Below are 144179 nucleotides of genomic sequence, written 5' to 3'. Positions count from 1 at the left end.
AGGCCCATCTGGTTGTGGAAAAACCACTCTGCTGGTTGATAATTTCTTGCTCGCCCACAATTAGCTAGATTGGAAAAATAGACACTTGTATGTATTCTCTAAAAGTTTAGAACAACCAAAATATCAACAACTGATGAAGCTGTACGTGGGACTGGGTATATCCACATTTGCATCACAAAGAAAACCTCTCGACCAATGTTTGAAAAATCCTGTTGTGGTATTTGACGATGTTATTCTAGAAAATCAGAATGAAATCCGAAATTTCTTTACACAGGGTCGTCACAAAGAAATAGACTGCTTTTATTTAGCTCAAACTTATTCCAAAATTCCCAAACAGTTACTACGAGATAATACAAACCTAATTTGTTTGTTTCGTCAAGATCATACTAATCTTAAACATGTGGGGGTGACTTAAATTATCACCAATTTTCAAAATTCTGTTCATCTTGTTGGAACGAAGACGATTTTGGATTTGTTACTAGAAAACCTAACAATGGAAAATTTAGAAATAAAATCAACGACTTTTTGAACGTTGAAACGATATAAAATAACCTCTAATCAAGAAATAAATATGTCAAAACATAAAATTGAAGATAACTCGAAATTACGAGAGTACTTGTCCAAACGGTTCAAAGGCTGGAAATCAGAGAATCGAGGCTTTTCGAACAACACAAACGTCAAGACCAACCAATTATCGATGCAATCAGTGGTCATGGTAAAGAGATTAAGGGTGTGACAGAACAAAATAAAAATCTCATAAATGAATTGGTACCTCTTACTGCTAAAAATTATGCAGATTTTCCCCCTACGCCATTATCTAGCATTCACACACCCCTGGTACTCAAGAAACCACCTAAACCAGCAGCTATAGAAGAAACAGAAAAAATTGAGTTGGGTAGCCTGGCAACGGATTACCTGAGTACAAGCAAATTTGAAAAAGATGAAGTGTTTGGATTGTATCCAACCATGGAGACAAACGAAGGAGTGATTTGGAAAATTGGGAAATCTAGAGTAACATTCGAAGGGGATAACATAAAAATTAATTTGGGTGAGAAAAATAGCTGGTCCAGATATCCTGGTACTGTGGGATTATGGGAACTCATCACTAAAAAAACAACCAAAAAATTTTACAGAAGACAATTATCAAAGTTACTCCGAAATTTTGACCAAAATAACGACGCCAGTCAAAAGCGAGTGAAATCGAGCAGTGGTGATAAATACAAAAAAATTTATCAAACCCATCTGGAACCAACTTAAAACCGGTAGTGGTATAAAACAATACAATACTCTACCTAAATAATTTGTGTGGGTGAATGATGTGAGAAAACTTAATAGATAGATTGCTGGTTATACCAGGGGAGGAAAATGCTGGGAACAACATTTCCATAATGAGAAAATGGGTATTGTAAACATGATCAGTGACAAACTATCTAATTTTATTGTAAACGATCCCAAAGGTATAGGTTACTTAATTAAAATTAGCAATACTTTACCTCCTAAATTCTGGAATGTAGCAGAAGGTCGTGGTTTGGTAAATGATATTATTAATAAACTCCCATTCGAGTTGCATGTACCAGGTTACCAATATTGTGGTCCTGGAACAAAGCTTGAAAAAAGGTTAGAAAGAGGGGACAGGGGAATCAATCCTCTCGATGCAACTTGTAAAGAACATGACATTGCATACAACACACACAAAGATCTGGATGCTCGTCATGTGGCTGATCAAAAATTGGAAGAGACTGCATTTGGAAAATTAACCAGCAAAGATGCATCATTAGGTGAACGAATAACAGCATTGGGTACAACTATTGCTACGAACACAAAACAGATATTAGGGTGGGGTTTGTAATAAAAAATATATAATATAAATACCCTGAAAAATAATAATAAATAATAACAACAACATGAAGCCAAAAGGAGTTGTATACCAAATACCATATCATGATCTTAAACATTTAAAAATTAATCCAATTTTAAGTAAAAAAAACAACAGGAAAAGAAGAAACAATGTATAGCCAAAGGAAATGGAAAGATTTTATTACTCAGTACACCACAATTAAAACGTTTGCAAAATACAAGAAAAAAAAACACATAGTGGAGAATTCATATTCAGCATTCCAGCTATCCTGGCAGCTTTGGGGGCAGTGGGGAGCTTAGCTGGTGGTAGTGCTGCTATTGCAAAAACTGTTATCGACTCAAAAAAAAGGCAGAACTAGAAGAGCAGATGCATCATAATCTTGCCATGGAAAGAAAATTAGGTAGTGGTGTGAAATCCAGAGCACTCAGAACATTAAAAAAAAGAAGAAGCACTCACGAACCAAGACATTGAATCTTTAATTAGAATATACAAAATTCGTCACTTGAGGGGAGTTTTCATGTCCGATTCCCTCCCTAAAGATTGTCCCCATTCTCGTGAATGTGGCGTTGTCAATTTCGATAAGCCCGAAAACATTGGTACCCACTGGATATGCTATTATAAACAAAATAACGATGCTATTATTTTCGATTCTTTCGGAGAGGTACACCCTACAGAATTAATTCGTTACTTAAAACATGTTAAGGTTTATTACAACGACGATCGTATTCAAGATTTCGATCAAATTAAATGTGGCCATGTTTGCATTACGATGCTCAGAATGTTGAATGAAATAATAAACATCAAATTAAAAGATTTTCAAAAAGCTGTATTATATATTAAATATGGAAATTTTTCATCTCTTCAGCGAGACTTCGGTGTTGAAACTACATCTTCACGATGATATTAGCTATCCAAAATCCATAGCTCTGAGAGCATTCTACAGTATGTATCTGATTCCGAATGTAACTAACTACAACAATACCAGGGTGGGTACAAAAAAAGCAGAAATGAAATTCCCTGACTTTTCCAGGTTTTCCAGGACAAAATTTACATTTTTCCCCGACAATTACAAACTAAACTAAATCGATGCGTTGCATATCCTGTTCGATTACGAAATATTGACCCTGGCAGACCTTGTCAGCTCCTGCTCAGAAATGTGTAAGGTAAGCCTTTCACAGGAAATGGTAAGAACACTGGCCTTTGGCTAGAGGTGACGAGAGGCCACGCAGGGGTTTAAATAGGTGCGCATGAGAGCGACACGAGGTCTTTTTAATCTGGAATCATCGGAGAAGCAGGAGCTACTGGTCTTTTTTCTAAACCGAACAGGGTAAGCTAGTCTACACCCATTCTGCCATTCGCATTGCTCACTTCAGTCTAAAAACGAATCATGAGTCTATTTTTATGATAAGTTAGATATTTGTACCTGCCCGTTCAGGGCTGTCTCTACCATCAACTAGAACTAATCGGGAGGGGCAAGTTACATCCCTATTTAAGATCCCCGCGTTCATGTCGGAACGCTACGTGGTGTGAGATGCTTGGGCTTTTCATCCATTGTTTCGGAAATGTGATGAAAAATTAGCGCTACGTGACGGAGTTGCGGATTTTTTTCATTTATTTCACTCTGAAATAAATGAAAATTGAAATTCATTAATATCATGTTAGACTTGTTTTTTTCGCGGAATTTTTTTTACTAATGGGGGTTAATTTTTAAAAAAAATAAGGTAAGTCCCCATTGTTAGTAATGCCTTATGTCATTTATTGAGTTGGAGGACGAGCTTGAGACCACTTTGGATAGGCTCATCATTCTCGCCAATAATGCTGTTGGTCCGTCTTTTGATGTGGAGGGCCTACCTTGTGCCTCATCCACCCCAATCAGAAGTCCTCCATTAACTAGAAGTCGCGCACGCGCGCAGGCTCACTTTCAAATTGATAATCGTCCCACAGTTTTTGTGGACCCACCCACCATGGCTCAACTACCTTTTGTTCATCCCTTCCTGTTCGAGAGCATTCAGTTTCAGGGTGCCTCGGGGGAGGATGTTACTAAATTCGTAGATCGTTTCGAAAGTGCGGCGATTTTGAACAATTGGGAGGAGACGAAAAAACGGCAAATATTCCCGGCGTTGTTATGTGGGCCAGCCCTCCGCTGGTTTAATGCAATTAGCCAGCAACCAGGCGTCAATTTAGTCAGCTATGAGGACGTCAAGAAAAAACTTATTGAAGAATTCACAGGCTCCCTTGATCAGCTGCAGATCGAGGAGCAGATCAGATATCGGTTCCACAGGGACGATGAACCGGTATCATCTTATGTTAGGGACAAGCAGACCCTCTTGTTTAAGATGGACCCTAACATGGCTGTGAATAAACAGCTTAAATACATAAACGCAGGTCTTCAACCGGAATTTATCAGGGAGATATACAAAAAACAACATAATTCAGTTCCGGAGCTTTTGAAAGACCTCAAGGAATATGAAAAAGCAAAGTTCCTTATGCGCCGTAGAACGGTACAAGAGCTCTTGCATTCGGCTCATAAGGAAACTATTTTTCCGTCTCCTGCTGAGTTGCGCTTTCCTCACCAGAACCCCGTAGTTAGCACTACGGCGGTTGCTCCGGAATCAGCAGCTCGGGCTAATCAGGACATGACTAATCAGCTGCAAGCTTTGCAAGCTGAATTGGACCTTGTCAAAAGACAACAAACGTCTCTCCCAACTTCAGAACCGTCCACTGTAGAAGCTTTGGCTAAGCAGGTCAGCAACCTAGCGTTAAAAGTCGAGGAAGTTATACAGTCACATGATCATGAAAATTTTCAAACTGTAGGCCCAAATTATCAAAGGGGTAATTTTAATCACAATCGTGGTTCAAACAACAGACGGGACTTTCAGGGCAGGGGAAGTAGAGGATATCGTTCAAACAACGGCCGGTTTCAGAACCGTTCCAATTTTCAGCGTGGCCGGGGGCGAGGTTCACCAGCCCCCCGCGGTCGTCCCGATTAAGGTGACCGGCGTGGCCAACAACTTTGTTATAAATGTGGATTTCCTAATCACCACCAAGAATTTTGTCTTCAAAATCCAGAGGATTTAAACCCCAATTAACGGCAAGTAATGGAGACATACCTGCGGGCAGTAAAAAGATTTTAGTCTCTACTTTCCCGTCTGAAGACCTTTATTTATGTAAATGCCAATGTAAACGGGGAACGTCAAAGGTTTATTGTCGATTGTGGGAGCCAAATAAGTGTAACAAGTGATAAGGGTATTCCTGCCCATGCTAGGAGGTTTAAAATCAACACTCTAGTTAAAGGTGTCACGAATAATTGTTTAACAATTAAATAAATTGTACTTTTAGATTTTTCTCTAAATGGATTTACATTTAGGCACCCCTTCAGGGTGATACAAGATTTTGGTCATAATACCATCCTTGGTAATGATTTTCTCAAAGCAAAAAATGCAACTTTAGATTTTGAAAGCAATAAATTGGCTTTGAGCAGATTTGGCACTCCCCCGCGCAACCGCATTCGGTTTGATTCGAAGAAAGCTTTTGATGTTTCCGTCAAATTGGCAGGTTTGCTGGTACATACTGTTGAACCTGAATATGTGGCTTCTAAACGAATTGTTGTGAAACCAAGATCACATTTGTGCATCCCTTTAAAATTAGTCAATACAGAAAATCGGAATTAAATTTTACTTGAGCCGGATGCAAATTTTCAGGCTAAATCGGACATAATGGTACCAAGGTCGATACTTAACCCTGCTACACAACTTATTTGGGTATCCAACCCTTTGAATTATAGAATTGTAATTCGCAAAGGTACTCGGATCGGTGGCGCAGAATCTTGTGAGTTGGCAACGGTGGATCAGGAAAATAGTTCTGTAACAATTAATTTAACAAAGGAAGAATCAGAAAACGATGATATCCACAAGTGGATATATCCAAATTTGACATTAATCCTCAATTGGAGGAACATCAGAAAAATCAACTTTTAGAGCTTTTGTTAAAATACAAAAATGTTTTCAGTTGGTCCGAAGATGACATGGGCCTTGCCACCAATTACAAACATAGGATAAAGCTTTCTGATCCTACGCCGTTCCATAAGCAGCAATATCCGATCCCGGTACATTTGCGAACAGAGATAAAGCAACAAATTGAGACTTTGAAAAAACAGGGGATAATCCGGGATAGTACAAGTCCTTATAACTCGCCAGTTATTCTCGTGAAAAAGCGTGACGGAAGTTACCGTTTTATTCAAGATGGTCGTTTTTTAAATAAACGATCTGTGTTCGATGCGATGGCCATGCCTTCCATACAGTCTATCTTGCATGATATGGGCGGTAAGCAGTACTATTCTAGTGCCGATTTACGTTCAGGATTCTTTCAGATACCATTAACTGAAGACAGTAAGCAGTACACAGCCTTCTCTATTCCTAACCTAGGTCATTTTGAATTTAATGTTTTAAGTCAAGGTCATATTACTTCTCCAGCAGCGATGAATCGAACACTTCAATTGGCGTGTAGCGGAATGCAAAGTGATAACTTCGCCTTTTATATGGATGATTTATTTACATGGGGCCATACCTTTAAGGAAATGTTGACAACACTGGAACAATTGTTTCAGTGTCTACAAAGCGCTGGCTTGAAAATATCTCCACACAAATGCAAATTTGGTTATTTTGAGATACTCGCCCTTGGACATTTGGTGGGGCGTTATGGCCTACGCTTGAGTGACCGTATTATTTCTTCTATTAAGACTTACCGCACCCCCTCCACCACAAAACAAGTTAAACGATTTTTAGGTTTATGTTCATATGTCCGTAGATACGTCCCATCCTTTTCAGAGAAGGCCCAACCTCTCCAGTCCCTTTTGGGCAAAGGAAAAAAATGTATGGGGGGAAGACCAAGAAACAGCTTTTACAAACTTAAAACACGCTTTAATAACTGCCCCAGTTTTGCTACCCTATGACCCTTCTAAAGAAACACGCGTCTACTGTGATGCAAGTCTGAAAGGTCTTGGTGCTATTTTAACACAGCCAAATACACATAATGATTTCCTTCCTGTAGCATATGCAAGTCGAACACTCAAAAAAGGGGAAGAAAAATTGTCCATCATGGAACTAGAACTATCAGCGGTTCTGTATGCCCTCAAAACCTTTAGGTTTTATTTAATTGGGAAACATTTCGAAATTGTAACAGACAATAAAGCAGTCAGTTATTTGCGTACTACCCGTAATTTGAGTTCGAAGCTCTCAAGGTGGAGTGCAGAACTTCATTCATACGATTTCACGGTCGTTCATTGTAAATCTACACAAAATATTTCCGACGCTATTAGCAGGGAGTCAACCAACCCCCCGGACGACGAATCGCCAGAATTGGGCGAACCTCGTATATTTCTTCTCCAGGATGAATCAATAGATGTGGGAAAACACCAGCGTGACGACTCATTTTTTTCAGAAATCATAAAAGTTTTGGAGGGGGCAGATGACGCCCAAACGCCCTTCGAAAGACAGGCTTTTTATTATGTGCTGGAAAATGGTCTTTTATACAGGAACCATAAGATGGGTGGGGGAAGTAAGAAATTACTTTGCATACCTAAGTCCTTACGTCATACTGTAGTAGAACAATTACATTCTCACCCGTGTGGTGGTGGTCATTTAGGGTTTACTAAAACATATTACAATGCGCTCAATCGCATATATTTTCCCTATATGAAACGCTTTATACAGGACAAATGTCGCCAGTGCCTATCTTGTCAAACAAACAAGCGCCCTACAGGGTTGACACAAGGCGAACTCCAGACTTTTTCTAGCTGTCGCCCTTTTGAACGCCTAGCTATAGATTTCGCGGGACCGTTCCCTCCCAGTGGCCCAAATAAATGTAAATACATTTTATCATGCATGGACTTTGGTACCCGATATATGATTGCTGCTCCTGTTGTCGATACCACTGCTCAAACGGCTGCTAACTTTCTCTACGAGCACATAATATTAAGATTTGGATGTCCAAAAATTATCAATTCTGACAGGGGGGGCTCATTTAATTCCTCTGTATTTAAAGAACTTAGTGCTAAACTAGGTATTCAGTTAAAATTTGTTACTGCGTATCACCATAATACCTCCGGTTTAGAAGAACGAGGTATCGGTATTTTGCAAAGTATAATTAAGCATTTTGTAACCCCAAAACATGATGACTGGATTACCTATCTCCAACCAGCTGTGTTTACATATAATGTTACACGCGGCGACTCAAGTCGTTTTAGTCCGTTTTACCTCATGCATGGGTTCGAAGCCCGTTTGCCCTGGGAAAGTATGCTTCACGCAGATCCCTGCGAAAATAGTGCGAACACAGACAAACTTGAAAGGCTAAACAAGGCACGAGACGCGGCTCATGAAAATTTACGTAAGCGATTTGAGTCCCAAAAGAAGTATTATGACAGACGTCATCAAGCAACAAGTTACGCTCTTGGTGAATTGGTATTATTATATAACCCCACTCAGAAGGCAAAAACGGCTAAGTGCTTTTCAGGTGTTTATTTTGGGCCCGCGGTAATAGTAAGAAAAGAAAATAACAATGCCTATTTAGTGGAGTGTGAAAATAAACGCGGCAAGATTGTGTCCGATTTAGGCGCTGTGCAAAGGTTAAAACGCTATCACCGCCATTCAGGGGGTGAGGAAGAAACGAATATTGTATCTCTTCAAGAGGAAGATTTCGAACCAGTAACCGCCCATACGTAGCCCAAAGCACATGTCGTAAATTTTTACTTTCTGTGTGGACCTTATTTTTATAATTTTTTATATATTTTATTTGAATTTTATTTTTCGTTCCATTTCCCTAAAGTATCAATACGTTAATTCGTCTTCTCGCCAAACGTATAAAACCTAATGTACGCACCATTGCTGTTTTCTCGTAGATGTAAAACTATTTTGTTAGGCAATTGCATGTTTTATATATGAAGTTATTTATAAACACGCTCTGAAATATATGTGCATTTTTTCCATCCATGCATGAGTTATAAAAGAATTAAATATGTTGTCAGTGAGCTCACTTAAGTTAATTGAAGCAACGAAAGTGCGGCACGAGCGTTATTTAGTGTATATTTGTCTTTTCTATTGTGTATATTAAACCTACCGGTAGTGTGTGAAAAGACCCGTTATTATAGTTAATAACGTAAGAAATGTTAATGTCCCCGTGACATTTAGCCTTAAATAAAGAAAGAAGTCTGCGTAAGCCGACTAAAATGAAGCAGAGAACCAAGTTCTCATTTAGACCATGTAATTTGTGCTAATAATAAGCAAGGTGTGAAGTTTCATACGTTTGACGAGATATTTTTTTATCTATTTTCAATTAAAAATTATTCCTGGCCGACCGTTTGACTTTTATCTTCTTGACTCTCCTTGAATAATTTCTATTTGCATTGCACTAATTGCATTGTTTCTAAAAACTAACTAAAATACCCGAGAAAATTTTAAGTTAAATTTATTTTGTGTAAAAATATGTGATTTATCAAATTTATTGATTTAACATTTATTGGCCGAAAAGTAATTCATTTTTTTCAATAATAACTAAAAATAACAGTTGTGGTAATTTAAGCAAGTTTAGGTTCAATAATTGCTACCTAATTCAACAAGATGCAGTTTTTCCTATATTTATTTATTTTAGTTGCATTTATATCTCACGTCAATTCCCTATGCTTCAAGGAAGTGGTCATAAGATCTTTCCAATACCCGTACATCATTTGTTCAGTAATTACGTTAACACTAGTTTTTATTTGTATGTTAATTATTGCCTTCATTTGTTGTCAGCGAAGATGTAAAAAGTTAAAAGTTTTGGAAAATAATTGCCCAAGGGAAATGGAACGAGTAAATATGTCTTCAAGTGTACAATTTTTAAATTTATCCCAGTCGGATAGCAACTCCTGGCACAGTGGTCCCACCCAACCCGTTACATGTCGAAATCTTGCATCAGTTTTTACCTTTCAAGACCCCTTTTATGACCAAGCAGATACTCAAAACGTAATTATCCCACTTGAACTTCCCCCCGTCCGTCTAGATACATTTAATTTTGCATGTCAAACTCTTCATCCATTAAAGTTAGATGTTAACAACTCATCTCGCTCTGTTCAAACTAATCCTGTTAAAGTAAAAAGAGTTAAAGGAGTTACGGTGAAAACACAAAACGTAGATGTGTCTCGAACCGACGACCCCCAGCCCCACTCTGAACCAATTGTCCCTTTCATTCAAAACATGTTTTACGACGACATATAATCAAGCTGTTTTTCCACGCACTCCCCTAGCAGTTATGCAAGCGAGTTCGTAGCAGCTTGGGGCGCCGAGCAAACATCTCCCCCTTTTTATTTCCCTCCGGTTCTGTCTCGAGGAAATCCAGGTACAGTCATGTTCAAAAAATCTGTCGCACGGATTTTTTCTAAGTCCAACGTCTTACGAAATTATGTTGGTAGCTCTGAAACAAGGAAGTGTTGTGAAATATACGATCCTCCAATCAGAGTGAAGTTCGATTCGGAGGAGCAGGAGGCGTGACTCACGGTCTTGTCCACAGGAAGTTCAACCAATGCAGCATTTCCAAATATGAGATAACGTTCCCATTGGTTAAATATTGTTTCAATAATGCGAATCGGCAGAAAGATTGCGCAAAAGTTTACTTTGTCGTTTTAATGCCTTTAATCGTTTCAAATTAGTATTAAATTGTCCCAATTATAGTTCACGAGCTTAATATAATGTATTCATGTATGTGTTTGACAATCATATATCACTCATTAGAACAATTTTCACATTGTTTTCACTACGTGAGATGACATTTCATTTACATTTACGATAAAATAGTGATTTGGGTGTAATAACAGTTTTCATTAATTAATTTCGAGATGCATTTTTATTTGTTGAGTTAATGATTAGGTTAATTCGTTATTTCTCGCGAAAAGAGGGAACCACAGCTGAAAGAAAATACACAACTTGTATTATTGAGGTCAAGAGTTCGTTTTAACATCACTTTTTGCACACATAGGCTAATCACGACTCGGGATACATTTAAATTGGAATCTGAACCATTATGCGACCTGACTGGAACTCGGAAAAGGACACACTGATTACAAGACGTCGATACATTACCACTTGGTCTGGCGAACGCCAATAATAATGAGGGGTTGTGGGAGTGGGAGAGGGGTGACGGAAAGTAGAAAATAAATAGTATTTTTGGGGGTATTTAATGTTATATTTATACACATACAAACCTACGTAAGAAAATATTTATTTTGATACATGTTTTAGGGGGGGAAGGGGGAAACATAGTGGTTCGTATCTCACTTTAAACTGTAGGTCCAGGCCCCACTAAAATTTCCAATTCTTATAATAAGAAACCTGTCCTCATATTACCATTTTGAAAGAGAGAGAGAGTTAATTGTATAATCTTTCGTTGTTAGTTTCAAAGAAGACTAATTCAAATAGTAACAATGGGAACGAGTAAAGCTTACGAAAAGTTTTTGCCACCGTGGGGATTTGAACCTACGACCATTACTGTGATAACCCAGTGCGATAACCACTACCCCACGAGTTCGTTCCTTCTTACGGCATGATTATGAGTTAAGACTAATTCGTTCAATATGCATTAGAAATATAATCCCCACCCGCCTCTTTATAAACAACACAGCCAAACGCTCCTTTGTGGCAAATGAAATAAAGGTGGTATGAATGTCACAAAACATTTAAGCAAAATCTACTATATTTACGACGCAATCGTTTTACATGGAGAGGCTACAGCTTTGAAAATTGAGGTTATGACGTGGCTTCTTGTAGTGGTAGGGTAGATATTCGTATGGCAAGGTTCCAGCGTACACTAGCCAGTAATTTCCGAGAAAAAAAACTTCAATTTTTTTTACGATAGTAAATTGGTTCGGTGATAGGCTATCAGTATTACACGCCGAAGATTATAGGTTTGACTTCTGTTCGATTACCCCTATTATTATTATATATAGCAACTAAGTATTGTATTTAGTTAATAATTTATAGAAATAAAAATGTTATATATTTTTTTTAAAAAATAACACTCCTTTCTAATGATTTTTCAATGTTATTTTTGAAAATAATTTTCTAGAATATGTTTTTGAATTTCTTATCATTTTACTAGGATTTGCATAAAAATGATCCATGTGTCATATTCGACGAAATGTCATGTACAGTGAAAGTTATACATTTTTATTTTAGGGAAAATTATCAAGAAACAAAACAAATAAATACTATTGACATCCTTTTGTGAATAGTATTTATTTTACATTATTTTTTGTTCACCATGCATAGTTGTATTCTTGTAAAAAGCATGAAAAACAATATATTCTCTACATTTCGCAAAGCAAATAATATACGAATTTTCGTAATAGGTAAAATGCAATAAATAATTTTTCGGTTTAATAAGAAATAAAAATCGCAGAGTTAACCGAACCGTGAATCGAACACAGAATTTTACAACCCATAAAATGCCTTGTAGCCTTTGCAATGAAGTGATGTAGATTCAAGTAATAAAATTTCATTCAAAATCGCACGTTATAAGATTGTTCAAATATATTAAATCAATGTGTCCATAAGTTATTATACTGTCAGCCATTTGGCACATCTCGTTACAAAATCTCAGCATATCACCATTCACTAGTTAATCGAATTGAATATTGATTCACTTCACAGTTCAATATAACAATATTTTCGACTCATATGACGTGAGATGTAAACTCAATTCAATTCTCTCATTGTATATAACTTGTATGTTGAGCTCATGTAGAAATATCAATTATGAGCTCTAAGCTAAATTTGAAGCTACAATCGCTTGATCAACTCTTGCGTCTCGCTGCCAGACATTCTACGTTCCTGTTTGCTCCAGGTCGCTTCTTCATTTCATTATGATTGTTTTTACCTCTGTTTCATTCTCATCGTCGTTATAAACCTACGTAATTTCTACTGTTTACAGTAGACAGAATCTACTGTTATCAATTGTAGTACCCTACTGTGTTTCTCGGAAATCTACTCAAAATCAATGATTTCCTACTGAACACTTTCAGTACGCCTAATGTGTAATTACAGTTGAGGAACTACAAGTGAAATATTCTCTTCAGTACTAAATGTAATGTTGCATGTAGTGTGTTTGAATTTGAATTCAAAATTTTTGGTGCGTCAGCACTTAGGCTATTTTGCACCTGTCACTTTATACGGGGTCCAGCCCCTTACCAGAACTAAAATAACATAACTCTAACGTCGTGTTGTAACTACAACATTGGTGACAATGAACTTCGACCAGAAAGGAATACGTGATTAAATGCTCAGAGGCATAGGCGGTGGGATGGGTGACCCGCAGAAGTGACGCATGTGTGTAAGAGGAGACGTGTGAGCAGGCAAGAATCCTGATCCCAGCATGTTGCACCCAAGGTCACGTAAAGAACGAAAACGGGGAACTATACGCGTGACATTGAACTTCGACCAGGCACCAGACCCATACGGGAAATTCCAGATAGTGGCGCATTCGACGGAAGCATGACGTCACGGACACGATAAGGGAGTCCGCCGTATATAAGCGCATGCTGTGCACCGAGGAACCGCAGTGCATCATCACCATGGCCAGGGGCAAACCTACTGACAACACCGTGAGGAGAAGAGTGGTGGAGTTGCAACGGGATGGACTCGGTGAACGGGAAATAGGGCGCCAACTGAACTTACCCAAGTCAACCGTCCACTGCATCATCAAACACCACCAAAATACGGGTACTACAGAGCCAGGTAAGGCCCCCGGTCGAAAACGCCTGCTGAGCGTGCGTGACCTACGGATATTTAGGCGCTATATCCAGACCAACAATCATGTTTCTGTGGCCGAATTACGACTGTGGACTCGAGAACGCTTTCACATTGAAGTGTCAACCAGAACCATTCGCCGTTACCTACAGCGATGAGGTTACCGAGTGTACAAGGCGAAACGTAAACCCTTCCTTTCCATGTTGAACAAAGGCAATCGACTACGGTGGGCACGAATGTACCGGGGATGGACATTTCGGCAGTGGAACAGGGTTTTGTGGACGGATGAATCCATTTTCAATGTTGTGTACGGGAAAATACGGAAAACAGTCATTTGTCGGAAGGAGGAACAGAATGAAGCAAAATGTTATGCACGTCGGGTACAGAAACCTGCGTCAGTGATGGTATGGGGATGCATGACGGCATCTGGGGTTGGCCCACTACACGTCTGTGAGGGTATTGTGAATGCACACGCCTATACAAGCATACTGGAGCGGCATCTTCCCACAGTGCGAAGGCACCTGTTCCACAGGCGGCGTCTCATCTTTCAACACGACAATGCCAGGCCTCATACAGCGCGGCTGACAAGAGAATGGTTGAATCGCCATCACGTGCGAACTCTGCCATGGCCACCATCGAGTCCCGACCTCTCGCCCATTGAGAATGTGTGGCGTGTTCTTAAGCGACGTGTGCAACAGAGGGGACCCACGACAGTGGCTGCTCTTATCGCCTGCCTGCAGGAGGAATGGCACCGCATCGATGTGGAATACCTTGAACGACTCGTCCGCAGCATGCCCCAACGCATTGCCACAGTTATTCGCCGACGGGGCGGCGTCACACCATGGTAAACAGGATCCCCTCTTAACAGTGGTCGAACTTCAATGTCAGGTGTAGATGGACGAAAATGTTTTATTTTGTGTGGACACCATACATTGCTGCGTTGCAGCGGAAATTTATGTTTTCCTTTGTTCCATTTAGCCTGCTGAATAAAGTATGTTCAGCATATGCATGTGTTCTCCTTCTTTCACAACGCACTCCTATATTTGTGACTGGTTGAACTTCATTGTCACTAAGGTTGTAAAATATTAAAATATTCTGAATTCGGATAAAAGCTTAGGCTGTAAAGAGGCACTCAGCACCCACAAGGACCAAACACAGGACAACACAGATAATTATACTGGCCATGGGGCCAGTCGCCAGAACCTCATTCGTCTGCAAACTGAAGTCCAGGGTGTACTACGTGGAAGCAACAACTGGGTGTACATACTTCGTGGAAGGTCATCCCTTACACTCTTGTAGTGTGTTTAGCTCAGGATGTTAGCTTTAAATATAACTTTTTATTCCTCCTCACTAACAATTTGTTTTTTATATCTATTTAAAATTTAAACCAACCTCACTTTCATGTAGTACACCCTGAACTGCATTTTGCAGACTAACGAGGCTCTGGTGACTGAACCTACTGTTAGTATAATCTTTGTAGGACTGCGTGTGTGTTTTCCTTGTTTGTGCTGACTGTCTGTCGCTTTACAGGCTCAGCTTTTAACCCAGGTAAGGATATTTTAGTTTTCAGACACGCTTTTATTTTTGTCATGATAAGGGGTTGGACCCCGTATAGCGTGACGGGTGTAAAATACCCTAAGTTTTCAGGCACACAAATTGTGATTCAAATTTAAAAAATCTTAACATAGATGTTTCAAAACACCTATTGATCTACTGAAACCAGTACAGTAGAGAAACTGCAAGTGAAATTAATTTATTCAGTATAGTTTATAATATGTTAAGTTTAATAGTTTGGCTGTAAATATTAATTTCATACCCCCTTAATATTTTTTGTATTTATATCTTTTTGAAAATCTGAACACAGTAGATGTTTCAAAACACCCATTGATCTACTGAAAACAGTAGACAAAAGTTTCATTGGAGTAAGTAGAAAAGAGTCATGAAATAATACCCAAAGAAGTCAACCATTATGAATTAATGTTACATACTTTTCTTTATTTTACTTTCCTAAACCTAGGAGCTCGAAATAATACATGGCATGCGATTTACTAGACAGTCTGCTTTTCTGTGATTGATTCGTCGTGCCCAGTCGGGGATAACTTCCGTTCAAGGTAAAAGGGGAAGGGGAAGAAATCCACCACAGTACCATGACGTATGAAGTAACATGTTCACAGGCATCCAATACAACTGATAAAGGTTCATCTGACCTTGGAAGTGTGGGAAACACGTTTCACGCTGGTTTCCAGAATGCTGTGGCTAAATCTGGAACTAACGGTGGAATAAGAAATAGTTTGTAACATTTAACAATGACATTTCGCATTTACAAAATATGAGATATGTAGACTTTGATTTATTTATTATAGTAGACGGTAGAGAATTACTTACCACGAAAGTCAAGTTCTAAATTGCAGACATCAAAATCTACTCCAGGTTGTAAAATACATTTGTGATAGACAGCAGATAGGTTGATAAGATTTACAAGATTGCTAACGACTCTTAAACCAAACGTTCAACGAAGGTTATGGAGTGAGAAAATGGGAAATTGTTAAAAATAGCGGCCTAGTTGAGTGAAGATCGAAGGTTCGATCTTATAGAACCGGCTATTTTTTTACACTAATTTTTGGTGCATAATATATTTAATGTATTGTCGACATTTATAAGAAACAAAATATGAAAACTGTCCTCCTCCGTAACGGTGCGGTCTAAGACTCTGTGCTTTGGACTCCGACTGCAGCGGGACGGCATGGATTCGAGTCGTCCTGGGTTCTCGGCCTGTTATCTGTATAGGACCGGTGGCAACCCATTATCGTGAGGAAATTGGGGAGCTACGAGTGACTGGTGTAACCTGGTTTCAGATATCTTCTATAACGGCTGAGGGTTCGACGTGCTGACCAACGTCACCTCGTTGCCAGTTGAAAATAACTCTAGGTAGGATTGTGGAAGGGAGACTGACAGTCGGGAGATAGCCCATGGCCCTTCGAGGTTTTAAAATATGAAAACTATTCCTTCCCTAAATCTAATTTCTCGTCATTGTCATGTGAGATTTCTTTTCAGTATGACTCCTGCAATACTAATTAGTTCCTAAGTAGGGTAATGACATGGACAGAGAGATATTAAATTATGAGTTCACTGTTTAAAAAATACCTAAGCATTAACACATTTTTATATTCACATACCTCTTTACAAATTCCTGAGCACGTCACTACAAATGAACCAATCTAGTGCACACTAAAGCCTTGGCTTATCGATACCTATGGATTATCCTACAATTACAGTCAAACCACAACCTGAATTCTCGAAGCTGTAGCCTCTCCATGTAAAACGATTGCGTCGTAAATATAGTAGATTTTGCTTAAATGTTTTGTGACATTCATACCACCTTTATTTCATTTGCCACAAAGGAGCGTTTGGCTGTGTTGTTTATAAAGAGGCGGGTGGGGATTATATTTCTAATGCATATTGAACGAATTGATCTTAACTCATAATCATGCCGAAAGAAAGAACGAACTCGTGGGGTAGTGGTTATCGCACTGGGTTATCACTCTAACGTCGTAGGTTCAAATCCCCACGGTGGCAAAAACTTTTCTTGGGCTTTATTCGTTACTATTTGAATTAGTCTTCTTTGAAACTAACAACGAAAGATTATATAATTAACTCTCTCTCTTTCAAAACGGTAATATGAGGACAGGTTTCTTATTATAAGAATTGGAAATTTTAGTGGTCTCAACGCATCTAAAATCCAAAATACTAGATCGACGTTATTTTCTACTGAATTCTAAATCCACGTTATACACAGATAGGCTAATGGGGCCTGGACCTACAGTTTAAAGTGAGATACGAACCACTATGTGTCTCCACTTGTTATCCTGCACTGATCGTAAAACAAACAGCTCCCCGCCCCCATTTTTAAAACAAATTTACATTAAATATGGTATTTATAAGATAATCATCATTGATTTGATTGTTTTTATTACTGAACGTCAAATAAAACATTTTTCACAATCACCTCTTCGTCCCATCTCTCCCAATATCTTTCTGTCCCTCTCTTTTCCCCCTTCCCCCCCTAAAACATGTATCAAAATAAATATTTTCTTACGTAGGTTTGTATGTGTATAAATATAACATTAAATACCCCCAAAAATACTATTTATTTTCTACTTTCCGTCACCCCTCTCCCACTCCCACAACCCCTCATTATTATTGGCGTTCGCCAGACCAAGTGGTAATGTATCGACGTCTTGTAATCAGTGTGTCCTTTTCCGAGTTCCAGTCAGGTCGCATAATGGTTCAGATTCCAATTTAAATGTATCCCGAGTCGTGATTAGCCTATGTGTGCAAAAAGTGATGTTAAAACGAACTCTTGACCTCAATAATACAAGTTGTGTATTTTCTTTCAGCTGTGGTTCCCTCTTTTCGCGAGAAATAACGAATTAACCTAATCATTAACTCAACAAATAAAAATGCATCTCGAAATTAATTAATGAAAACTGTTATTACACCCAAACCACTATTTTATCGTAAATGTAAATGAAAAGTCATCTCACGTAGTGAAAACAATGTGAAAATTGTTCTAATGAGTGATATATGATTGTCAAACACATACATGAATACATTATATTAAGCTCGTGAACTATAATTGGGACAATTTAATACTAATTTGAAACGATTAAAGGCATTAAAACGACAAAGTAAACTTTTGCGCAATCTTTCTGCCGATTCGCATTATTGAAACAATATTTAACCAATGGGAACGTTATCTCATATTTGGAAATGCTGCATTGGTTGAACTTCCTGTGGACAAGACCGTGAGTCACGCCTCCTGCTCCTCCGAATCGAACTTCACTCTGATTGGAGGATCGTATATTTCACAACACTTCCTTGTTTCAGAGCTACCAACATAATTTCGTAAGACGTTGGACTTAGAAAAAATCCGTGCGACAGATTTTTTGAACATGACTGTACATCAAGAAACAAAAGTTCATGAAAGGTACTCTCTTCCTCTTCCTATTTGCTTCTTGGCACCGCCTCCCTCGTTACCAGTCCTAAGTTTCTATCGTCGTGTTCCTCGCAGAGAAAGAACACGTTCCTGTTATTGGTCATCACTCACGGGGGCTCCGCCCATCCAGAACGGCCGCCATATACCTTTCCCCCCTTCCCTTCCCCTCCCCCCGACTCAGATCACACATCCAGCAGAGTTGAACGATGTCTTTAGCTAGACTCCTCGAGTTCCTGCTTTATGCTGAATTGCATTTCCCTCGCAGTTATCATCGTCGAGGCCACTTCGATGCGCAGTTTCTCCTCCACATTCGAGTTAGCGGAAGAAACATATCCTATTTCAGTCTCGGAGAGAGAGAATTTGATGACACCTTTCTTTGTTGTAGATGAACTTTACACTCAGGTGGCCTCGACACTGAAATTCCTAGCCTCCCAACGAGGTGTGAATAATAGTATCTTCAAGGGCGCTTATTTATGCGTTTTTTTCTCGTTCCTTCAGAATTTTCAAAAGTTTCCCGAATGAAATTTAATTACTTCTTACAGATTAATTTCATGTTAATCTTCGTAAAGTAGGTAATAGCGAGTAATTGTGTTTATATTTTAATCTCCCACACGTCATAGACTTTAGTTGAAGTAATATCATACGAAAGGAACGTGATTTGTTAGTATTCTATACCGTTTTTTTTCATTTTTCTTAGTTTATTTAGATCAATTTGTTCACGTCACAAACATTTTTTTCTCTCCCTTCCAGATACCAAGCATGGTTGACATCGCGCAATTTTATTGGAGGTGTCTTTTTCTATTCCTGGCAACCCTTCCCACCTTTCAATATACAGTTGCAAATGAAAATGAGGATATTTTTGTAAGTGGGTTGGGCTTATTTTACGAACAACAAGGTCTTATGGTTCACAGTTCCGATTACATATATACAACTGCCAATATTCACATTGATATTAACATTCGGACTGATAACCACTCAGGCTGTGTTAAGTGGTCAGCTATTCAAAATAATACCCATGATCGTATTCAGCAATACTTGCGCGAAATTTCACTTTACCTCCCCTGTCGTTTTAAAACCAGCGATAGCCGGCCGAACTGCCATGGGGTGTGGAAAAATGTGTCTGGGAGCACTCGAGGGAAGAGATCGATTTTTTTAATTTAATGAATTTATTTTCGGCGGGTCTTTCAATTTATAACTCCTTTTCAATTCATCACCTTAGCTCCTCTGTTCAAGCTCTAAAACATAATCAAGATCAGATTTAAGCAGAATTACAGGAAATGAAAAAGACGAAATCCAAACTTTCCGAGTTGTTAATAACATTTTGGTAATTTTCAAACGTTCTCTTATTGCTCTTAAAGCGGATTTAGTTTGGAAATTTTGTCACATCTATACGGAAGAAAGGCACCTAATGGCACTTCTCCACGCTTCAGAATTATTTACCCGTATTGATTTTATGATAACTGATTTATCAATGAATAAACTGTCGTATCATATGATTTCTCCCGATTGGCTCCGTGTTTTTCTCAGTCTTCATTCTGACTTTAAGGACACCCTGTATATGACGGATCTTGGTCTCTTTTACGCTTTAACCAATGTCTACCTTGTCAATTATGACTTATCCACTCATTCTTTTCATATTTTGTTAGAAACTCCCAATTTACTTCGTAACGCTATTTCTCCCGTTTATCGGACTATAAATGTTGGCACTTCTGTTGATAATAAATGGTTCCGGGTTAAGGTTCCCCAATTATCATATAAAATGGAACATAATGGTCAAACCCAAATCGTGGAGATTCTTGACAGTCATTGTAAATTTAATTCCTTTATTTACGTTTGTATTCATACGGAGTTTTCAATTCGCGATAATATAAAATGCTTAACAAATATTCTATTTCATAATTCCACTATTTCCTGTTTCACAGAAATAAAATCCAACGTCGGGGGCCACCTCACGAAAGTTCGCACTCGAACAGGAGTCATAGTTTCCGGCACAGGCAAATTCCTCCAATCCCAAACTTTAAACGGCAATTTAAATACACACAAAACAATAACAGTGTCTGCAGGAACATCCTTTTTCTGTAATTATAAGAATTTTGATCAATTGATTTTTGATGATGAAATTATCCACACTCGTAAGGCTTTAGATACAGAAATAGCTATTCAAGCAATTTCTCCACTTTTTAATACCTCTGTAAATTTTTCAAATGTAATTCTTCCTGATTGGACTGATTTTCGACTGGCCATGGATAAATTGAATCAGTCAATCGCAAACGAACCAAAATTTCATGAAATATGTTTGTCCCATTTTCCCGTTACTGTTATCCTATTATTAATTTGGAACTTCATTTTAACTGTTTATTTATGCTATACGTCAGGCGTATGCAAGCGCAAACCAACCTTGACTAGTGAGCGTTAACAATGCGTCACTATGTCGCCTTGATTTATTCATCCATTTTATTATGTCTCTTTCGTAATTAATGATCTTAACGTCATTGGAGCCATGTCATCTACTCTTTTATTATATCTTAGTGATCCCGAATTTACTTGTGGCTAGGTCCGTTTTAACAGTTGTGACGTTACCAAAATTTTGGGTTAATTATTTTTTTTTTCGTCAGTTTCTCATTTTACAATGCTTTGACACTTCTGACATGATATTAATAGATTTCGTCGGGTTACTTTTCTGATACCAGGGGATATATTTTATACCATCTACATACTACTTATATATATTTATCAATATTTAATCCTAGATATTTTCGTTTATTTTATTGTATATTAATAATGTGCCAACAAAGGGCATTTAGTGCCATGTCATACCTTTAGTTTTATATTGCACATTATTTTATATTTTGGGAGAAGCCAGGGGCTATATATATATATATATATATATATATATATATATATATATATATATATATATAATTTAGTCAACATATACATATATTACTTTTGATGAAGTCATATTTTCATTTTAATGGTGTTCCAGTGTTAAGGCGTCAAATGACATTTTCCGCCTTTTATTTTATTTAGCCTTCATTCAAACTTTGTTTTATAATTTATATCACTTATTGGGCAGTTTATTTTATTTTAGTCTACTTATCTTTACTCATGATTTTCACTTGCCTATGAAAGACGATTACTTTACACTTTTTATATATTTTAAATATTGAATGACTGTGAGCAATGTAGTTTTTCCAATATCTTACCTGTTTCCTACCCTGTTCGGAAATTCCACGAGTTCAAGGAATTTCGAAAGTAGTCCAGCGATTTATTTTGAGGCCGGAAGAAGAACGCATTCCTGAAGGCTTTGGAGCTCACCAGCCTCCTTTGGATTTCAGCGGTGTCTGTCACTGGTGTGAGAGCTGAAATCGCCAGGGATTTTCACCTCAAGACGCCCCTGCTGCTGTTATGCATCTTCGATAATCACAATCAGAACGACCAATCCCCTTTTGGTCGTCTTCGCCCCTGTTCCCATTATCTACCACCAATTGGGACCAGCGAAGCAGCAACGAACGTCCTATCCCAAGTGACATCCCAGGATCGGAACAGCGTCAGGAACATCAGGAGAAATTTCATCTTGCAGAGCAAACCCCCCCCCCACGACTGTACCCCCTTAAGAAGAATCATAAACATCTTTCATGAACATCGTCCCCTTTTGCTCTGTAAGGCCAGGCACTGTTCTTCACCACATATTGGAACTTTCCGGGTACAGTCAACGACCCAAATATGTTGAGACCTCACCCCTGTGGATCAGCAACCTGCCAGGCCACCTGTGAACAGTTTCATCCTACCAGTGGCCATGTTTAGTGTTCGCTTTCTTGGAGTGACCGAGGCGTCGCAGCCCCCGGACACCTTGCATACTGTATGCAATGGCACGGTACTCTTTTCTTTTTCGTATGCAACCAGCGTACGAAATGTGTCGCCATACGATGTGTGCCGGGAATACGGAATGGCGTCTGCTGTGAACTTTCGGGGGCCTATTATCAATACCCCCCCCCCCAGTGTCCGCCATTGTACAACACATATTTTGGGGCTTGGAAACGCTACTTGGAGTGGCTATCCATGGACTACCCTGTGTTCGCCCGCCCCACGGCCAACGTCTTTTCATCTGACCTGTGCTGAACAGTATTCCTGAACTTCCCACACCGAGATTCGAACCCGGTCCCCCAGTGAAATTGTGATCGGTCAAAGACCGTGCATCTCCCGGAACAGTGCTTCGTACCCCAGGACTCCGGGGTTCGCGTGTGTTTGGATTGCCCTGTCTTCTGATTTCTCAGGTCATAGTGTGCACACATGTGTGCTACGAACGTCAATGGCAAGTGAAAATATAATCTTCAACTATTTTTTTTATCTTCGTGTGGTTGTGCGTAGCCAATACTGCGTGTGTTATTTCTTTTATTGGCTTCAGTGCATCCATCTCAATGCCGCGCAGTCTAGTGGAGATTGGTGTTTACCACGGTCCTTTTGCTCTCGCCTCGACCTGTCATCCTGAAGAGGCGGACGACTGCGAGCATACGGCCTCAAGGTTTCTCACGGCTTACGCGCGGAGCTTAGTTAGCACTTGTTCAGAGGCCATTACTTATCAAAAAGTTGTTATGCGAAACGCAGAAGCCATTCGCATGTCTCGAGTTACGATGCAGTGTGTTGAACTTTCCGCTGACTCCACGGACCTCCGAACAACACAAGCTATCGCATGTTGACCAAACGTCAGCATTGTTGATTACACAAGACTCTTCCAGCGTGTGGCGAATGTAACCAAAAGACTTTTTATACCGTCAAGCTTTGACCTTCAATTTTGTTCAATTTAATTTTCGGTGAAGGGTATCCGACATTTTTTACTTTTATTATTTTATTTTATGTAACCTTTTCATGTAATAAAAAAACCCTTTTAAATTTTGGCGAATGGCAGAAGCATCAATTTAATCTTTTAATGATTACAATTTCAATTTTGGAAATTGTCTCGCAAGAGGGGTGTCGTTGCATATCCTGTTCGATTACGAAATATTGACCCTGGCAGACCTTGTCAGCTCCTGCTCAGAAATGTGTAAGGTAAGCCTTTCACAGGAAATGGTAAGAACACTGGCCTTTGGCTAGAGGTGACGAGAGGCCACGCAGGGGTTTAAATAGGTGCGCATGAGAGCGACACGAGGTCTTTTTAATCTGGAATCATCGGAGAAGCAGGAGCTACTGGTCTTATTTCTAAACCGAACAGGGTAAGCTAGTCTACACCCATTCTGCCATTCGCATTGCTCACTTCAGTCTAAAAACGAATCATGAGTCTATTTTTATGATAGGTTAGATATTTGTACCTGCCCGTTCAGGGCTGTCTCTACCATCAACTAGAACTAATCGGGAGGGGCAAGTTACATCCCTATTTAAGATCCCCGCGTTCATGGTGGAACGCTACGGATGTTCTTGCAAATGGAAATAATAAACTCATACAGATCCACGTATGGTTTTGTTAAGTACCAATATTATCTTCTATGAAATTGATTTAATTTCTCTATTCTCTATGATTTGAATTCAAACTGCAAAATAGTGAATTTGGAAAATTATTTCAATTCACAAGCTATGGAAAGATTACGGAATTTTGTCATACACAGTACGTTTAAAATAAAATACTTGATTATTTTTAAAATTACGACTAAATGAGATAAGAGTGAAGAGTGCATGATTAAGAAATACAATTTGTAATTTATCAGTCTCCTTATACATTCTCGGTATTATATGTTGATATTTCCACTGAAGTTTGGAACCCTCTGCTTGCAAGAACCATGAGTGCGGACTCATTTTTCAATGCATAAAGCTATTTCTCTCTTCTCTGTAAAGCAAACAACTTAACTCTTGCATATAAGTGAAACAATTGAATCCAACAAAATAAAGTGTCATATTTCCTTACATTATCAATGGGATTTATGCTTCAGTACAGTACATCCAAGTGAGGTATTGTGAAACTGTCAACATGCAGTTATACCATTAATGCTGACGAAAAGGGTATGTAGGTATTAGAAATTTAACGCAAGCAATTTATAGAATTACATTGGATAGGTACCTGATTTAGCTAACCACACATTAAAACAGGAACACTCTAATAATAAAAGCTTCTGAAAGTTCATATACGAGGGGCATCCTAAAAAAAGCTCCAATGGTGCCTATACGCAGCACTAGTGGTCGGAGAGCGACACACACACATGCAGGCAGGAAGAAGTGGCATGTAGCTGTAATCTGGTACAGTTGCAATGAAGCCGTTTTAGGACAGTTCTAGGTTAAAGATTGCAGCTCTCATAAAGTCTCCCACTGACTGCGATGTAGCCTACATTGCACGCTCAGAATTTGGCACAGAGCCACCAGCAATCGTGTGAGGTGTGCAGACCGGACGTCGTGATAGTATGGTCAGACGATGATGCAGACAATTCACGGAAGGCCAATCGAATATGCACAACCCCATACAGCTGAGTACACATGGGCCCTTTGCATCACTTCAGGTGAGAGATCTTGGACCACTCCCTGTACAGCCCTGGCCTTGAATGTACCGACTTTCATCTCTTTGTTTAACTGAAGAGGTTTCTGGCAGGGCAAGGATTTGACAGATACATTGCGGTACAGATAGTTCCAGTCTTTGCTGTCAGACACATATGCCATGGGCATACAACATTTAGTGCCATGCTACGACAAATGCTAGAACAACGGTGGTGATTATGCCGAAAATTAGGTTAGGACTCACTGTTACTAATGTAAGAAATTACAACTGATATTCTTGTTTTATTTATGCCTAATCGGTAGGGACCTAGTTATTTTATATTTTTTTCAAATTGGTGTATTCTCTTATTTTTTATTTTTTACTATACGGTGTTATTTCTCCCAAAATTCACATTTTCATGATAGCGCATTTTCTTACAAATATCTGAAATTATACTTTCATGGAGTTTTTAAACTAATGTTTCAAATTGTAAGTTACATGGCTTACACCTCTTCGTGAGAGTTTGATATCTTGAAAGTTATTTTGGGAAAGTTATTTTCCATACCCCTTTTTCAATTTTAAGGTAAGGGTTTTAGATAATGGTACTTTCCCCGTACATACTGAAGGGTGCATAATGACCATAAGTGGCGACGCACCCAAAAAATTAAAATTAATCAATCTCACGTGAGAGATACCGATATATTATGGCACCAAAAATTGGCATTATATTTTTTTGACATGTATGTTACGTTTCCCAAAATTCGCACTTTTGTTTTAGAACATTTATCTGCCAAATATACCGAAACTTAATACTCCATTGTGCTTTGAAACTATTATTTTAAATTAGAGGTCACATGATCTATGTATTTTTGTGACAGTTTGATATGTTGGAACAGATTTTTGAGGAAGTAAAAGTAAAGTGGTCCCCTGCACTTTTCCATGGAGGTGTATAGGGGTGTGGAGTTAGGGCCTCACTTTCTTGATCACGGCTGAAGGTGGGGGTGATGTGATCAGCACCACGCTCCTGGCCACCTTTATCCATCAAAGTTTCCTCAAGGTACCAGCTTCATATGATGCTGGGTGGGCGCCGGAGCAGTTTGAATAGGTGGAAAACATCACGGTTCTCCCCTGCAGGGGATCGAACCCGGGTCCCTCGCATAGTAGTCAGACGCCCTAACGACTGAGCTCCATTATTACTCGCTCAACAAATGCCGATGGTGCGCACTTAGCTTGGTAATTCAAAACATATCTCGTGCGACAAATACGAAGGTGCGGCTGCTGTGTGACGGTAGATACGCACTCGATCTCCTGTTAGAACCCTGCCACTTTACTCTGTGATGGAAATGGTTTTGATAGAGGTTGAAAAAATCGTGGGAAATACATGATTTAATGTGGCTGTCGGAATTATTCCATGTACATATAATTCTATAGTATACTCGAGTATAATATTGGAAAACTTGCATGCTCTATGTACACAAACATGGCCTAGAAAAGACAAGAATGTTGGATTTCATCGAATTTTTCGTTGTTTTAGGACATCTCTTTTAAAAAAATCGCTAAAACCGCCAAAAATTCGCATTATTTCGATATTTTGAACGGGCAAAAAATGTGTCCAGACATCACTGTACATTCCTAAACATAACTTCGGAGCAATTACCATTTTTCACGGTTTTGGCGTTTGCGAAAAATCAATATCCCTACTAATTGGAAATTACTTTCTGGCCACCCCTCGTATAAGTCAGTAGATGGAAAAGTAAAAATTTAGCAGAGCTGGCAGAGAAAAGTCAATTCTTGAAGAAAGTGATTTGCTTTTATGATTGAATGATTCGAGTAAATATGATATTAAAATATTGACGTATTTATTATTAGTATTTTATTTCATAATATTGGACATTAACCTTACTCAGTGAGAGATTAATGACCATCTCTCATAAGTTTAAAGAAAGGACAGAGAGTGGCGTTAATTTCATTGCAATACTAGTGTTGCAGTAAATTTGAGGTTGGGAGTTTGCCAATATTTATAATGTTCACCAATGCAGATTTGTGTTTCACTTTTTCGTGATAGTATTCAATATCGTATATATCCCGTTCGGTTGGATTCATCTTGATATCTAAGAATAGTGCAATGTCATTGTAAACGTATGTTAACTTCTGCGAAACCAGTAATACGTTAGGATGATGAAAGAAAACCTTCGTAAGCACTCTACATTAAATAAAGTGAAGTGAGTCAGAAGAGTAATAAAATTCCAGCAGCATATTTGCAGTCTAAAGCTCTTCTTGTTTATGCATTCGATTTTTGTTGGATGTTGCAGTCCATGCAATTTCTGTAGCATGTTGTAGTGAGATACTTTGTTGGGTGGCGATATTCGACAAGAATCGTATGTATCAATGGGACCTATTTGTTTTTATGTTCCTTCAGTTTGTCCTACAAAATGCCTTACTACGACGTCCGACAACTATCCGACGGCGCCACCCGCTCTTATCCCCTCCATCTGTTGACAAGTCCCCTTACTACTCCCATACGGACAAGAAAAAATGATGCCCGATCCTGTGGCCGAGTTGTTAGCACATCGCGCTGCGATGCCAAGGGTCCCGGGTTCGAATCCTGGTCGGGCTTGGTTGTTTGTGAATGTCCATTCATCAAGTTTATCATTTCATCACTCATCCCCATCTTCGCAAATTAGCCAAGCGGCACAAAACGCGAAGTAAAATCAACTAAATCAAATCAAATCAAAATCAAAAGAAAAAATGATAATTCAATGCATTTTCCACGTAATATTTAGAGGCTTAATCTTAAGGTCGTACTGGCCCGATGATACCATATGCTATCATGGAGCTGATTACGAAATGAATGTGCTTTTTGGACCTTCATACTCCTTGGGTGGAAACTCTGACACAGGTCTGGAGCAAACCTGGGAAATTCATATTGATGACCAACCTCCCCCCTCTCCGCAACATATCCATGCCACATTTCCGAACAGTTTCACATTTTGGCTCATTATTCAACTTGTATGGCACCCACGAACATGAAACATGTTTCAATCTGTTTGGAAAAGTCCATTCTTTGAAGAGAAGGTTTGCGCCTTCTCCCCAAAATAGCAGGAGAAGAGGGGGCAAACTCCAGATTTTTATGGGTTTTTTTCATTGAAATTCGGTAGTAGCGCCCTCAAACCCCTCTTCCTTGGTTCGGCGTTCTGAATTGTACACGCTTGCATGCTATGATGTTTTAGCTGCAAAACAAAGCTTGTCCGAAGTAGATTGCTCCCATAGTGCCAGAGTTATAACAATCTTCCTCCAAAAATGCAAATTACCTATTTTTCGTAAAAAAAAAAAAAAAAAACAATTAGGCTTATTATTCAACTTGTATGGCACCCAACAACATGAAACATGTTTCATTCTCTTTGGAAACGTCAACTCTTTGAATAGAATACTAAGGTTTGCGCCTTCTCACCAAAATAGCGGGAGAAGAGGGGGCAAACTCCAGATTTTTATGTTTTTTTTCATTAAAATTCGGGGGTCGCGCCCCCAAGCCCCCTTCCACGGTCCGGCGTTCTAAATTGTATACGGTTGCATGCTCTGATGATTTATCTGGAAAACAAAAGTTATCCGAAGTAGATTGCTCCCATAGTGCCCGAGTTATAACAATTTACCTCCAAAAATGCAAATTACCTATTTCTCGTAAAAGAAAAAAAAATCACATTTTGGCTTATTATTAACTTGTATGGCACCAAAAAACATTAAACATGTTACGTTCTCTTGCGAAATGTCCATTCTTTGAAAAGAATACTAAATTTCGCGCCCTCTCCCCAAAATAGCGGGGGAAGAAGGGGCGAACTCAATATTTTTACGTTTTCTCCATTGAAATTCAAGGGTCGTGCCCCCAAGCCCCCATCCTCGGTTCGGCGTTCTAAATTGTATACGGTTGCATGCTCTGATGATTTATCTGGAAAACAAAAGTTATCCGAAGTAGATTGCTCCCATAGTGCCCGAGTTATAACAATTTACCTCCAAAAATGCAAATTACCTATTTCTCGTAAAAGAAAAAAAATCACATTTTGGCTTATTATTAACTTGTATGGCACCAAAAAACATTAAACATGTTACGTTATCTTGCGAAATGTCCATTCTTTGAAAAGAATACTAAATTTCGCGCCCTCTCCCCAAAATAGCGGGGGAAGAAGGGGCGAACTCAATATTTTTACGTTTTCTCCATTGAAATTCAAGGGTCGTGCCCCCAAGCCCCCATCCTCGGTCCGGCGTTCTGAATTGTACACGGTTGCATGCTCTGATGTTTTAGCTGGAAAACAAAACTTATGCGAAGTAGATTGCTCGCATAGTGCCCTAGTTATAACAATTTTCCTCCAAAAATGCAAATTACCTATTTTTCGCAAAAAAAAAAAATTCACATTTTGGCTTTATTCAACTTGTATGGCACCCAAGAACATGAAACATGTTTCATTCTCTTGAGAAATGTCGATTCTTTGAAAAGAATGCTAAAATTCGCGCCTTTTCCCCAAAATAGCGGGAAAAGAGGAGGCAAACTCCAGATTCTTATGTTTTTCTATTTAAATTCGGGGGACGTGCCCCCCCCCCAAGCCCCCTTTCTCCGGCTCGATGTTCTGAATTGTACACGGTTGCATGCGCTGATGTTTTAGCTGCAAAACAAAAGTAATCCGAAGTAGATTTCTACCATAGTGCCCGAGTTATAACAATTCTCCTCCAAAGAGTGTTCGAATTTAAAATGCCTGGGCGAGAGAAATTTCCCTCTCTCTCTCTCTCTCTCTCTCTCCTCCTGCCATCTCTGGTTTCTGGCGTCGTGGTTGTGTTGCGCATAAAAAAGGCCTAAAAGTTACGAACGAGATTCCTGTTCCCGTGCAGAGTTCCATAACGATATCTTTAAAAAAAAAAAAAAAATAAAAAATAAAAAAAAGTCAATGAAGACGAAATTCCTTGACATTTCACCAACTTTTTTTGACACCTCAAATTCCCTGACTTTTCCCGGGTTTCCAGGTCTGTCGCCACCCTGAATACTATATTAGTAGGTAATGAAAAAATAATTATTCCTCCTGGACAGTATAACTTATCTACTTTACAATCTGAACTTTCTAACACCGTATTGCTATCTCAAAATTCTGTTACACACAGAGTGAAGATTGTCTCCACCAAAGAAACAGTGGACTTATCTACTATGGGACAACTTCTATGATTCGAAAACAATAGGAAATTACAACCTAGTGTTAGGCACATAGGTAAATTCATACCAAAAATCCTAGCTATAGAAATATTGAATATTCACTGTAATATTGCCAAAGGTATGATTATCAAAGCAGAAGAAAATACGATTGGTAGCCACAAGGAGACAGGCATCATTGCAACATTTAAACTAAATTCAGAATTTATGGAACCTATCTTCTATTCCCCAATCCCACCAGTCTATTTCCCTGTTTCTATTGATAAAGTTGATTACATAGAGATAACAATTACGAATGAGAAAAATGAGATCATTGATTTTGCTGGTGCTAATACCACTGCGATAATAGAAATTAATATTTAAAATATATAAATAAATACCAAGATGGAAAATATCGAAAGTTATGAATTACAGTCCTTCCCTCCAAACAGGAGGACATTTGCTAACCTCAATGAACCGAATAAGAATATTCAATTTGACATTACAATAGGGGACGGGTTCATTCATCCACATAGATCAGATCTGCATATAAAATTTGATATTGTAAAACAAAGTAATGGTGAAGAATATCCAGCTACTGCTACTATAAAACTTACAGATAATTTTGTTCCATTCTTATTCTCACAAATTGAAATTAGGAAGCATTGTACAGTCATTGACAGGATTGATTGTCCTGGAATTACATCTACTACGGTGGGGACATTGAAGTTGTCCAAATCAGAAAGTGCATATTAGAAAGTTGGTGGGTTTGAAGCTGGAACAAAAATTAAAACAAAAAGTCACACAGTACTGTTCCCTATGAGATTGCTATTTGGATTTTTCTCTGATTATAAAGAAATTATATGGAAAGGAGGTTTGAGTGTTATATTTCGCAGATCACCCAATCATTATAATGCTATCATGAGATACAAAACTTTAAATGCAGATGAAACAGCGAATGAAGCTAGTTTGCCCGACGCTGTGAAATGTGTGATCCAGTCTATGGAGTTGCGAATGCCTATAATTGAATATGAGTCCAATTATGCTCTCAAATACAAAGCCAACATTTTGAAAAATCTCCAAATTCCGATACAGCTTTATACTTATCAATGCATCCAAAAACCGGTAGAGGGTACATTCTTTGAATTTGACATTACGAATCAGTTTCAATCTTTACAATACAACATGCCAGAGTTTGTAGCTGTGTTGTTTCAGACAGGGACAGATGACAATCAGGAAAAGGATAGCAGCCAGTTTGATAATTGTAAAGTTAAAAATGTGTATTTGAAGAATGGTAGAAATGAGGTATTCCCTTGTGAAAATTACAATTTAAACATTACAGAACAAGATTATTTAAAGTTATATGAAGCTTATAGTGCATTTAAAAGGGTGACTGAAGGTAACATAGATATGTATTATAATCCAGACGAGTTTATAATTCACAGACCAATGTTTTTAATAAATGCACCAAAAGAAAATTGGTAGTTATTAATGATCGAACAAATATTAAGTTAATATGTGAGTTTCATGAAACTTTAGCTGAAAATACAGTATGCAATGCAATTTTAATTGTAGAGAAATCATACATATATGATGTAAAGAATGAAAGAGTAGTAGAACGATTTTAATTTTTATACTATTTAATACTAATATGTATAATGCAATATAATACAATATATTTTTATTTATTTTAGAGCAAAATCTTAGCCTTAGGCTACTCTACCACCACCTAACTCAAATAGATATTACAATAAATAACAAAAATATGAAAAAAATAATAATATTAATATTTATATCAATTTTTTAATTCATAAACATTTATCACAATGTTTACTTGTGTTATAATGTCCATATTCTCTAGTATGGACATTGCAATCTAATATTTGCAATTTATTTTCTTCCCATTAAGGGCTATTTTGTTTCTTTTTATTGTATGCACACCATCCAATTTGCTAGTGAGATGATATGAAGACGTTTCTTGTATTCTTTTCAAATAAACATTCTTTAAAATCTTACATTGTAAGTTCTCTTGTACATGATCGACTTACACCCTTGGCTCTTTTAATTTCTTCTTTGCCATGAATATTTAGGCAATACATTTTTAGTCTTAGACCAGCAAATTGTTATTATGAACCCTGCTGCCTCATCTTTCATTTTCCCAGGGATCATCTGATTTTCGAGGGTATATAATGGATGATTTTCTGGATAATTGCTAAAGTCAAAATATTCTTTCATAGAAAGCAAGTCACTGTACAAATTGGGTGTTTCTATCACATATACAAAACTATCAGTATCCATGTATGCTATTTAAATATTATTTTTGTATATAGGTTTCATAATATCATAATGAAATTTATACATTTCTAATTTACCTAATTCTAGAACTTCAACACCCACAGCTATTGGTGAATCACACATTACTTTGTTATTGGATCTTTCAATAAGAGTTAAATCATCTGTAATTCTTGTAAAACCTTTGTATGTAGGATCAGCAATGAGTTTCTTGAGTTGTTTTTGGACTGCATACCAAATTACACCTTACTCGATTTCTTCTGTTTTCTGTACATTTTCCAGATATAGAGTTAATTATTAATTTAAATTATTTTTTCAACTTTAGAATTTGGTTGCATTCGATTGTTTGTATTTTTCATAATATATTGAGCTAACCATTTTTCTTGGTCAAATTTTAACCCTTATGGATTTTAGTAACTTCCATACCTTGCTCCAAGTGATATTGCAACAGTCGATAGTGAAGCACACACACACACACACACACACACACACACACACACACACACACACACACACACATATATATATATATATATATATATATATATATATATATATATATATATATATATTTTAAAGATAATATCAATTTTGTTTCCCTTGTACCTGGGACTTTCTGAGAAACTGGTGCCATAGCTAAACTGTGGTGTTTGTCATGGAGATCTGATGGATATTCTAAATCAACTTCCAGTAGACAACCTTTTGGATGATCTTCAGACCAGTTTAAGAAATCCCTGTCTTCAAGTTCTTTCTTGCTCATCCATTTGTAATTACAAATTGGCAGTGATTGAGTCATTGCATAACCATACAAATTGTTCATATCAATATAAAATATGTATTTAGATAGTTTGCTAAAATCATAGTTAGGTAAATATTTATTGTTTGCTTTTGAATATCTTAAAGGACACTGCACTATACCACCACGTTTACCAGATTCAACAAACATGAACTGATTAATATCGTTGATGAGACCAATTTCAACTTTTGTATTTAAAAGCATGGCCTGCCAGGATAAACCGGGTGTTGTGTACATAAATACAGGATCTAGTTCATATAATTTAAAACAACGATCTCGAAAAATTTCGAAAACATCAGCCAACTGGAGAGTATCCAAATTCAAGTAGTTGTCAGGATAATCTCCCATTGTTTTGCAATCTAGTGTTTTCCAGACTCTCTGTGGATATTGATAATCTTCCTCGCTACATTCTTCATCCTGAAGTTTGTTATAAAATGTATCTATCAATGGTAACTGTGTCACTTTAAATTTTTCAAAATCATCCATGTGATCATATGGGAAGACCCCTTTTCTTTTCAACAATTCCATCTTATCCACACCAAAATATTCTTTTGTGCGAACAAATTCCTCGTTGGTTAAATGGCTCACCAGAGTAGCTAAACTACTAGATAAAAATTGATATGAATCTAAGAATCTAACAACAACTTTTTTTCCATTTTCTAATTTGATAGTTTTATCTATGGTAATATATTTATCTTTACTGCGTGGGATAATATTGATATTCTCTGTATCATATCCTAATTCTTTGATAAATAAATGTGCATCAAAATCTTGCAAATTGTGAATAAATACTGGAATGAAGCTTGGTTTCTGTATTTTCAAGTTACATGAAATACAAATTGTATGGATATATTCTCCATTAAAATGGTTGTGGTGTTTCTTTTTTTCACTATCAGAAATAAACTATTACAGTATCTGCAACTTAAAGTATTATCATATTCCTGTTGTTGTTCTGGTGTAAAAGGGTTCATTGGTATTTCATCATTATATAACATTGGACCATATTTTTCACCCCACTCTCAAAGTTTTTGAATACATTTTTGGTCTGCATCTTCACCTCAATAAAAATGTAGTTCTGAATCATTTTTTTCATAAGTGTTTACTAATTTTAGTGCAAAACCACATGCTTTATGTTTAGCTATATTTGTTGTACTTGATGCATTCGAATCTGGGAAACATGTTGCCATTGGTTCTGGTATTGTTTCAAAATCTGTGTAAATTACTATTGGTTGTTTTACCAATGATTTGAAATTACTAAATTTTACACATTTGGATGAAACATCATAAGTCCCAGGAGGGTGGAGAGAACAATATTTAATATGTTCCTTTAATTTCTCTTCACATGTTTTCCCACCTCTTCAATCAAATTTTGACAAGCATCGATCACATATTGTTATTTTACCATGATTTGATGTTATTTGGCTATGTACCAATCGTCCTAGATCCTGTAAGAGACAATAATGTTTCTTGTTTCTCTCTGTAACATATAATAAATGTATAACATGTGTACCATCTGCTGCTGGATAGTGACGCAGTGGATAAATTTTATTCTTTCTATCAATACCATAAACTTGCCCAGCTATTGGTTGATTGTAGTGTTCTTTATATTGTTTTTCAAATTTACTAATATCTGAGATATCTACTCGATATTTTATGCCTGACATATTTTTTAAACTCTTCTATATATTCAGGATAATTGTAATTAGAGATACGATATTTATTGTTAGATATTGGATGAAAATGAGCTATGAGACACCATAAAAAACATTTATTGTCTTTATTTTGAATATTTATTATAGCATTCTTGTTTATTATGTCGTCAGGTAATTTAATATAACTAGATCCCTCAAGGGGGACATATTTTGCTATTTTCAAGTTTATGGTTTGTATCACAAAGTGACCAACCCGAACCTCTTCCTTGGAACTTTTTCGTTTTGAGAAAAGTTCTTTACAAATGTTTTCATAAATATCATACAAAGAACGAATATCACTCTTGTGTAAAATTAACTCACGGGTACGATGAATGTATTGTTCTTTTTCACTATGAGAATTTATATACATAGAGAATAGATTAAAATATATTTTGAGAGAACATATTTTAAGTTTATTTCGAATTGCATCTATAATTTTTTGTTTCAGTTTAGATAGAAAATTTGGAATATCTGAGTCTTCATCATTTATGTCTGATGTGGTATATTTTTTTGTATACATTTTTTTTGTTTTTGGTTTCTGTTATTCATTTTTTGTTATTCTTTTATATAATCTGTATATATATGATTATATATATTTTTAAAAAAATGTTTTGGTTTTATATATTTAATTTTTATCTTTAAAAAATTCTTTGGTTTTATATATTCATTTTTTTTCAAAATTATGTTAGAACAATTTATATTTAATAAAAAATAATTATAAATTTATATGTTATTAGTATTCTACATACCAAAGTGCATATATATTTTTATATATAGCTTTTTTGCTTTGTTTCTAAAAAAAATGCTCACATGTACATTCTCAGACGTATAAATTAAACAGAATATATTATACATTTGAGAAATAATTTTATATACACTACATAGCACTGCAGCACTCATAACTTAAAAAAACAACAGTATCTACATTTTCAGACATAAAAAATTAATCAGAATATACACACATTTGAGAAATAATTATATACGCAGCACTATACAGTGCTGTACAGCATTGTAAAATAACTCAAAATCACTATCAATATATCTATTTCTCTTAAAAAAATGTAATAATTGTAAATATATGCTTAAAATATACTGACATAGGCTCAAAAAATAAATTTTGCCCCCTATGAGTTGAGTTTTGAAAAAAAAAAACAATTATTTTTTTACTATAAAAATCTTAGAAAATTAGCTGAAATGAGGGTAAAATAAATAAATAGCAAATAAATGTTCACCGATGAAACATTACCTCTTCTCTGCTATTTTGTGTAGCTGGCGAAGGAGCTCGAAGGGTCCTGGGCAGAGGGTAGAAAATATTAACCAATGAGAGAAGGTTTTTAATAAATGAATCAACTAATCAGAGAATAGCAATGAAAAGTAATATTCATATTGATGGGTCTTTTGTCTAAGAATCTATAAATAACGAGCAGAAGACGAAGCGGTCCAACAGAGTTCTCAAGTGTTTGGCTTGAAAGATGTGCTGATTTTAGTGTGAATGAGTTGTTGCAGTGTAACTAAAGGCTTTTTAACTTGGTAAGTATCTTTTTTTGTGTACTATTCTTTATTTCAAGTTGTTTTAAACCAAGTTTAAGCGTTTTACATTATTTTTTAAAATATTATACAAAAAATATTAGAAAATAACACTAACAATACGTATGGTTATTGTTCCAGGTTCTCTCTCTCTCCCTCTCTCTCTCTCTCTTAATTCAACGTACGAATGAAGAATGGCTTCCAGCTCCAGGGCCAACATCAGTGCGGTGAGTACTGCCGAATCCATTTTAACCCATTTTACCCTTCTTCAGACGATATTATTAATGCATATTACAACTTTTGCGAGAGGGTAGTTATTTACAATGATTACCCATATTCTGATTAGACCTTGTTTTGTGAGACTGCTCACAACATACTGAATCAAATTGGGGTGGGCAAGCCTATTTTTTCAGTAGTAGGAGAATGGAACAGATATTTCAGGTGCTTTGCCATGCTAGGACGGGAGGTTTCCATTGATATCCCAACGCAGGTAGTTGGAGACCCCCAATCTTTTTTCACTGCCATGTTTTTTTCTTTTTTTAAAAAAAATATTATACAAAAAATATAAGAAAATAATACTAACAATATGAATTCTTATTGTTGCAGGTTCTTTCTGAGAAGCAGTTGTGAAGTACTCTGCAAAGAACTGAAGGGCCGATAATTATTTCATTGGAAAAAACGAATAGTGAAAACTGACGTTATTGAGCAGGTCACCAGGGAGATGAGTGATTTGGTACTTATATGTCCATGTTTCTTCGATTATATCGATAAGGATTGCTTGCTGGAGGCTTTGAAAAAGTATACTCCTTACAAGTACATTACATGATGGGATGTTATTCAAAGGAAGGCAACCAACTAGCCCACGATTGCTTTATTAAACATTTTTACGAGTGCGAGGATGTGCACGGTAAAGATGAAGTTCAACTCTCGGATTGTTTTATAATTTGCCAAGAGGAATGCGGAGTGAATGAATGCCAGAATTGTGTAGAGTGGATGTGCGAGAGAATACAGTGTTATCTGCAGGATCCGAACAATACAAGCCATATTTTTTATTTTTATCTTGCTAACCATGAAGATGTAGCTGATGCTTTGAAGGCACAGGAAGAATCGACAGGATACAGAGACTTTTACAGTTCGTTGTGTGAAATTTCAAATGATTTCGAACTAGTAAAAACTCTTATATCCCCTATACGTGAAGCGGAGCTTGCCCAGGGTTAACAAACATTTTTTTTCTAAATATCTCAAGTGAAAATGGCGCAATATATTACTGATGCGCAAGGTTTTATGTACAATAATAAATTTATATTGCGTGAGATATGTGTTAGTTCTACAAATTTGGATACTGTGTATTATGCTCTTCTAAGAGTGCCAGAATATTTCAAAGACAATAATGAATCCCATTGGGTGAAAGAAAGTACTCATGCATTATCGTACGATACTCCTCTGGGATGTGAATGTACTATGTTCGTAGTGTAATTAGAAATTTGAACTGTGAAGGTGCAACTTTCCATTCCAAGGGAGAAGAAAAATTAAAACTTCTCAAAGATTTGTTCAATATGTATAATATTGTAGATTTACAAAGTGCAAACTGTCCTTAGAAATTTGTATATGTTTCAAGGAGGATTGTGCAAGTATCATTCTGATACTTCGCCTCCATCAGAACAAGGTTGTGCATTCAGAAATGTACAAAGACTTGTATCTTGGTACAATACTAAAATTACCAATATGTAATGTATTTTAGTGCAAATAATAAAAGATTTATGAAAAATAATTGTTTTCTATGTTGTTATTTAGCCTTACAGGCTTTCTTTCAAGAACTACTGACTTTCTTGAGTGTTTGATTAATAGCAGGGTTTATTTGTGTCTGTTATACTGTATCATATGAGGCTCATTTTTACTACAATCAGAACTAAGTTCCACTTATTGAAACCTTATGCTTAGGCTCTATATCAGACTCCTTGGTTCACAGGCTGTCAGTTAGTGACTGTGAAAACATGCCGAATTCTTAAACACTATTGCACCGACTGAAACATGACTCACTCCCTCACCCAATTCCATAAGCAATCCTTTTCTTTGAAAAGGAAACTCACTGCATTTGTCTGATTTCAGGAACAGATAGTTTTGTCTTTGAAAACCCATGTTTAGGGTACAGAATTGAAGAACAGGAGTGATATTCAGAAAATAGTTTATTTTAAAAACTATGCAACTAATATGGGACTTCCCCTTCTCAATATAGGCAGAATGAAATTATACTATTGATTAATGCTAATGATACACTTCAAAGCTCATGTAGCGATAAGAACATTTATCTCCGAGTAAAAGAAAATTCCAAAAGATACAGTGCAGCTGGGTATTGGCAAAAAAAATCTGCTGGTGCAGATCTTGGTTCCAAAGTGATAAAGAGGAACTCTACTAGATTGACACACAGGGTGGCCACTCTAGGATCATGATAAAATTCAAGTATAATTCCCAGTTCATAAGGCAAACTTTTCAAAAATTCAAGGCTACAAGCAGATGCTTTCTCTATTTCAACATTATATATTACCACCTTTCACCATTCACATACAAACACACACACATATATTAACAAAATAATGGGCTTGTGAGATTACATTGAATCCATAAATTCTAATTTAATTCAATGAAACGGTATTGTGTATACAGGGTGGTGCAACAGTTAGTTTAACCAAAAAGCACATTGATAATAGTATTACAATAGTGTATGTGCTTCTTGTGCTAAGTAATATTTCCTAGGTATACAGTTCGTAACATTCTCGTATGACACTGGCAGTAGTGCACTCGTTATTCTTTTGTCAACAGTTGAGTCTCTGGCTTGTTGTAGTGTTGTTGTTTGTTGTTTGTTGTTTGCAAGCAAGTTCTGGTCTGTGACATGTTGAAAACTGGAATGGCACATAAGTACACAACAAAACAGGGTATTGTTACTTGAATTGTCAAGGATATGGTATACTCATCATCACCGGCAGACTTGGATGCACTGAAAGACTCAATTATCAATGCGTTTCATGCCATCAACAATGATACAAGTTTACTGCATGGTATTTGCAATTCTGTTGATCGTTGCAAACAATGGAGGACATTTTGAACAAAACCACTGAAACTGGAATTTGTGTATGGGTGAACTGACTTTTGCACCACCCTGTATATACTATTTAATATATTAAATTTAAGGTGAGGATTTTACATTTGCCATTTCACATACCCAGGCTTGAAATACATCTATGAACAAAAGTTATAGCAAGGTCTTCTTCAGACTCTGTACCAAGTACAAATAGAATAAGGTACAAAACAGGAAGATATATATACACAAAAATCACTCTCTTCCAGACAAAAGTATATTAGATAGTTGTTTATCTGGAACATTCCTTTCCAGGAGTTCCAGCAGGTGGCCTTCTCCTCTCAAATGCTGTTTCACCTGACAGGCGATTTCGATAAACATATCCTCTCATCTGAAAATTAGTTGGACTCCTTATCTCATGCTGTTTTTCCTTTCTTTCTTCATTCCTCTTCCATCTTTTCTCCTGCTTCCCTCTTGTCCTTTTCACTCTTTCTAACACCTTCTTCCATTCATTGTTTATCTTCAGTACCCCATTCCAGTTCATTGTCTCTTCTTCCCCTATCTTCTCTATTTCCTTGCAAGGAGGGTGCGACAGGTGGGCGAGGAAGCACTCACCCTAAAATTCCTCTGCCTACCTAATCAAGTAAAGACATAAGGGTTCAGAAAAACATGATTGCTTGAATAAAATAAAAGTATACATTCTTGTTCTGACTTCATGCACATTTTTCTTATGAAAATTGTAAATACTAAAAAGGTTCTCAAATTATTCTAAGAAATTTCCCTGTTATTGGATTTACATTAGTTTACTGATTAAGATAAGGAAAATCGTTAGAAAATTTGTTGATGAAATGATGGATAATACCTGTCAATCTTATCTCTGATTTAAACTGATCCAGTTAACATGTTTTCGAAGGTGGGGAGTACAGGTTAATATAAATATCTTAAAACAACCTATCATGCAATCAAAACATCTTCTTCCCTTCCATATGCGAAAACAATCGTCCACATGTCTGAAAAACAGAATTATTTTGTCACCTCCTTTTTCGACAACTTTCTTTTCCCATTCATTCATTACCAATTCAGCCAAGGCTGGGCCTAGGCTACAGCCTATATTCAGTCCTTCACTCATTAACATTATTTTAACCCTCATTATACTGTAACCGTTGCTCCGAATGGTACCTTATTTCATTTGTACTTGGTACAGAGTCTGAAGAAGACCTTGCTAGAAGGTTGAAACGTAACGTTTAGTTTATGATTTAAAATAAAATAAATTCTGCCTAGGTCAGCATATATGATTTTTGGTTATCATGGAAACAAGGCTTAATGGTGTTGTCATAAATGTTACGGAATATGATATCCTACGAAAATAGTTAATTGTATAAGAATTTCAAACTCAAATTTACACAATCAACTTCATGATATCTTGCAATAATCTGTCAGATAAATTGTTGTTCAAAGGGCACTAACAAAGTAAATGTATTGAGAGAAAATTCTGTTATATTTTCAATGCAGCTTTCCTTTCTTTCCTTCCTAGATAAAAATAAAAGCTGAACTTTGAAAAACTTACCTCGGGGCATTTGTAAATGTATGAATTCATTTGGATTTACAATAGTTGCAATTTATTACATTGAATTCATGCATAATTAGCCACCCTGAATTGGTATATTTGCTGCAAAAACATATATTTCATTATGTATAAATATCCTGAACATGTATAATTGCAGTACCATCACAATCACAGGGAAGGGGTACTATAAGATTATTGGAAGTAGTCTCAACTCTGTCCTAATTATGCTATTCAATAAATCTGAGGCTCAAGTAAAGTATTCATTTATTTCGTTGAAACTTCTTTAGAGAAACTACACATGAAAGCCAAAGGAAGATAAAATTGATACTTTTTGTATCATGTTGTCCTTTTTTCTTGTGTGCAGGTCACATTTTTTCAATTTGAATTTCCATTGCTATGAAGTCTCATATGTATATCAAATATCTTCATGGTTAAATTCTATGTTCAAAATTAAACAATTAAAAGTATTATCTTTGGTGTGAAATCTAATATGCAAATAATATATGGAACTTTAATGTTGGGATTTAAATGGTTCTTCATTGCGATGAATACTTATAACTATGTTTCAACACCAATTTTTTTGAGTATTCACAACAAAATAAATAACACAGTTATATATATATATTGTTTTATTATAAAAAGACAGGATATTACATACAGAGTGCAAAATATAAAACAAAACATATAATTTTAAGGTTCTGCCAGTTCATATGAACCAGTGAAATTATATGGTGGTTTCTGAAGAATGGAAATTTTTAAAAAATATATTACTTGTAATAACTTACAGAATTCTTCAAAATGCATAAAACAATATATTCATTCTGATTAACTATCATTGTGATTCAAAAGTGTGGAATCACCCATATAATTTCTTACATGAATGGAACCATATGAAGTAACTGGAAGACCAAAGGCTTCATCCCAGAGGTATGTTACAAACCTAATCCAATATCTTGAATTCAACTTAACTTCTTCAAATTGGAATACGCGAAAAGTGACAGATCAAAATCATGTGAAATTTTCTGGCAAATGGTGAAATCCATTTAACAATGTCTTTAATCATTTTCAATTTACTCAGTGTTGAGAATAAAGCCTGCCATTGTTATGTGCACGCTAATCATCAATGTTTATTTCTTGTTATGCAGTGAACAAACATGCCAGTGATCAAAGAGCACATTGACACTAACTTACACTGTGGTGCACAGAGTGCAAGGAAAGTTGCAGATCTCTTCATCTGCAGACACATTGAGAGGTGGCCCAGCCAATTGTTCATAGCGCAGTGGTGAAACTCGTCCACAGTGGCATGCCAAAGGGGATGGGGGGTTGTTATAACACCCCCTTTCTCCCTTTATGTCTTAAAAAAAGAGAATGTTAAAAGTAGGAAAATATGACAAAATGAGGGCTACCAAAAGAAAGTATATGTAACTCTTCCCTTTCGAAAATCCTTGGGATGCCACTGCTCGTGCACAAATTGATGCGAAGGGAAAGTGTGTGTGGCTATGAAGCAGCAACCATGGTTCTGGCATTGCTTGTGAAAAAAGTTCTGTACGAATGCTGAGATTGTTGATATTTAGAGGCACATCTGGGAAAAAGTCAAAAGATGAAAATTAAAGTCATCAATTTAAAGTTCAATTTAAATGTTACAATGTTAATTTTCCTAAGTGAGAGAAACATCTTTTTACAAGCAATCAGTGGATTTCGAATTTCATTTTAGCATGTTGTATTATGGAATCTGCTGAAATATGATCATGTGTACAATGTGCACAGCTCAGGCCAATAAAATCCTTATCCATAATGCTCACAATGTACAGGGGAAAGAGCCTGCTTTGACTGGTTTCTTCTCTGTCTTGTATCTTGGATAAAAAAAAGACATAACAAATGGTTTGCTCTGTTAAAAATCAAGTATCGGTATTCTCTTTCAACGACTGGTGGCATGTTTGAAAGCACGGATGAGATCCCTGCTGGATATAGAGACGTTCCTCCTGATGTACAGACAATTGATTCTGATAATGCAGATGTCCAGATCCTAAAGCATGTGTGATGCACACAATCAAGAGATTTCTATTTAGAATTCTATTTAGAAATCCATTTAGAAACACTGACGGTATGATTTCTAAAAGTTCAACACAAATCAATATTTTCAGCATGCAATACTTCCTTAATGAATTCTGTTTGGTGTGTAATCTCCTCATGTGCATAATAACTTTGTTTGCAGAGAAAATATTTGATTCAAATTAAAGGATTAATAGATTACTGTTTCATTTGTCTCTCCCCATATGTACTCTGAAGTTATCTTTACAGGAAAATCTTGTCACAAATTCAGTTTCTCCTTGAGAGGAAACATCCTCATATGTCTATTAAACTTATCTTTCCAACCAAAACAACTGTTACAAATTGAACAATTAAAAGGTTTCTCTTTAGCATGAATGCACATATCCGAATTAAGACGTCTTTCAATCCCAAAACCTTTGTTGCAAATTGAACATTTAAAATATTACTCTTGACTGTCAAGCTTCATCAGGGTGGCTAAAAACAAGTAGAAATGAAATTCCCTGACATTTCCAGGTTTTCTAGGACAAAATTTATATTTTTCCCTGACAATCAGAAACTAAACTAAATCGATGTTTTCGCAAATGGAAATAATAAACTCATACAGATCCAAGTATGGATTTGTTAAGTACCAATATTATCTTCTATGAAATTGATTTAATTTCTCTATTCTCTATGATTGAATTCAAACAGCAAAATAGTGAATTTGAAAAATTATTACAATTCACAAACTAGGGAATGATTATGGAATTTAATCATACGCAGTAAGTTTAAAATAAAATACTTGATTATTTTTAAAGTTACGACTAAATAAGGTAAGAGTGAAGAGTTACTGATTAAAAAATACAATTTGTAATTTATCAGTTTCCTTATCCATTCTCGGTATTGTATGCTGATATTTCCACTGAGGTTTGAAACCCTCTGCTTGCAAGAACCAGTGCAGACTCATTTTTCGATGCATAAACTACTTCTCTCTTCTCTGTAAAGCAAACAACTTAACTCTTGCATATAAGTGAAACAATTGAATTGAAGAAGAGAAAGTGTCATATTTCCTTACATTATCAATGGGATTTCTGCTTCAGTACAGTATATCCAAGTGAAGTATGTACTGTGAAACTGACAACATGCTGTTATACCGTTATTGCTGATGAAAAAGGTATGTAGGTATTAGAAATTTAACGCAAGGAATTTATAGAATAGCATTTTATAGGTACCTGATTTAGCTAACCACACACTAAAAACACACTATTAATAACAGCTTCTGAAAGTTCATATATGAGGGGCGTCCTGAAAAAAGCTTCAATGGTGCCTGTACGCAGCACTAGTGGTCGGAGAGCGAATCACACATGCATGCAGAAAAAAGTGGCATGTAGCTGTAATCTGGTACAGTTGCAATGCAGCCGTTTTAGGACAGTTCTAGGTTAAAGATTGCAGCTCTCATACAGTCTCCCACAGACTGCGATGTAGCCTACGTGTAGTAATCAGATTTTTGCACGCTCAGAATCTAGCACAGAGCCACCAGCAATGATGTGAGGTGTGCAGACCGGACGTCGTGAGTGATAGTATGGTCAGACGATGGTGCAGACAGTTCACGGAAGGTAAATCGAATGTGCACAACCGCATACAGGTGAGTACAAGCAGGCCCTTTGCATCACTTCAGGTGAGAGATCTTGGACCACTCCCTGTACAGCCCTGGCCTTGAATGTACCGACTTTCATCTCTTTGTTTAACTGAAGAGGTTTCTTGCAGGACAAGGATTTGACAGCTACACTGCGGTAGAAATAGTTCCAGTCTTTGCTGTCAGACACATATGCCATGGGCATACAAAATTTAGTGCCATGCAACGACAAATGTCAGAACAACGGTGGTGATTATGCCAAAAATTAGGTTAGGACTCACTGTTACTAATGCAATAAATTACAACTGATATTCTTGTTTTATTTATGCCTAATCGGTAGGGACCTTGATTTTTATTTTTTTCTTCAAATTGGTGTATTTTTTATGTTTTATTTTTTTACTATTCAGGGTTATTTTTCCCACAATTCACATTTTCATTTTAGCACATTTTCTGGCAAATATCTGAAATTATACCTTCATGGTGTTTTTAAACTACAGTTTCAAATTATAAGTCACATGGCCTACGCCTCTTTGTGTGAGTTTGCTGTATTGAAAGTTATTTTGGGAAAGTTATTTTCCATACCCCCTTTTTAATTTTAAGGTAAGGATTTTAGATAATGGAATTTTCCCCATATATACTGAAGGGTGCATAATGACCATAAGAATCACTTCAAGTGAGAGACAAAAAAATTAAATCAATCAATCTCACGTGACAGATACCGATATATTATGGCTCCAAAAATTGGCATTATCTTTTTTTGACTTGTTAGTGTTACATTTCCCAAAATTTGCGTTTTTGTTTTAGAACATTTCTCTGCCAAATATACCAAAATTTCATACTCCATTGTGCTTTTAAGCTATTATTTAAATTGTAGGTCACATGGCCTATGTATTTCTGTGACAGTTTGATATGTTGGAACAGATTTTTGAGGAAGTAAATGTTCCCCTGCACTTTGCAATGAAGGTGTATAGGGGTGTGGAGTTAGGGCCCCACACTTTCTTCATCACGGCTGAAGGTGGGGTGGTGTGATCAGCACCATGCTCCTGGCTACCTTTCTTCCTCAAAGTTTCCTCCAGGTCCCCGCTTCATATGACGCTGGGTGGGCATCGGAGCAGTTTGAATATGTGGAAAAGATCCCGGTTCTTCCCCGCAGGAGATTGACCCCGGGTCTCTCGCATGGTAGTCAGATGCCCTAACGACTGAGCTCCATTATTTCTCGCTCGACAAATGCTGGTGGTGCACACCTAGCTAGCTTTGTAATTCAAAAATATCTCGCGCGACAAATACTGAAGTTGTGGTTCCCGTGTGACGGTAGATACACACTCGATCTCCTGTTAGAACCCTGTCACTTTGCTCTATGATGCAATGGTTTTGATAGAAGTTGAAAAAATCGTGGGAAATACATGATTTAATGTGGCTGTCAGAATTATTCCATGTACATATAACAAGCATTATAGTTTACTCTTGAATAAAATGTTGGAAAACTTACACATTCTATGTACAAAAACATGGCCTAGAAAGGACAAGAATGTTGGATTTAATGGAATTTTTCGTTGTTCTAGGACATTTTTTAAAAAAAAAAATTGCTAAAAATGCCAACATTTTATGCCACATTCACGTTATTCGATATTTCGAACGGGCAAAAAATGTGTCCAGACATCACTGCACATTCATAAACACACTTCGCAGCAATTACAATTTTTCACCATTTTTGCGTTTGCGAAAAATAAATGTCCCTACTAATTGGAAATTACTTTCTGGCCAACCTTCGTATAAATCAGTAGATGGAAAGTGAAAATTTAACAGGGCTGGCAGAGAAAAGTCAATTCTTGAAGAAAGTGATTTGCCTTTATGATTGAATGATTCGAGTAAATATATTAAAATATTTACGTATTTATTATTAGTATTTTTTTTCATAATATTGGACATAACTTCACTCAGTGAGAGATTAATGACCATCTCTCACGAGTTTAAACAGACATGATAGAGAGTGGCATTAATTTCATTGCAATACTAGTGTTGCAGTAAATTTGAGGTTGGGAGCATGCACTTGCCAATTTTTATAACGTTCACCAATGCAGATTTATGTTTCACTTTTTCATTATAGTTTCAATATATATCTCGTTTTGTTGGATTCTTCTTGATATCTAACAATAGTGCAATGTCATTTTAAACGTATGTTAACTTGTGCGAAACCAGTAATACGTTAGGATGATGAAAGAAAACCTTCAAAAGCACTGCTACATTAAATGTGGTGAAGTGATCCCTAAGAATATTAAAATTCCAGCAGCATATTTGCAGTCTAAAGCTCTTGTTGTTTATGCATGCAATTTTTGTTGGATGTTGCAGTCCTACCACATCCAACAAAAATCAATTCCATATGAGTGCCATGCATGCAATTTCTGTTGCATGTTGTAGTGAAATATTTTGCTGGGTGGCGATATTCGACAAAGTCGTATGTATCAATGGAGCCTATTTGTTTCCAAGTTCCTTCAGTTTGTTCATCAAAATCCCTTACTACGACGTCCGACAACAATCGGATGGCGCCACCTGCTCCCATCCCCTCCATCTGTTGATAGTTCTATCCCCTTACAACCCCCATGCGGACAAGAAAAAAATGACAATTCAATGCAATTTCCACGTAATATTTAGAGGCTTAACATTTTGCTGCCCCTCCGGAAATTTCTCTCTCTCTCTCTGTCTCTCCTTCTGCAATCACTGGTTTCTGGCACTGTGGTTGTGTTGTGCATAAAAGGGGCCTACAAGTTGAGGCAATAAGATTTCCTGTTCCTGTGCAGAGTTCAGTAAAAAAAAAGGACAATCAAGACAAAATTCCCTGACATTTCCCAGACTTTTTTGACACCTCAAATTCCCTAACTTTCCCAGTTTTCCAGGTCTGTCGCCACCCTGTTCATGTGTACATGATGTGTACACCTCCAGACGAAACATCTTAGCAAATTCAACAATGGAAAAGCTTCTCTGTACTCTGAATGCTCACGTGCACATTAAGTCCATCCTTAGGACCAAAAGCTTTGTTGAAAATTGAACAATTAAAACGCTACCCTTTTCGTGAACATTTATATGTATACACTAAGATCTCTTCCACGTGCAAAATATTTATTGAAAATTGAACAATTGGTAATTGGTATTTTTTTTCTTGTTAAGCTCCTCTCGCTTGTTCGTCGTTTTTGTGATGATTGAAAAGTTTGAATAACACTACTTTGAAATTCTGTTTTCTGTTAGGGAAAACATTTCTAATACTTGAAAGGGAAAACATTTCTAATACTTGAAACAGCTTTCAACGAAGCTGCTGTGGGTAAAAACACAAGTTTACAAGTGGTTTTCCTGCTTCAGTAATGGTGATTTGTCACTTGCAGACCAACCTCGCTCATGACCACCCTAGACCTCCCGAATGGACGAACTCATCTTGGAAGACCATCGCAGAACAATCAATGAACTTGTTGATTTGTCTGAAACGTTTGCCTGACACAGTGAAATGAAAACGCCCCGAGTTGTGGCAAAGTGGGGAGTCCTGGTTTCACCACAACAACGTGCCAGCACACAAAGCCTCGAGTGCGAAACAATTTTTAACCAAAAACAGCATGACCCAGTTTATCCACCCACCATATTCACTTGATCTCGCTCTGTGAGACTTCTTTTTATTCCCCTGAATGAAATAAGGCTCAAAGGAAAAAGTTTTGCAGACGTGGAAGAGGTTAAGAAAAAAACGACGGAGGCATTACTTTCAAGATTGCTTTGAAAAGTGAAAATCACATATAGACCAGTATAGACAGTACTTTGAAGGAGATTAAATTTGTAACACCTAAAAATAAATACCCAGTTTTTTTATTACAAAATTCCAGTTTCGTGTGGGTTCCCTCCTCGTAGTATGGGTATGGCCTTGCCAACTCTCACTCCCCCAATGGCAAGCAAGCATATGCTTACTTTGATCCCAAGACCTCTGAAAGTAACAATAAATCATCAATTAATGTTAGATTAAATTAGCAACACCCTTCCTTCTCTCCTCACCATAAAATCTAAAGCTGACAATAAGTCTTCGATTAAGGTAACAAGGGCCAGTTACGATTTGCTAGCCTGTGGGTAAGACCCAGTTGGCTTCATGGATCTGGAATGTCTGTGTCATGGAAGTGAAACTTATTTGGACCCTTAGATTGCAAGGCAGAGACATTTTACATCAAAGCGATGAGTGTCACTTTACCACAAGTGCATACACTTAAAAAAAGCACTTTTCCCTCCAGACTATAAACACTATCTGATGAAAAGTATCCTCAAACTAAAGTCAAACTTTCCCTGTGACACAATTCCCAGTACAGAGATTGCCATTAACAGGGCCCGGATAGTTATGCATATTGCATGAATCATATATATGAAAATCTTGCATATTTTAGAGCAAACAACAACTACTAAAATTGTATTTTATGTCTGTGCGTTAGACATATTGTCTTCTTAATAAAAGTACTTCTTTCTATTTCCTTTCGTCACTGCTACTTATTCTCCTCTTTCTTTCACAAAACAAGGAGATAAAACTTCTTTTGTTATTCTCATGGGAACACAGAACAACTATTCTTTTGAGAATGCAATGGACAGTCTATATATGATCTTGAACTTGACATGTTGGATACTATTGCCTTAAAATATTGTCCAGTTGTATCTTGTGAAGTCAAACTTCTTTGGTGCCTCTTTGGACACACTGTACAAAGAATTTGTGCATTACCCGCACCCACCATTACGAAAGTTTTGAAAATTTTTCAAGGCTGTCTAATTTGTTTGTGTTTGTCTTGTGTAGTAGTTGTGGTGTGTAGTGTGTTTGTGTTTATATTGTGTAATAGTTCTGGTGTGTTTGTGTTTACAAGGGTGGTTTGAAAAGTTCTCGGAATGGAATAGAAAGAAACGACTTATAACAGTGAATTTTCTTTATTATTCAATGTAGTCTCCCTGTACACTAATGCACTTGGTCCAGCGATGTTCCAATGCCTTGATCCCATCTCGAAAATTAGATTCCTCCAGGCCTGTGAAATACGTGTCAACTTCGGCTATTAGTTCTTCCTTTGAAGAGAATCTCCGTCCACCGAGGAAACTTTTGAGTTTAGGGAAAAGATGGAAGTCTGAGGGAGCCAAATCAGGCGAATAAGGTGGATGTGGCAACAATTCGTAACCAAGTTCATGAATTTTTACAATGGCAATGACACTTGTGTGAGGGCGCATTGTCCTGATGCAAGATGATTTTCTTTCTTGCCACATCTGGCCTCTTTTCCCATATCTTATGCTTTAGTTGGTCGAGGAGATTAGCGTAGTATTGTCCCATAATTGTTTGACCAGTGGGAAGATAATCGATCAACAGAATCCCTTTCGCATCCCAAAACACTGACGCCATTCCTTTTCCGGCCGACCGTATTGCCTTTGCTTTCTTTGGTGGTGGTGAATCAACATGTTTCCACTGCTTTGACTGTTCTTTTGTCTCTGGGGTATAATAGTGGACCCACGTTTCATCTGTCATCACAAACCGGCGCAAAAAATCTGTTTGGTTTCTCTTAAAACGAGTCAAACATTGTTCGGAAATTGTCACTCTGATGCGTTTATGGTCTGTGTCAAAAGTCGCGGCACTCATCTTGCAGATAATTTTCTCATATCCAATTCAACTGTTAAAATGTGATACGCCCATTCGGATGACATTCCTATAACTTCAGCAATTTCACACACTTTCAGTCGGCGATCCTCCATGACCAATTTATGCATTTTTCAATAATTTCTGGGGTAGTAGCACATTTTGGGCGACCAGTACGTGGATCATCTTCTAAGCTGTCCCGACCAAATTTAAACTCATTTGTCCACTTTGCAACAGTTGAATATGAAGGAGCAGAGTTCCCCAGTGTGTTCAGAAAATCGGCATGAATTTCCTTTGCTTTCATACCTTCTTTACGAAGTACTTAATCACCGCTCGAATCTCGATTTTTTTCCATCTTCACAAAGCACTGCACGGGAACAACTACAAAGTGACGTCCGCACCACAGATCTCTACCCAGAACACTGACGCGCCACGTGTTTATTAATAAAGGATGGCCTATTACTATGCGGGAACCTCGTTGTCCTAGCACTGACATCTGGTGGTAATTTCCGAGAACTTTTGAAACCACCATCGTATATTGTGTTATAGTTGTGATGTGTTTGTGTGTGTCGTGTGTAGTAGTTGTGCTGTCTAATGTGTTTGTGTTTGTCTTGTGTAGTAGTTACTCCATTCATATTGGGGGTTAGGCGTAGAGCTGACAACTCTGCACTGTAAAAAGACATGTTAAGAAACAGCAATTTAAGGCCATGGATGTTCCCAAGGTAAAATAGTCCCCCGTTTGGATCTCCGGGTGGGGATTACTTTGGGAGGTCCCTGGACTAAGGATAAGATCTACGTTAGGAATAAGGATATTAAATTAGGCACCTGGAATGTTCTGAGCCTTTACCGGCCTGGGGCATTTCAGTGTGCAGTTAATGAGATAGTTAAGTATAAATTAGATGTAGTAGCTGTCCAGGAAGTTAGGTGGCCAGGAGCAGGGAATTGTAAAACTAAAAATTAAACTTTTTTCGATGGTGGTACTGAAAATCATAATTTTGGAACAGGCTTTTTCATAAATAGAAGTATTATCTTAGCTCTTAAAACAGTAGAATTTATTAATGATAGGATATCATATGCAGTTTTACAGGGTAGGTGGTGTAAAATTATTTTAATAAACATACATGCACCAACGGAAGATAAAGATGATAAATTTTCTCAGTATGATATGAAAATTCTGTCAGGTGACTGCAATGCACAGATTGCCAAAGAAGAGACATTTAAACCCATGATCGGTAAAGAAAGTCTTCATGAATTAAGTAATGATAATAGTATAAGATTGATTATTTTGCAACCTCAAAGAATTTAATTGTGAAAAGTACCACTTTTAAACATAAAGATATCCATAAATATACCAGGTCTTCTCCAGATGATAAAACTCATAATCAGATAGATCATATTCTCATTAATAAGATAAGGCATACTAGTATAATTGACGTTCATTCGCATAGAGGTGCTGACTGTGCCAGTGACAATTATTTAGTAATTGCTAAATTAAGAGAAAGACTCGCAGTGATAAATCATAAGCAACAAAATCTAAAAGTTTTAAAATTTGATACAGGAAAGTTTGCTGATGAAAGAATTAAGAAAGATTACCAAATTAAACCGTCAAATAGATTTGATGTTTTGCAGGATTTAAATGATGATGAAAATATAAATGAGACAGACGTAAATAAGAATTGGGAGGACATACGTAATGCAATAGAATCAGCAGCTAAAGAAAGTATAGGATACCATAAACCAAGAAAAAGTAGGCCATGGTTTGATATTGAATGTCATAATCTAATAGAAATAAGAAATCAGGCTAGACTTAGGTGGTTAAATAATTCTGATGACACAAATCTAAGCAATCATAATAGAATAAAGTGAGAAGTTAACTGCACGTTTAGAAGTAAAAAGAGAGATTACTTGAAAAGCAAAATTAACGAAACTGAAACAAACAGCAAAAATAAAAATATCAGAGATTTATATAAAGCTGTAAATGAATTTAGAAAGGGGTAGCAACATAAAGTAAACTTGATAAAAGATAAAGACGGTGATTCTCTAGCTAAATAGATGGAAGAACTACTTTAATGACCTTTTAAATGTCAATGTAGGAGATAAATCAGAAGTAAATGAAGTACACACAGCAGAACCTTTAGTTCCAGAACCTATCGTGACTGAAGTTAAATATACTATTAAAAAGCTAAAGAATAACAAAGCACCTGGCATTGATTTAATACCAGCTGAGTTAATTAAATATGGTGGAAATTCAGTAATATGTCAAATTCATAAATTAATTTGTTTAATATGGAATAAAGAAGAAATCCCTCAACAGTGGAAAGAATCCATAATTGTTCCTGTGTTTAAAAAAGGTGATAAAATGAAATGCAATAATTACCGTAGAATTTCTCTACTCTCAACAACATACAAAATATTGTCTAAAATTCTTTTAACAAGACTAACCAAATATGCTAATGAAATTATAGGTGATTATCAATGTGGATTTAAACGTAACTGATCCAATTTTTCACATCAGACAGACACTTGAAAAAAATTGGGAATATAATCAAAATGTCCATCAGCTATTCATTGATTTCAAAGAAGCATATGATTCGGTCAAAAGAGATAAATTATATAATATATTAGTAGAGTTTGGAATACCTAAGAAGCTTGTTATTATGATAAAAGTATGTACCAGTGAAACAGAAAGTAAAATTCGTGTGCATATTAATGTGTCTGACAAATTTACAATTCATGATGGGTTAAAACAAGGAGATGCATTATCTCCATTGCTCTTTAATTTTGCCTTAGAATATGCTGTTAGGAAGGCAAAAGAAACTGAAGAAGGACTAAAATTAAAGGTTATGACTCAGTTGTTAGCATATGCAGATGATGTAGACTTACTGGGTGAGATGTGAATACAATTAAGAATAATGCTAAAATATTTTTCAAAACTGCTAAAGAGATAGGTTTGGAAGTTAACAATGAGAAAACTAAATACATGCCAAAACCAAGTGTTAGGTAATAATCAAAATCTAATTATTGATAACAACTCGTTTCAACCAGTTTCCAAATTCAAATACTTAGGAGTAATATTAACAAATGAAAATTATATTAAAGAGGAAATAAAAGGTATGCTTAATTCATGAAATGCATGTTACTTCTCTCTTCATAAACTTATGTCTTCTCGTTTAATATCTAAGGAACTAAAAGTTAAAATATACAAAACAGTAACTTTGCCTGTAGTATTATATGGGTGTGAAACTTGGTGCCTTACATTGAAAGAGGAATATAAATTGAGAGTATTTGAAAATAAGATCCTTAGAAAAATATCTGGACCTAAAAGGGATGAGGAGACAGGTGAGTGGAGAAGGTTACATAATTTAGAACTACATAATTTGTATTCATGTCCAGATATTATTAGAATAATTAAATCAAGAAGACTTAGGTGGGCAGGCCATGTGGCACGAATGGGAGAGGAAATAGGAGTTTACAGGATTCTTGTTGGGAAACCTGATGGTAAGAGACCTGTAGGAAGGCCAAGACGAAGATGGAGGGACAACGTTGAGATGGACCTAAAGGAAATCGGTAGGAATGGAAAAGAGTATATAGATCTTGCTCAAGATAGGGACAGATGGAAGGGTTGTGTTGCTGCAGCCATGAACCTTCAGGTTTAAGAAGGCTAGAGAGTTAGTTGGTAATGATTCTCTTTACTGTGAAACCTCACATACTAACTATGATGTACCTTGGGGTTAAAATCTTTGTTGTAAATTGAACAATTGAAAAGCTTCCATTCGAGTGAACATTCATATGTACAATAAGATCTCCTTCATGGACAAAATTATTATTGCAAATTTAACAATTGAAAGGTTTATCTTTACCATGAATACTCACATGCTCATAAAGATAATCCTTACGGGCAAAATCTTTGTTGCAAATTGAACAATTGAAAGGATTCTCTCCAGTGTGACCCCTCATATGCGCATTAAGATGAACTTTATGGGCAAAATCTAGCTTGCAAACTGTACAATTGAAAGGTTTATCTTTAGTGTGAACAGTCATATGTACACTAAGATGATCTTTACGGGCAAAACCTTTGTTGCAAATTCAACAATTGAAAGGTTTCTCTTTTGAGTGAATATTCATATGTACACCAAGATCTCTTTTACGGACAAAATCTTTCTTGCAAATTGAACAATTGAAAGGCTTCTCTCCAGTGTGAAGCTTCAGATGAACATTAAGATAAACTTTACGGGCAAAATCTTTGTTGCAAATTGAACAATTGAAAGGCTTCTCTCCAGTGTGAAGCCTCACATGCACATTAAGACTAACTTTATGTGCAAAACCTTTGTTGCAAATTGAACAATTGAAAGGCTTCTCTCCAGTGTGAACCCTCATATGCACATTAAGATAAACTTTACGGGCAAAATCTTTGTTGCAAATTGAACAATTGAAAGGCTTCTCTCCAGTGTGACCTCTCACATGCTCCCTAAGATTAACCTTAAAGGCAAAATCTTTGTTGCAAATTGAACAATTGAAAGGCTTCTCTCCAGTGTGACCTCTCACATGCTCCCTAAGTTTAAACTTAGAGGCAAAACGTTTGTTGCAAATTGAACAATTGAAAGGTTTCTCTCTAGTGTGAACTCTCACATGCTCCCTAAGATTAACCTTAGAGGCAAAATCTTTGTTGCAAATTGAACAATTGAAAGGCTTCTCTCCAGTGTGACCTCTCACATGCTCCCTAAGATTAAACTTAGAGGCAAAATCTTTGTTGCAAATTGAACAATTGAAAGGCTTCTTTCCAGTGTGACCTCTCACATGCTCCCTAAGTTTAACCTTAAAGGCAAAACGTTTGTTGCAAATTGAACAATTGAAAGGTTTCTCTCTAGTGTGAACTCTCACATGCTCCCTAAGATTAACCTTAGAGGCAAAATCTTTGTTGCAAATTGAACAATTGAAAGGCTTCTCTCCAGTGTGAAGCCTTACATGTGCAATAAGATCACGTTTATGGGCAAAACTTTTGTTGCAAATTGAACAATTGAAAGGTTTCTCTCTAGTGTGAACTCTCACATGCTCCCTAAGATTAACCTTAGAGGCAAAATCTTTGTTGCAAATTGAACAATTGAAAGGCTTCTCTCCAGTGTGAAGCCTTACATGTGCATTAAGATTACGTTTACGGGCAAAACTTTTGTTGCAAATTGAACAATTGAAAGGTTTCTCTCCAGTGTGACCTGTCACATGCTCCCTAAGATTACTCTTAAAAACAAAACCTTTGTTGCAAATTGAACAAGTGAAAGGTTTCTCTCCAGTGTGAACTCTCACATGCTCATTAAGATAAACTTTACGGGCAAAATACTTGTTGCAAATTGAACAAGTAAAATGTCTCTCTTGTGTGGGAACACTCATAAATGTATTATGATCAGCTTCATGGACAAAAGATTTCTTGGAAACTGAACAATTAAAAATCATCTGTCGTTCATGGGTTATCAAACCTCCTTTGTCAGGGAAAGTGCTTTTAGAAATGGGGACTATACATTTCTTTCTCCTGTTATTAGGCTTAGAACTATCAACATGTGCCTTTCTTGCAAGGATTTTTGTTGCAGGTCTAGCCTCTAATTTTTCTTCTCTACTAATACATTCTGTAATTTCTTTTGGCTTCTCTTGTTCTCTTAAGTTTCCTGCAGACACTGACAAATGTGGAACTGACCTTGGGACATCTTGTACCTGTTCTTCCACATAGTTCTCGATCAGGTAGCTGAAAAAAAATATATATATACAAATGTAGTTTCAGTTTCTGAGTAAATAATGAGAATGACACATGTACAAATCAATGAAAAGAAAGGAGAGAAGAATAGACTGTTGTGTGGGATGTACTCATGAAAAGTTTAATACATGTATATTATTATGTACAACGTTCAGCGAAAAATGTATCCTCAACCAGTACTTGAAGCCAGGTCTCTGGCGTTCCATGCCATTGCTCTACCACTGAGCTACCGAGCCAGCCTGACTTCGCCTGATTTCTTGCATCCACTGTTTTATCTGTGTGGAATCCTGACGACACTGCATTTCTACTTCAAGTTCTATGTAGTACATCTCCTATGTGTGCCTAATTTAATGTGTATTATTGCTGCAAGAATGAATACATAATATTTTTTTTTACCACTTAGTCAAAAAGTATTCATATTTTTGCTGTAATTTTCATTAGGCTGGCCACAAAACTTTGTGCAGATCAATAGTGTGACAATATGTTGTCATTGCCTCTCACATTTACATTCAGTCATTCATTTTTTTTTCTGTTGCAGGGTAAACAAGAGTTACTACATCCATATCTACTTTTGACCAGAGATGCCCATTTGACTAAAGGCTGCCACTGCACAGTGTCAAAGCTCAAGGTCAACCTCCAGCTTCACATGGCCTCAGCCCCTGAACTCCATTTAGGCCTCACCTTCACTCTCAGTGCTCAAGGTCGACTCCTGGTCTTACATGGCCTCACACTCATAAGTGTCTTGCAGGCTTGGAACCAGTCGGGGGGTTGAACATTTGTAAGAGTAATTCATTCACAGTAGTCGGAAATGCCTCAAATAATTCAGAAAATAAATAAGGTGCTTTATTTGCCTCACATTTTCAGCCACACTATGTCCATTGATTGAATTGGTATTTTAAGTCCACTTTATGCACAGTAAGGCTACTTGGGAGTGGGCCTACAGTTTAAAGTGGGATCCGAACCACTATGTGCCTCCACCGGGTACCGACCCCGAGACCCCTTGATTACAAGGCAAGGACGCTACCACTGCGCCATCAGGGAGGCCCACATTATGTCCACTCCAATAAAATTTATTAGGCACAAACACATGTTTACGTCTCTTTCATTCCTATGCTTTCAAGATTGTAATTCCTTGTAAAGATGAATTTAATGTGCATTATTCCAACTGGTATAAATATTCTCTACATATGTGGGTTAAGTCATAAGTCATGGCAATTATTATTATTTTTTTCTTTTTTTTTCGTGAACTGGGGACAACACAAAAAATCTAAGATATACGTTTGAAAGTGTATGGAATGTACTTTTGAAGAAGCCACCAGATGAAGTCTGGATGCAGGAGACTCGCGTAGGGAAGAGGCAGAACACATGACTTTGGACAACAGTGTTTTATTTAGGCAGTTAACACTCTGCTCCGTATGAAGGCCTCCACCAACCTCACCACTGTTTGATAGGGCACAACATGCACACCCAGTGCTTCCCGTAGCTCTGTATGGCATTCCCGTGCATTTCTATCATGGATAACTGCTATTTTAACATACGAATGTTGCTCCTGCTTCATTACCTCCATTTTCGAATGCTGTCACTCACCGACTGATTTTGTGTGCATGCTTACTACCCCACCGTTGTTCACATACACCATCTGGTGGCTTCTTTTGAAAGTACATTCCATACACTTTCAAATGCATATCTTAGATTTTTCCTGTTGTTTGTGAGAAAAAAAAGTAGTTTCCAGGACTTATGACTTATCCCACGTATTTACAGGTACAATTAGAAAAAGTCATTGTAAAAGGGAAAAATTCTTTTTAAAAATGTGACAATTGAAAAATGAAGCTTCACATATTTCAGGTTTCCTGAGATCTCAACATACCTGTACGTGCTCCTTTATTTCGGTCCCCACCTACATGAGTTCAAAATTCTGGATAAAGTATTCTGATATTTAAAATATTAGTGAGATATTATCTTTTTAACAAAAAAGTTCTCAGCTTAGTGAAATGATTATCAATCCATAACTATCACATGTTTTTTCTGGGTAGCCTTAAAAATGGCCATCTTCATAAGCTTCAGGATACTCTTTGTTATTACCTACTACCAAATGCATTTGTCCCGCACTGTGGCCGTGTGGTCTAAAACATCAGCCTTTGGGCTATGGAAAGCATGTTGGTTCAAGTTTCCTCGATAAGTGTAACAACTTTTCTCATGAGATTTCGGCCAGTGCATGGGACCATGACCAACCACCATCGTGAGAAAATTGGGGAGCTATGAATGAGTAGCATAACACAGTCGTGGAGACCTACAATGACTGGAGTTTGTTGTGCTGACCACACAACATTCCATAACTGGTTGGATGATTGAACACCTCTGCTGAGGGATATGGTAGTGAGGCATGCAGTCATCAGGTAGGGCCTGAACCTTACGGATTGTTGCCTCGAAGGTTGAGAAAAAATGGAACTCTATGTCTACCAATGTCCATTAATATTTCTATTTGGTGTCTGTTGCTGTTTAAGATTGTATGTAATTTTGCCTTCCGCTACTCATTTGTTTTCTTTTTACTCCCGCTGGGAACCTCTTGTGAGCAAGCGGGATTCTGGGAGCGTGATATAGCAAAGTGACATGGTGCATGTTGGCTCGCGGCAGCAGGAAGGGCATTTTCATTTAGCCTGTCAGTTGTGGGCTTTTGTATTCACCAGTGTGTGTGCAAACATTTTACTATTATTGTATATAGTATGTCAATTCGTTAAAGGACCTGTATGAAATCAAATTTGTTGCTGTGTACGTGGTTCCAGCCTTATGGTAAAACGTCCAAGATGGCGTAAGCCCCAGAGTGAATAGTATATTTTCTTGGTGCAACCGGGAAGGATTCTTCAGACATTTATGGTCCTCCGCATTCCGGATATAGTGACAGTTTGTGTTTCGTGCATTGAGCTGTGATCATCAGTGGTGAACATTTATTTGTGACAGTGCTAACCGTGAGCGTGTTACAGCAGCAATAGTGTTTTTAGTTTGCACACATACAGTGTTTTCTGCACTTTCGTAATGGACATTGTTTCAATGCGCATTTTGCAGGGACCTTGAACTCGATTGCGATAGCATTGGAATCAATCGTCATGGCACAGTTAAATCAGCTGTTTCAGGAACTCTCGTTTCGTCGTATGACGCAATTTTTCCTACGCTTTCATCTACAGTTGTGTGACTAGATAGTGTCTTTCTTTGTGAACGCATGAAGCAACAGCTGACCTTGAACTTTTCTTCAGCTCTTCAAGATTTTGTTGCAATCAACAATGAAGCTCTACAGAGAAAAACACAATCAACAATCAGCTTCCCGTGAAGTGTTTTAGCTGCGGCAGCGGTGAGTACAAAGGTCTGGTTTCCTATAACATTCCTTTTCTTATTGTTTCATAGTTCCTTGCATTCTTGTGTTTATTTCTGCATTCAGTTTCGTTTCTCAGCAAGCATGGCAAATGTAAGAGCATTAATCAAAGATAGAAGCTCGCTCAAGGGGAAACTTACACTTATACAATCGTATGTCAGTACTTATGATGAATCCTCAGCAAAAATACAACAAATAAAAACCTGCATGGAACATGTAAATGCTATCTGGAGTAAACTGGAAGGCATACTTGACGCAATAGAATCAGAAACACCCGAGGGTGAGCATGATGTGGAAAAGAATGAAATCGAAGAAATGTATTTAGATTTAAAATCAAATGCAAACATTAATTGACAACCATGAAAAAGCAACATGAGTAGAAAACAAATGTGTATCTAAAACTTCAAATATGCAGGTGAAACTGCCGGCAATTGCATTACCACATTTTAGCGGTAATTACACACAGTAGGTGTCTTTCAAGGACACGTTCGTGTCGCTGATACACAACAATGTAGATATTTCAAATGTTTAGAAGTTTCAGTATTTACGTGTATCATTGAAAGGTGAGGCCTTGCATCTAGTTCAGAACTTAACAATGACAGAAGCAAATTACACTATTGCTTGGGAGCAACTCAATGAACGATACGACAATAAAAGGTTGATTGCAGCATCACATGTAAACGATATTTTATATATCAATCCAGTTGTAAAAGAAAATTGTCAGGAACTTCGCGCATTTACAAACACTACAGTTAGCTCAATTTCAGCACTCAAACTGATAACTGAGGACATGTCGTTAGCTGACATAATTTTAGTTCAGCATTTTGTTTCAAATCTTGATCCTGCAGCAAGAAGAGCATTTAAACTAGAAAATAATGGTACTGAATTTAGCACATTAGATCAGCTTTTTAGTTTTCTAGAGCACAGATGTCAGGCTCTTGAAAAGATCAATCCAGTTAAGAATGAAAGTAACAAAGTAGCAACAAAATCATCTACAAATATGAACAAACAGTACAATGATAAATGTCAACAATCTTCGAATTCATATGTTACAACAGATTCTTCATTGTGCATGTTTTGAAAAGCAAACAAACATCGCTTATTTTCCTGCGAAGCCTTCAAGAAAGCTTCAATCTCACAAAAGTACAATTTTTTACGTGAGAATCGTGTATGTTTTAACTGTCTCAGCAGCAATAATCACATCTCAGCACAGTGTAAATATGGAGCATGCAAATGAAGTAAACAGAAGCATGAAGGTACATCCAATGTAAACCACCAGTGTCGTGAAGCGTCATCTGGAGGTCACGTGAATACATTGATAGTAAACAATACAAGTGATTCTTCACAGCATTCAGATCAAGCACCTCAAGCTTCTTATTGTTCAATTAAACAAAAAACTACGTCACAAGTGTTACTTGATACGGCAATTGTTCAAGTAAAAGACATAGCAGGCAATTGGGTTAATTGTCTTGCTCTCTTGGATGGGGCGAGTCAGAATAATTTCATTATTGAAGATGTCATTCAAGGTAATCATCTTCGAAAGGTAAAGCATCGAATTCCCATTCAGGGAATCAACAATTCGTCAGCTGACTCGAGTCACTCAGTAGAGATCCCTCTCAGATCTAATTATAGCAAATTTACGACAAGTATTTTGTGTTCAGTGTTGCCAACCATCAGAGGACTAATGGGCACCTCCAGGACCACTCAGCAACCCAACATTGTTGAGTAGCAAGAACCCTGGAGGCGCTTGCTACCTGGTTGTTGAGAAGGAGCGACCGCGGCTTCACTCAACATAAAATTCTCTCGCTACCTGCAGTCAACTGTCGTGCTGTCGTCTGCAAGTCGGTTGTCTTCTGTTAGTTGCAACTACAGTGCTGTAGTTGCAACATGGCGCGGCGGAACTAAAAGATGCGTGGAGTAAAAAGTATTTGCAAGTTTGATTATGTAGACCAAGCGCACCTTTAGGTCGCGCATCCAATAGCCTTAAATAGTAATAACTTTTTCGCCACTATATTCTCGGAGAATGAGTGATCTGTCAACGCATAATTATGCACTGGCTTCAACTGAAGTATATTTAAAAATACCAACAAAATAACGCAGTTAAAAAAAGTAATGAATCCAAATACTGTTCACAACATTAATTTTTTTTTTGCCTAAAACGGATGAGCATGCTCTTGCAAACATGTGTTCAGCTTGAGGTGGAGACCACTTTTTATCTCGCTACGTAAGTTTCGGGTTCGAGTTCCGGTACAGGCATGGATGTTATTTGATTGATTTAATTTATTTTACTTTGCATTTTTACCACTTTGGGCTAATCGCGAAGATGAGGATGAGTGATGATATGGTGAAGGAACAGTCACAAGGAACAGCATGCTCAGGCCGGGATTCGAACCCGGGACCCGGTGTCGTAGCGCGATGTGTTAACCACTCTGGGATATTATTTGTGAATGTCCCTTCTTCAAGTACGTGTCCAGCTTCTTTTTGCAAGAAAAATTGGCATCAAATATCGAGGCCATTTCCTGGGTGAAATACATACTTTTCAAGGGAGCGTGATATCAAGAAATGCACTGTGTGATATTTGAAAATCCGTTGGAAGGAGGATGGTATTACAATAACTTAAATGATGATCATGCAGAGTTAATCATAAAGACAACTAAAAAATATGGTATATTCATGTATAAACGCCAATTCATACGTGTTTATTTATATTGCTCTAAGTTACATTTTTTCGCAGCTATGAAAGCACAATCAGCAATTGATAATTTATACTATATCAAGCATTATTGCGTGAAAACAACATGAGAACACCGTTATACAATCTTGCACACATTTTGCAACTTGTTACTCACTGTTTAACATTTCTGTTCGTAAGCTAATCACCGTGGCTACGACGGTAGGGTCACGGGTTTGAATCCCAGCCTGGGCGTTCTTTGTTAGTGTCCTTTCATCAATTTCATCAATCATCCTCATCTTCGCGATTAGCCAAAAGTGGCAGAAAAGCGACGATAAAAAACAAAATTCAAATGAAACTATTATTATTATTAACTTAAATCATATTTATTATTGTCCTATTAACAATGGTTGATTTGTTTTATTTTACTTCATTTTCGTGCCACTTTTGACAAATTTGCGAAAATGGAAATGAGTGATGATATGATGAAATTGATGAAAGGACACTCACAAGCATTCATTCCCAGGCCAGGAACCAATCCACCATGGGTGCCGACCTATTAACAATGGAATGAAACTATTGAGGAATAATGATCCCATTTCAAAGCACATTCTTGAAGTTTATCTTTCTTTCAGTTCTAGTGTAGCATATGCGTATGTTATAAGTGTTTTAACAAAAGGTTTACAACCAATAAGGTCACACACACACAAAAAGTGTTTTGGGTTTGATACCCGGTGTAGGCACATGGTGGTTCGGATTCCACTTTAAACTGTAGGTCCAGTCCCAATTAGCCTTACTGTGCATAAAGTGGACTTAAAACACCAAATCAAACAAACAAACAAAGAAACACACAAGAAGTAGAGTGTTGTGTCAAACTTGCACTCCTATACGAAAATAATCTTTAATTTAAACACATATATCCTTAAATAAAACTGGCCACAACCTTTCTACACTCAATGTCACTCCTCCATGGTTATTACTTATTATTTTGGAGAAATAAAATTGTAACCACAGAGAATTTGTTGTAACCAAAGCTCTCAAATTAGGAATATAACATTTCCCCCAATTGTATCTCTATGGACAGTAGACACATGAGTGTCTACTCATGTTTTACTTCGAGATTAACCACATACTTTAATTTGAAATAGCATCCATATATATATGTCATCACATCGATTCATAACCCATTAATAGTGACACCGTATTCAACAGCACAACACGCCCTGCCATTTTCGCTGCAGACGACACAAGCCAATGCGATTTTCAATTGTTTTCGGCAGGAACGTCGCTATTTCTCAACTCTGCATCCAGGAAAGGCCATAAAACTGTGTGACGTAGCAGGTCAACATTTGCTACCATGTTGAGCGATCCTGGAGGTGCCCAATGCCTTCAGAAAGGGTTGATGCTTCTGAATGGAACATTCCAACAGATATTCGTTTAGCAGAATCAAACTTTTGCTCGCCGGGCAAAATACACATTCTGCTTGGTGCAGAGATTTTCTTTGCCATCATGAAGCCTGAAAAGAGAACAAGGCCAGGAAATTTCCCCATTCTGCAAGACACAGAGTTTGGATGGATTATTGCAGGGAAAATTCCAACAATATCTTCTAGCAACAGTGTTACTAGGTCATTTTTCACGAGGAAAGAAGATTCTCTCAGCTTTCAATTAGAACGGTTCTGGGAAATAGAACAGCTTCATATGAAACTACAATCACCAGAAGAAATTGCTTGCGAGCAACATTTTCAGCAAAACATAACAAGAGATGAAAGTGGCCATTATATGGTCAGGCCGTAAGGATCGTTCAGTGTTAGGTGACTCCTCACACTCTGCATTAACTCGCTTTCACCAATTAGAAATGAGGCTTCAACATCAACCACAATTAAAGGCTAATTATATAGAATTCTTGCAAGAATATTACCAGCTGGGGCACATGGAACCCATGGGAAATTTAAATGATGTACAAACAAATGCCAGCAAAAAATTTTACATTCCTCATCATTGTGTTTTCAAGGATTCTAGTACAACGAAAATACTTGTTGTTTTTGATGGGAGCTCACCATCAAAAGCGATGAATCAATAAATAGCACACAAATGGTTGGACCTACCCTACAGGAAGATTTTTTTCCATTGTTCTGAGATTCCGAACTCACAAGGTAGCATTGGTTTCTGATATAGCAAAAATGTATAGAATGATTGATATACATCCAGATGACAGGCCACTACAATGCATTCTGTGGAGAAACTCTCCTCATGAAATCATAAGAGTATTTTAGTTAAATACGGTCTCGTATGGGCTTACATCAAGTGCCTTTTAGCAACCAGATGTCTGAAGCAGTTGGCCGAAGATGAAGCAGTTAACTTTCCACACGCATCTCAAGTGTTACAGCGTGATTTTTATGTTGATGATTACATTGGAGGAAGCAGTAGAGTGCAAGGTGCATTACAACTTTATCAAGATCTATCAGAACTTCTGAAAACAGGAGGATTCATTTTACGAAAGTGGTGCTCCAAAAGCACTGAAGTACTCAATGCTATTCCAGAATCACTGAGAGAGACTCAAAATCTTATTCATTTTCATACAGAGGGTGTGAAAACTCTAGGAGTTTCATGATATCCCTCAACAGACACTTTCATGATTAACATTGGAACAAAGTCTGTTAACATCATGTCACCCAAACCAACCAAACGTCAAGTAGCCAGTGTTATTGCACAGATATTTGATCTAATTGGACTACTTTTACCAGTAACAACACTGGCCATGGCGTGATGTTAACGGGTTGTAATTGTGCTCTGCCTTTGGATAAACTTTTCAGTGTTTATTAATAATATGGAACTGAAGATTATAGTGATTTATTTCACATAAGTACTCTGTTTATGTAATTATGAAGCTGGACAGTGGAAGAATGAACTATATAAATTGAATTAGTTAATTTAAGGTTGAACTGCTCAATGTAAACAAACCGAGACACAGAATAGAACAGAGTCTCATGCTTGGCAAGATTGCAACTATATGGTGGAGCAGTCACACAATACACAATCATTTGATTATTTTTCTCGATTATTTTTTGCCCGATTTTTTCTTCTTGGATTATGTTTTCAATTATAGTTAATTATTAACAGACATTAAACTGAACTTGTATTTATTGTTTTCTTGGTAGTAGTGTGTGTGTGAATATTAGTACAAACATGGGACTTTGTAAGAAATGTTCTAAGCCAATTACTCGGCAAGATCAAAATTAAAAAGTGAAGTGTGGATCTTGTGCTGGTGTTTTCCATGGAGCATGTGCTGACTTTACTGAAAACTATATCGAATTCTTACATGATTAAAACCAAATATGGCACTGCAAGCATAAAGCACTGTAATGTTCTTGATCTTTACTCTTGGCTGCATATTTTTGAAATGCAAAAATCAAATCATGCCAGGTCCAATGAAATCCACAATCTGCTCTGGAAAGCCCCGTAGAGGACAGGCCAGGGAAATTGTTTACAATGTTGGAACATATTTGCGAAATCAGAAGGAGTTATATAAACTTAAGTATAATGTTGTCGAGTCCACAAGCACCGCCACGGGAGTATCTAAATGGATGGTTTCTCAAGTTTTAAAAGAATTGGATGGGGTTGATTTCTTGTTGTACGTCCACTTTATGCACAGTAAGGCTAATCGGGACTGGACGTACAGTTTAAAGTGGGATTCGAACCACTATGTGCCTCCACCGGGAATCGAACCCAGGATCCCTTGATTACAAGGCGAGGATGCTACCACTGCGCCATCGGGGAGTTCTTGTTTTAAAGGAAGAAAAGAGTCGTTGGCGAAAGGTGAGCTGAAGTTCTGTACTCCGACAGGTAGAAAACAGCCCATGAAAAAGCAAATACAAATTTCGATGAAAATTCTCAGACCATTCCGTGCTCTCCAGGTTGCAACACTGCGAACCAACATTGCTGCGGAGAATGGAGTGAGGAAATGTGCTGTGAGCTGCACAACAGCTATTTGCAGCGTCTTGTTATTAAACTTGTCAAGTTATAGCAATGCCGACAACGGAGAACAATAACTTACTATGCTATTATCAAAATGTAAGGGGCGTGAATACCAAATTAACTTAGTTGCACTTGGCTGTCTTAGCAACTGATTATGATATGATTGATCTTACGGAATCTTGGCTGACAAGTGATGTTCAAAATTCAGAACTATTAGACATATGTCTCAGATACATAGACAAGATCAAACAAAAAGGAGGGGGAGGTGTGTTGGTCATCGTCTGGGAAACTATTTGTGTAAAATGTATTGAGTCAGTTGATTGTATAGAAATTGTATTTTTGCGTATAAGTTGTGACGTCAAAAGTTATTTATTTATATCATTGTATATTCCTCCTGATACTAAATTGGATAAATATTTAATCCTATATTTCTTGTTAGAAGAGGTGTATATCTCTTATAATGGTAATACATTTAATATTGGACATTTTAATAACACAACAATATTGGATTCACATACTGATCTTATGCGGTGTGGAAATATCGCAAATGCACTTAATGATTTTATGAATTTATTGGATTTAACATATTGGATTGGACATAAAAAAATAGCAATAAAACTTTGGATCTAGTGTTAACCAATGTTAAAGACCATATTAATGTTTTAAAAACTAAAATTTCTGCTCCTACCAGTTGACGGACACCACCCTCCTCTTATATTTAATTTATCTTTTAATTTTAAGTGCTCTCGAAATAAATTGTATTCAGCTATGGGTTTTAACTTTAAGCAAGCTAATTTTTTGAAGTTGTATCAGGATCTTGGGAAGAATTGCTTCAATGTAACACCCAAATAAAGCAGTTGATAAGTTTTATCAACCATTTACTATAGGGTCAATCCATATGAAGTCATACAACATGGTTGCTTGACCATTTTTAAAAAAGTTTATTTTTTTGTGTGGTGTGAGCCTCATATGTTGACAGTTCAGAACCACTGTTATTTTATTTTTACTATCACCGATTTGAAGATGGCGGGCATTTTATTATCATGGCGCGCGTCATTTTCTCCATTCTTAAGCATCAGTGGCAACTTCTTTTTCTCAGCTCTGGTAAGTCCTACGACAATGAGACAAAATCTGTGATGTTAAGCACATTATAGGCTACAATTATATTTCTGTGAAATTTTCTAAATGTTATTCCTTCATAATAAATTTTAAGGTCAAAATTGTGTATTTTAATCGCTCAAAATGACATTTTCGAACATTTTTTGTTTTGGGGGGGAAGGCAGTTTCTTTGACAATTGAATTTTTTTGTGCAAGTACCTGTGTACGAATAGAGTATGTCAAAATTATTTGAAGCTTGAGACTTTAATCCTTTTTTTACTACAGGGTCATAAACATGTACTTTTTGTTAAAAAATTCCAAGTTCAGCGTTAAATATCTCTGGTGGGCAGTTGTTTAAAAATCTGAAATTTGTACACAATACAGTACTCCATGATAAGTAACTTCAGTAAAAATTTTGAGTTTGAGATGTAATTGGTTTAAGAGATACAAAACTCGTGAAAAAATCAATATTTTGCATTAAATATGGCATGCCTAATTTAATTTCTTATTAATATTTTGAGTTAAAATTCTGCAAACTGTAGCTTGAAATGTCAATCAACAACATTACGATCCTGAAATGGATCTACAATAAAGTATATATACGAGGGCATGCTGAGAAGTATTTTTTACCTTGTAAACGCATTTTGGATTTTGAGCAACCATACATTGCACTTATAAGACTTTCCCGCTTCTCCATTGAAGGTTTCAAACTTCTATCGCCAGGGGGTACTGAACTATTGCGAGGAAAATGGCAGCATGTAACCATGCAATGTTGGTGAAGCGCCTGAAGTAGCGTGCAGTTATAGAGTTTCTAACCGCAGAAAATGTGCTACAAATTGACATTAATCTGAGACTAAGGCATTTTATGGGGATGAATGCGTAGACATCAGTAATGTGCGATCTTGGGCTATACATGCTCGTATAGAAAACCCAAGCTGAAGAATTCTCAGTGTATGTTAGAGAATGGAGTGGAAGGCCGCGAACTGCAGCTGATGGAGGTCATCGGAATCGTGTTCAGCTTGGGTTTTCTATACGAGCATGAATAGCCCAAGATCGCACATTACTGATGTCTACGCATTCATCCCCATAAAATGCCTTAGTCTCAGATGAATGTAATTTTGTAGCACATTTTCTGCTGTTAGAAACTCTATAACTGCACGCTACTTCAGGTGCTTCACCAACATTGCATGGTTACATGCTGCCATTTTCCTCCCAATAGTTCAGCACCCCCTGGCGATAGAAGTTTGAAACCTTCAATGGAGAAGCGGGAAAGTCTTATAAGTGTAATGCATGGTTGCTCAAAATCCAAAATGCGTTTACAATGTAACAAAGAACATAAAAACATAGGAAGCTTTACTTTTCAGCACGCCCTCGTATATATACTTTATTGTAGATCCATTTCAGGATCGTAATGTTGTTGATTGACATTCCAAATTACAGTTTGCAGAATTTTAACACAAAATGTTAATAAGAAATGAAATTAGGCATGACATATTTAATGCAAAATATTGAATTTTTCACGAGTTTTGTATCTCTTAAACCAAATGAATCTCAAACTCAAAATTTTTACTGAAGTTACTTATCATGGAGTACTGTATTGTGTACAAATTTCAGATTTTTAAACAACTGCCCACCAGAGATATTTAACCCTGAACTTGGAATTTTTTAACAAAATGTACATGTTTATGACCCTGTAGTAAAAAAAGGATTAAAGTCTCAAGCTTCAAATAATTTTGACATACTCTATTTGTACACAGGTACTTGTACAAAAAAATTCAAGTGTCAAACTAACTGCCTTCCCCATAAAAAAAAATGTCCGAAAATGTAATTTTGAGCGATTAAAATGCACAATTTTAACCTTAAAATTTATTATGAAGGAATAAGATTTAGAAAATTACACAGAAATATAATTGTATCCTATAATGTGCTTAACATCACAGATTTTGTCTCATTGTCGTAGGACTTACCAGAGCTGAGAAAAAGAAGTTGCCACTGATGCTTAAGAATGGAGAAAATGACGCGCGCCATGATAAAAAAATGCCCGCCATCTTCAAATCGGTGATAGTAAAAATAAAATAACAGTGGTTCTGAACTGTCAACATATGAGGCTCACACCACACAAAAAATAAACTTTTTTAAAAATGGTCAAGCAACCATGTTGTATGACTTCATATGGATTGACCCTATATACTTAATAAACATGTACCAAAGAAAATAATTCATAAAACGAACTTGTATCCATGTTGGTTTAATGTTGAAATAATAAAAATATTGAAATGCAAGGAATTACATAGGCGTAAAAGACATATTTCTAATTATTATAATGAATGGTTTATTCAGTTACAAAGAGAATCTAAGTTAATAAACTTAGCCTACAAAACTATGTAAATAATGTGCAAAATGAAATTCAAAATGATTCAAAACAATTTTGGCAATATATCAAAAATAAGAAGCAACCTCAATTAAAACCGTCTACTATGACATATCTACAGGCTACCCTAACATCTAATCAGGATATTGCAGATGGATTTGCAAGGTTCTTTAGCAGTGTTTATACTAAGGTAACTCCATTCCTACAGGCGAAATTTGGGTATTTCTCACTGTTTAAATATAAATACTATAACTGCAAGGGATTATATGAAATCATTGAAAAAACTGAAATCTAAGAAATCAAGTGGTCCAGATGAAATACCCTCATATATTTATAAAGGTTGTGCCGACCCTCTTCGACTCACACTATGTTTTATCTATAATTTAATTTTATCAACACAAATCTTTCCTGATCAATGAAAAATTAGTAAAAATTACGCCTATTTTTAAAAACGGAAATATTAACAACATTGAAAATTATAGACCTATTGTGTTCCACATTCCCAAAGTGCGGCTAACTGCATACCAAACGGGACCTTTTTACTCAGGCATCCAGTTATACAATATATTACCAAAAAGTTACAAAAATTTTGAAAGATCCACAATCTTTAAAAGTAAAGTGAAAAAATTGTTATTGGAATACACATTATATTCAGTTCAAGAATTTCAAGAATTAAATAACTTTATAAAATAAATGTAGATTGTATACACTATATAATATGTACTTTTACAGCACTATTTCACTTCAAAAAATAATTTGTCAATGTATGTTTTACTATTATATTATGTTGTATTATAAAAAATTCTGCCAAATTGATGTATAGATATATATTATGTGCGATGTCAACATGTATTTTGTAATGTACAGTTATGGAAAAAAGTTCTTCCCCATAAGGCTTTAATAGGAGCAAGTAATGCAGGAGGGTAGGCAACACATATTGCACCCTTGGATGATCGGGTGATTTCGCCTGTCTTAACACCGAGAAATGTGTTCCACGCGAAGGTCAACATGACAGGAAAGCAAAGAGGGTCACGTGACTATTGGTTACGTGGAGTGTTGTGCTTCTCCACTTCCCCAGTTCTTGATCCACATTGCAGAAAAAGTAGAGCTGCATGCAATATATGAAAATAGGTTGTTTTCAACTACACGCTTAATTATGATTTTCCCAATTGTAAATCTATCAGACGTGTCTCCCGATTTAGTCGGGACAGTCTTTTACTTTGAATTCCTGTTTGTCATAGGCGTAACTTGACGGGAGCAGAAAGGGCATTTGTAACCCCCCCCCAAAATCAGGTTTCTTAAAGCTGCTAAAACAGGAATTAAATACTATGATTTGACGCGTCCAAAAAAAGTATTATATTGAAAGATTTTTCCCAAATACGTAGATAGAAATTTAATACTTTGAAAGTGTCTCAGATTTGTTTATTGTCACAACTTAGTGTGGCACAGGTCTACTACAAAAGTGGAATTTCATAACAGAAATATGAACCCACTCCATTTATTTCGTAGCCGATTTCATCTTGAAACTGAAATTAAGAATATTAGTTAATAATGTCATTGGTAAACAATAAAAAAATGTGTTAGACCCAATTCTTTAATACCTTATCATAATCTTTATCGCAAGTTGAAATTTTGTTGTAAGTCCACTGTATGCAAAAAAAAAAAAAAAAAAAGGTAAAGTTCTCACCTGTGCTTGGCGCTACGCCATGAAGGCGTATAGGGGGTGTGGGGGTAACGCCCCACACTTTCTTGATTCGTTCGTGAGTGGGGGTGATGTGATCAGCATCACGCCGCCCCACACTTTCTTGATTCGTTCGTGAGTGGGGGTGATGTGATCAGCATCACGCCCCTGACCGCCTTTACCACCAGGGTTTCCCCCAGGTACCCATGTCATTCGACGCTGGGGCCGCTTCCAACGTTAGAAAAGTTCCCGGGCTTGAACCGGCCGGGAATCGAACTCGGGACCTATAGCATGGTAGTCAGACGCGTTACCGACTGAGTCACCGGCACAGATAGACTAATCTGAAGTGCATACAGTTTAAAGTGGGATTCGAACCACTATGTGCGATCACCTGGTATCGTACCCCAGACCCCTTGATTACAAGGCCTTACCACTACCGCATCAGTGAGGCGCACACAATCTTTGTATTTTGACCTTTTTAAACCTATATGTATCATATAAGAGGTTGTATAACGTTGCTATGCCTCTATGGATTATATTTAGCCAGTATTCGAGCACATAGCGTCAGGTTTCATAGAATATAAGCTTCTCTTCCATGTTTATGGTTTCCTGTCTGCAGTAGAAAAACTGGCAGGTTCCCTTAGCTTTTCTTTCAATAGTCTTCCAATGGTTGCATATCATATCACTCAAATTTGATTCATTCGTTTCGAACACAATCCCCGATGGCGCAGTGGGATCGTGGGCGCCTTGTAATTAAGGGATCCCGGGTTCGATACTCGGTGGAGGAACATAGTGGTTCGGATCCCCCTTTAAATTATAGGTCCATTCACGATTAGCCTAACAGGACATAAAGTGGACTTAAGACACCAAATCAAGCAACTAACACAATCTCGTTATTGTCCAGATTATCGAATCCAGAACCTTCGTCGCGAATAACATAAGCAGGAAGACAACGTGAAATAACCGAACAGAAACAGAACCTAAAACCTACATCGGATAGATTGGATTAAGTCGACGATACAGCACGGGTTCTGAAATGAAAAAGAATACGAAAGTTGAAGGACCTCTATACGCACCCACTTTTCCTCCACTCAATGGGGAAGATATCCTTCTAGCTGAGAAGCCTTTACGTAGGAGTGCTCTGAGGGAACTTCAAGGCCACGACGATAAAGTGCAATGACGGGACCAAAACATACGGCAGATAGCTGTGTTCCTCCTTATATCGTACGCCATTGATAACTGGAACACGTGACCTCGTCTTTGGTAGAGCAGAAGCCTGCTTGCTTGCCACCACCCTTTAGTTCAGTGACCTTCGCCCGTAGTCAGCAAGAGTGAATGACTCACCATATACTTGTCTGTGAGGCTACACGAGAATAGATATTTCGTTAGTGGCTGTAAGTATTGTTTCATCTGCAGTTATATCAGTTAACATTTCAAAAGTTTCCTAATGGTTACGTTAGTGATAAACATGTAAATTAGTTCTCGAGAGTGAACGTTATATCTATTTGAACGGGGGATTTTTATACAGCCTGCATGTATTATTTTTTCCTGAAACAAGAAGAAATTCGAAGACGCAAAAAGAGTTGTATAAGAGTAGTTAACAAAAGGAAAAAAGAAGAAGAAATCGAAAATGTAAATGCTGAAATAAATTATGGTAGAGATCGAGTGAATAAAATTTTGTCATGGGGCCTCCTCGATGGCGTAGTGATAACGTCGTCGCCTTGTAATCAGTGGATCCCGGGTTTGATACACGGTGGATGCACATAGTGGTTAGTATCCCACTTTAAACTGAAGGTCGAGTCCAGATTAGCATATCTGTGCACCAAACCAAAACTAAGAAAGAAATTGTCACAGTGTAAGAAAATTTCATGTTCAACCACATACGAAACACAAGGGAATAATATATTGCAGTTTGGAGTTCACATCTGTAGCATCTAACCAGCACAATTATGAATCGCAAAATATCGTATCAGATCCATTTTTATTATACATGTATGATAATATAAGAGAAGTAGAGGAAAGAGAAAACCAAGCGAAACACGGACGCCTTCTCCAGAATTTCAAATCTCGTTACATAAGGTTCTGGGTTGGAGTCCCGAACAGGCATGACTTTCTTGTTCTTGCCCTTTTATCTGCTTCATTTCATCATAATTCATCGTTATGGTTTACCTGCAGGGGAAGAATACTGGCAATAATTGCCAATACAAAGCCAATGACAAAGAGAACAACTCGATTACGGAGGTGCCAAGAAGAAACGAGACTTGACAGTTTCTCCGTCTCTCGGTTTGTCGAATTGAAAATTGCTCTCCCGTTCTCGGTCTCGATTAGTTAAATATAGAAATCGAAAATGTATGTGAATGAATATACATGTATTTTATATATTCCGGTTTTGTAGGAGATTTCGTGAGAGATGAAATAAGTACTCTTCCATCGTATTTATTTTTATAACTTTTATTCCCTGTTCGATGATCGCGACGATAAGGACGAGTGACCATTACATGAAATTGATGACGAAATAGTCAAACACCCCCGACAAGGACGGTACTCAAACCCGGGAACTTTGGCGACGATATCGAATGTCAATCACTTAATGAGCTTGACCACCGAGCCTGCTTAATGTTGTTTCTGTCAGGTAATTCGTAATAATATCCCACATTCACTATCATTTGCTTCATAATTTATCTTATTGTTGTGATTAACCTGAATTCAAAGAATTAGTTGAAAGGCAAAAATGCAAGATTGAATGTCTCTGATGTTACTTCGTGCCGAATAATATGACGTGGTATTATGATATGAATTTATTAATCATATAATATGCCTATTCATTCCATTGATTGATCCCAATTGAGCACACAAAATATGCTATAATGTCCACTCCATGGAGGAGTGGTTAGCACAGCGCGCTACGATGCCATGGGTCCCTGGTTAGAATCTCGACTTGGGCGTTGGTGTCCTTGGTAAGTGTCCCTTCATCAATTTCATCATAGCATCACTCATCTTCATCGTCGCTATTTGCCAAAAGTGAAAGAATAGCAAATCTAAATAACAAACATCCAATCAAATCGAACATCTCTACCGATTTAATTCTATACGGTACCGAATTCCCACTTTATTACTGCATCTTAAGTCATTTTACAGCATCTCAATTGTTTTCCGATTCGAAAACATTTGGAATGTTGTTTTGTGCAGTTGATTGTGTATTGTTTCGTTGTTTGGATTGTTTAATTAACGTCGCATTAATTAGTTTTAGACCAATCGTGACGGGGGAAGCAAGAGCACAAAGAAAGCGAAAAAGACAAGGAAGAGACCACGGCTTTCTTTAAAGATAGCATCCCGTGAATACAACTCGAGTGACTGCAGAATATTATGGATAAAATTAATTTCGCTTTTTCGTTTTATTTCTGTTTCAGTTATTTTACTTCGCTTTTCTTCTACCACTCGCGTTACTCGTGTCGGTGAGGAAGAATTATAAACTCGTGAAATGGACGATGGTACAAAAAAATATATGCCTCTCCCACGGTTCGAAACTGTCAGTACAAAATATTGTCTTATTTTTAAAATTTACGGTCAAATATGGTTTGTCACGTAGCAATTTTCGCTTATCTCTTTCTCAAGGGGTTCCATTGCCTCTCTGATGTCGTAGTGGTAACGTCTTCGCCATGTAATGAAAGGCTTTCGAATTTAATACCAAATAGAAAGGCATTTGGTTCGGATCCCATTTTAATCTGTTGGTCCAGTGCATGAACTGGACTTAAACAATTAACGTGTGGCATGTGGTCTGTGATGAGAACCATCATTTCAGCGAACCTCTTGACAATGACTCTAATATCACTTGAAAGAATAGTATTTCTTTACGAGTAGGTCTTGTCAAGAAACCAGTTCCTGAAATTTTCTTCTGGAGGCATCGTAGCACCTAGCTGTTTGTTGTGGCTGGGACACGAGTCATGTGACTCATGCTATCAAAGCTCAATCCTTCCCGAGAACTCAGAATCACCAGGCAAACTTAAGCGAATATTTTGTTATTTGGGTTGCATAAACAACAGGCTTTAAGACGTTACGAAATTCTACGTCCCGTGGCCCAGGTATTTTTTTCTAAGACTGTACATGCACCAATGCCCCTCAGGGGTACTTTCGGTGTGAAAATTGCTCAATAAACTCAATAAACTCTTAAGTGTTAATCTCAACCCCAGTGAAGACATTTGAATAGATCTTGTATAGTAAACTTTTATTTCATGTTCAGCCTTATATCTCTGATGCTCAACATGTTTTTTATCCAAAAAGATCCACTTTCACGAATTTAATGTATTTTACTCAATATATTTCGGATTCTTTTAATGAAAACATTTAGGTAGACGTTATATTCACTGATTTTATTAAGGCGTTTGGTAAGATTGATCATACATTATTATTAAATAAACTTTCTTCATTTGGTTTATCTGATGTTTTATTAAAAATAATTATCTCTTATTTGAAAAACAGGAAATAATAAGTGGTTTATAACTATGCTACACCGACAGTATATACAGAATATTCAGGTGTCCCTCAGGAATCAAATCTCAGTCGCCTTCTTTTTGCATTATATATAAATGATCTTCCATCTGTTATAAATTGTTTTCACACTGCTTATTGTATGCAGATGATTTAAAGATTTTTAAAGGCATTATACTTCCAGAAGATGCTATCTTATTACAAAAAGATATAGATGCTTGTTATCAATGGAGCGTTCAGAATAAATTATATTTTAAAATTAGTAAATGCCCAACAATAATGTTAGCGAATAAAACAAAAGCCATACTTACTAATTTAATTACATTCTTAATAAAAGTGTACGTACACGCGTAGATGTAATCAATGATTTAGAATTAATATTGGATAAGAATTTAAACTATAAACATCATTATTCTTACATCTGCTCGGATTCATATAAACATCTTGGATGTATAATTAGGTCAACTAAAGATTTTAAGAATATGCAGGTTTTAATGAACCTATATAATGCAATCGATCGTTCAAGGCTTGAATACTTGAGTGAAATTTGGGATCCATTTTATCAAGTACATTCAGATAATATTGAACGAATTCAGTTTAAATTTTTATGATATTTGTATTTTAAAAAGTATAATCGTTCAGCAGTATTAAATATAATTTCTTATAATTTTTTTACTTCTAGATTTTCAGGTGCCACCTTTGAAATCTAGAAGATTGATAGCTCAATATTTTATACTTTATAAGAATATGAATTACTTAACGCCATGGATCAAAGAAACGACTTTGCCACCCTTACGTCTGAGACATCTGGTGGTGAAACTTCCGAATTACTAGCAACCACCGAAGATAGTTTCGCGAGCGGGTCCAATGCAAGAGTGTGGCTTATTCCGCGACTGAATATACGAGGTTTGGCTAGAAAAAAACCGGACTGATGCTATGAAATCTTTTATTTGGCATTTTGTACAACAGGAACTTTATCTCCTTCAAAGTACTCCCCTGCACGATCTGTACACCGCTCCATACGAATTTTCCATTGCTGGAAGCAGTGTTGCCGGTCATTTTCGGAGATCATGTTCATTACATCCGTCGCTTTTCTTTGCACAGCTTCTACTGTCTCAAATCTGGTTCCTTTTAGGGCGAACTTCACTCTGGGGAATAAAAAGAAGTCACAGGGAGCAAGGTCCAGTGAATACGGCAGATGTTCTAACACTGGGATGCCATATTTAGCCAAAAATGTCTTCACTGACAGGGCCGTATGGACAGGAGCATTGTCTTGGTGCAGAATCCATGACTTCCGTTGCCCCAAATCAGGTCGTCGTCTTCTTACTCGCTCACGAAGGGTTTTCAGCACATTAATGTAATGATGTTGGTTTACAGTTTGACCCTCGGGTACCCAATGAACGTACACAATCCCTCGAATATCGAAAAAGACAATCATCATGGCTTTGAATTTGGACTTGCTCATGTGAGCTTTCTTGTGACGTGGCGAACTCGGGGTCTTCCAATGCATTGATTGGCGCTTTGTGGCAGGGTCGTACGTCAAAAACCACGATTCATCACAGGTTATCACTCTCTCTAAGAATGTAGGGTCTGTTTCAATGTTCTTCAAAGTGTCCGTACAAATGTTCACTCGAGCTTCCTTCTGTTCCAATGTCAGGTTCCTTGGCACGAGTTTTGAACACACTTTACTCATGTTCAAATTCTCCTGTAAAATTTGACGAACACTTTCTTTGTCTATTCCTGTGATTTCAGCAACTGCTCTAATGGTCAATCGACGATCTTTTCGAATCACATCACTCACTTTTTGAATGTTTGTTTCCGTTTTCGACGTGCATGGTCGTCCTGAACGTGGGTTGTCTTGGATCATTTCCTGTCCTTCTTTAAACCGTTTAAACCACTCAAACACTTGTGTGCATGATAAACACTCATCCCCGTGCACAGATTTTAACATGTCGTACGCTTCTGTTGCGGATTTCCCCAGTTTGTAAAGGAACTTCATATTGACACGCTGTTCCATTTTAATACTCAGCATTTTTCCAACTGAGCACAGATGCATGTTCTGCTTTGTCCAAGTGCCACAACAAAACTGAGAGGCCTGCACCCAGGGCAATTAGTCATTCTGTAGGCAGGGTATTGTAGTATAGAATCATGCATTGCTCAACCTTCGCGCATTCGTTGTTTGCCAATAGCAACATCAATCCGGTTTTTTTTCTAGCCAAACCTCGTAGTTCCCTGTTTGATTTGAATTTTCCTCCGTCGCTGCAGTTCTTGCTCTACAATTTACCTGTACTTAGTGCAACACACAAAACGTAGATGTACTTTGGCTGTATGTTATGCATTAGAATAGACAAGATGAGAAAGGTTGTTTTATATTTCGATTTAATTTAGCTAAAAAAAAATAAAAGGTGTAGTTGAATGTTTGCTAACTACTGCAAGGAAGCGTTATGGTATTCTCTGTGTACAATGTTACCATTTGATTCCTTTCCTAAAATATAAGTTCATCACTCTGTATTTTACTTACAAACAGCAAAAAATAGTATACGCTAAAATAAAACTTTCACCCACAAAATACGAAACACGTGCCGTCCCTCGTTCACGCTCCCCTCCCTAAACTTCGGGTACTGTAAATTCCTTCCTCGCAGAACATTCAACCAACACCCACCGACTGCTTTTGTTTTGATTTTGATTTTGTCTGTCTCCGAGGCAAGGTTGACCACTGAACTGAATGTCTATAGTCCTTAGCCAGCGACTCAGGTTGGGTTGGAATTTCCTATGTGCGATAGCTTTGGTTTTGGTGATAGCAGGGGTGGAAACTATTCAAGTGGTCAAAATTACTGATTTAACTGAACAAAGTAACAAAAAAAAACTGACCAAATACTGACAAATTACTGACCACTTACTGACTTATTTATTGTAACAAACCAGTTTCGTTACAAATTGTATGGGATCCACCTTTATATGAATAAGCTTTCTTAGAATCTAAAGGATTGAAAATTTAATTTTGGTATTATAGTTAATATTCAGGATTGCATACACTCTTTATAGTTCTTATTTCCTCCACTCGTCTACGCCACTTTTCAGGCCGCCTCGATAGCGTAGGGGATAACGTTGTGGGATTGTGATCAAGAGGACCGGGTTCGATTCCCGGTGGGAACACTTTACACAGTGGCTCGGGAACTCCACTGTACTCCAGTTCCGATTTGCCTATATGAGCAACTAGTGAACCAAAAACTTCGTCACTTTCCACGGCAAGGATAAATGATTAAGGATAAATACTTAGAGCAATTTTTATTCTGCCGTCGAACAACGTCAATCACACAAAAGGAGACCAGCAGTGAATTTTTATATTTAAGTATCTAAGTATTTATACACCACAAAATACAGTATTAATATTTATTAAAGGCCCAGGCACCTGACGTCTGCGGTTTACAAACGATTCCAGAATACACAGATTAGTCAGCTTCCGGTGTGAATTTGTTGAGATATTAGACCAAACTTAGCTCTTAGAGGTTATTTCACAGAGTACTTACGTCTTCGATGTAACTACTTAGGTATTTACTTCAGTTGGCGATAAACACGCTGGAAAACACTAACGTTGAACACTTAGGGGGAATTGGGGGGAAAACACAAATCTTGCTGACACCGAGTTCGACGTCTTCAATCTTCTAATCCTCCTGTCGTTGGTTTATAATAAACATGTAGCCTCTCTTCTTTAGTAACGTTTTCTCAGGTTCAAGTAGAGATACTGCATAGACCGATGGTTCACTCACAGTTTATTCTATAGACACTATCTGCCTTTCCGGCTGGGATCATGACCGTTAGTTCACTTAAAGTTCGTTCATTAGACACTATCTCTCTTTCCGGCTGAGATTATGGCCGATAGTTCAATTACAGTTTTTCACAGCCCGCGAAACCAATAACCAACGTATCCTAACCGTATCAATGCTTGACTCGGACTGTCTTCTCTGCAACGCACATCAACAGTTCCCCAGAAAAGACGTTAATGTCTCTTGCCGCCCTTTTTTCCCCAGTGAGGGCAGGTCAACTTTTATAAGGGGTGCATCAAGATCGGTTACATGGTGATCCGATGAAACAGGGAATACAATAAATGCACTAAAATATGCAAATCATGGCCATAATTCGAACCTAGAGCCTTTACAACAGAAGTCAGTTAGTTCTGCGCCACCGAGGTAGCAGCTTTGGAATAATAAACTCCATGGTGAAAATGTCGCCTGAGGTTCAATACCTACCGTATGGCTTATCTGTGGGATACACCTGCTCAGGGCAACAAGTGCAATTGTTTTTATGATGCCGACCTTCGTCGCCTAATGGTTGGCACAGCGTGCTATGACGACAGGGTTCCCGGGTTCGAATCCAGGCTTGGGTATGGGCGTTCCATGTGAGCGTCGTTTCATCAATTTCATAATATCATATCACTTGTTCTTATCTTCGAGATTAGCCGAAAGTGCAGAAAAACAAAGAAATATAAACCAAATAAATCAATCAAACCAATTGTTGCTGATATTTGGCTTTCCAGGTGAAGCTTATTTGGCTTTCCTTTTCAATGAACTCACCATTATCCTCACGATGCTTGGCCAACACCGACATATCGAAGGCCAGACAGTTCACACCAAAAGCAACATTTGGCTACCTGGGACTGCATATGAATTAATAATTCATTTCATAATATTGGTATGAATATTATAAATTCACTCACACATAAAAGATCGCTATTAAAAATCGTAATTTAAATTATGTTTCAATCTGAAAAAATTGACATAAAAATATATTAAAGGCCCACATAAATACAACGTCAAGGCAAAAGCAAAATGTCTCACCAGGAAATACTGTTCTTTTTGCGAACAACAGAACAAATTGAAGTATTTCAAGAACCAAGAACAGTAAAATAGTACTAATAATATTAAATAATACAACCTCAGAAAGTGGAATATATCTGACGTTACTGTTTCACTCATTCTGTCATTTATGTAATGAGTAGCTACTTTCCTACTTTTTGTTTACAAGACGGATCGCGAATAGGAACTCTGATCTTTCCAATGTTTCTGATAGTTTCGCCTGAGAGTCAACCTCCGTGACGGAGTGGTTAGCACAGCGCGCTACGGCGACAGGGGTTCAGTGACGACGCTGGAGGGGAGGGCAGGTGTCCTCTAGTCAGATACCTCACCCCCTAACCCCCAACTGAAGTTAATGAAATATCGAATAATAAGAGAGCTCATTTCTAAGAGTATGACAATTTTCACAGTTTTCTAAGTGGTGTATTCTGTATGCTATCACTTTTCCTGCTTAGAATACCAACACGACTATAACAAAAAGTAATTTTGTTTTAGTATATATATATGTGTGTGTGTGTGTGTGTGTGTGTGTGTGTGTTTCGTTCAAGATTCCAGCGCCGACCTGGGAATAGGTGATATCTCATTAATTTATGTCCTGTAATCTTCGCAATTAACCTCAGTTTTAACCAGTTTTAACCCATTACTGCCCACTGTCGACATAAAATTTAATAATTTAGTATAATTTTTTTCTCATGGGTTTTGTGATATTTGTTTACAACATTAACTTTCGTGGATGAGTTGGCAACTACTTCAGCGACTGCAGCAGAGTGACCTTCAGTTTCCCTCCACAGAGCTTGGGGAGTCATTGTTGTTCACACGTGTTTGCATTGTGTTTGCATCGAGCGCTATGGCTGCTAACAATAGGTATGTTTTTCGTTTATCCTAAATCTTAATTAGGTTATTTTTATGTGTGCATAAATAGCACATGTTGGTTATATTTACGCTATGTTCACTTTCGTTGAATGGTTGTTATCATCTTCTACGTACGTCGTTATAATTTAGTGTCGACGTTTGTCGACAGTGAGCACGGACGGGTCCACTGTTTTCATCACCGGCCCTGTTACGATATCAGTTGTATAATTTTTCCAGGTTGACTGTAGAGCAGATCGCTTGTATATTAGAAGAGACAGACGACCTCTTAGATGCAATTGTATACACCGAGCCTCCTGAGAATGTTCTTCTAAGCGATGGTGATAGTGATGAAGATGAACCCGTTAGAGATATGAACAAACTTTCTGGTAATCAACTTCGGACAGGTGCAGTGCTGGTTTGCTCCAAAATCACCGATAAGGGAATAGTGCATTTGAGACAGGGTGAAACAGATGATGATGATGCGTGCGATAATGTTTCAGCTGTTTCAGTGTCCGATGTGCCTCAGTTTGATTTTGGAAGTCCTCCGCAGAAGCGACGAAAATCTGAAGCATCAACAAACAAAGATCCCGGTAGTTTTGTTCAACTACCTTATGCCTTCACATCAGAGAATAAAGTCTAAAGTTCGTAAGTGGGAAAAGAGTGACATCAGAGACAAACCTTCGATCGAGTTCACACGGCCCGACTTTCTTCAAAATGATTTCACACCGGTACAATTGTTCGAAATGTTTTTGGACGATGAAGTTATTGAATTTATAGTTCAATCCACAATTGAGTATGCTGTACAGAAGGGAAAACCTGCATTTACATTGTGCAAGGATGAACTCAAATTTTTCTTTGCAATATTATTCCTTTCTGGATACAATGTAATGGCTAGAACCAGAATGTATTGGGAATTATCTGAAGATGTACATCACGCAGGTGTTTCGAAAGCAATATCAAGGAATAGGTTTGAAGAAATACTGCGATACATACATTTTTGTGACAATTCAAAACTAGACGCTGTTGATCGTTTTGGGAAGATAAGGCCAGTTTGGTCTATGATAAATGAGCGTTGGCTTCAATTTTATCCAGGTGATGCATATCTCTCAATTGACGAGTCAATGGTGCCATATTATGGGAGACATGGCGCCAAACAGCACATCCACGGGAAACCCATTCGCTTTGGTTTCAAAGTATGGGCATTGTCAACGCGTCTTGGATATCTTATTCAAGGAGAGCCGTATCAAGGTGCTTAGACGGGAAATACAATACCAGAATTGGGAGTAGGTGGCTCTGTAGTCATGGATTTGATATCCGAACTTTCGGCTCGTTCACGGCTCTCTTTGTTTTTTGACAATTATTTTACTTCCATTCGTCTGCTGGAACATTTACAAGTAAACGGTCATGATGGAACTGGTACGGTTCGCCCAAATTGTGTAGAAAATGCTCCACTTCCGGATGTTAGTTCGTGCAGGAAACAAGAGCGGGGAAGTTACCATCAACTAACAGACAAAAGTACTGGCATTACTCTTGTACGCTACCATGATAACAACATCGTTACAGTAGCATCAACTGTCTCGGGTGTGTCACCTCTGGGACATGCAAGGCGATGGAGCAATGCGGACAAAAAATACATTTCAGTTCCTCAACCTTCGTGTGTTGCTCTATACAATACTTACATGGGTGGTGTTGACCGCATGGACCAAAACATTGCATGCTACAGGATTAGTATCAGGAACAAGAAGTGGTATTGGCCAATGATAAGTTATCTGCTTAACGTTTCCATGAACAACGCATGGCAACTTTACCGCCTCACTGCTAAAGGAAAAGAAGATGGGCTTGATCTGCTCTCATTTACGAGGTATGTAGAACGGAATTATATGCAGTCGTACGTGAAAAACCGTCCACTAGCAGGAAGGCCAAGCGTTAAAGTCTCATCCAGAGTATTGCCTGAAGTGCGATTTGATGGCACATCACATCATTTGGAAACTGTTTCCAATCAAGTACGTTGTGGACATTGTGGAAAGTATACAAGGAAGAAATGTAAGAAGTGCAATGTCGGATGCCATATACAGTGTTCAGAGACATTTCACACACAGAAATAGATCAGCAACACTTACACAAAGTATGCATTGTTTTCTATTTCCAAAATTTAATTATGTTTTTATTTAGTTAGGTTCGAAAGTAGCAACTCAATTCAGAAATAATTGATAGAATTTTATTATGTACCGCTGCAAATGTAAAAATATGAATGAGCATTGTAATTTCTTGTAAATATGTTCATGTATCAATATAATCTGAATGTCAAACAATAAAAATATAAAATATATGGAATTTCATTGTAACAACTGCACATATATTTAGTAAAATAATCATGTTTAATAAGGTTTTGTTATTCAGTATTGATGGTGCCATCCGTGCTCACTGTCGACATTTGTCGACATGCTAAAACTAAAAGACTATTGGTCGAAAAAAATAAAAATCATTATTTTGGCATTATTTTAGACAAACTACAAAAGGGTTTCAAAGGATACAAGAAATTTCGAAAAATAAATAATTTGGGCAGTAATGGGTTAAGAACTGGAAAAAGTGTTGAATTGTTGCAATCTACACTCCCTTCCATTTTATAAGGGGTGGTCACAGACTTTTGACTCACGTTGTATATTGCAATATGTATACTTTACATATGTTTCTTCACTGTCCTACAGGACAACTTCAGTTAGCCAACTTAACGTATAGGGTGTGTCTTACTGAGTTAATGTTTGCGTAGTGCAATTGTAAGTGTTGCAAAACTTACCTCAAGTTCTCCAAAAATTAACTTTTCCCCAAATTTTCTTATTTTCTTCTTCTTCTTCTGCAAATTGGGTGTGATGGAACCTAAATATACTTTGTTGGAATCTGAGTACCATAAGCTTTCCAACGAGGTATCATTTGTGATTCTGGGATGATAGCCCCGTCTAGTTGGCTGCACTTTTTGACTCGCTTTGACTCTCTTTGCACCGAAGCGTCTAGTTCATTGATTTGGAGTCAAGTAGTGTATTTGCTGTCTGCACTACCTTCCGGACCAGTACAAGTGTGGTGTTTGGTGACGTGGTGCGTGCCAACTAATGAAATGACCCTTTAAAGCAGCAGACAGGCATTTGTTGAATCTTTTGAACTTGAACACCGCAATCCATCTAGTTGGTTGAATGTCATTTCCTTGCGTCACTCTCAGTGGAGTGCCCAGTGTTTTCGAAAGGGAGGGGTTATGTACACTCTTTCTGGTAGTCAGCCCTCATTTCGCCATTTTTCCTACCTTTGATGTTGTTTTTAGGAATACCGGGCCAAAGGAGGCGGGGGTTATAAAACACACCAACCCCACCCCCTTGGGCACGCCACTGGTCACTCTTGCACCACCCTGACAATGGATACACCTGCACTGCACCGAGTGTTAAAAAGTGCAGCCAAGTAGACGGGCCTGCCAACATGAAGCTCTGCAATTTCCTTCAAATTTTGGCCGGGGTCTAAAGGTTGATACTATAACTGACATTAATTCTAAATCTGAGGGTGCAGGACAAAAAACAAGTTCAGATTCGTCTTCAGCAGCTCGAAAAAAAAATTCACTGTCGACCAGTGTTATCATTCATCCTCGTTGTCGCGATTAGTCAAAAGTGGCGTAAAAGCGACGTTAAAAAAGAAAAAATAAAGTTTTCGTCTGAATAGGAAAATTCTCAAAAGTATTTCTTTTTTAATCACTGTCAATACAAGTAATTGTGGAACAACTTCTACTTTATCAAATTCTTCTAACGCTGGCGCCTTTCCTTTCCGGTATAATCAACAGGTCCCGGGTTCGGATTTGGTGAGATGTAAAAGTGGATGTAAAAGAAAAACAGTTGTTTCATCCTTACATTTGTTTTGGAATCTTGTGTCTGCGCATAATCTTATCAATATTACATCCTGTCGTATCTTTACGGCATATTTTGTGACCCTCCCATGAAAATTTTTATGCATCCACCTATGCTTGTAGTCAGTCTGTTTCGTATCTCCTTTGTCTACAATTATTTTTGTAGGGTACCGTACATAAGCAGTACGCATTTCGTGAGAATACGTAAACTATCATTTGTGAAATTATTCAAGGGAAACATCTAGGTGAAAGAAAATACTTTTACACGAATAGAATATGCAGCTTATCGTGCAATCAAAACAATAAGGATTCACACATTTTGTAGAAACCCATTCCCAATGGAAAGACGTAACAGTTTCAAAAAAGAGGAAAAGTTTCTGGTTGTATCACCTAATCACTGGGATCTGTTGTATCGTAAATAAACACACCGTTGTGTCATTCCGAAAAGTTGACCTTGACCACTCGCAAGTGAAGTGACAAACATTTGGAGCTCACTCCTACCGAGGGACGGAAGAACCATAGCGGTATCCCTCCCTCAGGCAATTTCTAGGCTTCAGATCAGCAAGGTTTTCGTCGACCCATGAATTTGCGGACAAAACTGTTCGCATGACGACTGCGCAGTTTTAAATTATCTATGTTACAGGAAGTAATATAAATACATATTTACATTTATCTATGTTTTTGTAATTCTCACCAAATTTTCAAGTTAATTGCTCGCCTCGTCTTTCTTTTTCCTGACCTGATAGAGACAATATTCTCTATTTTTTGGCGATTGTGTTGGTTGACAGCACTCGACGCATGTTTAGCTAGCAGAAGCTGCCCAACTCAAATATCCCTCCGCCTCCTGGAAGTTCCAGGAGTAATGGTAGGTGGCAGCACAATATGCTGCGATAAAAATATGCTGCAGACTTCGGATATTATAGTAATTGCATAATAATACGCGAAGTTCCCAGTGACAAGTATACATCAATCGCAGCATAAATGTTTCCTCTAGTGAACTATTATGTTGGATTTATAATATGCTTCTTGTGAAATAAGAAAATTAAGTGGAAAGGCATGTCAGCTGCATTTTGTCAGTTTTTATTATTTTGCTCTCAATATAATTATAACATTTATGCTTCGAAGTTTTAGAACACAGGGGACGGTTACGTAGAAGAAAGCCCTACAACCAGATGGTCGAAGTTCCATTTCAGAGAAACGCAATTATGGTAACAATTTACCATGTAAATAAATGGGACGAATTTTCAAGATGGCGGCCCTAGTCCATCCCGTTAATAGATTCGCCTGAAGTGTTGCAATATTTTAAACTTAATGTTAAGCCAATAAATTTTAGATGTTTGCTTCCTTTTTTTTATTGAAAAATCAAGAAACAATATACTTAAATCTTCAATTGTTATCAGACTATGCACAAATTATAAGAACATTGTTCAAAAGAGAATTAAAGCAGACTTCATGATTCCTTTTATAACATATAGCTCAATAATAAAAAGACATACATTGCCATTGCCTAATCAATTAAATTCACAGTAAATTTGATTGAAGCTGTGTTTGTATTATGTTATTTTTATCACTACTATGTACTTAAGTCATGCCTTATTTACTCTCATATGGATTTGATATTTGTACAAATTGTGTAATTAATCTTAGTGTTCATCGACTATTGTGCGATGCATAATATGTTTGTATCTGAAAGTATATAGCAGTACTCTGTTGTGATTGTACTCGTACTATAGTGTTTTTGTATTTTGTTCTGTTAATTTGTGTAACATACCTACTTTTTCTTTGTATTTTGTAATATTGTAATTCTGTAGTTTTGTATTTTTATAATTTTTAAAAGGTATTTAATCTTTATTATAAATGTTTTTAATATGATCCTTTCTAATTGGAACTATTGGTTCTGTTAAGGATCTTGTGCTAAATAAATAAATAAACAATAAAGTATAAGTATTTTTTACAACAGTTGTGGCTTTACAACATAAACTGCGATGATCCACTTCCAGAGAACCTGCAAGTTGAATGGGTTCATCTTCATTCGCAGCTACCAGTCATCAGTGAAATGCTAATACCACGTTAGTAGGGGAGTATAGAGAATTCTGCGGACTCATGGTACGAGCGTTGACTAATATTAGGGCCTATTTTGGCTTAAATGGACTAAAATTATGCTATATTTTATATCTTCTGGTGGATTTTAGCTAATCTATAAGTGTAACAAATTGACGGATCATTGTACGAAATATATGCTAAGATGATTTACCCAAGTGCCAAGCTGGCCTGGAATGCTGTGACCCCCTGTTAATTGTTTGAGTGTGTATATAATATTAGTATAACCCCCCTACCCCCTCTCTCAGATTCTTAGAATAGGATTTTATACTTGTAAGTGAATGTCCCGAGAACTAAGCTGGATCGGGAATTTCACGTCAGTGACTCTGATGAGAATTCCGAGAATTATGCTAGCTTTGGAATTCTGAGAAATTTGGCTGCCTCGGGAATTTCCCATCAGTGACTCTGGTGAGAATTGTGAGAAATTAAGCTGGCTCGAAAATTCTGAGAAATTTAGCTGGATTGGGAATGTCTCGTCAGTGACTCTGGTGGGAATTCTGAGAAATTAAGATGGATCGGGAATCTCTCGTCAGTGACTCTGGTGAGAATTTCGATATATTAAGCTGGCCTGGAATTCCCTGACCCCTGTTAATTGGTTGACTCACATGCCACCAGTGTCCTCAACCTGTTTTACTGTGACAGTTCATACTAGCAAACCACGTTTGATCGCACTGCGAGAATATCATCGATCCATTCCATTAATACTGGGCACGCGTGTGTTGACCTCGAGGCATCGACCCATTGGGAATGTCCCATCAGTGACTCTGGTGTGAATTTTGGGAGCTTGGGAATATCCCGTCAGGGTTGAGAGTATATATATATATATATATATATATATATATATATATATATATATATATATATATATATATGTTTTGTTTGGGCATTGCCATCAGTTGTTAAAAAGCAGTTGTCATTGAGAGTGGTTGTAAGCAAATTTCCATGAGAGCAATTGTGATACATATGTATAGTTACTAAATATACCAAGGTATAGATAGATCTGTCTCTCTAGTAATATAAAGAAACTACTAGTACCCAAAATATTTTTTTTATATACTTAGGCATAGACTTTGTGTCTCCAGCAAAATCTATATACAAATACCAATACTCAAAATAATTTACTATTTTTCATATAATTTATATAAATACCAAATAAAAAACAATAGCTAAAACTGAATGCCCCAACTGTGGTAAATTCATATCCAAAACAAATATGTCAAAACACCGGGCAATATGCACCGGTCAACCGAAAAATTCTCTATTACCAACCCAACCCTGTCCCTATTGTGGAAATTCAATTAGCATTCCCAATCTGAACAGACATAAGAAGAGTTATGAATATCAACCATCAACCAGTCAGACCAATCCTACAAAAAGACAAGCAGATATAGCACAAACCGATGGCCCTCAACCGAAATAAATTAGATCTTCGACCATACCTGGTGTAACAGCTTTTGGTGGGCGACTCAATGATTAATCCTTTGAATCGGAGCCACCTGTGATATCAACAATTTCTTAAAAAACATAAAATACTTAATAATAGACCACCTGAAAAATAAACTTAAAAAATAAATCTATTAAGTTCTATACTATCCTATCCTCTGAATATGAGAAACCAGATGAAACACATCAAATATTTTGCCATTGTTCCAAAACCCAGACTCTATATTTGTGTGATATAGATAATTTGGAACAAATCTATGCTCAGATATGGACACACTGCTCACAAAACACGAGGAATTTGTGGCCAAAGGATCTGGTTAGAAATTGTGTGGTAGTTCACATAAACTCGAACTGAAAATAAGTCAATTCTCCCCTTCTCTGCTTCTACCTATGCCCACCTTCCAGTGAATATTCAGAATAAGAAAGCAGTGCTCAATATACAAAATAATGATAACAAGTATTTTCTGTGGTGTGTCTTGGCAAAACTTCACCCAGTGGATAGGAAAAACAATCCAGAGCAGATTCATCATTATATGCAGTAGGAGGCAGAGTTTGAGAATGCTATGTCGGGTATCGAGTATCCTGTTGCCACATCCGATATAGCAAAATTGTGTACGAGATCCCTTGGCAATTAATGTGTATGCCTATACAGAAAATAATTTTGTATATCCCCACAAAATAAGCACTGTCAATAATGATAATGCTACTGTCATCAATTTGTTACTTATTTTAGATGACAAAAATTCCCATTATTGCCTTATTTGCAATCTCTCCCGTCTAGTTAGAAGCCAAGCAAGCAAGCATAAAGGGGAAATCAAAATTTGTCATAGGTGTTTGTCCACATTTGATAATCAGAACTGTGACGCTATCCAGAAACGTGAAGAGCAAAAAATATTGTGGTGAGAACAAACCTGTGCATATGATTATGCCCAAACCAGGAGAGGTTCAGAAATTTAAACAACACAAGGCCCTGTTGGAGCATCCAGCTATAATAATAGCAGATTTTGAGGCATTTCTCAAACCATTCAACTATTCAGACCCTGATCTGAAATCTCTTCGACTACACCTTATCAGCTCCATGAGGTTTGTAGTTATGGTTATGTAGTTGTGTGGTGCATTTCATCAAAACTTAATAAGTATACCGAGAACCTGATGCTGTCGAACATTTTTTTCCAAAAAATAAAAAAGGAAGTGAGGGAAATTGGTATGGTATTATCTGTGTCAAAACTAAGAGCACCATTATCTGCTGCTGAAAAGCAATTACATGATGCTACTAAGATTTGCACACAGTGCAATTCATATTTTACAGATGATAATAAAAAAGTTTATTATCATTGTCATTTCACAGGAATAAATTTGGGAGTTTTGTGTAATAGCTGTAATCTCAAAATACAGAGAGAATAATTTGTCCCCATATTTTTTTTTTCATAATGGCAGCGAATATGATTTTCACCATTTGGTTAGACATCTCAGTTATTATATGGAGAACATAGAAGTCCTAGCAGAGAATCAGGAGAGATATATCAGTATCAGCAAAACAGTAAAGATTCCTGGTGGTGGCATTATAAGGATGATATTCCTGGACTCCATGCGATTTCTCTCTGCTGGCCTGGATGCCCTTGCTAACAAACTATCTAATGACCAGTTTCAAATCACAACCAATAGTTTTTCCGGCTTGGGCATAGAACATATTAGACAAAAAGTGGTGTACCCATATGAATATGTGACTGACCATACTAAATTTGATGATGAGTCTCTCCCTCCTCAATATAAGTTTTAAAGCCAACTTAGAGTAGAAAATATCACAGATCCCTCCTCAAGATAAGTTATACAGCCAACTTAGAGAACAAAATATCACAGATCAAGATTACCACAATGCACAACTGATGTGGGAGAAATTAGGGTGTAGGACACTGGGTGACTACCATGATGCTTATCTAAAATTGGATATGACAATCCTTGCCGACGAATTCCAGTCTTTTAGAAAATTGTCTATGAATATCTATAAAATGGATCCAGCACATTTGTATACCCTCCCTGGGTTAGCATGGTCAGCTATGTTGCTCAAAACAAAAATCGAACTGGAGCTAATTACTGATGTGGACATGCTTCTCTTCATAGAGAGGCATGGTGCAATGCACACAAAGATATGCGAGGGGCAAAAATACACATATGACAGAACATAACCCAGATATTCTATATAGATGTAAATAATTTGTATGGTTATTCGATGATGCAGAAACTCCCCTATGGTGATTTCGATTGGATGGACTCCATATCAATAGATATCCAAAATTTTGATGACACAGAGTATGGTTTCTTTTCCGAGGTGGATCTTGTTTACCATTATAATTTACGCAATCTGTTTTCCGATTTGCCACCGGCTCCCGAGTTTAAGTGCCCACCCGAATCAAAACAGAAAAAGCTTCTAATGACTCTCCAGTCTAAAGAGAGATATGTTATCAACTATAAGAATCTTAGATTTTTGATTGACAAGGGGGTCAATATAGTACAAATTCGAAGTCCTCAGATTTAGGCATTCGGAGTGGTTGAAGCCTTATATTGAAACCGACACAAGACACAGAACAGCTGCCAAGTCAGATTTGGATAGAGATTTCTATAAATGAATAACGTAGTCTATGGTAAGATCATGGAGAATATTAGGAAGCACGTAGATGTGAGGCTGGTCTCTAATCCAAAAAAGTGTAATGAATTGGTGGCAAATCCAAAATTCAAATTGCGTACAATATATCATGAAGATTTGTCACTTTTCCAAATGGAGAAGCCATGGATCAAATTTGACAAACCAATCTATATGGGAGCTGCAGTCCTGGATATGTCCAAGCTACACATGCTGGAGCTTCACTATAATACAATGAAGCCCTATTATAATGATAACATTTCTCTCCTGTATATGGATACGGATAGTCTTGTATATTACATCAAAACACCTTATCTGTATAAAGATATAGAACACCCTGAGTTGCTTGACTATTTTGATACATCTTCATATAATCCTAATTTTGGTATTCCCTCCCACAACAAAAAGGTACCGGGCAAGCTAAAAGATGAGAAAAAGAATGATATTATTATAGAGTTTGTTGGAACTTAATGCCATTGCTCATAATGTTACTAACATCAAACTCCAGCTTGACACTTACGAGGATTTTGGGAAAATTCAAAGTACCATAGCCCACATTTAGGATACTTTGGCAACAATGAAAGATGAACTAATGAGTGTCCAGGAAATACTGGAATCAAAATTACCTGGCATTACTGAAACTCTGAGTATAGTCCAACAGCAAATTACTAAGCTCGAAAATCTGAACACTGAATCTGAATTATCTCATTCTCATCATTTGATAGATGACATACAAAACAAATTAGAAACACTACAGCAATCAACACCTACACAAAATGACATAACTCCAAGATGCCCTGAGTACTGTAGCTGATGCCAATGAATTAGATGCTGTAAAAAAAAGCCCTCACAACACTCCAGAATACTGTAGCTACCTTACCTACATCGCAGGAACTCAGAGCAGTAAATCGAATACTCAAATCTGAGGATATCAAAAACATCCAGGTGGAAATAGCACAAATTCAAGAAACTATTACCACTTTGCCCACCAACCAGATCGTCAGTGAACTTCACTCACTGTTTATGGAAATCAGAAACCAAATACATGATCTTTCTAGCCAGAGTTCCAAATTGAGGCTTGTGGAGAGTTTACAGCAAATTATTTCAAATATTAAGCTTCAAATTGGGACCATAGACACAAATCAAGAATCAGCCTTGTCAAGTTTCACCACACAGCTTCATGATTTAAGAGAACAATTTAAACAACTGTATGTTGATGTGAAAATCAAAAACAGCTATTATGAGATTGTTCGTATTATAGGAGAACACTTGGAACACTTGAAAAATAATAAATTATTTTGAGTATTGGTATTTATATATAGATTTTGCTGGAGACACAAAGTCTATGCCTAAGTATATATAAAAAAAATATTTTGGGTACTAGTAGTTTCTTTATATTACTAGAGAGACAGGTCTATCTATACCTTGGTATATTTAGTAACTATACATATGTATCACAATTGCTCTCATGGAAATTTGCTTACAACCACTCTCAATGACAACTGCTTTTTAACAACTGATGGCAATGCCCAAACAAAACATATATATATGTAAGCAAATTTCCATGAGAGCAATTGTGATACATATGTATAGTTACTAAATATACCAAGGTATAGATAGATCTGTCTCTCTAGTAATATAAAGAAACTACTAGTACCCAAAATATTTTTTTATATATACTTAGGCATAGACTTTGTGTCTCCAGCAAAATCTATATACAAATACCAATACTCAAAATAATTTACTATTTTTCATAAAATTTATATAAATACCAAATAAAAAACAATAGCTAAAACTGAATGCCCCAACTGTGGTAAATTCATATCCAAACAAATATGTCAAAACACCGGGCAATATGCACCGGTCAACCGAAAAATTCTCTATTACCAACCCAACCCTGTCCCTATTGTGGAAATTCAATTAGCATTCCCAATCTGAACAGACATAAGAAGAGTTATGAATATCAACCATCAACCAGTCAGACCAATCCTACAAAAAGACAAGCAGATATAGCACAAACCGATGGCCCTCAACCGAAATAAATTAGATCTTCGACCATACCTGGTGTAACAGCTTTCGGTGGGCGACTCAATGATGAATCCTTTGAATCGGAGCCACCTGTGATATCAACAATTTCTTAAAAAAACATAAAATACTTAATAATAGACCACCTGAAAAATAAACTTAAAAAATAAATCTATTAAGTTCTATACTATCCTATCCTCTGAATATGAGAAACCAGATGAAACACATCAAATATTTTGCCATTGTTCCAAAACCCAGACTCTATATTTGTGTGATATAGATAATTTGGAACAAATCTATGCTCAGATATGGACACACTGCTCACAAAACACGAGGAATTTGTGGCCAAAGGATCTGGTTGGAAATTGTGTGGTAGTTCACATAAACTCGAACTGAAAATAAGTCAATTCTCCCCTTCTCTGCTTCTACCTATGCCCACCTTCCAGTGAATATTCAGAATAAGAAAGCAGTGCTCAATATACAAAATAATGATAACAAGTATTTTCTGTGGTGTGTCTTGGCAAAACTTCACCCAGTGGATAGGAAAAACAATCCAGAGCAGATTCATCATTATATGCAGTAGGAGGCAGAGTTTGAGAATGCTATGTCGGGTATCGAGTATCCTGTTGCCACATCCGATATAGCAAAATTGTGTACGAGATCCCTTGGCAATTAATGTGCATGCCTATACAGAAAATAATTTTGTATATCCCCACAAAATAAGCACTGTCAATAATGATAATGCTACTGTCATCAATTTGTTACTTATTTTAGATGACAAAAATTCCCATTATTGCCTTATTTGCAATCTCTCCCGTCTAGTTAGAAGCCAAGCAAGCAAGCATAAAGGGGAAATCAAAATTTGTCATAGGTGTTTGTCCACATTTGATAATCAGAACTGTGACGCTATCAAGAAACGTGAAGAGCAAAAAAATATTGTGGTGAGAACAAACCTGTACATATGATTATGCCCAAACCAGGAGAGGTTCAGAAATTTAAACAACACAAGGCCCTGTTGGAGCATCCAGCTATAATAATAGCAGATTTTGAGGCATTTCTCAAACCATTCAACTATTCAGACCCTGATCTGAAATCTCTTCGACTACACCTTATCAGCTCCATGAGGTTTGTAGTTATGGTTATGTAGTTGTGTGGTGCAATTCATCAAAACTTAATAAGTATACCGAGAACCTGATGCTGTCAAACATTTTTTCCAAAAAATAAAAAAGGAAGTGAGGGAAATTGGTATGGTATTATCTGTGTCAAAACTAAGAGCACCATTATCTGCTGCTGAAAAGCAATTACATGATGCTACTAAGATTTGCACACAGTGCAATTCATATTTTACAGATGATAATAAAAAAGTTTATTATCATTGTCATTTCACAGGAATAAATTTGGGAGTTTTGTGTAATAGCTGTAATCTCAAAATACAGAGAGAATAATTTGTCCCCATATTTTTTTTTTCATAATGGCAGCGAATATGATTTTCACCATTTGGTTAGACATCTCAGTTATGATATGGAGAACATAGAAGTCCTAGCAGAGAATCAGGAGAGATATATCAGTATCAGCAAAACAGTAAAGATTCCTGGTGGTGGCATTATAAGGATGATATTCCTGGACTCCATGCGATTTCTCTCTGCTGGCCTGGATGCCCTTGCTAACAAACTATCTAATGACCAGTTCCAAATCACAACCAATAGTTTTTCCGGCTTGGGCATAGAACATATTAGACAAAAAGTGGTGTACCCATATGAATATGTGACTGACCATACTAAATTTGATGATGAGTCTCTCCGTCCTCAATATAAGTTTTAAAGCCAACTTAGAGTAGAAAATATCACAGATCCCTCCTCAAGATAAGTTATACAGCCAATTTACTAAGTAAATTATCTACCTCATCAATAAATTGAAATATAAAGGAATAATCATACTACATCTACGAAGTGTCAATATCATGCTGCTGCCTCAAACCCGAAGTGATGTGTTGGTGAAAAGTGACATGAGATGTGTCGAGCTAAACATACTCCTAGGAATGTTGATCCAATAATAACATGTAGTCCGTGAAATCCTGTTGCTATAAAGAATGTAGATCCATATACTGCATCAGCAATAGTAAACGGGGACTCATAGTATTCATATGCTTGAAGAATAGTAAAATATACTCCTAATATTAGTGTTAATATAAGTGCTTGCATTGTATGTGAATGATTTTTTTCTAATAGTCTATGATGAGCTCACGTTACTGTTACCCCTGAGGCTAACAGAATTGCTGTATTTAATAAAGGTACTTGTATTGGGTTAAATGGAGTAATCCCCTTTGGGGGTCATGTTATTCCTAGTTCAATTGTTGGAGACAAACTTCTATGGAAAAATGCTCAAAAAAATGATACGAAAAATAGTACTTCTGAAATAATAAATAAAATTATGCCTCATCGTAGTCCTATTATAACTTGATTTGTATGTAATCCTTGATATGTTCCTTCTCGTGAAATATCTCGTCATCATTGAATTATTGTAAGGAGTATTGTTGTTACCCCTATTAATAATAGTATTATATTTTGTTGATGAAATCATCTAATTATCCCTGTTGTTAATATTATTGCTCTAATGGCTCCTGTTGCTGGTCATGGACTTTGATCTACTAAGTGATATGGGTGATTTTGATTTGCTGACATTAGTTATTTTGATTCTCTAGAATAAATAGCAATTAATAAGGCAAATACGTAAGATTGAATAAATGCTACGGCTGTTTCTATAATAATTAATATAACTTGTGCTAAAATTAGTATTGAAATCCCAATAACTTCTAATATTGTTCCTGCATTTCCAATTATTGATATTATTAAATGACCAACCATTATATTGGCTGCTAATCGTACTGATAGAGTTATTGGACGAATTAGGTTTCTAATCATTTCAATCCCTACTATAATTGGTATTAATAGTGCTGGTACACCTTCCGGCACTAGGTGTGCTAATATGTGTTTTGTATTATTAATTCACCCGAATAACATAAATGATAATCATATTGGTAGGGCTAGGGTTAGGGTAAAGACTAAGTGGCTTGATCTAGTAAATACGTAGGGTAATAATCCTATTGAATTATTAAATAGAATTATTGAAAATATACTAATAAATATTAGAGTTCTTCCTTGGTGGCTAATTATTCCTAAAAATGTTTTAAATTCTTCATGTAATTTTACTATTATTATATTATATAATATAGAGGTTCGTGATTGTATTAACCAAAATGGGGCTGAAATTATTAATAATCCCAAGAATGTTCTTATTCAATTTAGTGATATATTTATAACTGATGATGTTGGGTCAAATGATGAGAATAATCTTGTTATCATTTTCAGTATTTAATTTTTGGCTTATTTTCTATCTTAAAATTATTATTATTTAATAATTTATTATAATTATAATAGTTGACAATTAAAAATAAAAAATAAATTAATATAAATATTGTGAATAAAATAATTCAGTTTAATGGGTATATTTGTGGGATAAAAAAGTATCTGCGAGGATAATTTAGGTTTGACATTCCTATGTTATTATATATTAACTAACTCTTTTCATTAGAAGTAGTTGTTATATTACTATTTTGTGGTTTAAGAGACCATTACTTACTTTTCAGTCATCTAATGATTCTTGTATAATTTTTATTAATCAACTAATAAAAGATTTGTGAGTTGTAGTTTCAACAATAATTGGTATAAATCTATGATTAGACCCACAAATTTCTGAACACTGTCCAAAAAAGAGACCAATTCGACTAATGTTTACCCCTGCTTGGTTAAGTCGCCCTGGAGTGGCATCTATCTTAATTCCTATAGATGGTATGGCCCATGAATGTAATACATCTGCAGATGTAGTTAATACTCGAATATCTATATTAATTGGTAGTACTGTTCGATTATCTACGTCTAATAATCGAAACGAGTTTAAAGATATTTCATTTGTTGGGGATATATATGAATCAAATTCTGCCTTTATAAAATCTGAGTATTCATAACTTCAATATCATTGATGCCCAATAGTTTTAAGTGTTAATGAAGGTTGATTAATTTCATCTAATAAATATAATAAGCGTAAAGAGGGTAGGGCAATAAAAATTAGGGTAATTGCTGGCATAATTGTTCATATTGTTTCTAATGTTTGTCCTTCTAAAAGTATTCGATTTGTTAATTTGTTATTAAATAATGATGCTATTAAGTATCCTACTAATACTGTAATTATAATTAAAATTAATATTGTGTGGTCGTGGAAAAATATTATTTGTTCTATTAATGGGGAGGATCTATCTTGTAGTCCTATTTGATTTCAGGTTGCCACTTTTAAGTAAGGGATATCCCTTATATTTGAAGCTTAAATTCAATGCACTTCTCTGCCACCTTAAATATTAGTTGTTAGTAAGGAGTATTGGAAGTTCTGAATATGTATGTTCAGAAGGAGGTGACATTTGATATCACTCGATTGATGATGCTTGTTGTAGATTAAATAATGTTGGTCGGGCGCTTGTTATACCTTCTCAGGTAATAAAAATTATAATAATTACTGCTGTAAATGATAAGATTGATCCTAATCTTGAAACAATATTTCATATTATATATGCATCTGGATAATCCGAATATCGTCGCGGTATTCCTCTTAATCCTAGAAAATGTTGTGGAAAGAATGTTAGGTTGACTCCAATAAATATTGAGATGAATTGGATTTTTAACCAATCTGGATTTATTATTACTCCTGTAAATAGTGGGAATCAATGTACTAGTCCTGCTATGATAGCAAATACTGCTCCTATAGACAATACATAGTGAAAATGTGCTACAACATAGTATGTATCATGTAGTACAATATCTAGTGATGAATTTGCTAATACTACTCCTGTTAATCCTCCTATCGTAAATAAGAAAATAAATCCCAATGCTCATAATATTGAGGGGGAGTAATTAATTTGTGTCCCATGTAATGTTGCAATTCATCTAAATACCTTAATTCCTGTTGGTACAGCAATGATTATTGTAGCTGCAGTAAAATATGCTCGTGTATCAACGTCTATTCCTACAGTAAATATATGATGTGCCCATACAATAAATCCTAGGAATCCAATTGCTATTATTGCATAAATTATTCCTAGAACTCCAAATGTTTCTTTTTTACCTCTTTCTTGAGTTACAATATGTGAAATTATTCCAAACCCTGGTAGAATTAGGATATATACTTCTGGGTGTCAAAAAAATCAGAATAGATGTTGATATAAGATTGGATCTCCACCACCAGATGGATCAAAAAATGAGGTATTTAAGTTTCGATCTGTTAATAATATGGTAATTGCTCCTGCTAGAACTGGTAGTGATAATAACAGTAGAACTGCAGTAATTACTACTGATCATACAAATAATGGTACTCGTTCTATGGATATTCCTATAGTTCGTATATTAATTACTGTTGTAATAAAGTTTACTGCCCCTAGAATAGAGGATACTCCTGCTAAATGTAATGAAAAAATTGATAAATCAACAGAGGCTCCAGCATGTGCAATTCCTGCAGATAGGGGAGGATACACTGTTCAACCAGTTCCTGCACCACTTTCTACAATTCTTCCTGATAATAGTAGAGTTAATGATGGGGGTAGTAATCAAAATCTTATATTATTTAATCGTGGGAAGGCTATGTCTGGGGCTCCAATTATCAAAGGTACTAATCAGTTTCCAAATCCACCAATTATAATGGGTATTACTATGAAAAAAAATATAATAAATGCGTGTGCAGTTACAATTACATTGTAGATTTGATCATCTCCAATTAAACTTCCTGGTTGGCCTAATTCTATACAGATTAAGATTCTTAATGATGTTCCAACTATTCCTGATCATACCCCGAAAATTAAATATATTGTACCAATATCTTTATGGTTAGTAGAAAATAATCATCGTTGCAAGAATGAGATGACTGAAGTTTTATAGGTGATAAACTGTAAATTTATTTATGAGTTTTAAGCTCTCTCATTAAATTTTGGCTTTATAGTTAAGAATAATAATTTTGAACTGCAATTTCAGGGTGATACACTATATGTATTAAGGCCTAAAAGAATGCCCTTTATTTATGACTTTGAAGGTCATTAGTTTAAAATTAACTTAAGACCTTATAAAGATTTTATAAAGATACATAAATTGGTTGAATTATAGGCAGTCCACAGACTGCAAGAAAAATTGTAATTACCGATAATACTTGTTCTTTTAAATTTAACGGTTTGTTGTTAGTAATATTTCATATATTAGTTTTATAATTTATTAAAATTGATGTAAGTGAGGTTCGTAAGTAATAGTATAGGGTTAATAGTGATATACTAATTAGAATTATAATTATAATTAATTGTTTAAGGTTGGTTGTTTGAATAATAACTAGTCATTTTGGTAAAAACCCTAGTAGGGGTGGTAGTCCACCAAGAGATAATATTGATATAAATAAAGACATCTTTTTGATGGGGGGAAGTTTCAATATAAACAATTGATGGATATAGTATGTTTTGTTTATTGAAAAAAGCATAATGGTAGAGGTGGTTATAAGGATGTATAGTAGTAAGTATGTTAATCAGGTGTTATCTTCTGATGCTATTCTTAGGATAATCCATGATATGTGGTTAATTGATGAAAAGGCTATAATTTTTCGTAATGAGGTTTGGTTTAACCCTCCAATTGCCCCAATAATTGCTGATGTTCTAATTGTTAAAATTAGAATTATACTTAAATTGTCAATTACATATCTAAGTAATGTTGATGGAGCAATTTTTTGAATAGTTGTTATTACTAAACAGTTAATTCATGTTATTCCTTCTATAACTTCTGGTATTCAAATGTGAAATGGAGCAGCTCCTATTTTTATTAATAAAGCTATAATTAGAAGTTGGGTTTGTATATTGAAATTTACAGCATTAATTATAATTAATGCTGCGGCCAAAATTATTGATGATGCTAATGCTTGGATTAGAAAGTATTTAAGTGATGCTTCTGTATTTCGTTGATTATTTGGTGTAGAAATTAATGGAATAAAAGATATTAAATTAATTTCTAAGCCTATCCAGGCTCCATATCATGAGGTGGAAGAAATAGAAAGGAGGGTTCCTATTGTGAGGGTCAATAGGAATATTATTTTTTTGGGGGTTGTGAGCATTAAAAAGGGAAGGATTAATTATAAACCTTCATATGTGGGGTATGAGCCCTCTAGCTTAATTAGCTTACCTTTTTATTATATTTTGGTGTATGATGCACTATGGGGTTTGATACCATTGGAGAAAGTTTAATTCTTTCAGTTATAAAAATTCATTTTTTATAAAAAATGAATTTAATAAGAACATGTTAAGTTTCATGTATACTTTACCCTATCATGGTAATTCTTTTTCAGACATCTTATTTATAATTAAATTATAATAGTGGGCTAATAATATTATTTATTAGATTTTTATTGTTATGATCAATAAATAGAACCTATTTATTAAATAATATAAAATACTTCAGAATTGATTTTAATTTTATCTAATTTTTTTTAAGTTTTTGTAGTCTAACTTAAAGTAATTGACTTAATTAACATGTCATTTTAACACTTATTGAGTCTAGAGAAAAAAGAAGTTAATATATCTATATAGAACACAATTTTGAGGGAAAAAAATTGTGTTCTATATAGTACGGGAAAGTGAGTAAAAATATAAAGAGGAGGAAATTTTCGTGAGATAGTTTCTAATTATAATTTAATTTAATATAATACATAATATGTAATAATAAGGAACCTCTCTTTATGTTTTTAAATTAAAGTTTTATTCTAGCTTGAATCTCCCTAGTTAAATTTTACATATGTATTTATTAAAGAGAGGAAAAACTTCCGTCAATTTTTTATGGGTTGAAACGGTATATTTTGATTTAGTTCGCAGTGTGTGGGTTTGTTTAATTTTAATGTAAATTAGATTACAGAATTTTGAATTTTAATATTTGTTTTGTCCGGCTAAATTCGTGCCAGCTGCCGCGGTTAGACGTGGGGACATAAGTGGAGGATTGTTGACTTAATTGTAGTAATAATTGATTTTTGGTTGTTTATGTTTTATTTATTGGGTGAAATCTTTAATATAATTTGTTCTTTATTTTTATTAATTCTATAAAGGTGATATATTAAACTAGGATTAGATACCCTATTATTATCATTGTGAATTTGGTTTGAGTAGTATTAGTTATGATCTTGAAACTCAAAGAATTTGGCGGTGCTTTATTCTATTTAGAGGAACCTGTCCCGTAATCGATATTCCGCGTTTTATTTGACCTATTATTGTAAAATATCAGTTTGTATACCGCCGTAGTTTGAATATTTAAATATATATGTTTTTTTTTCTATTGGAATATATTTCAGGTCAAGGTGCAGCTTATTAGTGGGTGGAGATGGGTTACATTATGTTGATTTGGATAATGTGTTGTAATTATGTTTGAAATTGGATTTAATTGTAATTTTGTTTTAGAAAAACATTTTGGTTTATTAGCTCTAGGGCATGCACACATCGCCCGTCGCTCTCATTTATATAGGTGAGATAAGTCGTAACATAGTAGGCGTACCGGAAGGTGTGCCTAGTTTGAATAGTATCAAAATATTTCTGTTAGTTAGAATATTCATTTACATTGAGTAGTTAGTCGTGCAATTCGATATATTTTGATAGAAATTTTATTACTATTTGAACTTTGTTTATAAATTGTTTATATATGAAAAGAAATTTTATTGTGGTTGGTTATATGATTAGTACATATGAATTAGTTTGTTATAGATTATTAGTACAGTGTTGGACTTATTAAATATATGAAATATTAATTTTTATTATAGGAGATGTTAATAATCGTACCTTTTGCTGATTTGCAGTAGATAGTGCCACACTAACTCGATTTTTTGCCTTCCATTTCTTATTACCATTTACTTTAATAGCAATATCCATCGTTCATTTACTTTTTTTGCATCAAACCGGATCTAATAATCCACTATCTATCAATAGCAACATGGATAAAATTCCATTCCATCCATACTTCTCCATAAAAGATATATTAGGCTTTATACTTATAATTTTAATATTAATACAACTCTCATTAATATTTCCAACAACCCTAGGAGATCCTGAAAATTTTACCCCCGCAAATCCGCTAGTAACCCCTGTACATATTCAGCCAGAATGATACTTTCTATTTGCATATGCCATTCTACGATCAATTCCAAATAAGCTTGGGGGAGTAGTAGCACTAGTATTATCTATTATAATTTTATTTATTATACCAATACACCATAAAAGAAATTTTCGTGGCCTACAATTTTACCCCTTAAATCAAGTATTATTTTGATTAATATTTGCAACCTTTATTTTATTAACCTGAATTGGGGCCCGGCCCGTAGAAACTCCATATATTACTACTGGACAAATATTAACAATTATATATTTTATATACTTCATCATATCCCCAGCAACCCTACTATTATGAGATAAAATTTTAAAAAAATGACTTCTTGACTGAAATTTTAAGTGTATGTCTTGAAAACATGAAATAGAATGTAAATATTCTAGAAGTCTTTACATTCTAATTATTATGCAACTAAATATAAATTGATACAATCAAGCCCCTAAAACCAACAAAAAAAAAAAATAATTCAAAGAAACCGGAAGAAAACTCCTTCAAGCTAAATACATAAGTTTATCATAACGAAATCGTGGTAGTGTACCTCGAATTCAAATATAAATAAAGCCTAAAAAAATAACCCTTAAATAAAAAAGATAACAAAAATGATATCCCCCCAATAATAAAATTCTAAATAAAACACTTATAAATAAAATACTAGCATATTCAGATATAAAAATTAAAGCAAACCCACCAGCACTATACTCAATATTAAATCCAGAAACAAGTTCAGACTCCCCCTCAGCAAAATCAAAAGGAGTTCGATTAGTTTCAGCTAAACAAGAACTAGGCCAGGCTAGCGCTAATGGTATGGCAATAAAAATAAACCATAAATAATCCTGAAAGACATTAAATAAAAGTAAATTATAACCACCAATTAAAAAAATAAAAGATAATAAGATTAATACTAATCTAACCTCATAAGAAATAGTTTGGGCAACGGCTCGAAGCCCACCAAGTAATGCATAATTAGAATTAGATGATCACCCAGCAGATATTACGCTATATACTCCTATTCTTATACAACATAAAAAGAAAAACACCCCCAAATAAAAATTAAATAATAAGGTATGATACGGAAAAACAACCCAAACAACCAAAGATAAGAATAAACTAAAAACTGGAGATATATAATATGGGTAATAATTTCTTAAAGTAGGTAATGTTTGCTCCTTAGTAAATAATTTAACTGCATCAGCAAAAGGCTGAAAAATACCACAAATACCAACCCGATTAGGTCCCCTACGAATTTGAATATAGCCTAACACCCTACGCTCAAATAAAGTAAAAAAAGCAACTCTAATTAAAACACACACAACTAAAATAATAAAAGAAATAATTCCAATAAATAAATCTAATATCATCCACTATAAAAAGAAATCTATCTTCATTATTGAATTCTAAATTCAATGCACTTCTCTGCCATAATAGTAATTATTATTAATCAATATTACATATATAAGTATTTGGTCCTTTCGTACTAAAACACTCTTAATATTAAGAGATAGAAACCAACCTGGCTCACGCCGGTTTGAACTCAGATCATGTAAGAAATTAAAGGTCGAACAGACCATCAAATTTGAAATGCTACACCCAAATGATATCTTAATCCAACATCGAGGTCGCAACCCCTCCTGTCGATAAGATCTCTCAAGAAAGATTACGCTGTTATCCCTAAGGTAACTTATTCTTTAAATCACTAAAAATGGATCCCAAATAACAAAAATTATTGAATATTAAATAAAAAAGAGCTAATTATTATCTTCCCATCACCCCAACGAAATATTATTAAATAATATATATAGTTATACTGCTAATCAAAACATCATTAAAATAATATAAAGATCTATAGGGTCTTATCGTCCCCTTAAAAAAATAAAGCCTTTTCACTTTAAAGTAAAATTATACATTAATTAACTAAAGACAGTCTATTCCTCGTCCAACCATTCATTCTAGCCCCCAATTAAAAGACTAATGATTATGCTACCTTCGCACGGTCAAAATACCGCGGCCATTAAACAAGCGTCATTGGGCAGGTTATACTTCATATAAAAATCATGAAAAGATGTTTTTGATAAACAGGCGAGAATAAATTTTGCCTAATTCCTTTAATTAATTAAATAAATATACTAATAGAATCATAATTTCAAAATAAAGCCAATTAAAACATATAATTAAGTAAGAAAGTAAAACCAAACTAAATTTTTAATAAAATTTCAAATAAATTATAACAAAATTACAAAAGTTAGCAATCTCCAAACCAATAAATATAATAGTTTATTATAAAGTTATAACCAACATATTAACCAGAAGCACATCCCCCTAGTCATAACTAAACATTAATATTATAGTATATATTAATATAAAAAATATTAAAATGTAAAGCTATATTAAATATAATTCCCTAATAACTAGATATAAGGTAAGTCGAATAACATTTTATTACAAGTAGCAATTTTAACAGAAAAATATAACACTTTTACCTTAAAATTAATTCTACTAGCTCCTCATCCTTCGAGAAAACAGAATATTCAATTAAAATTTAATCCTCCCTGAAGAATCAACCATTGTTGAGCAGATTGGATGAAGTAGAATCTAGTCAGTTTTTCTCTGCTGAGATTGTCAGAATTCACAGTATTCCAAATACTAGAGGGCACTGGACATATGTTAAGGCTGGCAATATTTTCAAAATATAACTTTACTCACGGGCTCATGAATTTTTCTTCAATGGTACTATTCAATTTCTGATGTTTGCATATTTGAAAAAGGCAAAACAATTTGAGGTGCCACTTTTCACTATACAAAGAAAAGATGGTGAGTTCAGAGCACTTCAAATACCAATAGCATCTTGGGATAATACTACCAATAAACATAAAATACATGAAGATAAACAATTGTCTGTTTTTGATGTTGAAACTGGTCACCAATTACTATTTGAAATCAAGCAATTGTATCCTGACGATAATACTTTTATGTAATCTTCTCTTATCTAACTAACTGTCTAGACAAGATATAGTTAATGAACTACACAGACCAGCTCGTCGTAACTACAAATTACTATCTGTGGTAACAAAAGGAATTGATGATCTATGGCAGGCTGATTTGATTGAAATGAACACAGGAAATTTGAATATTCTGAATAAGATAAATCATGGTTTTAAGTATTTGTTAACTGTAATAGGCACTTTTAGTAAATATGCTTGGGCTGTTCCTCTGAAATCTAAAACAGGAGCTTGTGTCGCTGAGGCTTCTAAGTCTATTTTTGAACAAGTCAGAATACCTCATCACCTACAGACAGACAGAGGAAAAGAATTTTACAATTCCACATTCACCAAATTAATGGTCCGACATTATATTAGACATTATTTTACATACAGTAATTTGAAAGCTAGCATAGTTGAGAGATTCAACAGGACACTAAAAAATCATATGTGGAAACAGTTTAGTTTGCAGGGTAACTACAGGTGGATAACAATTTTATCTGATCTTGTTCATAATTACAATAACTCTATACATAGAACCATACATATGAAGCCTGCTAAAGTAACAAAATCTGACGAATTACAATTGATTTCCACTGTTTACTATCCTAAATATCAACACACAACCAAGAAACCCAAGTACAAAGTAGGAGATCGTGTAAGAGTTAGCAAATTGAAACACCATTTTGAAAAGGGTTTTACTAAAAATTGAAGTACAGCGTTGTTCACTGTGGTTGAAGTCTTACCAGCGAACAGGCATACATATATAATAAAAGACAATTGCAATGAAATATTAAAAGGAAGATTTTATGAAGAAGAACTTAGCAAAACTGAATACCCAAATACATATCTTATTGAGAAAGTATTACGTAGAAAAAACAAAAAGTTATAAGTAAAATGGCTGAGACTTCCAGAAAAATGTTGGATTACCACAGACCAAATAATTCTATGACAACTACATGGAATGTGGTAAGACGTTTGCCTGATTTACTAGAAACTAGAAAGAAAAATGGTGAGCTGCTCCCTGACCATCTTAAATGCCTCACTGTAGGTCCATCTGGTTGTGGAAAAAATACACTACTTGTAGATAATTTTTTGCTTACCCCCAATTGGTTAGACTGGAAGAACAGACACTTGCATGTTTTCTCAAAAAGTTTGAAATAACCCAAATACCAGCAGCTTATCAAAACTGTATGAAGGACTGGGCATAGCTACCTATAAATCAGAAATAAAACCACTTGACAATTGTTATGAAAGCTCAGTTGTAATCTTTGATGATGTAATTTTAGAAAATCAAAATGAAGTACGTATTTTTTTACTCAGGGTCGTCACAGGGGAATAGACTGTTTTTATCTGGTTCAGACTTATTCTAAGATTTCCAAACAGTTACTTCATGATAATACAAATCTAGTTTGTCTGTTTCGTCAGGGCCACACTAATCTTAAACATGTATATAATGACTATGTAGGGGGTGATTTAAACTACAGTCAAGTTTTAAAATTCTGCTCTTCCTGCTGGAAGAAAGATGGTTTTGTATTTGCTACAATTGATATGACTCAAAAACCAAACAATAAAAAATATAGAAACAAAATTAACAATTTTATAAATGTTGAGTCATTATAAAATACATTGTGACGTTATATATAACCTATAAACAAAAATGACAAAACATAAAATTGAAGACAATTTGAATTTACGTGACTATCTGGCTAAAATATTTAAAGGCTGGAAATCTGAGAATAGAGGATACTATGAACAACACAAACATCAAGATCAACCAATTATTGATGCTATCAGTGATCTTGGTAGATAAATTAAGGGTGTCACAGAACAAAATAAGAATCTCATAAATCAGCTAGTGCCTCTTGCTGCTAGAAATTATGCAGATTTTCCTCCTACACCATTATCTAGTATTCATACTTCTCTAGTACTCCAACAACCACCTACTTCTACACCATTATCTAGTATTCATACTTCTCTAGTACTCCAACAACCACATACTAAGGCCATAGGAGATTCAGAAAAAATTGAGTTAGGTCCCTTGGCAAGAGATTACCTGAGTACTGTGAAATTTGACAAAGATGAAGTATTTGGATTATATCGAACCATGGAGCCCAATGATAGTTTGGAAAATTGGAAAATCTAGAGTTACATTTCAAGGGGATGATGTAAAAGTCAATTTGGGTGGAGCAAATAACTGGTCTAGATATCCTGGCTCTGTGGGAACTCATCACCAAGAAACATCCTAGAGATTATACAGATGAAGATTACCAGAGTTACACAGAAATTATAATACTGTCTGATGCACTATACCAAAACAATGATGCTAGTCAGAATAGAGTTAAATCTAGCAGTGGCGACAAATACAAAAATATGATTAAACCTATATGGAACCAACTTAAAACTGGTAGTGGCATTAAACACTACAATACTCTACCCAAAGAGTTTGTGTGGGTGGATGATGTGAGAAAACTCATAGATAGATTGTTGGTCATAGCAGGCGAAGAAAATGCTGGCAATAATAATTTCTGTAACCAAAAAATAGGCATTGTAAATATGATTAGTACTAAACTAGCCAATTTTAGTGTAAATGACAGTAAAGGCATAGGATACTTAATTAAAATTATTAATACTCTACTTGTAAAGACCATGCCACTGCCTACAATACTCACACTGATCCTGGTGCTCGTCATGAGGCTGATCAAAAATTGGAGCAAGCAGTATTTGGAAGACTGATCAGCAGAGATGCTTCATTAGGTGAAAATATAGCAGCATTAGGTACGACCATTGTCATGAATAAAAAACAAAAAAATGGGGTGGGGACTATAATCCTAAAAATATATATATAAATAGCCATTATGATGAAACCTAAAGGTATTGTAGACCAAGTACCTTATTCAGATCTAAAATCTCTAGGACCCTTAGACAATCTCCTCACTAAAAAATAACAGAAGAAAAAATCTTGATTGAGTAGAGGTCATGGAATGAAATTAACACTTAGTACACCTCAGTTGAAAACAGGAATGTAGCTAGGTTGATCAGTTTGGGGGGGGGTCCAAACGTAAGATTTTTTCTATCAAACTATTATGAATTAACAAACTATTTATACACCATATAGGTCTATGCTGTATACATACATTATATATGCATGTGTGTGTGTGTGTGTGTGTGTGTGTGTGTGTATATATATATATATATAGTCTTGGAAAGAAAAGGATCAAGGGCCTCCTCGGTGGTGCATGGAAGCACCGTCGCCTTGTAATCAAGGGGTTCCGGGTTTGATACCAGTCCCGATTAGCCTTACTGTGTATAAAGTGGACTTAAAACACCAACTCAATCAATCAATCAATTGGAAAGGAACATCATTTTCTTCTGTAGACCCCAACAGTCTACGGATATACTCTCGTGAAATACACAGCCATTATTCGGGAAAATAAATGCAGAATGAACTCATTAGCTTAATGGCTTATAGACCAAGAACAATGTTATTAGTCTTTAGATTTGTAAATTTACTGGAAAAAAATTGAGAAGTAGATAAAACTCTTTTCTGTTGTGCTGGAACCAGGTTTACAAGTATTGGCAACAGTGCAAATATGAAATCTGTGTGTAAAGAGTTAGAGCTAGATATCTCATGTATATAGTTTATACCTGAATCAAATCCGATATCTCTTAGTTCAAGCGCGGGGCCGAGTCTTCTATGGCATCTGATTGTTCACTTGCAAAATGATGATGATAAGAAATTATATGCACATGTCTAATTTCTTAAAATTAATCTTATTTGTGTGTGGAAAACTGAATATATGATGGCACTGGATAAAACAAAGTCCCCACACGCTCAAATCATTATGCTCTTGTCTTTGGTTCGGCATGTTCAACAACCTGCCCGGGTTTGATTCCCGATGGAGGCACAAAGTTGTTCGGATCTCACTTTAAACTGTATGTCCAGTCCCGATTAGCCTTACTGTGCATAAAGTGGACCTAAAACACCAGTTCAATTAATCAATCAATCGAAAGGTTCAAGGTTCGATCGCTGGTGGTCAGGCGGGTAGCCAGAATATGATTTTGGAAGGGGATTATTCCTTATCAGCAGCCGCCATCTAAAGACGAAAAGGTTGGGGGAGGAGTAAATGCACTGAAGATGAATTTCTTGGTATATTGCAACTTACCATATACAAGATGTTTAATCCTGTTAATGAAGTAAATTTAATTACTACTACACATTATTAAAATCAGATATTTGTAGGATTTCGGGAAAGGACTGCAGCCCCCAAGCCCCTTCCCTGTGTATGTGCCTGCTTGTATTAGTTCCAAAATTTCTGTGCTGTTCCAACATCGTGAGGACAATTTGGGAAGTACTTGAAAGCGATATGGAAGCAAATTCTGCTCTCGAAACTATGGGACTCGATGTGATGACCACGCGCAACCGAATGAAATAACTCTTGGCAAGCCTTGACTAATTGTAAGTTTTTATCGGCCTTCTTGATGGCGCAGTGCTAGCGTCACTGCCTTTCAATCAAGGGGTCCCGGGTTCGATACCTGGTGGAGGCAGATAGTGGTTCGAATCCCCGATTAGCCTTAGTGTCCATAAGGTGGACAAACTCGATAATTGGAAGGTTTTAGAAGAACTAAACATGGCTTTTTATGCATCGTACAACTCTGCATCTTTTCACCCCACTTTTACAGTTTTTCTTCCTAAGAGTATAACACGCTACGAAACCAGAGGTCCAAGGTTCGGACATTTGACTGGTATGGTTGTATCATGTCTGTCCCATTGCCATTCCTTCGGCTCATCATTCATCCTCATCGTCGCATTTAACCCAAGAGGTAGAAAAGCGGCATAATGTAGAAATATATAAATGATTGATTTGGTTTATTTTACTTCGCTTTTCTGGACCATCATAATGAACACACATGCCCAGTATGGGATTCGAACCCAGGACCCCTGGCATCGTAATGCACCTTGTTAACCACTGCACAACAAATAGAAAGAGAAAATGCTTGATAAGTTATTTGTTTCTCCATAACGCATGATTATATTATAAGTATTATTCGCTGTATGACTAGGGATTAATTATATTTGTATTTCTAGCCAAACTTGCCACCTAAGCAGCAGCAGCTTCCGCATTTGCAGGTGGAGGCTAAATGAAGAAAAATCACAGAAAGTCAGAATGATATACAAATTTTGTAACATGACACTTATAGAGCATGCAGACTGCTGTAAAAATAATTGCTACATACCTAGTTTCCTTCCTTAATTCAAACGTGGTTTATTCTTCTTTATACATGAGATCAAACACCCTGGGAGTCGAACCCAGGATCTTGTGTGGTAGTCAGACTCTTTTCGAATGCCAATATGTTGAATATTTGGTGGATTTGTCGATCTTGATCCATTGTTTCCAGAGGAGGACAATCTGGCAGCTTCTCATTCGACATTTTACTTGCGATGTAGGAAAACGAGATTACAAACACTTCGTGATGCTATCTTCTCGCGTTTACAGAAGCTTACCACCGTTCGGACAACAAATCCTACTTCAAACTAACAGATATGAACGGTCCACCAAATTAATAGATGAACCGACAGCTTCGATGTTTCTCCAAATTTTCATAAAGTGGCCTTTCCCTCCTTTCAGGGCAGGTCATTAGCAGGAGGGTTGAGTGCATGTGAGAAGAACCGTTATGTAATTCACTCCCGTGCCGAAAAATGGAGACAGATGAAGAGAAAGTGCAGGTTTTGGGGGGATCCTGGATCTGGTGTGCAGCAGGGAGGAAAAGTGCATTTTCAATAGGTCTCAGACTTCCCTGACCGGAGCGGACCACAAAACCATTAACTGCATCCCCTCCCAATACATCTGTTTGTGTTCAACAAGCAAGAAACAGGGAAATAAGAAAGAAATGCCTTGCTTGGGGTTCGTGCTACTGAAAATTGAAGAAGTGTTTCAAACTGCAAGCAAAATTTACTGAAGAATTATTTTGCAATATTCGTTATCAAACAAAATAAAATTTCCAGCAAATACAGAACAGTTTCCCGGGGCCAGTGCCGCCGCATGCCACCACCCGCTAACGACGTCCCTGGTTGAAAAGATTGCAGAGTTCCAGAAAAAAGAAACACACTGGTGGTGTCATATTCAGTATTCCAGCTATTTTAGCAGCTCTGGGGGCTCTGGGGAGTCTAGCAGGAGATAGTGCAGCTATAGCAAAAACAGTAATTTATGCTAAGAAGAACAAAGCTGAACTAGAAGAACAAAAACGTCATAAACTGGCAATGGAGAAGAAAGGCAAGGGTATTAATGCTTTGAGAAAATATACAAAAATAGAACATTATCCAACTATGATATTGAAAATATGATTTAATTAATGAAAATGAAATACTTCAGAGGTGTTTACATGTCAGATTCTCTACCTATCAAGGGGACCATATAAAATAGTGTGTGGAGTAGTCAATTTGGATAGTTTCAAAAATCAAGGCACTCACTGGATTTGTTATTACAAACAACCTAACATAGCTTTTGCTTTTGATTCCTTTGGTGGAATACCACTATCAGGCTTAGTTATCTTAATACTTCTAATCTTTATTATAGTGATAAGCGTATTCAGGGCTTTGAGGATGTAAATTGTGGCCACCTATATGTTTCTATGCTGGCCTTCCTATCTCATACAAATAACCCAACAATTGAAGATTAGCAGAAAGCATTGTGGCATCAAAGCATCATGGGAGTATTCCATCTCATTAATGAGACCTCAGTATTGAAACTTAGCTTACACAATGATATTATCTATCCTAAATCTATAGCTCTACATGCTTTCTACAGTATGTATCTTATTCCTAATATCACAGAACACAATAATAGGGTTGCAGTAGGAAATGAAAAAAAAATATTATTATTCCTAGTCAGTTTAATCTATCAACATTACAAGCTCATCTGCCTAGAGGTGTGTTACTATCACAACATTCTGTTACACACAGAGTAGAATTAGTTTCTGCAACTGAAACAGTTGATCTAGGTACACTTGGCAACCTACTAGGTTTTGAGAATAACACAAAACTTGAGCCTGCCATCAAACACATAGGTGGCAATATTCCTAAATTCTTGGCCATAGAGACTTTGAATATTCATTGTAATGTGGCAGAAGGAATGATTACCAATTCTGATGGCAACATAGGTAGTCACAAACAAACTGGAATCATAGCAACTTTCAAATCAAATTCTGAGTTCATGGAACCTATCATCTACACACCCTCCTCACCTATCTATTTTCCAGTATCTGAAAATCGTATAGACCACATAGAGTTGGTGGTAACCAATGAAAAAGGGGAAGTAGTAGATTTTGCTGGTGCTTCTAAAACAACAATCATAGAAATTATTATATAAAATAACCATTAACACGGAGCATATAGAAAGTTCTGAATTAAAATCTTTTCCTCCCAATCGTTGTACATTTGATAATCTCAATGAACCCAATCATGAAATTGAATTTGATGTGTACGTGGGTGAGAGTTTTGTATATCCTCACAGGGCTGTCTTGTATATTACATTTGAAATAGTAAAAAAATGAAAATAATGAGGCATTTCCCCCTGATGCAAACATAAAACTAGTAGATTATTTTGTTCTCTCAAGTAGAAAAATTTAGATACCTTTCAGCAAGATGCTATTCGTCGCCATATTTACTTTTATTATACAAGAAAAGATCATCCCACTTTTTCAAGGTGGGGAAACATCTTTAAGGACAGTCATAAAATCTCTGGGATTCTCATACAAAAAACTTTATGGATGCAAAATAAATTAAAGTTAAACTAGACTTTGTGCAATTCAGTTCTGTCTAATTGAAAGATGGGCAGACTTTAAGAGCGACTTCGGAAAGAAATGGTTATTGCAAGTGTATATATTCAGTATTTTCAGAATGGATTGAAAAGGTAACCTGTAAACAATGCTCGTTTCGTTAATTCGTTCATGTTGTAAGGAAAGATGAAGAGAGAAAACAATAACACATTTCATCATTGTTGTTGTTATAGTTGTTATACCGTTTTCCTCAAAAAACAATAACACATTTCATCATTGTTGTTCCCTTTTCATAATATGTTTTCCTCGACACAGCATCAGATGGCCGCAGTGCGTACCATACCGTACCGCATGATATGGCAACACCGTGACACGTGTTCCTTCAGCTCTCAATACCAAACTAATTTTGAGGCAGGTTTAATGTTCAATCTTTGAAATTATATATGTATGTGTGTAATATGCAAATATAAGTGTTTAAAGCAAATTAATTTTTGTCATGCTCAAAATAACATTCCATTTCCATTAAATAGTCTTATGTATCGGAATCTTTCCAAATGTTATCCGTGAGTACATCGGCATCAGCAAACTTTCAGCTTCATCATATCACTATTGGATGCCAATTCTGGTTTGAAACTTATTTTTTGTACTTCTAAGATCTAATTTTAAAGTGATGTTTTGAGAATCGGTTTTTATCAAGTGTTGCATTTTTAATATGCCATTACTCAAGTTTGGGAATAGAGTGACAAAACAACAAACAACCAGAAGTTGTTGCATAATGTTTCAAGTTTCAAGATTCATTAATTCTTTCCCTTTTTAAAAAAATGTAAAATCTTATTGAGTACGTGACATTTTTCCAAGAAAAATGCTTGTTTATATTTCAATCTTTCAGCAAAACATGCACTCTTCATATAACCAGGTTCTGGGAGCCATTAAGAGGTGCTATTTTGAAGGAGTTCATGAAAACTAAATCACATATTGAAGTTACCCTTCAGTCAATGCTAGACCATAGTAAGTATGACCTGAACACAAGCAGGGGACCAAGAAGATAGATTACAAGACACAGACATTTACTTCCTTTCCCTTGTGTCACTTCATATACACTATGAATCGAAGAAACTGAGATGTTGCTCTTTGTCAAAACTTTCGATTTTTAAAGACAATCAAAGTAATAAAATTTCACGCAATACCTAAAACACCTAAAAAAATATAAATAATGAAGCTAAGTTACCTGAAATATTTAGACAAAGTTGAGCCTCTCGTGGAAAAAGTCTTCAGATAGAGAAATAGTAAACAAGTCAGCATTCAACTCTTTCCAATTCAATGATTTGAGAACAAATGTAGTGCTGGCAGCTGGCAAGTTGCTTCTCCCTGCTTCTGTTCTTCGCTTTGCAGATGAAAGTGTCAAGGTACACTCGCGCATGGGCTGGACAAAGAGTGATGGAATACTTGGCATGGAAATGCGAAGTTTAACAATACCAGACCATCGAGTTGTAAACACCATCAAAATTGGTTTCGGAAAAAGCATAATGTTGTCGATAGTCACTCCGGCTTTAGGCAACTAACCACAGAGGTGGTTGTATGTACAAGGGTCGTTCAAGGTTGACCGGGACTTTTATTTCTGCAGAGGAAATAGGTAGCAGAAGAAACACCAAACTATGTCAGTTTTTCAAAGTATTCTCCGTGCGCGCCGAGACACCGTTGCCATCGTTCTGGCAGCTCCCGAATTCCTTTGGCGTAGAAAGAACTTGGTTGTACTCGTAGCCACTGGAGGACATCGCTCCACAGTGCTTCGTCTGTCATGAATTTCTTCCCTCCCAGATGGTCTTTATGAGGTGCAACCAAATGATAATCACTGGGGGCTTAATCCGGACTGTAGGGGGGATGGGGCAGAACATCCCAGCGCATGTTGGGCAGAGTTGTTGTTGTCACATTGGCCGTGTGAGGGCGGGCATTGTCATGGAGAAGAATGACATTTCCAGACAACATCCCAGGTCTTTTCTTGTGAATGGACTTTCGTACAGCACCACTCAACAATGTGGAGTAATACTGGGCATTGATCGTGATCCCTTTGTCCAGAAAATCCACATGGATAACGCCCTTCATGTCCCAGAAGACACTTGCCATGATCTTTCCAGCGGACAGCTGCGTTTTGCTTTTCTTGGGGGGCGGGGAACCTTTATGCCGCCACTCCATGCTGCATCTTTTGGTCTCTGGGGTTGAATTGTGCAACCATGTTTCATCACACGTGATGATGGATTGCAACAATTCATCACCTTCTGCTCGAAACCGATTCAGAAGCTGTTCACAGACCGTCCTGCGTGTCCACTTCTGATCGAATGTCAGCTGGCGGGGAACCCACCTTGCACAGATTTTGCGGAACCGTAAGTGGTCGTGAATGATTGTCTCAACACTCCCGACACTGATATTCACCTCGGCAGCAATATCCCGCACTGTTACTCACCGGTTCTCAAGAATCATTTGCTCGACACATGCGATATTCACTGGTGTGACTGCAATCGGGCGAATGTGTCCATGCGCTTCATTTGTCACCAGCTTCCGTCCTTCGCGAAACTGCTCACACCATTCGTACACTCTTGTCCGCGACATCGTTTGTTCACCATACTGTGCTTGCAATCGTCTGAAAATCTCAGCTGGTTTCACTTTCTCCTTCACGAGAAATTTGATTACACACCGCTGCTCCACAGCCACAGACACACTGCTTGCCGCCATGTTCGCTGCAACTGCTGCGCATGCGCGAAATACGTCATGCCGGGCGTTAGTTACTCGCGAAGGAATACATTACGTCACCTGCACGTTTCATCATGATCCAGCTATTCATCGATTTTTTACGTACGAAAATCCCGGTCAACCTTGAACGACCCTTGTATTTAATTCAGAGTGAGGACAAGAACATATCTAACTCATCGTTCTACATTTCTTAAAGATTGTGACCTACCTCCAGATTAGGGATGGACACACAAACCAGATAATGGAGATCCATATTTGAAATAATCTAATATCCATTTTGGTTGCAACAGATAATTTGGATATCCAAATATTCAGATAATTTAGATAGTAGAGATCTGATGAGCAATTTGTAGGAAATCTGTACAGTAACATATGTATATGATTAATAAAGGTATTGCATAGCCCTTAAAATGGATAAATGGTAAAACTGCCTGGATAATGCACACAATAAGATATTTGGACATTTTGGATATTTGGATAATCCAGTCAATTCATATATCTCAATATCAGAATATCCGATATCTGAATATTTGATATACAGATAAAAAATATCCAATATCCAGATTTGGCTATACCTATTCCAGATCGCACTAGTATAGTGCAGAAGGCAGAGCTATCAGTGTGCCATCTATGTGCGTAATGCAAACTAATACATAATGTGAATGAGTATGTCTTGCATTTTAAGCAATGACAAATAAATGTGTGACGGATAGAATTTCTAAATTTATTAAAATAAATTATGACATAAGTCCATAATTGTTACAATTTACAGGGTGAATATTTCAAATGTTATATTATAAAATGCACATATGTGACTGTAAAATCATGTGCAAAAATCCCTAGGAGAAGGATAAAAATCAAAATTGCAAACCTACAAAGGAATATAAATATGCCTGATCAAAAGTACAAACTATGGAAGCAGATTTCCATGTCCCGTGAAGTACTCCAATGTCAAGTCAAAGGCTGTGAGGTTAAATTCCATGCTGCTGTACCTCTTACCCAATTCTGATGCTACAGTTAACACAGCATTACAGATACATTTTCATAGTCAAGTGCATACAAAAATAAATGTGATATTGTCATGAAATTATCAACTAACATGGAAATCAAATTTGTCCCTTTCGTCAGATGACTTACCTCAAATGCAATGAAGCAAGTTTATCAAACACCCTTACTTATTGACTGATAGACAGCCCACAAGGGTGCTTGCATCCTTTCACAATTGTTTATTGTTCCTTAGTCTAAGGGCACAGTGAAAGGTGGGTAGTGTTGGCTTGGAAACTAAATGATAAGTAGTGGAGTAAAATAAGTGCCATCCTAGAATCTAGCAAATAACTGTCATTCATGAAGAACTTACTCCTCTCAAAATTTGTATAGAAAACTCCTTTCCTTTGACAGTCCACATTGGGGTCTCATGACGGGCATAGCCCGCAGTGCACTTAACCCAGGAGAGGTTGCATGATCACCATGACCCGCACCTAAGTTTTCTTTATTTACAATTCCGTTAGGGTCTGCAATAAGTGGATGGTACTTGTAGTAGCTTCCTACCTTCTGTTCTCCTTTACCCCCCTGCAGACGATCTTTAGTTTGCCTTCAGGTGTCGGCAGGAAAGGGTGTGTGTGGGTCACAGTGACCCGCAGTGACCGTTAACGTTTGTGCAAATAGTCAACGCTCAGTTTGTTACAGTAGCGTGGCATTGTTGCATCATGCTTTGTTTTAATTTCGGTGTGATGGATCCAAAAGCTATAGATCGAATTCGTTGTATGCTGAACGAAGTGGTGTCAGAAGACAAAAAAGGCCAAGAGTTAGGAAGTGACGGCAGCGAAATTGAAAGTGAAGTTGACGGGGAAGAAGAAAACAGAGATAATGGAAAGCATGTCACTGACACAGAACAAAGTGACACTAACGATGAAGATGGAAGTGGTGATGATGCTACGTCAGAAGATGAGAGAGGTGCATGTATGAGAGGTTACTTCATTGGGAAGAATCGGACCAAGTGGAAGAGGACTGAGCCATCTCAATCATTGCCCACAAGACGCCACAACATAGTCACTCACCTTCCAGGATGTAGAGGCGAAGCAAAGGAGGCCAACACACCAGTGAAAGCGTGGCAGTGTCTGTTTACTGATCCAATACTGCAGAAGATAGTGGATTACACAAATAAGTATATTGAAGTTTCAAAAGCTAATTACTCTCGTGAAAGAGATGTAAAATGTTCCAATTTGGTTGAGATGAAAGCCCTTCTAGGACTTTTGTATTTGGCTGGTGTGTTGAAGACATCACACGTGCTTATTGATGAGTTGTGGAGTGATGATTGAACAGGAATCAGTTTTAGTATGGCGGAAAATATTCCACAATTTCCCTCATTCCCATTTCGGTATGCAGTGCATCATGGTTTTGTTTAAGAGTGTTGATTGTAAAAACGGGCACTAGAGGGATGTATTGCACGATCGCCTATTCCCCACTTCGGCTGAGAACTCGTACTGGACATGCCTTTGAGAACACACACGTACTGTACTTCGACTCACAGCGTCATCAGTCGTTCAGACTTAAGTTTTATCGTCGGTTTTGGAACAGAAGAGCATGGACAAGGAAAATTCATTATTGAAGTGAGTGCCTTTCTTACATGATGCCTCAGGGAAGTATTGTGTTTACTGAAATGTCATTCTGGAGCAATGAAGGAAGGAAGCAAGCATAAGACAGCACGATGCTTTTACCGTGGTCCAATACTACGATTTCATGGCAAACGATTATGGACGTTTTTGGACTTTTGGATTTGTCGTACTTCTTGGAAGCGGCATGCATGTGGATTCTTAATGAAGAGCTATTTGGCAATGCAGGAACTGTTTAAACACCTTGATGTCTCGAGTTGAATGGAAGTTGCATCTTTTGGAACAAGGTATTAAGAAGAATTTTGATTCATATCCAAAAAGAACGGTCGCAGAGTTTGGATTCTTACGTCGTGCGAATGCATTGATGTTACAGATTCTTATGTCGTGTAAATGCATTGATGTTACGGATTCTTACGTTGTGGGAATGCATTGATGTTACGAAGGAGAAGAAGATCGACCGAAGTATTGGTTGTTTGGACGTCCCATTCAATGCAGCTGTTTCCTAAGGTGCAGGAAGACACAAACGTGGAACGGCAAGAAGTGGAATTTGAGGAACGTGCTTTTGCAACATAAAAAAACCACTAGAACGTTCTTCACTCTTCAAGAACTCTCACCATGTGTGGTCAATGACGAATGAGTAGAGGCACATATTTTTGGTAAATAAAAAAGCAACATTTCGGTACAAAAAACAGAGTCAATTTTGGGTTCAAAAGCAGTAAATAAAATGAAATTTCGCTGTTATAGTGGTGAAAAAGTGGTATATAAAAATACATTTTGGGTTTAAAAAATGTTAATATCATCCCAAATTTGATTAAAAACTGCACTATTACATAAAATAAACATATCCCTTCTAATAGCACATTAAATCATTACCAGAATATTAAGTTTATTCCTGCATAAAGGAGTCAATTTTTGCTTCTCAAATATTTACAGCAGAATTAATCAATTTTCCATGAATTGCATAACTCACAGGATACTTCAGACTTCAGAAAGTGTTGCGTTGGTATATAGACGGTTAATTTCATTTTTAAGAGTCTATTTCGCATTTTGCAGTTCATTTCTCATAATTTCGTGACAAAATGGGGTAGGAAAATGCACCTCACACCTTTCAGAAACATGAAAAATTAACATTAGAATGTGTTATTTCAAATTTCATGTTTTCGTCAAAAACCAAATATGCATGCCTCTACGAATGAGGTATGTACATTGCTTACATAGTGAATTTACAGTGATTTATTGACATAACAAAGGGGATTATGAACTGCTTTTGTGCATAGACTTACAATTGTTTTTGAGGGTCGAAAAGCACGAGTGGCTGAGTCGCTTGTTTAATTTCTGCAAGTACAAGTTGATACTTACATATTCAACAAAGGGAATGAACAGTTTCGGATGCTTGTCCCCCCCATCGACAATTGTGTTTTTTTAATCACGTTGAAGTTAGATTGTCCTTGCGAACATTGGATTGTATTCATGAGCAACTGAAGGTAAAAATGGTTGCCGTTGTTAAAAATTGCAACTAGCATAAACATCAATCTCACCCCCATAGACAAACCACTAAAGGAGAAATGTTAACTCAATGTTAAATTCTGTGGCTTTTGTCACTCCATGACATCACTGGTGATGCTAGTGACATCTAGCAAAGATTTTAAGGAACTACTTGTTTCTCAATGCTCACGCTAGATGGCAGGCCTCAGGTCTGACGTGGAGGGGTAGGCTAGAAAGAAACTTCGTTTTATTCGAAATTCAAATGTTTGTGTTCTTCTGCTATACAGCTTTTAAATAACCTACTGTGACTATGATCTTCCCTTCATTGCAAACATAAGAATAAACTTCTTTGCAGGTGTAGATTACGATAACAAGTGTGGACTAAACACTAAACAGCACACACTCGTTGCAATTGTTTATGGGTACCAAAACAAAGCAGACTCCGTGCAACACACGTCACCATCCTTGTCGAACTGACCGAGCGAGCCTGTCTGGGATGGTCATTTCAAATTCAAACCCATGTGTTGGCCCAGTGTTGCAATCTTTCCCCACAGAAAATGAGCTAAGCACTGGATGGTAAATCCGTTATATAATAAATATCCATGTCAAGTACTACGTAATGTAAGTTTTACATTATGTCCCATAAGCAAATATCAATGATTGGAATGATGTGCCTCCCTGATGGCGTAGTGGTGATGTAATGTAATGAACGTGTGTTGGGTTCGATACCTGTTGGAAGCACGAAGTGTACATTTCTAGATGTACCGAGTGAGTGAGCCTGTCCGGGATGATCATTTCAAATTCAAACCCATGTGTTGACCCAGCATCGGCTTTGTGAATGCAAATAGTTTGAAATTTGCAGGTAATCATGAACATGTCACCATCATATTTAAAAAGTACATGCCTGGAATGCCCAGTTCTCAAAAGGTTCATTGGAAAAGCACGTGTGCATTCTTAGAGCATTTTCTGTACTACTTGTCCTTAAACTTGTATGCAAGAGTTCGTTTGAGTTTTTTTGTTTTAAATACACTTTATGCATATTTGGGCTAATTGAGATTGGACCTACACAACCAGGGTGCCAAATGGAAAAGCTTGGCTTGAGGTATGAATAAAATGTTTTGACTGATTTTGAAAGCTTATGTTATGTACATCGCAGATCTGATTGATGCCACACTGTCAACCTTGAGCGATTTGAATAATTCAAGATGGCGTCCAATATCTCAGTAACCAATGGTTGTAAACAGAAAATCTTTTTGTAGTTTTGATCCTCATTAGATGCACTAAAAAAAAGATTGTGTGTAGTTTCTCACTAATGTTAGTACTTCTACCGTAATATAAAAACTAATCCTTAAAATATGTAATTTTTCTAGCACCTTTTGAAGTTTTTGCCTTGTAACTTTTGAACAAATTTTCAATCAAATGCATTAAGTCTTACATTGTTGTAAAGGTTATGAATTGGGCTACAACTTTTATTCAAAACAATTTCCTGTCATTTAATTTGTTCAAAAGTTACAAGGCAAAAACCTCAAAAGGTGCGAGAAAAATTATATATTTTAAGGATTATTTCTTAAATTACGGTAAAACTACTGACATTAGTGAAAAACTACACAGAATCTTTTCCGTAGTCCATCTAATGAGGATCAAGAATAAAAAAAATTATCTTTACAACCATTGGTTACTGAGATATAGGTCATTAACTGTATAGTCTGCCATATTGGACGCCATCATGAATTACTCAAATTGCTCAAGGTTGACAGACTGGTTTGAGTCTCCTAGGGAAAACGCAACAAGAGATTTCGGCCTATGTGTGGGACCGGTGGCCACGCACCATTGTGAGGAAATTGGGGAGTTACAAATGAGTAGGACTGGGGGTTTGTCGTGCTGACCACACGACACCCTGTAACTGGTTGGATGATCTGCCACCTAGGGAGAAGGTAATGAGTAGATCTCCCGCTTCGGGAGAAGGTACTGAGTAGGATCAGGTGGGAGTGAGGCCAACAGTTGGTGGTAGACCTGGGCCCTCAATGGGCTGTTGCACCATGTTTTATATAAATATATGACCAATATTAGGCACATGACGTTTGTGTACGTTGACAAAACTTCGGCTAAGTAGTGTTGTCTATAAGCTCTAATACTAAGTCTTGATTCCCCAATTGGTCAAAGAAACATTTTTCCTCCCTGCCAACTGAGTGTATTGTAAATTATTTCACTGTCATCTAAATACTGTGGTCTTATGCATTGTTTGTGTTCATTATCAATGTAATTACACATTCTTTGCTTGTAACAGTTACTCAATTTACAATTTTGAGTCTGGTGCTCTGTCATTCATGCAGTACTTCCCTTGTTTAACACACACATATGTAAATGACTGGATCCATACTTGCTTCAGTAATTTTTTGATGGAGGGGGAAATACTGGTCAAAATTGTAAAATCAAGTTATATGCTTCAGTCTGGTTGCAGAAGTTATTACTAAAAACAAGTTTCATATTTCATTTGCACAAATGCAAAATTTCAGTTTATATAAATAAATCAAAATGAAGTGCACAAATTGTGAGTTCTATAGTTAAGGTGGTTTGAATTATCGGATGAGATTTTGGTTATAACCATCACATGAAGAGAGAATAAAACAGGTTAGTTTCATGAGGTAAAATTATAATCTAGACAGTACAGTGGGATCCATGAGTATTACCGAGCAAATTGTCCAAGACTTATTTTCACTAATATTTCTCTTTCAGCCTGTGTGATTTTAAGCGATGGATTTTCATGTATGTTGGTGCAGAAGTTGTCAGCAGCTTGTTTTGAGTTTTCATTTCATTCTTGAAGCTCTTATTGGGTCAAATAGAGTGCACGAACATGGTGATGTACAATTTGCATGGTAATACTCATGGATTCTTCTGTACATATAGGCATAATGTTCACAAAATGAAACTTGCTAGAATGCACAAGACTACACCAGCAACGCCCTTTCTGCATTCGAAACTAAGCATGTAATGTCACAATGTGGTATCTCATCTCGAGTGTGCACAGTTTTGCTTAAAACATTGATAACAACATTTATGTTGTTTGACATGGTGTTATGCATGCTGCGTCGAACTTAATTTTTTTAACAAATTTAAATAGTATAAGGGGAAATGCCCCATCACATCTCATCTTGCAAGTGTATAATTCCACTGTCAGGCAACCAAAATATGGTAACGGTTCCAACTGTTTTGATTTAAAATTCTCCCAGCAGAAAGACTAATTATCATAGAATTTTGGAAATCATTGTCACACGAAATTTGAAACTTTCTTAAAGAAGCACGCTTTGATTCTAAAAAAAAAGTTATTTATGCTGATTGATTGAATTGTTGTTTTGGTAATACTTTACTATACCGGAGACACCTATCAATGATTTATTTCGCAATTTTTTACATTGCTAACGTACTATTCTGCATTGCGGAAGATTTCTTTAGGTGAAATAATGAATTTCTAACGAAAATAATGTCTATTTCTTACATTAACGAGTACTTACTGTTGTTCCTTATTTCCCACAAACCACCCACGGGTAGCACCAAAAACCATTGACGTTAGCCCAAAAATTCACGATAGCCCCACGAACCATCATGGGGACGAGGTATGCCTACTAGGTTAGGTTAGGCCTGTTAGGTTCCATTAGCACTCCTTTCGTTCAATTTAGGGCGGCAGCAGCAATAGCGCGTCGGAAATAGATTTTCGTAGAAAAACACATGCATTCGCATTAAAATGGATCAAAACTACATTCCCGAACATCAACAACGCTACAGAAAATGATTTGCGTAAGTACTTTCTCCTGTAAATTTGAAGAAATCCGTCTCCGGTATAGTAAAGTGTTACCGTTGTTTTAAATCCACTTAAGGCACAGTAAGCTAATCAGGACTGAACCTACAGTTTAAAATGGGATCCAAACCACTATGTGCCTCCACCGGGTATTGAACCCAGGACACCTTGATTACAAGTCGATGATTTTACCACTACGCCATAGGGGAGGTGCTTTATTAATGTTGAAAAATAAAAACATAAAAATTACCTTACGGAAGCATGCGTGCTTCCCATGGAGAAGGTATTCTTCGTTGACAAGCGACAGTTACTATGGTAGACTAGTGGGAATGAATGTAGAAGCAAATCAGAACCTTAGTAGAATGCATTTGGGGACTTTATTTTAATGCTAAAACTTCCCAGTATGTGTTAACAAACATAAATTTAAAACAAACCATGTAAATATTGCATTCGTACCCCATGATGAAATCACAATAAAAGAAAAGGAACTTGGGCCCAAAATATGCACATGCTGTGTAACCTCAAGGGGATGGGGAAAGGCAGGGGACATTACTCCCGTTTGGCCCTTTATTCCTAAAAAGAAAATAAAGGCAGGAAAGGATGACAAAATGAGGGCTGACTATCAAAAAGTATATCCAAAAATTCTGGATACACCACTCTACACATGGCTTGATCCCATAAAAAAAAAAAGGCATCAAATGGCAGGAAATTTCAGAGGACTATAAATTACAAACTAGAACTGATATTCCAAAAGCAGAAATAAATCCTATGGGTTCTTATATATGTCTAAGGATATAATGTAATAAATTTTATCCCAATCTGACATGGTGGGGTGGACACTTTTGGACAATCTTGTATTGAATGACCAGTAACCCTGCAGCACTGCTGGCAAAATAGAGAAATTACATGAATCATAATCTACAAGCAAAAAGGTCCCATTTTGAACCTTAGTACTGTCATGCTCATTTTCAATCCTTGTACTAAAATTTTCTTCACCTACCTTTCTGCCATTTTGCCTTCCACCTCATCAGGATTCTCTACAGAATACTTCATGTCTTGATCTTCACTTAAAATTAATTCACCATTGTCACTGTCCTCAGATGGCATTTTTTTAACAAGTTGTCCATGATAACATGGATAAAATCCTTCACTTTGATGAACATTTTGCCCACTAGGAACTTCCTGATTTCTGCCTTCAAATTGAATCCAACTATCACCACTCACATTTTCCACTTTACAATCTGAAGTTTCTTTCATGTACTTACTTGATAGTTTGATGTCAACAGAAGCATCCTGTATGCACTGATTAGATGGTTTGATGTCAACAGAAACATCCTGTATGCACTCATTAGATGGTTTGATGTCAACAGAAGCATCCTGTATGCATTGCTTAGATTCTTTGATATTGACAGAAACATCCTGTATGCACTGATCAGATGGTTTGATGTCAACAGAAGCATCCTGTATGCTCTGCTTAGATTCTTTGATATCGACAGAAGCATCCTGTATGCACTGATCAGATGGTTTGATGTCAACAGAAGCATCCTGTATGCTCTGCTTAGATTCTTTGATATCGACAGAAGCATCCTGTATGCACTGATCAGATGGTTTGATGTCAACAGAAGCTCCCTGTATGCTCTCCTTAGATTCTTTGATATCGACAGAAGCATCCTGTATGCACTGCTTAGATTGTTTCATATCGACAGAAGCATCCTGTATGCACTGATTAGATGGTTTGATGTCAAGAGAGATATCAACATCAGGAGGCTCCTTGAATGATTCAGTTTCACTCTTGACACATGACTCATCCAGAAGCCACACATTCTCCAGAGATGTTTGTTCACAAACTAATGGATCGGCACTTTCTGATTCAGACTTTATGAGCACTTCCACAGGAGAGAAACCTGTGTCAGACACTTGAAGAGCCACATTTTCTTCACAATCATCAGACCAGGAAGAAGAAGCCTTCTGAAAGACAATCACAAGCAGTGTGGATTAAAAATTATGATCTTTAATTTAAATGTCTTTTTTACTTCTTATAAAAAAAATAATCAGATTTTTTTTATTTATGAGGCTCAGTCAATAAATAACGAGGCAGAGGATATTTCACAGTACTACTTATGTAATGTCCCTCAGAAGTACTGTCTGCCACTGTTAGGCATTTATCCCATTGTGACACCAGTTGCAAAATGGCATGGTCGTAGAACTCCTTTGGCTGCTGTTGGAAACAACTGGACACGTACTCCTTGACGTCATCGTCTGATTGAAACTGTTGTCTCCGCAGTGCTTTTTTGAGCTCACCAAAGATGTGGAAGTCACACGGGGACAGATCTGGACTATAGAGAGTGGACTTCCCACTTGAATGTTTTCAGACATTCCTTTGTTGTGTTGGCTGTGTGTGGTTTAGCATTGTCGTGCAATAGGCAGGGTTGGCATTTTGCCTACATTTCTTAAAAAAAAAACTCAACCCAGGTGGGTTTTTCTCTTTTTTTTCAGATAAAACCTGATAAAACCTGGGTTTTATTGGGTTTTTAAGGTTATATTAAAAAAAAAAACAAGTCTCTGCGCAAGTAGTAACGCGAGATGGCTCCACCAATGAACATGGGAGAGAGAAATGGATTGCCTGGAGAGGAGTAAGCGACCGCAGTTACCAACGTTCACAGCAGAATGTACTGCTTTGCTCTGTCCACTCTATTTCCTTCCCTTTTCTGATGCTATGCAAACCTTTGCTCCAGAGATAATTGCCACAGGGAATAGTTATTTAATATTTCTGTTCTAAAATATTTGTCCAACAACTTGAATCAACTCTTCCTGGATGGTGTAATAGTTAATGCTGTTGCTTTGTGATCAGTTTTCAGGGTTGCATTCCCTGAGGAGGCACATACTTTGGTGTATCCAAGAATCAAATTAAAGGGTGGGAGTACAAAATGTGGCATTACAAGTGCTTTTTTTTTCCTTCTGGTAGTCAACAATGGCACTCCATACTGCCACCTTATTATAGGTGAGGACTAATAACATATTATTCTAACAAGAAAAATGCCTACAATGCCAGAGGTCCTGGGTTCGAATCCCAGCTTGGGCATGGATGTTTGTGAGTGTCCATTCATCAATTTCATCACATCATCACTCATCCCCATCTTCGCAAATTAACCAAAAGTGGCACAAAAAGATAAGTAAAATAAAGTAAATCAATCAATCAAATCCATTCTGAACTTCAGTTTACGAAACAAATTATTTTGTGAATGCAGTGTTGTACATATATTGGAATGAATTATGCTACAAACACATTTTTCTCTAAATTATTTCATATGCCATAGACCATTAAATAAACCAAAAATACTATGTAATACAAAGTTTTAAATCTGCTTCAAAACAGTTTGTTCACAGTTTATCACAGTTGTGTTTTCCCACTATTTTTCTGGACTTTTCAAGCATAAATACCTCCTCCATGTATTAACCATGCCAAATTATAAGTTAGTCGTTTCTAATTGTCTGGCTGATTTCATCCAAATGGAATACCTTATACATTTCCAAAATATCTGGCTAGCATTAATGCTGAATCAGAAACGGAACGAGTAATTACTCCTGCTTGATCGAGAAAACTTGCAAATGCAATCATACCAAAACGCGAACACCTTCCGTAATTTGACTTTATTCCAACTACTCCACAATAAGCTTTCAAATGCTATGAGAATGGCAATTCTCATGATCAAAACATTGGTGACCTCCAATTTGGTCCACAATGATCCCAAAACATGCACTATATTTCAAAACATTTAATGTCAAATTATAGCTTAAGCAAAGCCCTAAAATTCTTAAGACCCTTTTCTTAATCTACAAAAATGTAGTTTAGGCTGAGATTTGAAAGTGTCATCAGAATTTGGAATCTACCTTAGCATAAGAAAAATCCATTTTTTCTACTCTTGAAATGCTTTGAACAAATGCAAATGCAAAACAGAGTCATTCCCTAGGTGTATCTAGTTGCGATTAATTTCAACTAAAAACCTCTAAATTTGTTGTAGTTATCGTTGTCTCAAAATTGGTGACTCCTAAAACACCCACACTACATTACACAATTTTTACTAAAAACTTAAAACTAAGTGATGCTGTAACATTCCTGAGACTTGTGTTTCTTAATGTATGAAAATATAACCTAGTCAAATATGAGCATAATTTAAAGTTCTCGCAAGACGTGTTAAACCAGTCTCTCGTCTACTATCTTTAAACATGGTGACCAATTTTTCTCAAAGACAATGTGAGACCAATCCTTTAAGTTATATTGCAACTCAAAATTATTCCCTTTGCCCCCCACCAGGTTACCCCTATGCTTACCTTCACACTTAGTGAACAGAAATTTTGAATATTATACCTCAAAACATATTGTACTTCAGACTTTGTGCTAAATACATAAGCATTTTTAATAAGATTAACTTTTAATGCAAATGATTTTTTGATGACCCTGTCTCTGAACCGCCCATCCCAATTTTTCCATCAAGCATTAGTACCCACTCTCAGCTACCTGTATATAAAATTTGGGTGAAATTGAAGGGGGGGGATTGCACGAAATTCGCTTTTGAAGTTAGTCATTTATTTTTCTAAAAAAATACATGAAACTATACATAAAATACATGATTATTGATACACTGATCAGAAACCTTATTTAAATGAAAGCTTACACTATCCTGAGCAAAAGAAATCAAACTTGAAGTTTCTAAGGTAAACCTGAGAGAAGATACTATAATTTATAACCTAATGCGTGTCATTCAAAGTGGAGCCGCATGTGGCATACAGGGAGATTTTTAAAATCGCATAATTTCTGAACCCCTTGACCAATCTCAAAAAAGTTGTCATTTTTGTACTTAGCATCAAAAGTTCTATATGTATACCGAATTTCATCAAAATCTGAGATGGTGGGTGACATGGCCTGGATGATTTGACGTGGAATGACCCATTTTCTGAAAAAACTACACATTTTGTCTGTTTTCTTCGGTGTTTTTTTTTTGAGGTGTGTTTCTCTAAAAGAAAAAAATGCATGGGGAAAACTGGACCCATTGAGCGCACACTTTATGGAACATCAACGTGTCCTTGATGACTTGATGATTGTGTGGGCAGTACCATGACTAAGCCCCACTGATGCTGAAATGTCATCCACTGATACATGACAGTCTGTCTTGATTAGCTCATCCACCTGCATAACATGCTGGTCTGTGACACACTTTGGTGCCCCACTCAGCGTGTTCGTTTTGTTCCACTCCTGCACTCTTGCCCGGGACATACAGTGCACCCTATATACCTATATATCCTTTCCATTCGTTGATGGAATTCACGACCCCCTACACCTTCCGCTGTCAAGAAGCGCACAACATACCGCTGTTCCTCTTTGGATGCATCCATTACACGTCACAGTCACACACGGAATGACTGGACACGGCCGTTGCTCAGTTAGCAGCCTTTGCGCATACCTTGCCAGACACGTAACATCATCTAGTGAGAAAACATGTGCAAATCAGTTCAAATCAAAACTGATTCGCACATGTTTTCTCACACCTGCACCTCGATTTCAGGCCTGTTGACCCATTTCTAACTACCATAGTTTTGGTGTAATATCCTCTGCCTCATTATTTATTGACTGAGCCCAAAAATCACAGGTTGTTAAAAAAAACACCACACAAACTTCTGCACACTGCATGCCTTAAGACTTTCTAAAACAAAGGGGATGTGAGGTTTGATACACCCTAGTGGATACAGGGGCAAAGAAAATTGGCTATAACTAGATGTAGCACCTCTTCTGAATGTCAATTGTGACATGCACTATAGTAAAGTCCCCCATGCATATTGCACCGTGCCATTATGGCACATTTAGGGGAAGGGGGTGTGGGGGATAGAGCTACACACATTCTCAATCTTGGTTCACTATGGAGGTGATGTGATTATGATCAGCACCATTCTCCAGCTGCCTTTACCCCCGGGTACCTATATATTTGAGGCTGGGTGAACCTCAAAGGTGCTTTATACATGCACAAGGGTAGAAAAATTCTGACCTCAGATCACCCACCCGGGCACAAAACATGATCTAAGGTTTCTGTAAAAAGACAGATGGGCAGAGACTTGAATAGACAGGCAGAATACTGGAAATAATACAGAAGACAGTCAGCATGTTCCAATGGAGCAATCTAATATAACAGTGGTAAATAATTCTTTGGTTCATTTTGTCCATGCTGTATCTGAATGCTGCTCCAAGAAAATGCATAACAAGCATTACATACACTTACAGTGTAACTTAGAATAAATATTCCTCAGGGGGTAGTAGCTAAAAAGGTAAACTAAAATTGGGGGAAAAAATAAAAAAGAGAAACTTAAATTAAGGTTCCAGTGTATGTGTGATCCGATTTTGTTATGTAAAATATACAATAGCTATAAAATACCTTCTACGACTGGTTATTAAAAGATAAAATCCAGTGTTTGATCTTCTAAACATTCCATCAGGAATGTTGTTATATGTTATTATACATTTGTCCTACACATTAGCCTTTCAACCTCCTCATTTTACAAAGTTCCTGACGAACACTCATGTCATAAGATTGAAAAGTTGGATGTGGTGTTTTTTATTACCCACTCTAGGTGCAGCTTTCATTACTAGTATTTTGTTATGATGAGTGCATTAACATAGACATTTATCAAGAATGTATGGTAAAATATAATGAACACATGCTGTTGGAGATTTATCTATAAAAGTAACCATGTTTATTCTTTCTTTATATATTTTATATTGCATATAGCTTCAATTGTTTATTTGTGTATTTCAAATGCCTTAAGTAACCTGCACTCCCATTGGCTAATTCAATCTTAGCGCGGTGTCTAGTTGCCGCCATCTTAGCGCGGTAGTTACTTCCAGGGAGTGTGCGTAGAGAGGCCACTCGGGACACAGCCAGAAACCGTCGCGGACAATTATGGATACCGTAAGCCCAACGTGGCTACGTTTCATTAGTGGCGCGTTGTTGTAACACCAGCTGCAACTTCGTGTAAACAGTTTTCCCTAGACAGGAGTGCATGGGAAGTGTAATCAAGTGTTATGTGCATATACCTTATAATACATAGTTATAGTTATCAGTGTGTGTGCCTGTGTTTTCTTTACAACTACCAAGAGGATCGCGGTGAACTTTGCCCTGTAGCGACACAATCCATACCAGAGAGATGTAAGTGGTACCTACAATTTCACTTACATTTAGATCCTACCGGTTTGGATCATCATTCATTTCAGGTCCTTCACAGCCGGACAGGTTCTACATTCAGTTTTGGTCCTGTACGGTCCGGAACGCAAACATTTTGGTCCTCCGCAAGCCGCGATCTCCTTTGTATTGAACATGAGGTACGTTACCATCAGTGATTTTAGTGACATTGTGTTGTGCAAACATTATTTTCAAGTACAGTAACTACAAGTTATTGAAAGCATTACGTCATTCGTTGTAGCGCGAGATATTTTCCACGTGTCTGAAGGAGGATCGGGACTTCCCCGAGCCGACAGCGCTCTCGCTGTTCGCTTGTCAGTGACGTGACACACTCCGCTCCCTTCTCCCCTCGTGCTGTGTGAGGAACAGTCGGCGACCAGTGACATGACGTCACACACCGGTGGTGTGTCGCTGAGTTATTTTTAGACTGCAGTTTTCTGTTCCTTCACGGGACTGGCTTTTTCGTTCGTTTTCGTGCGGGGAACTTCTAGCGAGGAAAAACGTATCGCGGAGAGGTGTATAGCAGCCCACGCGTGCAGACGTGACATCACCATGGCGACCGTGCATCAGCTGTTCCAGTACTCGTCAGTGTCAACGACTACCTGCAGTGTTGCAGCCTAACTAGGATTTCAGATGCCCAGATGGTCCAGTGAATGCCAGATCGGTGAGTACAACAGTGTTTGGTTCAATATTTCCTCATTTTTTCCTTTCATTTCAATACGCATTGCTTGTCCCTCCCACCTTGAGGCATGGCAGACTTAGCACATCTTCTAAAGCAACGTGCCGCCTACAGGGGGCAAATAACGAGATTGCAGTCGTATATTAGCAGTGTTGATCCAGAATGGTCAACAGATCAAGGTTCGGCTGGAGCAACTGAACACATTATGGCCCAAGATAGAAGAAATTCAGGATTGCATTGAATTTGAAGCCACAGACGATGAACACACGGCAGTTCGAGAGACAATCGAACTTTCATATTTCGATCTCAAGTCGCAGATGCTAACATTAATTAAGGGAAATCATTCAAATACAGACGGCGCGGAAAATGAACACAGGGCTTCGCGCAAGTCTCAAGTCAAGTTGCCATTAATAGAGCTTCCACATTTCAGTGGAAATTACACCCAATGGGTATCATTCAAAGACACATTTTCTTCGCTCATACATGATAATTCGGATATTTCAGATATTCAGAAATTCCAGTATTTACGTGTCGCACTGAAGGGTGAGGCATTGCAAATCATTGAAAGCATACCAATTACAGCATCCAACTACGGTGTAGCGTGGAAACAACTCCAAGAGCGTTTTGACAACAAGCGTCTCATAGCTGCTTCACACGTCAATGATATTTTGCATATAAAACCAGTGTCGAAAGAAAACGCAGAGGAATTGCGATCGTTCACAAACACAGCTATTAGCTCCATCTTAGCGTTAAAATTATTAGCAGGAGATAGTTCACTATCAGATATAGTGTTAGTTCAGCATCTTACCTCTCAGCTTGATGCCACCACACGAAAAGCTTTTGAATTAGAAGTGACTGATTCTGAATTCACCAGTCTTGACAGTTTGTTTCAATTTCTAGAGCACAGAACCAAGGCTTTGGAGAAATTCAAACCAATTTCCAATGAAAGATCAACATTCAAACCACAGTTTAGTGGCAACACCAAACAACAAAGTCACAAACCTGCGCATCCTTCTCCTTCAAGATCGTATGTTTCTACTGTATCCCCTTCATGCCTGTATTGCAAGGATACTATGAAGAATAATAAGCATCCGCTGTGTGCGTGCAGTTCTTTCAAAGCAGCTACTATAGCTCAGAAGTACAAATTTCTTCGAGAAAACCAGATCTGTTTCAAATGTCTTGGACAGTCAGATCACCAGGGATTTAGGGCAGGATGCAAGGCAGGATCTTGCAAGTATTGCGGCGAGAAACATAATTCCCTTCTTCATGAAGATAAGAACAACAGAAAACGTCAAACACAGAAGCAGTCCAGTAAATCCAGAAGTAAATCGGCAGTAGGCGATGATACTCGTTTTCAGGATAATGATGCCCAGACTAAAGCAACATATTGTTCTGTCAAGAACAGAGAAACTTCGCAAGTTCTCCTAGCCACAGCAGTCATAAAAATCAAGAACGCATACGGCGATTGGCTCCCATGTCGTGCACTTTTGGATGGAGCCTCGCAGAGTAATATTATGACAGAGCATCTTGCTCAGCAGCTACGCATCAAGAAACAAAAACGCCGAATTCCAATCCAAGGGATAAATGAAGCTACAGTCCAAGCCTTTCACACCATGGAGACGCAGATTAAATCCAGCATAAGTGGATTCACCATGGATATATCTTGTTCCATCTTGCCAAACATCACAGGTTCGATGCCAGCGCAGAGGCTCGAAACTTCCACATGGGGAATTCCGAGTGACATACATTTAGCGGATCCTAGCTTCCATACACCTGGCAACATTGACCTACTTCTGTCTGCAGATGTGTTCTACACGATTCTCAAACCAGAAAAACTTTCAAGAACAGGAAACTATCCAGCGTTGCAAAACACTGAATTTGTGTGGATTGTAGCAGGAAGGATTCCCAATGCACCATCTACGAACGGACCTTCGAAGTCATTCTTTGTTCGCACAGAAGATACAGTCAATTTCCATTTACAGAGATTTTGGGATTTGGAGGAATTCCATGATAAGTTGCCTTCGCCAGAAGAAATCGCCTGTGAAAAACATTTCCAGGAAACTACATCTCGTGATCGAGAAGGTCGATACACAGTTAAGCTACCATTGAAGAAGGACAGATCCGTTCTTGGGGATTCTCTGCAAACAGCGATTTCACGATTTAACCAATTAGAAAGAAGACTTGATCGGAACATGGAATTGAAAAGAGAGTACACCGAATTCATGGTCGAGTACCAACAACTCAAACACATGCAACCAATTGGGACATTGGAAGATGTATCCAGAGACAAGGAGACAAGGTACTACATTCCACATCACTGTGTGATCAAGGAATCAAGCAAAACTACACGTTTAAGAGTGGTTTTTGATGGAAGCTCGCCCACAACTACGGGGGAATCGTTGAACAGTATACAAATGATTGGTCCCACGATACAAGAAGAATTGTTTTCAATCCTCCTCAGATTTCGTAGTCACAAAATCGCACTGACTGCAGACACGGCTAAAATGTATAGGCAAATTAACATGCATTCAGAAGACAGACCACTTCAATGCATCTTATGGAGAGCATCACGTGACGAACCAATCCATGTTTACAGTTTGAACACAGTCACTTATGGATTAACTTCAAGTTCATTCTTGGCCACAAGATGCCTCAAACAGTTGGCACAAGATGAATCATCAAATTTCACAGTAGCCACTCATGTCTTGACACATGACTTCTACGTTGACGATTTTCTGGGAGGAAATCATTGCATTGAAGGTGCAATAAAGCTGCGTGAAAGTCTCACAGAATTACTCCAGAAGGGAGGATTAAATCTACGTAAATGGTGCTCCAATAGCAAGGCAGTGTTGCAATCTATTCCAGAGCAGCGTAAGGTAGCAGCTACCACATTGGTCACTCATGTAACAACTGAAGAAGAAATCATATCTAGATATTCAACTTTATCCAAGCTACTGAGAGTAGTGTCACTCTGCAAAAGGTTCATCAGCAATTGCAGAAACTCAAGAGAGAAAAGGAGTGAAGACCTTACCACCTTTGAAATTCAAGGCGCCACACTTGCCTGCATCAAGATAACACAACGCGCATTCTTCTCTCAGGAAATCAAAGATTTGTCTGACAAGCAGCAAGTACACAACAAAAGCATTTTGAGGAACCTTCATCCATTTCTCGACAATGAAAAAGTAATTCGTGTCGGAGGAAGATTGGAAAACAGTGAACTGGAATTCCAAAGCAAGCATCAAATTATTCTTCATCCGAAGAGTCATTTCGCGAAAATTCTGATAGCATCAGAACACAAGAGACTTATGCATGCTGGTCCACAGCTTCTCATATCATCACTTCGTGAGAAATATTGGATACCTCGCATACGACAGGTGGTCAAACAGATCATTCACCATTGCAACATATGCTATCGTTTGAAGGCTTCAGCCTCCCAGCAGCTGATGGGGCAGTTACCCTCCAGTAGAGTGAGACCCAGCAAGGCATTCCATCACGTAGGCGTTGATTACGCAGGGCCATACCACATCAAGACCGGAGCCGCAAGAAGCAGATCCACAAGAAAATGCTACATTGCAGTTTTCACTTGTCTTGCCACAAGGGCAATTCATCTAGAGATTGTCTCAGACTTGACATCACAAGCCTTCATCGCAGCTCTACTACGCTTCACCGCGAGAAGAGGAAAGTGTGCAAGTATTTTTAGCGACAATGCTAAGACGTTCCATGGTGCTAAAAATGAATTGCAGGAATTACGTAAACTCTTTCAATCACAAGAATTCAACAAGGACATCAACAGTTTTGCAGCAGAAGAGAATTTCCAGTGGAAGTATTCTCCACCACGCAGTCCATCATTCGGCGGGATTTTTGAAAGTGCAGTGAAGTCTATGAAATACCATCTTCGCAGAGTAGCAGGAAACGCCGTGCTAACATACGAAGAACTAGTAACTCTGCTATGCCAAATAGAGGCCTGCCTCAACTCCCGTCCTCTTTCCACACTCCCTGATTCTCATGATGAATTCAGCTACATTACCCCTGGTCATTTTCTTATCGGAGGTCCTCTAACCTCATTTCCTGAACCAAACATTACAGATCTGGCTGCCAACAGATTATCCAGATGGTAGCGCATACAGCAGTTCCAGCAGCGAGTATGGAGGAAGTGGTCTCAGGACTACCTGCATAGCCTGCAGCAGCGACAGAAATGGACAGCCGTTCAGTCAAATTTGAAGCCTGGCACACCAGTGCTATTAAAGGAGGACAATCTTCCACCACTCTCGTGGAGAGTCGGCGTCATCCAAGAAGTGTTTCCGGGAAGGGATAACCTAGTGCGCGTAGTCACCGTTCGTACTAGAGACGGAGTCTACAAGAGAGCATTAAGCAAAATTGTGCCTTTACCACATTGGGAAGAAGACGCTCCATGAGCTAAAACATTGACAATGTATCCCCCTAGTGTTAGGTTGGATGTGAACATTCCAACGGGGGGGAGTATGTTGGAGATTTATCTATAAAAGTAACCATGTTTATTCTTTCTTTATATATTTTATATTGCATATAGCTTCAATTGTTTATTTGTGTATTTCAAATGCCTTAAGTAACCTGCACTCCCATTGGCTAATTCAATCTTAGCGCGGTGTCTAGTTGCCGCCATCTTAGCGCGGTAGTTACTTCCAGGGAGTGTGCGTAGAGAGGCCACTCGGGACACAGCCAGAAACCGTCGCGGACAATTATGGATACCGTAAGCCCAACGTGGCTACGTTTCATTAGTGGCGCGTTGTTGTAACACCAGCTGCAACTTCGTGTAAACAGTTTTCCCTAGACAGGAGTGCATGGGAAGTGTAATCAAGTGTTATGTGCATATACCTTATAATACATAGTTATAGTTATCAGTGTGTGTGCCTGTGTTTTCTTTACAACTACCAAGAGGATCGCGGTGAACTTTGCCCTGTAGCGACACAATCCATACCAGAGAGATGTAAGTGGTACCTACAATTTCACTTACATTTAGATCCTACCGGTTTGGATCATCATTCATTTCTGGTCCTTCACAGCCGGACAGGTTCTACATTCAGTTTTGGTCCTGTACGGTCCGGAACGCAAACATTTTGGGTTTTTTATTACCCACTCTAGGTGCAGCTTTCATTACTAGTATTTTGTTATGATGAGTGCATTAACATAGACATTTATCAAGAATGTATGGTAAAATATAATGAACACATGCAACTCTTGCACATTACGTAACTCAATTGAATTTTAAATATATTTTAAACATGGCAATATCTTGTTCTGTAGATATATTCCATTCCTCATGTATTTTAAAATACTTTTACAATGAGGTCCATGCCACACACAAAACTGATTTGCTGTGCCAAACAGGAGAGAATAGTGTAATATGAAACACAATTTTATTCACAAGAACACTGATACTTACATATCTCTTTCACAGTGGTTCTTCAAGAAAGTATACATGATTATATTATTAGTAACAGCAGGTGTAAAAATAATACTTTTCATTTCTTAGAAATACATCTATTACCACCCCAAGAGCAAATAAGGGTTGACTGTATTTTTTAGTACATCACAACTCCTTCAAGTAAAAAATAGTAACTTTACCTCAAAGCCCATCTCCCTTCTCTGCTTCTCTTCTGCAGATGCTGGGTTTTCATTCAGAAGGTTTTCCGATTCAGAAGACATGTTATGGAAGTCCTGCAAGATTGTCTGGCTTGTCTATGAACGGATAGCACAGAAACTTTGGCAAACTGTCATTCTCTGAAACCTAGAATGAAGAAAACTGAAGTCATAAGTAGGGTAGGGTTGGGACATGGGTATTTAAAAACTGGGTAGCTAAATAAAATTTGGGTAAATACTGGGTATTTATGAAAATTTTAGTCATCTACCAAGAACCGCCATAGCTCAGTTCGTAGAGCATCTGGCTATCACTCAGAAGACCTAGGCTCATCCTGGGGCAGGTGATCTGCACAAGGGAAAATTTTCCCTGTTTCTGCATGGCTCTGAGGTTCACCCAGACAAATAAATCAGGAAAACCTTGGAGGGTAAAGGCAGGATGCTAATCACCATCACAACTATGGCTATGATCAAGAATATATGGAGCTCTGTACCTCCACACACCTCATGTGCCTTCACAGCATGTGTGCACAACAAACAGGGATACCCTTGCCTTTCTTTTTTTTAGTTATCTACCTCAAAAGTAGATATTTATTACAAATTAAATGTTCGCTTTATATTTTGTCTTGAGACAAAAATATAAACATCCCTCTTTGCAATTGTTACAGTTGAACATCTGGATTCCCTACCAAACTTGTAAAATTTATTGTGAACTGCATTTTTAAATTTTACAAAGCTTTGTATATTTCTATTCCTATTATATTTTGGTCACTCCAGTTATATATTGCATGTCCTCACTTTCCTAGCTACATTCACATCTCTTACTCAGTATGGCCACTATTGGACCATGATAAAACACAACTATAATTCCTGGTTTAAGGCAAACTTTCCAAAACTTCAAGGGTATAAACAGATGTTTTCTCTATTTCAACCTTACATATTACCACCTCTCACCCTCCCACAAATATAATTAACAATCTAAAGGGTCTGTGTGATTAAAGGCCGACACACACATCTCTGCTGCAGTGCAGATCTCAATTTTCATTTCATCTCCCTGCCTCTTAGCATCACCTGTTCTACCCTGCTCGCCAACCTTTGTCATTGTTGCCGATTGTCATTCTATTCCTGGACACACTCGCCCAAACATAGTTGAAAACAATTGAATAGCGCTCCAGCTCACGGTTCACACCGTTCAACAGGAACATTAATGTGGCAATATATCATGACGTAATGGTTGCTTCTTTTATGCAGTGCATTTTCATTGGCTAGTTAGTAACTAGTGTGGCCAACTGTATTAATGAAGCACTTTTCTATCACGGAAGGACAAAGACAGAGTGAGTGTGAGTTTTGTTGGATTGGAAGCACCAAAATATTATTTTAAGTACTTGACCGGCTTGACGTTGTCTGTGTGTATTGCGTGTGTATGTTAGTGAACATTGCATTCCATAATGCCTCCAGTAGTAATGTTCATACTTCATCACTTTAGAATTGTTCAGAAGAAATAAATTATATGGATGCATGAGTATTTCTGTGTTTCAACTCTCGGCTCTGTCACGTGTTCTTGTAGGAATTGTAAGAAGGAAGGAAGCTGGTATTTTTGCTGCTTAATGCGATGCATATTGATTTCTTTGTTAAAATTGGCATGCTTTGATGGAAAGTTCATAAAAGAGAAATGCACACAGCTTATCGTCTGGTGGCAATATATGTACTTCTTATTCTTTTCTTCTTGTTATTGTTGCAGAAGCCAATATCATTTGTAAATGTACAACAAAGGCAGCAGACTGTCGCCAATCATAGAGAGGCAATAACAGTGCTTAAGGAGAAGTGTTTGTGGTCCAATTGTCGAGGTTTAACACGTTCGCAGCACAGGTTATTAGTTCTCAAACCAGTAGTAGTGTCAGTCATGTATCACATGTCATTGTAGTTCCAGTATTAGTGTGGGCTTATTGGGAGTGAACTATTAAAATGCCACCAAGCCAATTAATGCAATGGAAAAATAATACATTATTTACTTTATTTGAAATCACACAAATAATGAATCACTATGAAGAAGTCTTCTTTGCATCATTTTGGGTAATTTTACGCATGTGTTAGTCCAAATTTAGCGAAGTTTTAGTCCATATGTATGTACATCGAACAGATTAGCAACATTGGTTCTCGCATTGCGATGCACATCAGCTGGGCTTGTGAATCTGGTGAAACCAGTTATTTTGCAGACTTATGGGACACTCTAGGCGAAAGCACAGGCGCAGCATTTTGTTTAGAGAATGTTTCCACATGGCATCCAGCAGAAGGAATGTTCTTAATGGCAAAAATAAACACTACTGCGGACACTGTTACTCATTTCAATCACATTCTAAGAACAGTTGAGGCATACTCATCTTGTGCATGTTGCTTCATATCGCTATCTGTTAAAATTATAATAATTTTCGAAGTAGTTCAGTTTGGATCCATCAAGCAGACGCATTGTCTGCAAGCAGCAGACGATTCTCACCGAACAAACCAGCCTCCTGGCTCATGCATTTGGTGAATCTCGTTCTTGCACGAAACGTACAGAATGCGACTTTTGGGACAGCATAATAAATCTCATGAAACTTATGGGACAGCCAGTTACCATAACTCGTTTAACGTGTTAAAATCGTGCAACTTTCGGAACGGGACCTATACTCTTGAAAAAAGAAAAGATGAAGCATTTTCAAGCAGATCAAAGTTTCAAGCAATGAGGGTGCATTTTTCTTATGTGATCAAATGTATCAGTGACCTAGTCAATGGAATGAAGACTGTATGATAGAACAGGGGTTCCCAAACTGTTTCATATCATGACACCCTTCGTATTTCAAGATACTTCTGCAGAGGCCCAAGTCAGAATTACTTCTAGCACTTGCAAGGCTCAGTTAGTGTAGTTTGGTTGCTTGCCTTAATCACATATTTCAAACAAACATTTTACATGTAAAAAGTACTAAATAAGCATATATTTGGAAGCGTCATTTCAGTGAAAGTATTGGAACATTTCGCGACACCCCTGTAAGCCACTTTGATAGAATATTTTGGAAAGGATTTTTTTGTACATATATGTGTAGTCAATTTGCAACCATGTGAGTAGTGAAACTTTTAGTTTGGTTTTGTTTACATGGTTAATTGTTCTCCAGAAAAAGTGTAGTAAGTAGTCATGAAACCTCTGAAGTATGTTTTAACAGACATAATTAGAAATCATACCATGTAAAATACCACAGTGGTCTAGTCAGTAAGGACCAGCCCCCCGTGACGGAGTGATTAGCACATCGTGCTACAATGCCAGGGGTCCTGGCTCTGAATCCAGGTCTGGGCATGAATGTTTGTGAGTGTTCATTCATCAATTTCATCATATCATCACTCATCACCATCTTCGGAAATTAGCCAAAAGTGGCACAAAAAGCAAAGTTAAATAAAGCAAATCACTCACACTCTGGTTGGTAGGGCATTTGACTGTCACGTGGGAGACCCGGGTTCAGTTTCCAGGGTGGGTGATCTAAGGTCGGAATTTTTCTGACCTTGTCCCTGCAAAAAGTGGTTCTGGGGTTTGTCTGGGGTACCTGGGGGCAACCTTGGGGGGATAAAGGCAGATGGAGCATAGTGCTGGTCACATCACCTCCAAAAGAGCAGAGACTGAAAATGTGTGGGGCCCTAAATGTGCCTTCATGGCATGGTTTACCTTACTATGTAAAAAATACACTGGCCATGAAAGAATTTCGACAATTTCTTGGTTGTATCACTCTTGATTTTCTGCCTCTCTTTACTAATCATGATGATGAGGATGAGTGATGATCAGATGTACAAAATTTTGTTGATGAGATTGAAAGCCAACCAATTGATATGCTTGGCCACAGAGCCAACAAAATTTACCTTCGATTCCAATTAGAAACATGCTTGTCATGAGGATGCTGATATATTCAGCAATATCATTCAGCATATTGCCATATACCATGTAGGCCCCTACATGGCCTTGTCTGTAGTTCATACGTTATCCATGTGCATTTGACACAATGCACAATTGCAAACACATTCTTGAAAAATTTACATATTTTAGCATTTCTTAGTATTTACACATGGTTCTACACATTTTGTATGTGCATGCAACTGGTTCAGACACACAAAAATTGTGGAAGTACTTCATGATAGAAGTACGTGGGCCACATGTCAGGACTAAATACATCAGATATTCGATTCTGCATTGTGAACAAATTTTATGTTATGTAAAACATGAACATATATTAATTGCAAAAAAAAAAAAAATAATAATAAATAAATTTAGATCGGTACATTTGGTCACCAGCCCTACATGGGTAACGGTTTCGAAAGTTGAATGATTTTTTCAACGTTTTTACACATTGTACAATTTGTATGTATAATATGGGATGTAGTTTCATTATTTATGAAATGGGAACTTATGTGGAGACAAAAATGTTATGCTTTCTTCTTTTTTTCCAAATATAAAATAAATAATGATTAAATAACAAATATTTGCTCACGCTCTCTCTCTCTCACTCTAGTTTTACTAGTGTTTTATTTACATATAGTAGCTCTTGGCTTCCAATGAAAACAACTGAGTAAGCATGTATTTATTTGGGCAACAGAACAAGTGTTTTTATTGTTGTTGTTGATTAGGATTATTTTACTTCGCTTTTCTGCCACACTTGGTTATCGCGAAGATGAGGATGAGAGTGATATATGATGGATTGATGAAGGCCAGGATTCGAACATGTGACGAGAGTGTATTCTTGTTCCTGTGTGTTGTACTCTGCAGTGAACAATGAAATGAAAAATTTATTTCAAAACTCAAAAAGCCAAATGAATATCATTGAAGAAACTACAAAAATGTGTGTATTGTTACCTGTTTATCCCCTTAAATATATTGAATTTTTAGTAACAGTTAGATATAGTGAAAACACATTTCTTCAAATTTACAGGAGAAAAGACAGGAAAGTACTTACGGAATTGAGTTCCTGTGGACTTTTGGAAGCTGGGAATAGTGTTTTTTCCATTCGTGCAACTTATTGGGCCGGTAAATAATGTAATTTTCGACATTCATGTATCTCCATTGCACGATAGCTCGTGCCACCATTACCATCGATTACGTGAATCAAATGTTCCGTGCGTTTGATTATGTAACCCCCTGTCACTGTAGCAACCACACGGTAGTTTTACAAGATGACACGTGAGCGTTTTTTTTTCCAATTCAATTTTCTATGTTTCCTTAAGCAGCTAACTGAACCTAACTTTCCGTGAATGGTTTGTGGATCAATTTTAGCCTAAAAACCATCATTTTTTTGGTTAATAAGTGTTAGTGTAGCAATCACGCGGTAGTTTTACAAGATGACTTGTGAGAGGTTTTTTTTTTTCACTTTAATTTTCTATGTTTGCCTAACCTAACTGAACCTAACCTAACCTTCCGTGAATGGTTTGTGGATCAATTTTCACTTAAAGACCTTTTGTGAATAGTTTGTGTAGCATTTATTGGTGCATAAGTTTGGAAACACTGCATATCAGCTGACGATAGACAATGTGAGTCAAGATTTGCCGCCGAATTAGCAATGACCAAAAAAACATAATCCCAAGTTGAAAAATGTTCCGCTATGCATATAAGGTAAGTAAGTACAAATGTAAATAATTCGGAAATAAACTAGTTAAATGTGTTTTCACTATATCTAACTAGTACCACAATTTTTACATGGTTCTATTCGATTGTGATTTACGTCTGTTAACATCAGTGACATGAGGTGACCTCGACCCTTGGCATAGCAATCCGAGGGGTGCCGAAGGGTGGTTTTTGGGGGTCATAACCTCTCCCCCCCACACACACTTTAGCACCCAGTATTTCTAAAAAAGTACACATAACTCCCACCCCCTTTCGAAAATAAAAAACGATTTCATTTGATTACTAAGCCAGAGATCCCGGCTTGCCATGGGTGTTCTTTGTGTGTGTGTGTTTTCATCAATTTATCATCTTCACGATTGGCCAAAAGCTGAAGCTTGATATGCTAACACCACTCTTCTACGAGGGATGGCGGTACCCAGTGGAGGCACATAGTGGTTCAGTTCCCACTTTAGACTGTAGGGCCAGTCCCAATTAGCCTTTCTGTGCATAAAGTGAGCTTAAAACACCAAATCAACCAACCGTAGGGGAGTGGTTATCACAGTGGGGGTCGAATCCCCACCTGGGGATGGGTTTTCTTTGTGTTAGTCCCTTCCTTAATTATATCGTATCATCTTCACAGTTAACCAAATGTGACAAAAAATCTACTCTAAGTAACAAATATCAAATCAAATCATTGATAGATTGTTACATTTGGTTTATTTTACTTCGATTTCCTGCAGCTT

The 144179-nt window shown here is 36.9% G+C and overlaps 1 protein-coding gene and 4 pseudogenes across 1 annotated transcript; all 5 read right to left on the bottom strand.

Annotated features, from left to right (window-relative positions):
- Positions 1-47676: 47676 nt before the first annotated feature.
- LOC145999714 (uncharacterized) lies at positions 47677-137969 on the bottom strand. Its single transcript, XM_083136994.1, has 4 exons — positions 137811-137969; positions 125299-126266; positions 56184-56231; positions 47677-48832 (listed from the first exon to the last, which is right to left on the bottom strand). Exons 1-4 carry the CDS (start codon positions 137889-137891, stop codon positions 48721-48723), a joined length of 1209 nt encoding a protein of 402 aa, XP_082993120.1. The 5' UTR covers positions 137892-137969; the 3' UTR covers positions 47677-48720.
- LOC145999713 (cytochrome c oxidase subunit 3 pseudogene) lies at positions 95581-96694 on the bottom strand (annotated as a pseudogene).
- On the bottom strand, positions 97345-98056 carry LOC145999724 (cytochrome c oxidase subunit 2 pseudogene; annotated as a pseudogene).
- LOC145999487 (NADH-ubiquinone oxidoreductase chain 2-like) lies at positions 99857-100945 on the bottom strand (annotated as a pseudogene).
- Positions 103335-105072, bottom strand: LOC145999723 (NADH-ubiquinone oxidoreductase chain 1 pseudogene; annotated as a pseudogene).
- Positions 137970-144179: the final 6210 nt, after the last annotated feature.

This window comes from Lepisma saccharinum, chromosome 15, assembly GCF_977018435.1.
Source record: "Lepisma saccharinum chromosome 15, izLepSacc3.1, whole genome shotgun sequence".
Classification (NCBI taxonomy): Eukaryota; Metazoa; Arthropoda; class Insecta; order Zygentoma; family Lepismatidae; genus Lepisma; species Lepisma saccharinum.
The sequence above is the reverse complement of the archived record's forward strand: the minus strand, read 5'-3'. Positions and strand labels throughout refer to the sequence as shown.

What these genes read in the sequence shown, in the direction of transcription:
- LOC145999714 (XM_083136994.1), bottom strand. Translation starts at nt 137,891, where the DNA reads ATGTCTTCTGAATCGGAAAACCTTCTGAATGAAAACCCAGCATCTGCA. An exon ending in GAAGGCAAAATGGCAGAAAG is followed by an intron (nt 56,232 to 125,298) that starts GTAGGTGAAGAA and finishes ATTTTTTTTCAG; the next exon opens with CTACCTGATCGAGAACTATG. An exon ending in CAGGTACAAGATGTCCCAAG is followed by an intron (nt 48,833 to 56,183) that starts GTCAGTTCCACA and finishes TGTTACTTTCAG; the next exon opens with AGGTCTTGGGATCAAAGTAA.